General features: G+C 43.0%; 1 protein-coding gene, 1 long non-coding RNA gene and 1 pseudogene across 2 annotated transcripts; all 3 read right to left on the minus strand.

The window, feature by feature from the left end:
- Window positions 1-23,737: 23,737 nt before the first annotated feature.
- Window positions 23,738-25,980, minus strand: LOC106571217 (uncharacterized). Its single transcript, XR_014378939.1, has 3 exons — window positions 25,893-25,980; window positions 24,857-24,991; window positions 23,738-23,821 (listed from the first exon to the last, which is right to left on the minus strand). It is a non-coding gene; the product is annotated as an uncharacterized LOC106571217 (long non-coding RNA).
- Window positions 25,981-28,745: 2,765 nt separating this feature from the next.
- Window positions 28,746-76,420, minus strand: LOC123724041 (polymeric immunoglobulin receptor). The gene is made up of 3 exons (XM_082974863.1): window positions 76,411-76,420; window positions 29,294-29,593; window positions 28,746-29,080 (listed from the first exon to the last, which is right to left on the minus strand). The coding sequence occupies exons 1-3, from the start codon at window positions 76,418-76,420 to the stop codon at window positions 28,746-28,748; spliced, it is 645 nt and encodes a 214-aa protein (XP_082830989.1).
- Window positions 76,421-76,478: 58 nt separating this feature from the next.
- Window positions 76,479-103,115, minus strand: LOC123729127 (polymeric immunoglobulin receptor-like; annotated as a pseudogene).
- Window positions 103,116-144,179: the final 41,064 nt, after the last annotated feature.

Raw genomic sequence — 144,179 nt, forward strand, 5'->3', positions numbered from 1 at the left:
GGCTGTATCCAGGCCCTCTGCGTTGCTCATGCGTAAGAAAACCCCTTAGCCATGGTATATTGGCCATATACCACAACCCCTCGGGCCTTATTGCTTAAATATATATTTTACAGTTTAGGTGATGAAGACTGGATCCAGAGGTTGTATTTACAAAAATGTACAGATGACAAAAATAATGAACAATTAAAAAAATGTACATTTACTTGGCCAATAGCAATATATAACCTCAAATCAAGGACTAAGGAAAAACAGTCTGCATGAAACATTTATACTCCTCCTCCTGAATTGAGTTTATCAGTTGTAAACTCACTGAGGGGTGAAATATACTTTGCAGACCATGTCTCTGGTGCACAATAGAAAATGGCAGTCTTGCCAAACAGTCTTGCCAAATTGGGTAACGGCCCTGGGGACTTTAAGTAACATCCACCTAGTAGACCGTGTCTGGTAACTGCTAGTGGTGAAGGAGGACAGGCTATAGGGAGTTTGCCATGAAGGGATTTGTATATGAACACACTCGAATGTAGCTGTCTGCGCATTTAATGCAAGGTCCAGCCCACCATTTGATACAATGTGCAATGGTGGGTGAGCGACTTGGCATTTGTAACAAAGCACAAGGATGCATGATAGAGTCCAAACTTTGTTGCACAAAGGAGGCTTAATAATGCGTGTACATTAAGTCACCACAATCAATGAAAGAAAAGTGGCTTGAACAAGCCTTGTTGCGAATTAAAATAAATATATATTTCAGTTTAAGCTTCTTCATAAGATTATCAATCTGAACTTTGTAGTACAGTTTCTTGTCCAACCATATACCTAGGTATTTGTAAGATTACACTTTTTTAATGGAGCTAAAATGGAGCCTGGGGGTACACCTCTAAAAATCTCAAGGAGGCTAGACTTGTAATTCTCAGCATAGATGCATTGTGTTCTGTCTGTGAGATAATCAATTGACAGCTACTGAGACCAATGTTATTGAGTCTAGCTAGCAACAGTTTGTTGCCAACTAAAGCCAGACTGAACCCCACACAGGAGGTTGTTTTCAAGCAGGAATTTATTTAGCTGAGAGTTCACTATGGATTCAAAGACTTTGACCATGATAGGGAGCTTGGAAATAGGGCAATAGTTATTCACATCTGGGTCTCCACCCTTTAGTAGGGGGTGAACATTTTGGGTGCTAACTTAAGGTATAGGAGGCAGTATTTTCATTTTCGGATGAAAAGCGTGCCCAGAGTAAACTGCCTAATAGTTGGGCCCAGAGTCATATATTTGCATATTATTATTCGATTTGGATAGAAAACACTCTGAAGTTTCTAAAACTGTTTGAATGATGTCTGTGAGTATAACATAACTCATATGGCAAAAACCTGAGAAAAATCCAACCAGGAAGTGGGAAATCTGAGAATTGTAGTTCTTCTTTTGAATCCCTATCGAAACTACAGTGTCTGTGGGGTCATGTTGCACTTCCTAAACCTTCCATTGGCTGTCAACAGCCTTTAGAAACTTGTTTCCTCCTTCTCCTGTTACTTGGCAGAGAATAGTAGCTCAGTCAATGAGTGGACTGTCAATGGACAAAGGGCTTGGGTATGCGCGAGCCCGCGAGCGCGCCGTTCCTTCTTTTTCTCCTGGAATGAATACGCTATTGTCCGGTTGGAATATTGTCAACGTTTTATGTTAAAAATACCCTAAGGATTGATTGTAAACAACTTTTGACATGTTTCTACGACCGGTAATGGAACATTTTCACTTTTCGTGTCCTGATTGACGCTTGCGCGTTATGCCTTTGGATAGTGATCTGAACGCACGAACAAAACGGAGGTATTTGGACATAAATATGGAGTATTTCGAACAAAACAAAATTTCTTGTGGAAGTAGGAGTCCTCGGAGAGCATTCTGATGAAGATCAACAAAGGTAAGAGAATATTTATAATACTAATTCTGAGTTTAGTTGACCCCAGAACTTGGCAGGTATCTGTATAGCTTGCTTTGATTGTGAGCTATGTACTCAGAATATTGAAAAATGTGCTTTCTCCGTAAGCTATTTTAAAATCTGACACAGCGGTTGCGTTAAGGAGAAGTATATCTAGAATTCTTTCAATAACTGTTGTAAATTTTATCAACGTTTAAGCTCTATGGGCTAGGTGGGACGCTTGCGTCCCACCTACTCAGCAGCCAGTGTAATCCCGTGGCGCGATATTCAAATACCTCAAAAATGCAAAAACTTCCATTTTCAAACATATGACTATTTTACACCATTTTAAAGACAAGACTCTCGTTAATCTAACCACACTGTCCGATTTCAAAAAGGCTTTACAACGAAAGCAAAACATTAGATTATGTCAGCAGAGTACCCAGCCAGAAATAATCAGACACCCATTTTTCAAGCTAGCATATGATGTCACATAAACCAAAACCACAGCTAAATGCAGCACTAACCTTTGATGATCTTCATCAGATGACAACCCTAGGACATTATGTTATACAATACATGCATGTTTTGTTGAATCAAGTTCATATTTATACCAAAAAACAGCTTTTTACATTAGCATGTGACCAGCAGGTGACTAGCATTCCGACCGAACACTGCCAGTGAATTTACTAAATTACTCATGCTAAACGTTCACAAAAAAACATAACAATTATTTTAAGAATTATAGATACAGAACTCCTCTATGCACTCGATTTGTCCGATTTTAAAATAGCTTTTCAGTGAAAGAACATTTTGCAATATTCTAAGTAGATAGCCCGGCATCACAGGGCTAGCTATTTAGACACCCAGCAAGTTTAGCACTCACCAAAGTCAGATTTACTATAAGAAAAATGTTATTACCTTTGCTGTTCTTCGTCAGAATGCACTCCCAGGACTTCTACTTCAATAACAAATGTTGGTTTGGTCCCAAATAATCCATTGTTATATCCAAATAGCGGCGTTTTGTTCGTGCGTTCAAGACACTATCCGAAAGGGTAAATAATGGTGACGAGCATGGCGCATTTCGTGACAAAAAATGTCTAAATATTCCATTACCGTACTTCGAAGCATGTCAACCGCTGTTTAAAATCAATTTTTATGCCATTTTTCTCGTAAAAAAGCGATAATATTCCGACCGGGAAATCGTTTTTTATTACAAAGAGAGTGAAAGTAAAAGCATGCTATCCCCTCATGCACGAGCCTCAGTCTAATGGCCCTCTGATAGAGGACTTGCCAAACGCGCTAATGTGTTTCAGCCTGGGGATGGAATTACATCGTTCAGCTTTTTCCCGCCTTCTGAGAGCCGTAGGAAGTGTCACGTCATGCCAGAGATCCCCTGTATTTGTTAGAGATGATCAAGGAGGGCAAGAAATTGTCAGACAGGCCACTTCCTCTAAGGAATCTTCTCAGGTTTTGGCCTGCCAAATGAGTTCTGTTATACTCACAGACACCATTCAAACAGTTTTAGAAACTTTAGGGTGATTTCTATCCAAAGCCAATAATTATATGCATATTCTAGTTACTGGGCAGGAGTAGTAACCAGATTAAATCGGGTACGTTTTTTATCCAGCCGTGCAAATACTGCCCCCTAGCCCCAACAGGTTAAGATGAGTATTTTTGTAAATGAATGTGCACATTCACCGGAGGTTTGGTGGGAAAACATTTTCTGAACATCACGCGCCAATGTAAAAGAGGGTTTTTGGATATAAATATGAACTTTATCGAGCAAAACATACATGTATTGTGTAACATGAAGTCCTATGAGTGCCATCTGATGAAGATCATCAAAGGTTAGTGAATATTTTAGCTTAATTTTTGGTTTTTGTGATGCATGTCCTTGCTTGGAAAATGGCTGTGTGGTTTTTCTTGTGAAGTTTATGTCCTAACATAATCTAAGTTTAAGCTTTCGCCGTAAAGCCTTTTTGAAATCGGACAATGTGGTTAGATTAACGAGAAGTTTATCTTTAAAATGGTGTAAAATAGTTGATTGTTTCAGAAAACGAAATTATGAGATTTTTGCTGTTTTGTATTTCGCGCCATGCTATTTCACTGGCTGTTGAATAGTGTGTCCCGGAGGTGGGACGGTCACGTCCCACCTAGTCCAGAGAAGTTAAAGAGTTAATTAAACATATTTAAATAGATGTTTTTAATTTATGTATAGTCATTAACAGTTCAATCATGTATAGTGCTTGCAAACACACACAACTCAGAAACAATGGAAATCTGTCCCTTGGTCTCACCAGAGAGACGTGTCTGGTTTCTACTCATCTTTAGTTTCACTGTGGAGTCTGTTTTCCCCCAAACTTTACCACAGCAATGATGGTGCACAGGACGAAGAGTACTGCATTACCAATGTTTAGCATGTAGAAGAATGTTTCCCCCCCATCTGTAGAAGAATTAAAACATTTAGAACATTTTCCTCTGTAAATTTCTGCAATACAATGCCTTTTTTAACCTCTTACATCTAGACGTTCCGCTAGCGGAACACCTGCTCCAATATCCAATGATAGGCGTGGCGCGAATTACAAATTCCTCAAAAATACAAAAACTTCGATTTTTCAAACATATGACTATTTCACAGCATTTTAAAGAGAAGACTCTCCTTTATCTAACCACACCGTCCGATTTCAAAAAGGCTATACAGCAAAAGCAAAACATTAGATTATGTCAGCAGAGTACCAAGCCAGAAATAATCAGACACCCATTTTTCAAGCTAGCATATAATGTCACAAAAACCCAGAAGACAGCTAAATGCAGCACTAACCTTTGATGATCTTCATCAGATGACACACCTAGGACATTATGTTATACAATACATGCATGTTTTGTTCAATCAAGTTCATATTTATATCAAAAAACAGCTTTTTACATTAGCATGTGACGTTCAGAACTAGCATACCCCCCGCAAACTTCCGGGGAATTTGCTAACAATTTACTAAATTACTCACGGTAAACGTTCACAAAAAGCATAACAATTATTTTAAGAATTATAGATACAGAACTCCTCTATGCACTCGATATGTCCGATTTTAAAATAGCTTTTCGGTGAAAGCACATTTTGCAATATTCTAAGTACATAGCCCAGCCATCATGGGCTAGCTATTTAGACACCCGGCAAGTTTAGCACTCACCAATATCATATTTACTATTATAAAAGTTTGATTACCTTTTGTTGTCTTCGTCAGAATGCACTCCCAGGACTGCTACTTCAATAACAAATGTTGGTTTGGTCCAAAATAATCCATCGTTATATCCGAATAGCGGCGTTTTGTTCGTCCGTCCCAGACACTATCCGAAATGGTAAATCAGGGTCGCTCGCATGGCGCAATTCGTGACAAAAAATTTATAAATATTCCATTACCGTACTTCGAAGCATGTCAACCGCTGTTTAAAATCAATTTTTATGCAATTTATCTCGTAAAAAAGCGATAATATTCCGACCGGGAATCTCCTTTTCGGCAAACAGAGGAAAAATCACAAAGACGGGGGCGGCCAGGGCACGCGCCTAAGCCCACAGTCCCTTGATCGGTCACTTGAGAAAGGCGATAATATGTTTCAGCCTGGGGCTGGAATGACGACATTCAGGTTTTTCCCGGGCTCTGAGCGCCCATGGAAGACGTAGGAAGTGTCATGTTAGAGCAGAGATCCTTTGTAAAAGATAGAGATGGCAAAGAAGTTCAAGAAATGGTCAGACAGGCCACTTCCTGTAAAGGAATCTCTCAGGTTTTGACCTGCCATTTGAGTTCTGTTATACTCACAGACACCATTCAAACAGTTTTAGAAACTTTGGAGTGTTTTCTATCCAAAGCCAATAATTATATGCATATTCTAGTTACTGGGCAGGAGTAGTAACCAGATTAAATCGGGTACGTTTTTTATCCAGCCGTGAAAATACTGCCCCCTAGCCATAACAGGTTAAAGGGGAATTGCAAAGGGAAGACTTCCTATTTCTAGAGGCATTTAAAGGTTTGCAGCGGCAGTGATGATTTTGACCGCTCAAGGTATTTAATGAATGTGGATCATTGAAAGTGGTAGTGTAGACATCTTCCATGTGACTCGGACACCAACTATCACCCCCACCAACCTGCCCAGAGGAATCACTAGGACTTTTAGATCTATGGAACTGATAGGGAAAGACTATGTTTACTGTAAATTACAGTCCATAAAACATCACAGAAAAATAAATATTTTTTTATTATATTTTTGTGCTGCTATGACAAAATGGAAATATTTGTTCAGCTCTTCACACCTTTTACGTGGAAAGTGACCATCTAAGAATAGAATGCTGGTACATCTACAACCACAGAGATATGAGGAAGTGGTAAATATCTCTGTCTCTGTGATGGTAAATGTCTCTATAACAGAGTCTGAGGAAGTGTGTTGGCCTATACTCAGTGTGAAAATGTTTAGGAGGGTGTTTTTGTGCCTAAACTCTAGTGTGAAAAACATTGATCTTCATTTTTAGACCACTCATTGACAACGTTAAGACTTTTCTTCTGGTGACATCAATGGTTTGTTGTAATGTCCTCTCCACACAGGAGACACTGCCACCAATGCTAGACCACTCCTCATGTCCAATGTCACTGTAGTAACAATTTACAATGACACTCCCTTGTTCAACTCCCGTCACCTCCTGTTGGTCCACATAGAGTTCTGGAGTACCTGAACACAGAGGTACAGACACCAAAGAAGGTCCTGAGTGATCAAGTGTTTTTTTGTAACAACTGACCACAAATATCATAACGATGATATGATGGATAGAGAACAGGAAGTAGACATATACCAACATCCCATATGTCCACTTGAACAATAATAGTGATACCAGCAGTGTTGTGTTCGAGACCTTTTTTTTGGGGGGGGGGGGGGGGGGGGGGTTAGAACGATTACTATATCCTATCCCAGGTATTCCTAACTCTTAACTCGTAATAAGAGTAAAAAATATCCAGTATTTCTGTGTTCATATTTCAGAAGAACATGTGTATTCAGAATAATGGAAAAATGCATGTTGAGGACTGTGGCAGACCAGGGGGTTGGGTCAAAACGTTTACACAGATCAGACAAGGACAGAGTAGGATTAGCTCAGTTTCTAAGGTGTTTATTAAAATAATAGTTCAAAAGAAAATAATAGGTCTCCCCCATGAGACCCTCTCCGGGATACCGTCTTCTGGGCTCCGGGTCTGCTGTATCCTGTGGGGATCAAAAACTGAACTCACACCTGTTACCTCTGCAACCGTCCCCAACTATACGGGAGTCCTTTCTTCCCCCACACTCTCCCCTGTGTGCTGCCCTTCTGGCAGCTTTCTGGGACTTGTACAGCTGGTGAGCAATCAGCCCTTGATTACTCACCAACTCCCAATCAGCCCCAATGAGTCCTGGCCGGAGAACCCGTCGAGACCTGGCACATCCAGCAGATGGAGCCATCGCCTCGTGATGTATACTCCTCGTGATGTATACTCCGTCTGTCACCAGACCTCGACGAGTCTCCCCCTGGTGGCTGACCTGCTGTACGCCACCCCCCCCCCCCCCCTTAGCTTCTGTCGGGGAGGGGACTGTCTCCCTTCTCGATAGGGCATCCGCGTCTCCATGCTTCGCCCCTGACCTCTGCACAACAGAAAAAGAGAAGCGTTGAAGGGACAAGAACCATCTGTTGACCTGATCGTTTGTGTCCCTTCCCCTGGCCATCCAGACCAGGGGAGTATGGTCCGAGACCAGGGTGAAGTGGGTACCTAACAGGTAATACTTGAGAGTGTCTAGCGCCCACTTCACCACTAGACACTCTTTCTCAACAATAGGGTATTTTTTCTCTCTGGGTATCAGCTTTCGGCTGATGTACATGATGGGGTGCTCCTCCACATCGTGTATCTGGGACAGAATGGCCCCTAGTCGGCTATAGTATCCAGCCAGTCCCAGGAAGGACTTGACCTGTGTCAAGGCGCGTGGAACGGGCCAGTCACGTACCGCGTGAACCTTCCTCTCTTGTGGCTTGACCTTCCCCCGTCCGATCAAATACCACAGGTACTCCACCTCCTCGATCCCTAGTTTGCATTTGTTGGAGTTCGCGGTCAACCCGGAGCGCGTCTAGCACCGCCTGGAGGTGCATCAGGTGTTCTTCCCAACCTTGGCTGTGGATGATGATGTCATCCAAATAGGCCGCTGCGTAATGCTGGTGGGGTCGAAGTACTTTGTTCAACAGTCGCTTGAATGTGGGCGGGGCTCCGTGGAGACCGAACGGGAGCACCCGGTACTGATACAATCCGCCTGGTGTCGAAAACGCCGTCTTCTCCCGGGAGGAGGCTGCCAACAGTACCTGCCAATATCCTTTGGTCAGGTCAAGGGTGGTGATGTACCGGGCCTTTCCCAATCGGTTGATGAGCTCGTCCACCCTCGGCATGGGGTAGGCATTGAACAAGCTTATGTTGTTCACACAACGGAAATCATTACAGAAGCGGAGGCGACCGTCCGGTTTGGGCACCAACACGATGGGGCTGCACTATGCACTGTGGGACTCGTCAATGACCCCCATCCTCAGCATAGCCTCCCCTTCCTGTTTCACGGCCTTCCTTCGGGCCTCCGGAATCCGATATGGCCTCTTTCGTACTGTTTCCCTGGGCCGGGAACGGATTTGGTGTTCAATGAGGGTCGTGCGGCCCGGCTTCTTGGAGAACACCATTGTGTTCCGATCGACGAGCTCCCTGAGCTCTTGCTTGAGGGCCAGGTCGAGGTCCTCATTGCTCGGGACCACCACGTGTACCGTTAGCGTCCTGGGTCCCGACCATAACACGGCCAAGGTTGTCCTCTCATGCCACTTCTTCAACAGGTTCACGTGGTAAATCTGTTAGCGTTTCCGACTCCCCGGTTGCCATACGCGGTAATTGACAGGTACCAGCTTCTCGATCACCTCGTATGGCTCGTGTCATGTTGCCAGGAACTTACTTTCGGCTGTGGGGATTAAAACCAACACCCTGTCTCCCACCTGGAATTATCGGGGCTGGGCTCCCCGATTGTAGACCTGGGCTTGGGCGCGTTGGGCCTTCTCCATATGTTCCCTCACGACTGGCCATATGGCTGTCATCCGCTCCCTCATCGTCTCCACGTGCTCTACCATGCTGCGTAAGGGGGTCGGTTGGGCTTCCCACACCTCCTTGGCGAGGTCCAGTAGGCCGCATGGCCTTCTCCCGTAGAGGAGTTTGAAGGGGGAAAACCCAGTGGAGGATTGGGGTACTTCTCGGATTGAAAACATTAGGTGGGGTAGTAGCTGGTCCCAGTTCTTCCCGTCCTGCTCGATGACCTTACACAGCATTTGTTTGAGCGTTTTATTGAAGCGCTCGATGAGCCCATCCGTCTGCAGGTGAAAGACGGAGGTCCGGATCTGTTTGATCTGCAGGAGAGCACACAACTCTTTCATTAGGCGGGACATAAACTCAGTACCTTGGTCTGTCAGGATCTCATTCGGGATGCCCACCTGGCCAAAGAGGTGGAACAACTCCCGGCGATTCCCTTGGATACCGCCGCCCGTAGGGGAATGGCCTAGGGATAACGGGTGGCATAGTCTACTATTACCAGGATGTACCGGTGTCCTCGTTCTGTTTTTACCAGGGGTCCCACTATGTCCATGGCGATGCATTCAAAGGGCACACCGATGATCGGTAGGGGGACCAGTGGGTTTCGGAAGTGGGCCTTTGGGGCAGTCGTTTGACACTCCGGGCAGCTGCGACAGTAGTCTTCCACGGCCCTCCCCATCCCGGGCAGTGGAACCAGGCAGCGATCCGTTCCCGGGTCTTCTCCATTCCCAGGTGCGCCCCCAACAGGTGGGTGTTGGCCAGCTGAAGAACGGTGCCCACATACCGTCGGGACAGCAGCAATACCTCTCGAAGTTCCCCCTGTTGGCTCAACACCTGATACAAAAGGTTATTCTTGATTTGGAAATGGGGGTATCGCCAATCACTCACCCCTGGAAGCAGCTGTCCATCTACCACTATCACTTGGGCTGTGGCGGCTTTCAAGTTGGGATCCTCCCACTGGGCTGTCCCGAATTGTCCCCTCAGTTGGCACCCAGCGGGTGTCTTGAAGGGCCCCTCAAAATCGAGGAGGGGGAGGCTGGGCTCTTCCTCCCGTGGTTCCCCAGGGGGTCGGGTTCTGGCAACCCCTCCGACTCCGGACCCGTAGATACAGGTTGATCAACCGTTTACTTCCAGGCCGCACAGGCAATGGGTCTTCCTCTCACTCGTCTCCGGCCAGCTCGTACCTTCTTCCTAAACTCGTGCCCCCACAGCGCCGCGAACATCGGACAATCTCGTCCCACTAGGACAGGTACCGGCAACTCTGGTACTGCACCCACCATCATCTGGCAGCTCCCTTGTGGCGTCACGATGTTGGCCCATACAGTTGGATACCGCTTTGTGTCCCCGTGAACACAGGAAATGGACATCTCCCTACCACGTTCGGTCTCCTGGTTCAGCAGGCTCGTGGTTACTAGGGTAACCATACTTCTGGAGTCTAATAGAGCTTTCAACCTTCCCCGGGACAATGGGTGCAGTTGATTCGCTGTGTGCCCAACAGGAGGTGACGTAGTTCACTGCGTGACCCACCTCGCCTCTGGGGCTTGCTGATGGCATCGACTCCTCTCGAGCCGGGCAATTCCAGGCAATGTGACCCCGGGTGCCACACTCAAAACAACTCCTTTGGTCTCCATCCACCTGGAGTCGTCGGTGGCGGGTCGGCCCTACCCCAGCCGTCTCTCCAGGGGTTTGCTGTCCTTTTGCCCTGCTGACTGTCGGTTCGGGGTACACAGCAGTGAGGCTGTCCTTCCGAATCCTCGAACGGGTCGCCGTCTCAGCCTGGCTCCCACTCAGTAGGGCATGAGTGTTCTGATGCGTCTCCACTGCTTCCAGGAGGCCCTCCAAGGTCTGGGGCGCGCATAGACTCGCTGCCCTCTTCATGTCGTGCGGTAGTGCCTGTAGGCAGTCCTTCCGAATCCTCGAACTGTGCTGTTAACTGTGCTGTTATAATCTCCACCCGGCACAGCCAGAAGAGGACTGGCCACCCCTCATAGCCTAGTTCCTCTCTAGGTTTCTTCCTAGGTTTTGGCATTTCTAGGGAGTTTTTCCTAGCCACCTTGCTTCTACACCTGCATTGCTTGCTGTTTGGGGTTTTAGGCTGGGTTTCTGTACAGCACTTTGAGATATCAGCTGATGTAAGAAGGGCTATATAAATACATTTGATTTGATTTGATTTAGGAAGCGATCCAGGACCACTTTGTCTAGGATGGAGAGGGTGGATACGTCGGTTAGGAGCCACCCCCTGGTGACGCGCAGTAGGTCGCTCATCTGGGCTCAGGGGGATGCGTCGGCTACGAACCTCCAGTTGTGGAAGAGTTGAGCCCGATGGGCCAGGCTGTACCCGTAGCGGCTGAGAGAGGGAATGCCCATCCTTCCCGTAGTTCTGTCCATTCAAAACGTACAGAGGTAGGTTTCAATGTCGTCATCTTCTGTTAGCTTGATTAAAAACTGGTTTGGATGTGATTCAGTAGACGCTCCTCCTTGTAGCTTTCTGATTTTCTCAATGAGGCGGACGTTTTGTAGCCGCTGTTCCTCCAGCGTTCGTTCCTAAACCGCCTGTTGGGCTTGTTGGGCCCGGATGAACTGAGCTATGCTGTGTAAACGTCAACCATGATCTGACCACGTTATCAGAATGCCCGCATTCTCCACCACTTGTGGCAGACCAGGGGGCTGGGTCAAAATGTTTACACAGATCAGACACGGACAGAGTAGGATTAGCTCAGTTTCAAAGGTGTTTATTAACCTCTATGGGCTAGGCTGGACGAATTCGTCCCACCTACGTAACAGCCACTTGAAGCCTGTGGCGCGATTTTCAAAACCTTAAAAATCCTATTACTTCAATTTCTCAAACATATGACTATTTTACAGCTATTTAAAGACAAGACTCTCGTTAATCTAACCACACTATCCGATTTCAAAAAGGCTTTACAACGAAAGCAAAACATTAGATTATGTCAGCAGAGTACCAAGCCAGAAATAATCAGACACCCATTTTTCAAGCTCGCATATAATGTCACAAAAACCCAGAAGACAGCTAAATGCAACACTAACCTTTGATGATCTTCATCAGATGACAACCCTAGGACATTATGTTATACAATACATGCATGTTTTGTTCAATCAAGTTCATATTTATATCAAAAACCAGCTTTTTACATTAGCATGTGACGTTCAGAACTAGCATACCCCCCGCAAACTTCCGGGGAATTCGCTAACATTTTACTAAATTACTCACGATAAACGTTCACAAAAAGCATAACAATTATTTTAAGAATTATAGATACAGACCTCCTCTATGCACTCGATATGTCCGATTTTAAAATAGCTTTTTGGTGAAAGCACATTTTGCAATATTCTAAGTACATAGCCCAGGCATCACGGGCTAGCTATTTAGACACCCAGCAAGTTTAGCACTCACCATAATCATATTTACTATTATAAAAGTTTGATTACCTTTTGTTGTCTTCGTCAGAATGCACTCCCAGGACTGCTACTTCAATAACAAATGTTGGTTTGGTCCAAAATAATCCATCGTTATATCCGAATAGCGGCGTTTTGTTCGTGCGTTCCAGACACTATCCGAAATGGTAAAGAAGGGTCGCACGCATGGCGCAATTCGTGACCAAAAAAGTCTAAATATTCCATTACCGTACTTCGAAGCATGTCAACCGCTGTTTAAAATCAATTTTTATGCCATTTTTCTCGTAGAAAAGCGATAATATTCCGACCGGGAATCTCCTTTTCGGCAAACAGAGGAAAAAATCACAAAGACGGGGGCGGTCAGGTCACGCGCCTAAGCCCAGAGTCCCTTGATCGGCCACTTGAGAAAGGCGATAATGTGTTTCAGCCTGGGCCTGGGATGACGACATTCAGGTTTTTCCCGGGCTCTGAGCGCCTATGGACGACGTAGGAAGTGTCACGTTAGAGCAGAGATCCTTAGTAAAAGATAGAGATGGCAAAGAAGTTCCAGAAATGGTCAGACAGGCCACTTCCTGTAAAGGAATCTCTCAGGTTTTGACCTGCCATTTGAGTTCTGTTATACTCACAGACACCATTCAAACAGTTTTAGAAACTTTAGGGTGTTTTCTATCCATATGTAATAAGTATATGCATATTCTAGTTACTGGGTAGGAGTGGTAACCAGATTAAATCGGGTACGTTTTTTATCCAGCCGTGTCAATACTGCCCCCTAGCCCTAACAGGTTAAAATAATAGTTCAGCACCAATTATTCCTGGCCGGAGAGCTCGTCGAGACCTGGCACGTCCAGCAGATAGAGCCATCGCCTCGTGATGTACCCCACAGGACAAATGTACCCTGGTGGCTGGCCTGCTGTACCCCACAGGACAAATAGAACTACTCAACAAATTATTTAAAAAATGTAAGCCTATGTGTAATCATAGAATTACATACACCATCCCTATTATTTCCATATATGATCTCTGTGGGTCTAGTAGCTTAGAACTAGTAAAGATTTGTCATATCACTTTTAACATGCATTACCTTTTAATGTGGCAGAAATACAACCAGTCATGATGTTTTCATCTGATTGTCAAATAATCACTTCAAAAAGGTAATCCTGCAGCCTACCCACGAAAATTCCCCCAATCACAAAAAAATTCCAGCATCCAAACAGTGCACTGCGCACCTGCAATTTGATGAATGGAAAGAGACATCGGTTACAAAACACCTACGTGTATTGTAATGACAATCTATGATTGTCATTAGGTCTACACTTGTAGACTGAAGTGATGCGTCCACTGCTTCATGTGACTGGGATACCAGATATCACCACCACCAACATGCCCAGAGGAATCAGTAGGACTGTTAGATCGATGTGTCACGTCCTGACCATAGAAAGATGTTATTTTCGATGGTAGAGTAGGTCAGGGCATGACAGTTTTTTTCCTATGTTTTCTATTTCTATGTTTAGGTTCTAGTTTTGTATTTCTATGTTGGGGTTTTGTTTGGGATGATCTCCAATTAGAGGCAGCTGGTCCTCGTTGTCTCTAATTGGAGATCATACTTAAGCAGGGTTTTTTCCACCTGGGTTTTTGTTGGTGATTCATTTTGAGTTGTGTCTGTCACGGTTTGTTGTTTTTTCATTCAGTTTATTTATGTATTGCATAGTTTCACAGTATAAATAAAATGTGGAACGACACATACGCTGCACTTCGGTCCTCTCATTCCTACGACAGCCGTGACACTATGGAACTGATGGTGAAAGACTATGTTTATTGTAAAATATTGTCCATAAAACATTACGTTTTTTTTGTGATCATTTTTGTGCTGCTATGACTAAAGGGAAATATTTGTTCAGCTCTTCACACCTTTTATGTGTGAACCTTGGCCATACAAGAATAGAAGGCTGCTACATCTACAAACCACAGAGGTGGGAGGAAGTGGTAAATGTCTGTCTCTGTGATGGTGAATGTCTCTATGACAACACTGTCTTGGCCTATACTCTGTGTGAAAATGTTTGAGGGTGTTTTTCTGCCCTAAACCTTAGTGTGAAAAACAGAGAATGTTATCTTTCCTCATATTGCCATCCATTTGGAAGAGTAAGTATGAAATACAGCTGTATGAGTGATAATTACCTCATGGAGTCCTTCTCCTTGTCCCCCTCAGGTCCTTGGACTGTGTTGTCAGTCTGAATAGGTAAGATGTACATGTAGGTAAAGTTATTAAAGGGACTATGCATAGATAATAACAGAGTAACAGCAGTGTAGGTACCGCTTGCCGTGCTGTAGCAGAGAGAACAGTCTATGACTCGGGTGGCTGGAGTCTTTGACAATTTCTTGGGCCTTCCTCTGACACCGCCTGATATATAGGTCCTGGATGGCAGGAAGCTTGGCCCCGGGGATGTACTGGGCCGTACGCACTGCCCTCTGTAGGTCGGAGGCCGAGCAGTTGCCATACCAGGCAGTGATGCAACCGTTCAGGATGCTCTCGATGGTGCAGCTGTAAATCCTTTTCAGAATCTGATGACCCATGCCAAATCTTTTCAATCTCCTGAGGGGGAATAGGTTTTGTGGTGCCCTCTTCACGACTGTCTTGGTGTGCTTGGACCATGTTAGTCTGTTGGTGATGTGGACGCCAAGGAACTTGAAGCTCTCAACCTGCTCCACTACAGCCTCGTCGATGAGAATGGGGGGGTGATCGATCCTCCTTTTCCTGTTGTCCACAATCATCTCCATTGTCAGTGATGTACTGGGCCATACGCACTACCCTCTGTAGCGCCGTACGATCGGATGCCGAGCAGTTGCCGTACCAGGCAGTGAAGCAAACGGTCAGGATGTTCTTGGTGCAGCTGTAGAACTTTTTGAGAATCTGGAGACCTATGCCAAATCTTTTCATTTTCCTGAGAGGGAAAAGCTGCTTTTGTGCCCTCTTCACGACTATCTTGGTGTGTAACGACCATGATAGTTTGTTGGTGATGTGGACACCAAGGAACTTGAAACTCTCGACCCACTCCATCACTATTGTGGGATAGTGATGGAGCCGCCTGTCTGTTCAGACACAGAGTTAGACCACCAGATCCTGCAGACAGATCAAACACCCACATTGCTGACTGGGATTTAAGAAAATACACAATATAGAGAAATCACATTGCACCAGCCCTGTTAATAAAAAACACTATTTGAATATTGTAGAAAATGTTTACTTTCAGAAACAAAACAAAGTAGTTATTTTCCCCCTATTGGTTAAAGAATACTTTTTATTTTTACAGGACAAATGTGATTGAAAACCAGAAAGCCAATGGCAAGTCCTCGCTCAAAATATAGATAAAAAAATAAAAATAAAGGACACAGATGACAAGAAGAGGAGGAGGAGGGAGAGGGAGATGGAGATATTGTTATCCACGTCGGCACCAACGATGTTAGGATGAAACAGTCAGAGGTCACCAAGCGCAACATAGCTTCAGCGTGTAAATCAGCTAGAAAGATGTGTCGGCATCGATTAATTGTCTCTGGCCCCCTCCCAGTTAGGGGGAGTGATGAGCTCTACAGCAGAGTCTCACAACTCAATCGCTGGTTGAAAACTGTTTTCTGCCCCTCCCAAAAGATAGAATTTGTAGATAATTGGCCCTCTTTCTGGGACTCACCCACAAACAGGACCAAGCCTGGCCTGTTGAGGAGTGACGGACTCCATCCTAGCTGGAGGGGTGCTCTCATCTTATCTACGAACATAGACAGGGCTCTAACTCCTCTAGCTCCACAATGAAATAGGGTGCAGGCCAGGCAGCAGGCTGTTAGCCAGCCTGCCAGCTTAGTGGAGTCTGCCACTAGCACAGTCAGTGTAGTCAGCTCAGCTTTCCCCATTGAGACCGTGTCTGTGCCTCGATCTAGGTTGGGCAAAATTAAAGATGGCGGTGTTCGCTTTAGCAATCTCACTAGTATAAAGACCTCCTCCATTCCTGCCATTATTGAAAGAGATTGTGATACCTCACATCTCAAAATTGGGTTACTTAATGTTAGATCCCTCACTTCCAAGGCAGTTATAGTCAATGAACTAATCACTGATAATAATCTTGATGTGATTGGCCTGACTGAAACATGGCTTAAGCCTGATGAATTTACTGTGTTAAATGAGGCCTCACCCCCTGGTTACACTAGTGACCATACCCCCCGTGCATCCGGCAAAGGCGGAGGTGTTGCTAATATTTACGATAGCAAATTTCAATTTACAAAAAAAAAAACAATGACGTTTTCGTCTTTTGAGCTTCTAGTCATGAAATCTATGCAGCCTACTCACTCACTTTTTATAGCTACTGTTTACAGGCCTCCTGAGCCATATGCAGTGTTCCTCACTGAGTTCCCTGAATTCCTATCGGATCTTGTAGTCATAGCAGATAATATTCAAATTTTTGGTGACTTTAACATTCACATGGAAAAGTCCACAGACCCACTCCAAAAGGCTTTCGGAGCCATCATCGATTCAGTGGGTTTTGTCCAACATGTCTCTGGACCTACTCACTGCCACAGTCATACTCTGGACCTAGTTTTGTCCCATGGAATAAATGTTGTGGATCTTAATGTTTTTCCTCATAATCCTGGACTATCGGACCACCATTTTATTACGTTTGCAATCGCAACAAATAATCTGCTCAGACCCCAACCAAGGAGCATTAAAAGTCGTGCTATAAATTCTCAGACAACCCAAAGATTCCTTGATGCCCTTCCAGACTGCCTCTGCCTACCCAAGGACGTCAGAGGACAAAAATCAGTTAACCACCTAACCGAGGAACTCAATTTAACCTTGCGCAATACCCTAGATGCAGTTGCACCCCTAAAAACTAAAAACATCTGTCATAAAAAACTAGCTCCCTGGTATACAGAAAATACACGAGCTCTGAAGCAAGCTTCCAGAAAATTGGAACGGAAATGGCGCCACACCAAACTGGAAGTCTTCCGACTAGCTTGGAAAGACAGTACCGTGCAGTATCGAAGAGCCCTCACTGCTGCTCGATCATCCTATTTTTCCAACTTAATTGAGGAAAATAAGAACTATCCGAAATTTCTTTTTGATACTGTCGCAAAGCTAACTAAAAAGCAGCCTTCGCAAATGGAGGATGGCTTTCACTTCAGCAGTAATACATTTATGAACTTCTTTGAGGAAAAGATCATGATCATTAGAAAGCAAATTACAGACTCCTCTTTAAATCTGGGTATTCCTCCAAAGCTCCATTGTCCTGAGTCTACACAACTCTGCCAGGACCTAGGATCAAGGGAGATACTAAAGTGTTTTAGTACTATATCTCTTGACACAATGATGAAAATAATCATGGCTTCCAAACCCTCAAGCTGCATACTGGACCCTATTCCAACTAAACTACTGAAAGAGCTGCTTCCTGTGCTTGGCCCTCCTATGTTGAACATAATAAACGGCTCTCTATCCACCGGATGTGTACCAAGCTCACTAAAAGTGGCAGTAATAAAGCCTCTCTTGAAAAAGCCGAATCTTGATCCAGAAATTATAAAAAACTATCGGCCGAATCTTCCATTCCTCTCAAAATTTTTTGAAAAAGCTGTTGCACAGCAACTCACTGCCTTCCTGAAGACAAACAATGTATACGAAACGCTTCAGTCTGGTTTTAGACCCCATCATAGCACTGAGACTGCACTTGTGAAGGTGGTAAATTACCTTTTAATGACGTCAGACCGAGGCTCTGCATCTGTCCTCGTGCTCCTAGATCTTAGTGCCGCTTTTGATACCATCGATCACCACATTCTTTTGGAGAGATTGGAAACCCAAATTGGTCTACATGGACAAGTTCTGGCCTGGTTTAGATCCTATCTGTCGGAAAGATATCAGTTTGTCTCTGTGAATGGTTTGTCCTCTGACAAATCAATTGTACATTTCGTGTGTTCCTCAAGGTTCCGTTTTAGGACCACTATTGTTTTCACTATATATTTTACCTCTTGGGGATGTCATTCGAAAACATAATGTTAAATTTCACTGCTATGCGGACGACACACAGCTGTACATTTCAATGAAACATGGTGAAGCCCCAAAATTGCCCTCGCTAGAAGCCTGTGTTTCAGACATAAAGAAGTGGATGGCTGCAAACTTTCTACTTTTAAACTCGGACAAAACAGAGATGCTTGTTCTAGGTCCCAAGAAACAAAGAGATCTTCTGTTGAATCTGACAATTAATCTGGATGGTTGTACAGTCGTCTCAAATAAAACTTTGAAGGACCTCGGCATTACTCTGGACCCTGATCTCTCTTTTGAAGAACATATCAAGAATGTTTCAAGGACAGCTTTTTTCCATCTACGTAACATTGCAAAAATCAGAAACTTTCTGTCCAAAAATGACGCAGAAAAATTAATCCATGCTTTTGTTTCTTCTAGGCTGGACTACTGCAATGCTCTACTTTCCGGCTACCCGGATAAAGCACTAAATAAACTTCAGTTAGTGCTAAATACGGCTGCTAGAACCCTGACTAGAACCAAAAAATGTGATCATATTACTCCAGTGCTAGCCTCCCTACACTGGCTTCCTGTTAAGGCAAGGGCTGATTTCAAGGTTTTACTGCTAACCTACAAAGCATTACATGGGCTTGCTCCTACCTATCTTTCCGATTTGGTCCTGCCGTACATACCTACACGTACGCTACGGTCACAAGACGCAGGCCTCCTAATTGTCCCTAGAATTTCTAAGCAAACGGCTGGAGGTAGGGCTTTCTCCTATAGAGCTCCATTTTTATGGAATGGTCTGCCTACCAATGTGAGAGACGCAGACTCAGTCTCAACCTTTAAGTCTTTACTGAAGACTTATCTCTTCAGTAGGTCCTATGATTAAGTATAGTCTGGCCCAGGAGTGTGAAGGTGAACGGAAAGGCTGGAGCAACGAACCGCCCTTGCTGTCTCTGCCTTGCCGGTTCCCCTCTTTCCACTGGGATTCTCTGCCTCTAACCCTTTTACAGGGGCTGAGTCACTGGCTTACTGGTGTTCTTCCATGCCGTCCATGGGAGGGGTGCGTCACTTGAGTGGGTTGAGTCACTGACGTGGTCTTCCTGTCTGGGTTGGCGCCCCCCCTTGGGTTGTGCCATGGCGGAGATCGCTGTGGGCTATACTCGGCCTTGTCTTAGAACGGTAAGTTGGTGGTTGGAGACATCCCTCTAGTGGTGTGGGGGCTGTGCTTTGGCAAAGTGGGTGGGGTTATATCCTGCCTGTTTGGCCCTGTCTGGGGGTATCATCGGATGGGGCCACAGTGTCTTCTGATCCCTCCTGTCTCAGCCTCCAGTATTTATGCTGCAGTAGTTTATGTGTCGGGGGGGCTAGGGTCAGTCTGTTACATCTGGAGTATTTCTCTTGTCTTATCCGGTGTCCTGTGTGAATTTAAATATGCTCTCTCTAATTCTCTCTTCTCTCTTTCTGTCTTTCTCTCGGAGGACCTGAGCCCTAGGACCATGTCTCAGGACTACCTGGTATGATGACTCCTTGCTGTCCCCAGTCCACCTGGCCGTGCTGCTGCTCCAGTTTCAACTGTTCTGCCTGCGGCTATGGAACCCTGACCTGTTCACCGGACGTGCTTGTTGCACCCTCAACAACTACTATGATTATTATTATTTGACCATGCTGGTCATTTATGAACATTTTAACATCTTGACCATGTTCTGTTATAATATCCACCCTGCACAGCCAGAAGAGGACTGGCCACCCCTCATAGCCTGGTTCCTCTCTAGGTTTCTTCCTAGGTTTTTGGCCTTTCTAGGGAGTTTTTCCTAGGGAGTTTTTCCTAGCCACCGTGCTTCTTTCACATGCTTTGCTTGCTGTTTGGGGTTTTAGGCTGGGTTTCTGTACAGCACTTTGGGATATCGGCTGATGTATGAAGGGCTATATAAAAATAAATTTGATTTGATTTGAGAGATCCAACCTGCCTTCCCTGTGGTTCAGTTGGTAGAGCATGGTGTTTGCAATGCCAGCATGGTGTGTGCAACGCCAGGGTTGTGGGTTCGATTCCCACGGGGGACCAGTACAAAAAATTTTTTTATGAAATGTATGCATTCACTACTGTAAGTCGCTCTGGATAAGAGCATCTGCTAAATGACTGAAATTTAAAAAAAAGTAACCTTGTCAGCATTTTGTAAGATTCTGTACATAAATGAGACACTCTGTATGGTATGTTACGTTTCGTATGGTATGTATTAATTTGTGGATGTCCATCATCCATTCCGTATGATATGTTATGAATTGCAATTTGTTGTGGCTAATGTTAGCTAGTTGGCTAAAGTTTGAGTTTGAGTTCATTTAAATTTTTACAGGGACAGTGCACATTTCTGTAACTTTAGCTAGTCTAGCAGTTAGGGTTAGGGTTTAAGGTTAAGCTAAAGGGCTAAGGTTAGGCTAGCTAAGATGCTAAGTACTTGCAAAATGGCTCAAATGTTACATTTGTCCAGGATGAGATTCAAACACAAAACCTTTGGGTTGCTAGACGTTTGAATTATACGCCCACACGTCCACCCAGACCAACCTTAAGTAAAAATACCAAACGTCTAATTTGGGTGTCCCAGATTTACCTTTACTCTGATACATGACTTCTATTCCATGAGACTAGGCCGAGATATGAGGAGCCTTGTGTGGGTGGGTGTTTTTGTCTATGTCTGTGTATGCCATAATACTGCTCAAATGTGTGTGACAAGGATCAAGGCACCAAAGAGAACAACTCTACTTCCTAATGAATACCGACATAGTCATCTTCAACTCTCTTCCTGCTTCTGTTTGAGTGTATATGCCCCCCTCAGTAGCAGATAGCAACTACTACATTCTGTGGACTAGTTTTAACCACTTTGTAAATACTGTGGCAAAGAAGGGGGTCGAGTGATAAATGGCAGATATGTGAGGGCAGAACTAATAAACGGGCTCTGCCCGATCACTAAAATGGCCACCCCGATCAGAACTACAGATCACAAAATGGCCGACTGCCAAAACTACAATTCCCAGAAGCAAGGGGAACCCTCAGAAGGTGGAGCCGACCCACAGATAAAAGGTCAAGAAAAACCAGGAAGAGAGAGAGAGGGGGCGGGAAGGATCTATGAACCATAGAGAAAGAGACAATCTACATTGGCTGGATTTACCGTGTACGAGCTGGACTGTTTTGGACTTACCTGTTGGCGTTTAGACCTGGACCTACCGAGAACCAGATTTGTGTACCGAACCCTGCTATCCTTGACCTTACCTGCGGCCTGGGTGGACCAGGACAGCGAAACAAACACACAGGTACTGTCATGTTCGAAAGAACTTTCATTCTGGGCTGACTTTGGTGACAGTTTCCCACTTAATTTGTGACAAACGCTCCTAACTTTGAAGAGGTTTGCCACAATACTAAAACAGATTTCAATCCATTTTGTACTCAGCATAAGCTTTTTATTTTGCTACACAGCTTGTACATTTATAATACACATTTGATCATGATCTGTTACATTTCACTAGATACATGAGACCAATAACAGTGATGTGGGGAAAAAGTGACAAAGGAAAAGGGCAGTGGAGTAGGTGGGAGGGACATAACTAATGTAACAGATACACTACATGACCTAAAGTATGTGGACCCCAGCATGTTGAAACATCTCATTCCAAAATAATGAGCATTAATATTGAGTTTGTCCCCCATTTTCTGCTATAAACAGACTCCAATCTTCTGGGAAGCTTTCACTAGATGTTGAAACATTGCTGCCGGAACTTGCTTCTATTCAGCCACAAAAACATTAGTAAGGTCGGGCACTGATTTTGGGCGATTAGGCCTGGCTCGCAATCGGCATTCCAATTCATCCCAAAGGTGTTTGATGGGGTTGAGGTCAGGGCTCTGTGCATGCCAGTCAAGCTGAAACAGGAAAGAGCCTTCCCCAAACTGTTGCCAGAAAGATGGAAGCACAGAATCATCTACAATGTTATTGTATGCTGTAGCGTAGCCCGAACCATTTAAAAGCCCCAGACCATTATTTCTCCTCCACCAAACTTTACAGTTAGCCCTTTGCATTGGGGCAGGTAGCGTTCTCCTGGCAACCGCCAAACCCAGATTCGTCCGTCGGACTAGCCAGATGGTGAAGCGTGATTCGTCACTCCAGAGAACACGTTTCCACTGCTCCAGAGTCCAATAGCGGCGAGTTTACACCACTCGAGCCGGCGCTTGGCATTGCACATGGTGATCTTAAGCTTGTGTGCGGCTGCTCGGCCAAGGAAACCCATTTCATGAAGCTCCCTACTAACAGTTCTTGTGCTGACGTTGCTTCCAGAGGCAGTTTGGAACTCGGTAGTGAGTGTTTCAACCAAGAACAAATTATTTTTCGTGCTACGTGCTTCAGCACTCAGCTGTCCAGTTCTGTGATCTTGTGTGGCCTACCACTTCGCGGCTGAGCCGTTGTTGCTCCAAGACATTTCCAATTCACAATAACAGCACTTACAGTTGACCGGGGCAGCTCTAGCAGGGCAGAGCTGACGGTGCCACGTTGAAAGACACTGAGCTCATCAGTGAGGCCATTCTACTGCCAATGCTTGTCTAAGGAGATTGCATGGCTGCGTGCTCTATTTTATACACCTGTCAGCAACGGGTGTGGCTGAAATAGCTGAATCCACTAATTTGAAGGGGTGTCCACATACTATTGTATATATAGTGTATGTGGTGATAATCAAAACAAGCACAGCAGACTGTCTTCAGTAGTTAATGGACACAACAAGGAGACAGGTGGGTTAGGAGGTGTGGGAAGAAGCATGTTGGAGGCAGATAGATAGTCATGACTCATGTTGTGACACAGGAGGGGGAGTGGGATGTCCTTCCAGGATCAGGGCTCTTTGGGACCAAGATCTTCACTGTCAGTCACTGCTGTGTTGCTGCCCTCTGCTGGAAAGAAAGTAGTTTGGCGCACAATACAGGCATGTTATAGAAATAATAACAATGTAGTCAGCTTCTCTGTATGATAAGGATAAAAAGTGTGTGACTAATTAGTGATCTATTGTACACATACAGTAGTAATGTATGGTCTTATCTGTTTCTTTGTTGAGAGATTAGCGTCATCTGTGTAGGTACTTGAGCATAGCCGTGGGAAGTAGGGGTGCTGCAATTAAACAAAATAATGTTCTGCAAATGATTTTTCCCCCTCAAAATCAGTGCACTGGGCCTTTATTACTCCTGTATGAGCAGATAAAAATAGTGGACAGCGGCGCAGGGAGAAAATATTCTCTCAGCACCTCCTTCCCCCCCACAGCCATGTCCATGACAGACAAAAGAAGTCAACACTTACCTGTGTGGTGTAGGGCTAGTGAGCTGTAGACCACATTATCATCTGGTTCTGCCTAGAAGAGAGGAGGGACACACAGGTAGAGAGGAGAAAAGGGACTATTTGTCATGATAAAATATAGGCTACAGCTTGGAAACACTTCAACCATTTGTTGCAGAATAGCTGAAACTGGATGAGATACATAAAGACATTAAAACTCCAAAATGTTTACACCATAACACATTTTCAGTGTCTACACCCTATACACCAATGACAAAGCACAAACCATAAACCCTCTTTTTCAAGTACTCTGACGACACAGCCATCCTTCCAGCAATATCAATCATCCGTTACCCAAGTCAATGAATGTTGCCACAATAACTTCCTGGATCTCAACGTTTCCAACAAAATAAATAACCACTGAATTTTGCAAATAAAAAACCTGTAACAGCTGTTGAAATGATGATTCCTTCATTCAAATACCTCTGAATTGAAATAGACCACAAGCTCACCTTTGATCAACACAACACTGAAATAACAAAGACGTTCCAGCAACGTCGGTTTGTCATCAGGCGTCTGATCAAGCTGTCTGTCAAACCCAAACTCATTCTGCTAGTCTACCAGAGCATCATCACCACTACTCATCTACTGAAGTATCTGCTACCACAACATGCTCACAGTCTCACACCACAATAAACTATTAAGGATCACCAACACCGCATCTAAACTGATTGGACTCCCCACTCCAAAACACTCCCTTCTTAATGAAGGAGCTATCCAGAGTAAAGCCCACCACATGATCTCCAGTCCAGACCACCCACTACACCACTGCTTTGATCTTCTCCCATCAGGTCAGAGATAGACTATTAAATGTCTCACTGAAAGCTTCAGGAGGAGTTTCATCCCAGGGACCATCACAACTCTAAACAGTTCCATGGATCTTCCTCCTATGGACAGGTGGGTGGTGCTATTTATGTCTGACTGTTGTTTGTTTCCTGATGTTCCTCTTGTAGGACAATAAACCTGATTATGATATGTGACTTCATCTATAACCCCACCAGTCTGTCAATCTTTTAACATCATAGTGATCAGAATATCAGCCTTACAGTACCTTGGTCTGTACATTTAGCTGGTTCCTCCTCTTGGGGACAACACTGCTGTACTTCACATCATCATCACCTTTGGCAGGAAATGGGTCCAGCTGTAGGGCTAGTGAGCTGTAGACCACATTATCATCAGGTTCTACCTAGAATAAAGGAGGGACACACACAGGTAGAGAGGTGAAGAGGGACAATTTGTGATGATGGAATGTAGGCTACAGCTTGGAAACACACGGAAATAGGTACATTAATGCTCACAAGGCTGCCAGCCCAGACGCATCCCTAGCCGCGTCCTCAGAGTATAACCCATCTGGACAACAGGAATACCTATGTAAGAATGCTGTTCATTGACTACAGCTCAGCCTTCAACACCATAGTACCGTCCAAGCTCATCATTAAGCTTGGGGTCTGAACCCAGCCCTGTGCAACTGAGTCCTGGACTTCTTGAGGGGCCACCCCCAGGTGGTGAAGATAGGAAACAACACCTCCACTATGCTGATCCTCGACACATGGGCCCCACCAGGGTGTGTGCTCAGCACCCTCCTGTACAACCTGTTCACCCATGACTGTGTGGCCATGCACACCTCCAACTCAATCATCAAGTTTGCAGATGACACAACAGTAGTAGGCCTGATTACCAACAATGATAATGTATGTCCTCAAAGTGAGCAAAGAAGTTGTTATACTCCGGACTCCAACAATGCTCATCCTAATATTTCTATATTTCTTAATTCCATTGTTTTCCTTTTAGATCTGTGTGTACTGTAGTGAATTGTTAGATATTACTGTACTGCTGGAGCTAGAAACACAAGCATTTTGCTACACCTGCATCTGCTAAATATGTGTATGCGACCAATAAAATATCATTTTATTTGATGAAGACATAAAACTCCAAAACGTTTACAGCATAACACATGTTCAGTGTCTCACAAATATGTGACTTCATCTATAATTTATCCTCATGCACCAGTCTGCCACATAGCCGACAGTACAACACAGCTACAACTTAATCTATTAACATCATAGTGATCAGAAAAGCAGCCTTACCTTGGTCTGTACATTTAGCTGGTTCCTCCTCTTGGTGACAACAGTGCTGTACGTCACATCATCACCATGGTCAGGAAATGGGTCCTGCTGGTAGAGACACACAAAGGGGGTTAATGATAAAAACTCATCATCAGTCTACATGTATGAGATACCTTGTACATTTACATAATCCACAATATAAGGCATGTATTTGTTTTAACAACATTGCGATATGAGCTTTCTTACTCTCAAACAGCACAGTATCAGTCAGGTATTTTTTTTTACCCTTATTTTACCAGGTAAGTTGACTGAGAACACATTCTCATATACAGAAACAGTCTGGGGAGTAGATCCATTGGAGAGGAGTGGGGATGAATGAGCCAATTGTAAGCTGGGGATGATTAGGTGACCATGATGGTATGAGGGCCAGATTGGGAATTTTTCCAAAACACCAGGGTTAACACCCTTATCCTTACAATAAATGCCATGGGATCTTTAGTGACCACAGAGAGTCAGGACACCCATCCGAAAGACTGGGATATTTTTTTAGACCAGAGGAAATAATGCCTTTTACTGGCAACTCCAACACCTCTTCCAGCAGCATCTGGTCTCCCATCTTGGGACCAATCAGGACCAACCCTGCTCAGCTTCAGAAGCAAGCCAGCAGTGGGATGCAGGGGTGTATGCTGCTGGCATACCATACCAGGTCAAATAGGAACAGGACAGAGAAGCAACATAGGCCAACAATGTCTGCGAAGCTGACCAGGAAATCACCTGAAAGACCCACTCCAGCCTCCCTACAACATTTATCACCTGAATTACTATACAAATGATGTCCTCAATTGGTTATCTATTCTTCCCAGAAGGACTGCAAAACCTTGAATTTTGCAATTACGCCTACAAACTATTTTACTATTTTACTCAGAATATATTTTTTACCTTTAAGTATGTGTACTTTACTGTACCTATACTTGGAATATCATGTTTCAACTGGAATAGTTCAGAAATATCTGGAGTGGTACTTTAACCAGTGACTGTTCTTCATATCCTATTATTAGCTCTACACTGTAAACCACTTTGACAAACTGACATCACACTGTCTCAACAGTCCTGGGTATGTAACATTGACTGTAAATATAGAGTTAACATGGTTAAATTGTACAGTTACAATGGACATGAAGCTGTTGCTGAAGAGTTAACGTGTGATTTAAGTCCATCTGATGTCCTGTCCATGGCCATGTCTTTCATTTTTCACAGACAGTGGATTACCCACAAGGCCTTGAGTCAGATGAGAGGAACATGAGTGTAGCCTACCACTGAGGTGTTTGTTGTCTGGTCCATGGCCTTATTGTCCTCTGGAATAAAGAAAGAGATGCAGTATTAGAGACCTCTGAGATACACTAGAATAATACTGAATACATTCATCATAGAAGAGTTATACTTTTGAGTCTCCTCCTCTTATGTCAAGTTACATTGGTTATAACATAGGCTAATACAGTTCTATTCAAGGAAAATATTGATTGTCTCATGAAAATATCTACAAAATCAAACGTATTACTTTTAAATTACAGTCATTATAGAATGAATACTTACTATGCTTTCTCCACATCTTCCATGTGACTAGGACACCAGCCATCACCACCACCAACATGCCCAGAGGAATCAGTAGGACTTTTAGATGTATGGAACTGATGGTGAAAGACAAGTTTATTGTAAAATACAGTCCATAAAACATCACAGAGAAATAGATTATCATTACTTTTTTTATGATGTTTTTTTTCTGCTGTTATGACAAATGGAAATATTTGTTCAGCTCTTCACACCTTTTATGTGTGAAACTTGACCATCCATGAATAGAATGCTGCTACTTCTACAACCACAGAGATATGTGTCATAGGCATGGTAAGGATTGGACCAAGGCGCAGCGGGAAAAGTGCTCATCTTCTTAATTTATTTAAAGAAAACACTTAAACAAAATAAACAAACGACGATAACAGTTCCATAAGGCTCCCAGGCTATACAGAAAATAACCACCCACAAAACACAAGTGAAACAAACACAACTAAATATGGCTTCCAATTAGAGACAACAACAACCAGCTGTCTCTAATTGGAGGTCATTGCCAAAAACCCAACATAGAAATAGAAAACTAGATTTAAACATAGAAATAGAAAACATAGAAACTAAACCAAAACACACAAAACAAACACCCCCTGCCATGCCATGACCAAACTACAATGACAAATAACCCCTTTTACTGGTCAGGACATGACCATATGAAGAAGTGGTAAATGGCTCTATGATGGTAAATGTCTCTATAACAGTGTCTTGGCCTATACTCGTTGTGAAAACATTTCAGGAGGGTGTATTTGTGCCCTAAACTCTAGTGTGAACAACAGAAAATGTTGCCTTTATTCATATTTCTATTATCATCCATTTGGAAGAGTAAGTGTGAAATACAGCTGAATGGGTGATAATTACCCCATGGTGTCCTTCTCCTTGCCTCCCTCAGGTCCTTGGACTGTGTTGTCAGTCTGAACAGGCTCAGCAGTTGGAGAGAAAGAGGATTGTTCAGTGGTTGGAGCTTGGGTTGCTGTGAGGTAAAAACAACAATGGTATTATGACTGGTGTACCAGAGACACAGGGTAGACTGAACTGGTACAAGAAATTATGGCTAAAATAGGACCTTCTTGTCCAGCTTATTTCATTTACCCCAACGTGGATTTTAACTTAGTACTGTTGAGTTCAAACCAGTGGTAGGACCACTAATTATTCCCAAAAGCTTTTAATCAGGTTACAATCCAATTTGTTTCAGATGATCAGCAGACTGGATAAAACCAGCTTAATAGTTAATTCTACGTATCTGATTGCTCTCTACTCACTGGTCATAGTAGAGGTACTTTGTGTGGTGGTTTGTTGTCTGACAGTGATTTGAACAGGCATCATAAAGTCTCCCCCTCCACACCTGTACCAGCCAGTGTTCTCCATCTTCAAACCACTCATAGTCACCGTTAAGACGTTTCCTCTGGTGGCATCAGTGGTCTGCTGTCTGGTCTCTATAGTCGTAGAATTCCTCTCACAGGAAAAATTGACACCAATCCTGCACCACCACTTCCTATTTCCAGTGTCACTATAGTAACATTTTACAATGACACTCCCTCCTTCAACTCCAGTCACCTCCCATTGGTCCACATAGAGTTTTGGAGTACCTGAACACAGAGGTACAGACACCAAAGAAGGTCCTGAGTGATCAAGTGTTTTTTTGTGACAACTGACCACAAATATCATAATGATGATATGATGTATAGAGAACAGAAAGTAGACATATACCAACATCCCATATGTCAACTTAATAGTGAAACCAGTAAATGTAACCAAAACACCAGTCATGTAATCACATGGAATAGTTACAAGGACCTTACCAGCAGTGACAAATAGTTGGAATCTTTCTATCATGACATTTGATCCACCAATGATCTCCACAGCACACCAGTAAAGTCCAGAGTCCACTGGCTCCAGATCAGTCATGGTCACAGTGAAGGTTTGCTTCTTGATGTCATCATAGACTGAGGCCTTATCTATGCTCTCAGTATGTACATCAGGGGAGCATCTTTTCAAAAAATCTAATTTACACAAGTATTTCACATGTGTTTTGTATTTCAGATCATACCGACATGGGATGGTGGTGGAGCCTCCTGTCTTCACAGACACACGATAAGCACCTGTAGACACAACAGAGAACACCTCAGATTGGAATTCAAGCAAATTCTCATAGCATGAAAATTACATTTAATCTGGACTATAGCACACACATCTTCAGAGTTTCAGCATGTGTCCAGTCCCAGTCCCTGACCTCAACATCAGCACTTCACAGAAACATGTAAAGTTTTTTTTGTTATTGGGCTATCCAAAAATAACTTTGTTTATGCAGATTTTTCATGTTACTTTTACTTTCTAGACATATCTTATATACATGGCACTTCTGTTACGCAGTAGTTACACAACAACATATAGTTATTAGATATACATTACATCTGGATAGATAGTACTTAACCTTATCCAGTATTCATTAAGATTGCGCCGGAGAGTATGGCTGCCGTTTCATGGGCTCTTAACTAACCGTTCTATTTTGTTTGTTTTCTCACATTTTATGTAACTTATTTTGTACATAATGTTTCTGCTACCGTCTCTTATGACCGAAAGAGCTTCTGGAAATCAGAACAGTGATTACTCACCTTTAACTGGATGAAGATTTTCTCTTTAATGAGTCAGACGAGAGGGATTAACCCCAGACACAAGAACATGCCCTCATCCCCGTCATTCGCGGGAGAAAGAGACGGAAACGATATTGTGGAAAGATATCGGGGTGCCTTGTGAGGATCCGCCGACGAGTGGCTAATTTGACCTTGCCATCCATACTACTGGCCAACGCACAATCGCTGGAAATTAAATTGTACGAGAAAAAGTCACGCATATCCTACCAGTGGGATATTAAAATCTGTAATATCTTATGTTTCACAGAGTTGTGTCTGAACGACGACATGATTAACATACAACCGACGGGTTACACACTGCATCGGCAGGATAGAACAGCAGCCTCTGGTAAGACAAGGGGTGGAGGTCTATGTATATTTGTAAACATCAGATGGTGCACTATATTTAACCTGTTGGGGATTGGGGGCAGTATTGACACGGCTGGATAAAAAACGTACCCGATTTTATCTGGTTACCACTCCTACCCAGTAACTAGAATATGCATATACTTATTACATATGGATAGAAAACACCCTTAAGTTTCTAAAACTGTTTGAATGGTGTCTGTGAGTATAACAGAACTCATTTGGCAGGCAAAAATGTGAGAAGGTTTCATTCAGGAAGTGGCCTGTCTGACAAGGTGTCGTTCTTCTTGTCTCTGTTTATTGAAGAGTGAGGATCTTAGCTGTCCCGTGACACTTCCTACGGCTGCCATAGGGTCTCAGAAGGCGGTAAAAAGCTGAATCGTGGCTTTGCAGGCTCTGGCTGAAAAAAAGTAGCGCGTTTGGGTAGTGGCTGGTTACAGTACTGTGAGACTCAGGCTCGTGCCCGCGTCGACCGAAAGCTTTGTTTACTTTCCTCTGTTTAGCTAAATGGACATTCCCAGTCGGAATATTATCGCTTTTTTACGAGAAAAATGGCAAAAAAATTGATTTTAAACAGCGGTTGACATGCTTCGAAGTACGGTAATGGAATATTTAGATTTTTTTTGTCACGAATTGCGCCATGCGCGAGACCCTGATTTACCATTTCAGATAGTGTCTGGGACGCACAAACAAAACGCCGCTATTCGGATATAACGATGGATTATTTTGGACCAAACCAACATTTGTTATTGAAGTAGCAGTCCTGGGAGTGCATTCTGACGAAGACAACAAAAGGTAATCAAACTTTTATAATAGTAAATATGATTATGGTGAGTGCTAAACTTGCCGGGTGTCTAAATAGCTAGCCCGTGATGCCTGGGCTATGTACTTAGAATATTGCAAAATGTGCTTTCACCAAAAAGCTATTTTAAAATCGGACATATCGAGTGCATAGAGGAGGTCTGTATCTATAATTCTTAAAATAATTGTTATGCTTTTTGTGAACGTTTATCGTGAGTAATTTAGTAAAATGTTAGCGAATTCCCCGGAAGTTTGCGGGGGGTATGCTAGTTCTGAACGTCACATGCTAATGTAAAAAGCTGGTTTTTGATATAAATATGAACTTGATTGAACAAAACATGCATGTATTGTATAACATATCCTAGGGTTGTCATCTGATGAAGATCATAGAAAGGTTAGTGCTGCATTTAGCTGTCTTCTGGGTTTTTGTGACATTATATGCTAGCTTGAAAAATGGGTGTCTGATTATTTCTGGCTTGGTACTCTGCTGACATAATCTAATGTTTTGCTTTCGTTGTAAAGCCTTTTTGAAATCGGACAGTGTGGTTAGATTAACGAGAGTCTTGTCTTTAAATAGCTGTAAAATAGTCATATGTTTGAGAAATTGAAGTAATAGGATTTTTAAGGTTTTGAAAATCGCGCCACAGGCTTCAAGTGGCTGTTACGTAGGTGGGACGAATTCGTCCCGCCTAGCCCAGAGAGGCTAAGGAAGTCTCGAGGTTTTGCTCGTCTGAGGTAGAGTATCTCATGATAAGCTGTACACCACACTATCTACCTAGAGAGTTGTTATCTGTATTTTTTGTAGCTGTTTCCATACCACCACAGACCGATGCTGGCACTAAGACCGCACTCAATGAGCTGTATACCGCCATAAGCAAACAGGAAAATGCTAATCCAGAAGCAGCGCTCCTAGTGGCCGGGGACTTTAATGCAGGGAATCTTAAATCTGTTTTAACTAGTTTCTATCAGCATGTTAACCTCTATGGGCTAGGTGGGACGCAAGCGTCCCACCCGTGGTGCACTCCATCAACAGCAGGTGGATTTCAAGAGCGGCAAATTTGAATCCAAATAAATGTCAAAATTCAAATTTTTCAAACATACAACTATTTTACACCCTTTGAAAGATAAACATCTCCTTAATCTAACCACGTTTTACGATTTCAAAAAGGTTTTACGCCGAAAGCATAAATTTAGAGTATGTTAGGACAGTACATTTACAAGAGTTGTGTGTAATGTTGTGCCAATTCAAAGACAGGCGTCACCAAAACCATAAAATCAGCTAAAATTATGCACTAACCTTTTACAATCTCCAACAGATGACACTCCTAGGACATTATGTTAGACAATGCATGCATTTTTAGTTCTATCAAGTTCATATTTATATCCAAAAACAGCGTTTTACTGTGGCGTTGATGTTCAGGAAATCGTTTCCCTCCAATAACCGGCATTCAAGTCAGCACCACAAATTAAATAATTAAAATTAGAAAACATTGGTAAAATATTATATTGTCATTTAAAGAATTATAGATTTACATCTCTTGAACGCAATCAACTTGCCAGATTTAAAAATAACCTTACTGGGAAATCACACTTTGCAATAATCTGAGCACTGCGCCCAGAAAAATACGCGTTGCGATACAGACTAGCCGCCATGTTGGGGAGATCTAAAATCGAAAATACTATGTAAATAATCCATTACCTTTGATTCTCTTCATCAGATGTCACTTCCAGGTATCACAGGTCCATAACGAATGTAGTTTTGTTCAAAAAAGCTCATCATTTATGTCCAAAAATCTCCGTCTTGTTAGCACATGATCTAAGCCCGCCGGACTTCACTTCATGAACGAGGGGAAAAAATATATTTACGTTCGTTCAAACATGTCAAACGTTGTATAGCATAAATCATTAGGGCCTTTTTTAACCAGAACATGAATAATATTCAAGGTGGACGAATGCATTCTCTTTTATAACGTATTGGAACGAGGGTACCCAACATGAACTCGCGCGCCAGGTGTCTAATGGGCCATCATCGTTCCATGGCTCTTGTTCGGTCAGATCTCCCTCCAGAAGACTCAAAACACTTTGTAAAGGCTGGTGACATCTAGTGGAAGCAATAGGAAGTGCCAAAATATTCCTCAGCCCCTGTGTTTTTCAATGGCATAGGTTTAAAGGTAATACAACACATCAGGTATCCACTTCCTGTCAGAATCTGTCTCAGGGTTTTGCCTGCCAAATGAGTTCTGTTATACTCACAGACACCATTCAAACAGTTTTAGAAACTTTAGGGTGTTTTCTATCCATATATAATAAGTATATGCATATTCTAGTTACTGGGTAGGATTAGTAACCAGATTAAATCGGGTACATTTTTTTATCCAGCCGTGCAAATACTGCCCCCTAGCCCTAACAGGTTAAATGTGCAACCAGAGGGAAAGAAATCTCTAAACTACCTTTACTCCACACACAGAGACATGTACAAAGCTCTCTCTCACCCTCCATTTGGAAAATCTAACCATAATTCTATCCTCCTGATTCCTGCTTACAAGCAGAAATGAAAGCAGGAAGCACTCGTGACTCGGTCAATTAAAAAGTGGTCAGATGAATCAGATGCTAAGCTACAGGACTGTTTTGCTAGCACAGACTGGAATATGTTCTGGGATTCTTCCGATGGCATTGAGGAGTACACCACATTAGTCACTGGCTTCATCAATAAGTGCATCGATGACGTCGTTCCCACAGTGACTGTAAGTACATACCCCAACCAAGAGCCATGGATTACAGGCAACATCCGCACTGAGCTAATGGATAGAGCCGCCACTTTCAAGGAGCTGGACTCTAAACCGGAAGCTTATAAGAAATCCTGCTATGCCCTCCGACGAACCATCAAACATACAAAGCGTCAATACAGGACTAAGATTGAATCATACTACCAATGCTCGTCGGATGTGGCAGGGCTTGCATACTATTACAGACTACAAAGGGAATAACAACTGAGAGCTGCCCAGTGAAACGAGCCTACCAGACGAGCTAAATTACTTCTATGCTCGCTTCGAGGCAGGTAACACTGAAACATACATGAGAGCACCAGCTGTTCCGGACGACTGTGTGATCACACTCTCCGCAGCCGATGTGAGTAAGACCTTTAAACAGGTGAACATTCACAAGGTCTCAGGGCCAGACGGATTACCAGGATGTGTAATCCGAGCATGCGCTGACCAACTGGCAAGTGTCTTCACTGACATTTTCAACCTCTCCCTGTGTGAGTAGCTTCCCTGTGGCTCCGTTGGTAGAGCATGGTGTTTGCAACGCCAGCATGGTGTGTACAACGCCAGGGTTGTGGGTTCGATTTCCACGGGGGGGCCAGTAAAAAAAAATGCATGAAGTGTATGCATTCTCTACTGTAAGTCGCTCTGGCTAAGAGCGTCTGCTAAATTACTAAAATGTAAAAAATTTGTCTGTAATACCAACATGTTTCAAGCCGACCACCATAGTCTCCGTGTCCTAGAACACTAAGGTAACCTGCCTAAATGACTACAGACCCGTAGAACTCACGTCTGTCGCCATGAAGTGCTTTGAAAGGCTGGTCATGGCTAACACCATTATCCCAGAAACTGTAGACCCACTCCAATTTGCATACCGCCCCAACAGATCCACAGATGATGCAATCTCTATTGCACACCACACTGCCCTTTCACACCTGGACAAAAGGAACACTTACACTAATTGAGAATGCTATTCATTGACTACAGCTCAGCAACATCATAGTGCCCTCAAAGCTCATTACTAAGCTAAGGTGCCTGGGACTAAACACCTCCCTCTTCAACTGGATCCTGGACTTCCTGAAGGGTAGAAAACAAGACATCCACCATGCTGATCCTCAACATAGGGGCCCCTCAGGGGTGTGCACTCAGTCCTCCTGTACTCCCTGGTTACTCATGACTGCACGACCATGCATGACTCCAACACCATCATTAAGTTTGACAATGACACAACAGTGATCACCAACAATGGCGAGACAGCATATAGGGAGGAGGACCTCTGTACCACACTGTGTCAGAGGAAGGCCCCAAAAATTGTCAAAGACCCTAGTTATAGACTGTTCTCTCTGCTACCGCACGACAAGCAGTACCGTATCGCCAAGTCTACGTCCGAGAGGCTTCTACACAGCTTCTACCCTCAAGCCATAAGACTACTGAACATCTAATCAGATGGCTACCCAGACTACTTGCATTGATGATGCAATCAGTTGGTTGTAATTTTGGATAGAGACAACATTTCCAAATATTTGTGTTAGCTGCACTTGTGACATAACTCCACCTTATTCATAATGTCATTAATAAAGATAAATTATATTTTTTATTCCATAAATAATGTTTTGATATTTTTTTACTATATTTGATGTTAACCATAATTGTTGTAATATTTGTTTTGTATTTTCTGGGGGATGAAACTGGAATTGCAGCAAGCTTTTTATGGCTTGTTTTAGAAAGGGTGATATTTTGAAAATTCAATTTTCAATTAACTGAAAATGAGAGGTTGTAATCTGGATAAAGGGGAAAAATCTATTTTGAACAAGGGGTGAGACATTCTTACTAATCTACTTGATAACAAGATCGGGTTTAAGTACACCTTTTGTGTGACTGATGCTTTAGTAAGAGGTTTAATGCTTTAACATTTAATAATTTTATCTCCCCAAACTGAAATTAATTATAAAAATAAGCATTTTTAATTTTGTATGGATTGCCATTCCAAATAAAGTGAAATATTTTTTGCTCATATAATTTTAAAAACAAATTATTCAGCATAGGCTGGGCCATAAGTAAATAAGTCAACTGGGATATGACTAAATAATTAATCAGGGTGATTGTTCCACAAATAGATAGGTATTTACCTGTCCATGCTAGCAAGATCTTATCTATTTTTTATAACTTTATATTGAAATTTGTTTTAGTGAGTTCATTTATTTCTTTAGGGATATGAATACCAAGTATGTCAACTTCAAGTCAGACAATTTTATTGGTAAACTACACGGTAATGTAAAAGTGGTATTTTTTGGGGATCCAATGCTTAATTATCATTGTAATCCAGAGAGGTTCGAAAAATTATCTATATTCTCTATGAGGCTGTGCAGGGATCCAGATTGCAGATTTAAGAGAACTTGAGTCATCAGCGTACAATAATACCTTTGTTTTTAAGCCCTGGATTTCTAGCCCCTCTATATTATTGTTGGATCTGATTTTAATAGCTAATATTTTGATCGCCATCATAAATAGATACGCCAGCAGTGGACAACCTTGTTTTAGTCCTCTTGACAGCTTAATACTTTCTGAGAAGTAGCCATTATTTATTCTTTTATACCTAAGGTTACTATACATAACTATCACCCATTGTATAACAGATTCTCCAAAATTAAAATTGTCCAGGCATTTATATATATATTAGAGTCGTACTGTATTAAAAGCTTACTAGAATTTTCATTGTGTTCTATTATTTACTGTTCTTATATTATCTCCAATGTATTGTCTATGTAAAAAACCTGTCTGATCAGATTGAATAATATCCAACAACACCTTTTTAATTCTATGTGCTATGCATTTTGGATAACAACACTGAAATGTAAGGGCCTCCAGTTTTTTAGGTGGACTGGAACATTTTAATTAATTGTTATTATTTAATGTCATCACCCCTTGTGAGTTTCTTTTCCTATGACAGGAATATATTTCACCGTCAGAAGTTGTGCCTTTCCAAATCATGTCCAATCAATTGAATTGGTCACAGGTGGGCCCCAATCAAGTTGAAGTAACATCAAGGATCAATGGAAACAGGATGCACCTGACCTCAATTTCGAGTCTCATAGCAAACGGTCTGAATTCTTATGTAAATAAGTTATTTCTGGGGATTTTTAACATATTTGCAAAATTTCTAAAAACCTGTTTTTGCTTCGTCATTATGGGATATTGTGTGTAGATTGATGAGGAAAAAATGAATTTAATCAATTTTAGAACAAAGCTGTAACATTTAACACAGTGTTAACCAGCCAGCCGTGCATTAGCGGAGTTAACAGAACCCGTTTACACACCTAACCCAAATTGCCGGTGTGTATCAGAACAATAATATTTCCTTTGCATGTTTGAGATGGAGATTTATTGTTTACATGGTGTCAAAAAGATAGTGATACCAATTGTTATAGGATCATATAGTCCTACTCCAGTAGAGAACCTAGACAGGTTATTAACCATCCTCCTCTATCAATACTTCATCCTATCCTACTGTAGCACCACAGAGCTGTCAATATTCTTTTATCTTAAATTCTATTTGTTACGATTCACATCGGCCAAAAGGACAGCACAGTATAACAGACAATTTCGAGCCTCACAGAAAATGGTCTGAATACTTATGTAAATAAGGCATTTATGTTTTATGTTTTCAATACATTTACAAAAATGTCTAAAAACTTATTTTCACTTTGTCATTATGGGGTATTGTATGTAGATTGATGAGGATTTGTATTTAATTAATACATCTTTGAATAAGTCTAGTGTAACAAAATGCGGAAAAATACTTTCCGAATGCACTGTATCTGCTCAGAGCCTTTTGAGAGTGGAGTAGGGCACATCATCTCTCCACTATTCCATGGGGGAAATGCTCATTAATAGAGAACGGTGTGTTCTTCAGCTCCCTACCCAGTTTGCCCCCCAATTTTTCTGAACAAAATGTATTTAGAGACTGTAAAGAGACCAGCAAATCAGCTCAAAGTGACTTTAATTTTGGATATCTGTTCCATAGTATTACCATGCATAATAGAGAGATATATGTGATTGTATACACATGTAAGCAAGGTTTGAAGTGATTATGTTTTAGTCATCTGTTTCGGCATCTTGTAATTATGTTCCGGCCCTCTGACCATCCACTCAAGAAAAGATCAGGCCGCAGCTGAATCTAGTTGATGGCTTTTAGGGAGTCCACGGTCGTTTTCAATAACTTATTTTCAGCTCGTATTTCTTCCATTATTTTATTGCTGTAAACCCATTATTGCTGTAAACCATTGTTATAAAAACCTCCTCTTCCATTGTTACATTTGGAAGTTTAGAAGGTGGCTTCCCTTCAGTTTCACTCGAGGAGAGATCTGTTCTTGTTCGCTTCGATGTGTATGATTCTTGTTGGAGCATATCAACATGTTGATTGATAGATAGTTCAATCAGGTTCTCTACATTATTCAGAATGCTTGTTTTGAAGTTATCAGTTAATCCTCAATTTTACGATTAATTTATGGGACAAGCTGTGTCTACCACATTGCCAATTCCCACATAATTTTCCCCCTAAAGAACTTGTTACCCTTACCTGAGAGTCTGGAGAAGATGAGGAGGAGGAGGAGGGAGAGGGAGAGATGAGAAGCCATTTCTGGGTCTGTGTCTCCGTATGTTATATGGTACAAATGCACAATGTGTGTGTCAAGGACCAAGAGACCAAAGAGAATGACTGAACTTCCTAATAGCAATGGCTGTCTTTAACTCTCTTCCTGCTTCTGTTTGAGTGTATATGCCCCCCTCAGTGGCAGATAGAAACTATTACATTCTATCAACTAGTTGTAACATAAGGCTCTACAAATGATTACTTTATTAAATTAGCACATTTGTATATCTTATATCAAATAAAATCAAGTATATTGTTAACTACCCAGCAGCCTTTTTAGTTGGTGTTCAGCAGCAAAAGTTGAGATGGAGTCAGAAGTTCAGGTGCAAGAAGAACATTTTTAAACTAGGTGGTTCGAACTGTGAATGCTGATTGGCTGACAGACATGGTATATCAGACCGTATACCACGGGTATGATAAAACATTTATTTTTGCTGTTTTAATTACGTTGGTAACCAGTTTGTAATAGCAATAAGGCACCTCAGGGGTTTATGGTATATGGCCAATATACCAAGGTTAAGGGCTGTATCCACGCACGCCACGTTGCTTTTTCCCTAAGAACAGCCATTAGCCATTGTATATTGGCCATACACCACACCCCCTCGGGCCTTATTGCTTAAATATATATACTGCTCAAAAAAATAAAGGGAACACTTAAACAACACAATTTAACTCCAAGTCAATCACACTTCTGTGAAATCAAACTGTCCACTTAGGAAGCAACACTGATTGACAATACATTTCACATGCTGTTGTGCAAATGGAATAGACAACAGGTGGAAATTATAGGCAATTAGCAAGACACTCCCAATAAAGTAGTTGTTCTGCAGGTGGTAACCACAGACCACTTCTCAGTTCCTATGCTTCCTGGCTGATGTTCTGGTCACTTTTGAATGCTGGCGGTGCTTTCACTCTAGTGGTAGCATGAGATGGAGTCTACAACCCACACAAGTGGCTAAGGTAGTGCAGCTCATCCAGGATGGCACATCAATGCGAGCTGTGGCAAGAAGGTTTGCTGTGTCTGTCAGCGTAGTGTCCAGAGCATGGAGGCGCTACCAGGAGACAGGCCAGTGCATCAGGAGACGTGGAGGAGGCCGTAGGAGGGCAACAACCCAGCAGCAGGACCGCTACCTCCGCCTTTGTGCAAGGAGGAGCAGGAGGAGCACTGCCAGAGCCCTGCAAAATGACCTCCAGCAGGCCACAAATGTGCATGTGTCTGCTCAAACGGTCAGAAACAGACTCCATGAGGGTGGTATGAGGGCCCGACGTCCACAGGTGGAGGTTGTGCTTACAGCCCAACACCGTGCAGGATGTTTGGCATTAGCCAGAGAACACCAAGATTGGCAAATTCGCCACTGGCGCCCTGTGCTCTTCACAGATGAAAGCAGGTTCACACTGAACACATGTGACAGACGTGACAGTCTGGAGACGCCGTGGAGAACGTTCTGCTGTCTGCAACATCCTCCAGCATGACCGGTTTGGCGGTGGGTCAGTCATGGTGTGGGGTGGCATTTCTTTGGGGGGCCGCACAGCCCTCCATGTGCTCGCCAGAGGTAGCCTGACTGCCATTAGGTACCGAGATGAGATCCTCAGACCCCTTGTGAGACCGTATGCTGGTGCGGTTGGCCCTGGGTTCCTCCTAATGCAAGACAATGCTAGACCTCATGTGGCTAGAGTGTGTCAGCAGTTCCTGCAAGAGGAAGGTATTGATGCTATGGACTGGCTCGCCCATTCCCCAGACCTGAATCCAATTGAGCACATCTGGGACATCATGTCTCGCTCCATCCACCAACGTCACGTTGCACCACAGACTGTCCAGGAGTTGGCGGATGCTTTAGTCCAGGTCTGGCAGGAGATCCCTCAGGAGACCATCCGCCACCTCATCAGGAGCATGCCCAGGCGTTGTAGGGAGGTCATACAGGCACGTGGAGGCCACACACACTACTGAGCCTCATTTTGACTTGTTTTAAGGACATTACATCAAAGTTGGATCAGCCTGTAGTGTGGTTTTCCACTTTAATTTTGAGTGTGACTCCAAATCCAGACCTCCATGGGTTGATAAATTGGATTTCCATTGATTATTTTTGTGTGATTTTGTTGTCAGCACATTCAACTATGTAAATAAAAAAGTATTTAATAAGAATATTTCATTCATTCAGATCTAGGATGTGTTGTTTAAGTGTTCCCTTTATTTTTTTGAGCAGCTGTTTGTCGCCAACTATGCCGGACTGAACCCCACACAGGAGGTTGTTTTCAAGTAGGAATGTATTTAGCTGAGAGTTCACTAGGGATTCAAAGACTTTGACCAGATTAGGTAGCTTGGAAAAAGGGCAATAGTTATTCACATCTGAAGGGTCTCCGTCCTTTTGTAGGGGTGAACATATGTTGATTTCCACATATTGGGTGTTACATTTTTAATAGATGTATTTAATGTATGCGCAATCATTAACAATTCAATCATATATAGTGCTTGCAAACACACACAACTCAGAAACAATGCATTTGGGCAGAAGTAATATGTCCCTTTGACTCACCAGAGACATTTTCTTCAGGGGAATTGTTAAGGGAAGACTTCCTTTTTCAAGAGGCATTTAATAGTTTGCAGCGGCAGTGATGATTTTGACTGCACAAGGTGAGTGTGATCATTGAGTGTGGATCATTGAAGGTGGTAGTGTAGTCATCTTCCATGTACCTAGGACACCAGATATCATCACCACCACCAACCTGCCCAGAGGAATCAGTAGGACTGTTAGATCTATGGAACTGATGATGAACGACTATGTTTATTGCAAAATACAGTCCATAAAATATCACAGATAAATACATTTTTTCATTATATTTTTTTTTTATTATGTTTTTTGTGCTGCTGTGACAAAATGGAAAATATTTGTTCAGCTCTTCACACCCTTTATGTGTGAAAAGTGCCCATCCAAGAATAGAATGCTGCTACTTCTACAACCACAGAGCTATGAGGAAGTGGTAAATGTCTCTGTCTCTATGATGGTAAATGTCTCTATAGCAGAGTCTGAGGAAGTGTGTTGGCCTATACTTGGTGTGAGAATCTTTAAGGAGGGTGTTTTTGTGCCCTAAACTCTACTGTGAAAAACATTGATCTTCATCTTCAGACCACTCATAGTCAACGTTAAGACTTTTCTTCTGGTGGCATCAGTGGTCAGCTGTAGGGTCACTAATGTTCCATCTATATTCCCAGAATGCCTCTCCACACAGGAGACACTGCCACCAATCCTGGACCAATCTATATGTCCAATGTCACTATAGTAACAATGTACAATGGCACTCCCTCCAACTCCAGTCACCTCCTGTTGGTCCACAAAGAGTTCTAGAGTACCTGAACACAGAGGTACAGACACCAAAGAAGGTCCTGAGTGATCTAGTGTTTTTTTTCCTAACAACTGACCACAAATATCATAATGATGATATGATGTATAGAGAACAGAAAGTAAACATATACCAACATTCCTCATGTCAACTTCAACAAAAATAGTGATAACAGCAGTGTTGTGTTCGAGACCGTCTAAAGCGAGTCAAGACCAAGACCGGAGGGGAGGGGGGGGGGGGGGGGGGGGGGGGGGGGCGAGACCGAAGCAAGACTGAGACCAGAAAAAATACAAGTCCAATTCAAAACCATGATTGTTATACTGTCAAATCGCCATCATAATAAAAGTAAGAAATGTCCAGTATTTCTGTGTTCATATTTCAGAAGAACATATGGATTCATTAGACATTCAGAATGGTGAAACAATGCAGGTTGAGGGAACATAAAGCCACTCTACAAATTATTACCAACCCAAACACAGTGGGGACAATGAGGGTCTTCTATGCCTTGAGAGAAGAGCTAAGGATTTATATGAAAATAATCATCATATTTTCACCAGGGGTGTAATCATAGAATTACATACACAATCCATATTATTTACATACAGTATATGATCTCTGTGGGTTTAGTAGCCTAGGACTGGTAAAGATTTGTCATATCAATTATAATATGCATCACCATTTAATGTGGCAGAAATGCGACCAGTCATGATGTTTTCGTCTGATTGTCAAACAATCACTTCAAAAAGGTAATCCTGCAGGCTACCCACGAACATTCCCCCAATCACAAAATAATTCCAGCATCCAAACAGTGACATAGGTTATAAAACACCTAAGTGTATTGTAATGACAGTCTGTGACTGTCATTAGGTCTACACTTGTAGACTGAATTGATGCGTCCTCATCTTCATGTGACTGGGACACCAGATATCACCAACAACAACCTGCCGAGAGGAATCAGTAGGACTGTTAGATCTATGGAACTGATGGTGAAAGACTGTTTATTGTAAAATATTGTCTTTAGCACATCTAAGATATTAAGATTTTTTTATGACCCTTTTGTGCTCCTATAACTAAAAGGAAATATTTTTTCAGCCCTTCACACCTTATATGTGTGAAACTTTGCCATACAAGAACAGAATGCTTCTACTTCAACAAACCACAGAGGTGAGAGGAAGTGGTAAATGTCTGATGACTAACGCGAACTGGTTGGACCTATAACATCGGGGCGCAAGTTCCTAACCACCCTTTTGGTAGTGTCTATCGTATGTGTCCTATGCTGGTACAAGCCCACCATACATCAGTTATAGGTGCTGTGAGGTTAAGAATTTTCTCCTGAACTTCCAAACCTAAGTCAGTCACATTAAAAATTGCCGTACAGACATTAAAATCACCTAAGTTCTTGGTGCCATTCTTGTATCTATAACACTGGTACTCATCAGGAGTTAAAGTGAACCGAGGAGGGTTGGCCCTGTACTTCAATCTGGCCAACTCAATCCCCGTGAATTTATTTGCTTTCCGAGGGAATTGTTTAATGTTTACCTTAGATCCTACATCTTGACCTTCTTTGACTCCTTATTCTGTAACTAACTCGTCCTTGATGGTCAGTATTTTATATTGTTTGTCTTTTGCTTCTTATCAATGATAACGGCGTCATATAATTAGTACCGGAAGGTGGTGGATCTGAATGTATCAGAAAGATTACCAAGACTTTGATGCAGCTAAGAGTCCCTAATATTCCCAAAAACCGCCAACCCTCTCCTGCCCTTAGTCGGTCTGCTAGGTGCCACCCCATACTCACACCTCTATGAGCACACACAGTGATGAACGGTCGGGATAGGGAATCTTCGTTAAGGAGGTAATCCCGGACCCTGTTGGTACTCGGTTCTTCTCCTAACTCTGTGTGTGATCAGCAGTGCTTGTATGTGTACATACCTTTTTGCAGTGGGTAACATGGACCCAAGTGACTCTCTCAGCTATTCTAATGGCAAAGGCGGTGGTTTAACAGAACCTGGTATGGGCCTTCCCATGGCTCTGCCCATGTGTCAATATTGCCCATGTGTCAATATTAAACATTGTCTTTGGTAAAATTAGTAAATTATCCTTATGTCAGACCTTATCTTGTAGGATTGCCCTTTTCATTTTCCACATATCCAATTCCTCCTGGGGCGTTCGTTCTTGGCTGTCCTGTAACAATTCTCTGTCATTTGTTTTATCTTAATATTTATCTGTGCTGCTTTGTATGGTTTTAAATGCATATGTGCTGTCTGTGTAAATAGTAACCTTTCTCTTCTTTCTTATTTCGCAGGCTCTAGTCAATGCTACTATTTCTGCCTGCTGTGCAGAATAATTTCTGGGCAATGGTTCAGTGTCTAACACCTTAGTTCCAGAAACCAACTAAGCTTTCATTCCCCTTTTAGTTAGGGTAACAACTACGTTCAACAAAATCATCATATCTCTTCCTAGCAAATTTACTAAACATATTCTGGTCTCCACTCAGTAACTGTTATATACCCATTCTGTGTCACTTCTATCTCCTCTCAATCCTGGCTTATTATGAGATTCTAACCATCTGCTCTCTATCTTGCTCTCCTCCTGCTACTCCCAAACCATCAAGGTCTCAGCCGTGCGGGGGAGGACTTCTCCGTCTGCCCTTCCTTCTATCTGTCTGTCGCTCTTTCTCATAACATTCAATATCAAATATGGTTTCTGTTTCCAAATATTGACTAAATGTCTCACTGTCTCCCTGTCTGCACTCATGGATGTTAGAAAAATCAACATGTCTATGGAAGTAATCTCTAAGATCATTACATATTTGATTAAGTTTATCTCGATACTCTCAATGATCCTGGATCTCCACAGATGTCATATATCCCTGTCCTGTTGGCTTAGAATATGTCCTAAATACTTAACCTAAGTCTAACATTATTCAACTTATTCTTGCTAACTTTATAATCTTATTCAACAACTATAATAATACTATTATATCAATTTCACAGCCTTGTTGTGTTAAATGTCTTACACTGTATACAACAAAAGTAGACTACCTAAGGGAAAATAAAACTTAACTTAGCTTCAAATAACATAATCAGATCAAAATCACTAATCTGAACAACTCCACAAAGAAAAATGATTGTACCCTTATGGTCATAGGAAAATAGACTTAAGGAAGCCTACCCTTAGTCCAAGGCTATGCCCTTTCTTTCTTCTCATTGGTTCAAATTACAAATATGTCTAAGAACTTTAAACTCCATCATAATTATCAATTACACAAATTACCTTAAAATCAGTATTACAAATGACCTTAAATTCTCCATCCAAATGGCTTTCCAATGAGGCTGATCAGACCACAAAGGAAAACCCTGATAAAGGTCAAAAGTCATACCACCCCTTCAAAGAAGTTTTTCTTACTATATTAGACACATTTTTAAAGAAAAACGTCAAACATTTTCTACATGTTGTATCCCAGGTTCCCAGAACATTCCCTTATCAAAATAATTAACGTGTTTAATTAAAACTCAGAAAATAAACTTCTAAAATTCCATGTGTGTGCATGCCCTTTTAAGATATCGCAGCCCTACAGCAAATGGAAATCTCACCAAACCCAAAAGAAATAGTACACACGAATCCAAACATAGTATTTTAAAAACACCAACAAATAGTTATACACTATTTGTTGTGTGTGGGTATTTGCTAACCCTAGTTAAAAACAAACAAAACATTTCCAGGCCTTTTCAATTTGGTAGAAATATGCCTCTATCTCACTCGCTCCCTCCAAGATTATAGCCCCAGGAAACATTCCAAAGAGAGACAATGAAACACTCCTTTTCCCAGAAAAAACACAAACACTTGGTCAGCATTCATTATACTACATTGATTCAGAACCCCAGACATTGACTACAAACAAAACCTAATAATAATGATAATTCCATTGTACTTCCTCCAATCATTCATTTTAAGCTTCCTCAATGGTTATATGTACTTTATTGAACATGCGCTTATTATTAGGATTCATTAGATTTAGGTAACTGTCTCTTCTGCGACTCAGTTATTTAAATACGACTCCATTCTCAATATGTAATTTCAGCAGACCATTTAGGCAACAGACAACGTATTACATCGAAATCGCCTTGCTATTCTTTTGGATGAACGTCTTTCAATTTAACTTCAACAAGCTATTAAAACGTTCAGTTTATATCTTAAACAAACACTAACGACCGTATCTTTCCAGGCAAAACATATCAATAGTTGAATTACAATCAGAAACCCAGATTTAATCAATTGGTGCATAGGCTGGGGAACGAACCCGAGCCTCCTGTGTAGCAGGCGAGAATTATACCACTGGACCACCAAAGCTATTGAAATGATGTAGACTCCTCGCAAATAACCCTATTTATAATTGAACGGAGTCATAAAATCAGGCACGTAGTACCAAGACAATTACCAGAAAATAGCTCTAATTTAACCTCTTGACGTTACCCTAGCCTGTTAGGGCTAGGGGGCAGCATTTGCACGTCTGGATAAAAAAAATGTACCCGATTTAATCTGGTTACTAATCCTACCCAGTAACTAGAATATGCATATACTTATTATATATGGATAGAAAACACTCTAAAGTTTCTAAAACTGTTTGAATGGTGTCTGTGAGTATAACAGAACTCATTTGGCAGGCAAAACCCTGAGACATTTTCTGACAGGAAGTGGATACCTGATGTGTTGTATTGACTTTAAACCTATCCCATTGAAAAACACAGGGGCTGAGGAATATTTTGGCACTTCCTATTGCTTCCACTAGATGTCACCAGCCTTTACAAAGTGTTTTGGGTCTTTTACTGTGAGATCTGACCGAACAAGAGCCATGGAACGATGATGTCCCATTAGACACCTGGCGCGCGAGTTCATGTTGGGTACCCTCGTTCCAATACGTTATAAAAGAGTATGCATTCGTCCACCTTGAATATTATTCATGTTCTGGTTAAAAAAGGCCCTAATGATTTATGCTATACAACGTTTGACATGTTTGAACGAACGTAAATATATTTTTTCCCCTCGTTCATGATGAGAAGTCCGGCTGGCTTAGATCATGTGCTAACAAGACGGAGATTTTTGGACATAAATGATGAGCTTTTTTGAACAAAACTACATTCGTTATGGACCTGTGATACCTGGAAGTGACATCTGATGAAGAGAATCAAAGGTAATGGATTATTTACATAGTATTTTCGATTTTAGATCTCCCCAACATGACGTCTAGTCTGTATCGCAACGCGTATTTTTCTGGGCGCAGTGCTCAGATTATTGCAAAGTGTGATTTCCCAGTAAGGTTATTTTTAAATCTGGCAAGTTGATTGCGTTCAAGAGATGTAAATCTATAATTCTTTAAATGACAATATAATATTTTACCAATGTTTTCTAATTTTAATTATTTAATTTGTGACGCTGACTTGACTGCCGGTTATTGGAGGGAAACGATTTCCTCAACATCAATGCCATAGTAAAACGCTGTTTTTGGATATAAATATGAACTTGATAGAACTAAAAATGCATGCATTGTCTAACATAATGTCCTAGGAGTGTCATCTGATGGAGATTGTAAAAGGTTAGTGCATCATTTTAGCTGGTTTTATGGTTTTGGTGACCCTGTCTTTGACTTGACAAAACATTACACACAACTCTTGTAAATGTACTGTCCTAACATACTCTAAATTTAGGCTTTCGCCGTAAAACCTTTTTGAAATCGTAAAACGTGGTTAGATTAAGGAGATGTTTATCTTTCAAAGGGTGTAAAATAGTTGTATGTTTGAAAAATTAGAATTTTGACATTTATTTGGATTCAAATTTGCCGCTCTTGAAATGCACCTGCTGTTGATGGAGTGCACCACGGGTGGCACGCTAGCGTCCCACCTAGCCCATAGAGGCTAGGATAGGGGGCGCCACAGCGCATTTTGGAAGAAATTCGTGCCCATTTTCAACGGCCTACTAATCAGACTCAGAAGCTAGGATATGCATATAATTAATACCTGTGGATAGAAAACACCCTAAAGTTTCTAAAACTGTTTGAATGGTGTCTGTGAGTATAACAGAACTCATATGGCAGTCAAAACCCCGAGACCGATTGAACCAGGAAGTGGAATTCTGAATTGTGGACTCAACTTCACGTCGTTGCCTATAATTCACACCGTGAGATATCGTTTATTGAGCACTTCCTATTGCTTCCACAAGATGTCGCCAGTCTTTACAAAGTGTTTTGAGCCTTCTACTGTCGAAACTCAGTGAATGAGACGCGTTGGAAATTGGTCACAGCGGGAGGGCCATCACCATTATGACGCCGGCGGCCCTGTCTACCCCCACCTTTGGAAACGTTTTGAAACACATTGAAATCGTCCCCCTCGAATCTTATTGGCTCTCTTGTTGAAACAGGCTCTGAAGATTTATGTTATACAACGTTTGACATGTTTGAACGAACCTAAATGTGAAAAAAAAGTATTATTTCGAAACCACTGTGGCGCGCAAGGCAGATTAGTTGGATACGCCCTTCGGACGCACTAACATCAGCAAGCTAATGGAACATAAAGGATGGACTTTTTCGACCGAAAATACATCTGTTGTGGACCTGGGATTCCTGGAAGTGCTTTCTGATGAAGACAACTAAAGGTAAGGGATTATTGACAATATTATACAACATTAGATGTGATATGCGATTGTTCCAAGATGGCGCCGAGCTGTATTACAAGCTCATTTTCTGAGTATCGCATCCCCTTTTATCGCTAAGTGTGATTACCCAGTAAAGTTATTTTTAAATCTGGTATGACAGGTGCTTTCAAGAGATATTCATCTATAAATCTTAGAATGACAATATTACATTTTAAACATGTTTTCGAATAGTAATTCAGTAAATTGTAGCACTGTTTCATCGGATGCTTTTGATGGGAAAATAGTTAGTCAACGTCAGACGCCGATGTAAAATGCTGTTTTCATATATAAATATGAACTTTATTGAACAAAATAATGCATGCATTGTATAACATGATGTCCTAGGTGTGTCATCTGATGAAGTTTGTAAAAGGTTAGTGCTGCATTTAGCTGTTTTATGGTTATTTGTGATGCATGTGTTTGGTCGGAAAATGGCTATGTTGCTGCTTTTTACGATGGACTCCTCTAACATAATCTAATGATTTGCTTTTCCTGTTAAACCTTTTTTTTTTTTTAAATTGGACGACGTGGGTCGATTCAGAAGAGGTGTATCTATAAAACGAAAAACATTTTTTTTTCATTTTTTTTTTTCAAATTATTAAATTTTGTTATGCTAATGGCGATATGATTTTTCGCTGGATTTGATCCCGCTGACGGGATGAGACGCTGAAGAGGTTGGTCCAAGCATTACTCCGGCGATGATTCTCATTACTCTTGCTCTCGTTGTCTCTTTCTTTTCTAACTTTTGTCACTCTATCTCCTTCTCAGAATTTAGTAAAAGTTACTATTGTGACTTTTGATTAGTTATTAGGTCTCACACCACATAATTTTTCCCCTACTGATATCCTTCTTGAAACTTTCTCTCTCTCTTTCTCTACACTTGCCTTCCTGCTCCTACTACTCCTCTCGCTCTCTCATTCGCCTACGTTCCCTTTTCTGTCTATCCCTAAACTGTCTCTGTCCGCTGTTCCTTGGTGGGGCCTTACAATCCTCTGCCATGTGGCCTGTTTTATCGCAGTTGTAGCACTTTCTGTCCTCGGGTTCTATCCATTTTCTACTCTCCCTGTTTCCCCCTTTCTCTTTAAAATCTTTCCTGCTCTTTCCTGCAATTTCCCCAATATTCTGCTCCTGTCTGTTCTTTCTTACTTTTCTTTTCCTTGAAGCCTCCTTTATGCTTATCTACAATTACCCCGAGAGTTACTATTAGATGCTCTGCTTCTTTCTTTTCTATTTCTCCTCTGAGTTTGGCTGTAGGCACATGACCTTTTTCTCTCTGTTCTTGCCTTTGACCCTCTCTCCTATCCTTTCTGTCCTTTTTCTTTCTACAGTCTCTGTGATTGTGGCCCACCTTATCGCAGTACATGCATGGTTCCTCACACTCCTTAGCCAAATGTCCTGGCTTGCTACAGTTGTAACATTTAGGTCCCTCTCTGTCTTCTCTCTTCAGAGTTCTTTGTCTTTTCTCACCTCCCCCTTTCTCTACCTCTATCCACTTTCTCAATAATGTTGCCAAATCCTGTCCTCCTTTCTGTGTCTCTTCCTCCTTAGTAGCTACCTTTTTCTTTTCCCCCTCGGCTCTCTTTCTAGCTTCAGCCAGCCACACTCTAGTGGTGTCAAGCACTTCTGCCCGTTGCTTCTCTGTCTTGTCCCCACATACTTTATGTATCTGTTTGATCATTCATTCTAGTTTTTCTATATTTAAACGTCCGTCAAATTCGTACTTCTTTCTCCACTTTGGGCCAAAATAAATGTTTATTTTATCCTTGGCCTCCATATATCTCTCATCTCCAGTTAATTCCGGAATCTCCTTAGGGGATTTACTACCCATGTTTATTCAATTATTATTATTGTTATTATGCTTCTTCACACAATCTATGTGTATGTGCTATTAATCTCTATGTGTGTGCTTTCTACCGTTATTATCCTTAACATATGTTGATAAATACCTCCCGTTAATCTCTCCCCTAATTTTGGAATAATTATTGGTTTGACTTTTGATATATGATTTGGTTCTCATACGTATACAGCAATACGTTTATTTGTTGTTCCTTATGACTTTTGACTGATCAATATATCTATTTCACGTGCAAATAATTATCTTCTTATCCTCGTTCAAAACTTTCTGTGTGTGTGTTTTTAAAACTCTGATTCAATTATTTCTATGTGTATCTCTTCTCACAATCTGTCAGACGGTTGCTAGGAGTGGTGGTAGGAGTCAGGCGCAGAGAGCAGAGGTATGGAACTTTGTGTTTATTTAAATCAAAAAACACAACACGAACAACGCCAACACAAACGGCGTGTAAAAAATGCCAAGTGCCCAAAACAGGTGCACAGCCAGCATACAATATCACAGTCGTAAATCGCCAGCACATCCAACGACAAAAACACAACCTGACGCTAAGATAATCCCGCACAACACTGGGCGGGCTAACCAGGCTTAAATAACCAAAATCAAAAGACAAATGAGGAACAGGTGCAAACAATAAGACATACCAAACGAAAAGGAAAAAAGGATCAGCGGCGGCTAGTAGGTCGGTGACGACGACCGCCGAGCGCCGCCCGAGCAGGCAGGGGAGCCACCTTCGGTGGGCTTCGTGACAGTACCCCCCTCCTGACGCGCGGCTCCCGCAGCGCGCCGCCACCGACTTCGAGGGCGACCCGGAGGACGAGGCGCAGGGCGATCCCCATGAAGGCGGTGGAACTCCCTCAGTAGTGGGGGGTCCAAAATGTCCCTCCTGGGTACCCAGCACCTCTCCTCCGCGCCGTACCCCTCCCAGTCGACGAGGTACTGTAGGCCCCCCCCCCCGAAGTCTGGAGTCCAGAATGGCGCGTATTTTATACACCGGGGACCCCCCAATGTCCAGCGGGGGGGGAGGAACCTCCGGCACCTCACCTTCCTGCATGGGACCAGCCACCACCGGCCTGAGGAGAGACACATGAAACGAGGGGTTAACCTCTTACATCTAGACGTTCGGCTAGCGGAACACCTGCTCCAATATCCAATGATAGGCGTGGCGCGAATTACAAATTCCTCAAAAATACAAAAACTTCAATTTTTCAAACATATGACTATTTCACAGCATTTTAAAGACAAGACTCTCCTTTATCTAACCACACTGTCCGATTTCAAAAAGGCTTTACAGCGAAAGCAAAACATTAGATTATGTCAGCAGAGTACCAAGCCAGAAATAATCAGACACTCATTTTTCAAGCTAGCATATAATGTCACAAAAACCCAGAAGACAGCTAAATGCAGCACTAACCTTTGATGATCTTCATCAGATGACACACCTAGGACATTATGTTATACAATACATGCATGTTTTGTTCAATCAAGTTCATATTTATATCAAAAAACAGCTTTTTACATTAGTATGTGACGTTCAGAACTAGCATACCCCCCGCAAACTTCCGGGGAATTTGCTAACAATTTACTAAATTACTCACGATAAACGTTCACAAAAAGCATAACAATTATTTTAAGAATTATAGATACATAACTCCTCTATTCACTCGATATGTCCGATTTTAAAATAGCTTTTTGGTGAAAGCACATTTTGCAATATTCTAAGTACATAGCCCAGGCATCACGGGCTAGCTATTTAGACACCCGGCAAGTTTAGGACTCACCAATATCAGATTTACTATTATAAAAGTTTGATTACCTTTTGTTGTCTTCGTCAGAATGCACTCCCAGGACTGCTACTTCAATAACAAATGTTGGTTTGGTCCAAAATAATCCATCGTTAAATCCGAATAGCGGCGTTTTGTTCGTGCGTCCCAGACACTATCCAAATGGTAAAGAAGGGTCGCGCGCATGGCGCAATTCGTGACAAAAAAAATCTAAATATTCCATTACCGTACTTCGAAGCATGTCAACCGCTGTTTAAAATCCATTTTTATGCCATTTTTCTCGTAAAAAAGCGATAATATTCCGACCGGGAATGTCCATTTAGCTAAACAGAGGAATGAAAACAAACCTTTCGGTCGACGCGGGCACGAGCCTGAGTCTCACAGTACTGTAACCAGCCACTACCCAAACGCGCTACTTTGTTTCAGCCAGAGCCTGCAAAGCCACGATTCCGCTTTTTGCCGCCTTCTGAGAACCTATGGCAGCCGTAGGAAGTGTCACGGGACAGCTAAGATCCTCACTCTTCAATAAACAGAGACAAGAAGAACGACACCTTGTCAGACAGGCCACTTCCTGAATGAAACCTTCTCAGATTTTGGCCTGCCATATGAGTTCTGTTATACTCACAGACACCATTCAAACAGTTTTAGAAATTTTAGGGTGTTTTCTATCCAAAGCCAATAATTATATGCATATTCTAGTTACTGGGCAGGAGTAGTAACCAGATTAAATCGGGTACATTTTTTATCCAGCCGTGTCAATACTGCCCCCTAGCCATAACAGGTTAATACGGTAGTAAGATGGAAGTTGTAACCGGTAACACACCTCGTTTATCCTCCTCAGGACTTTAAACGGCCCTACACACTGCGGGCCCAGCTTCCGGCAGGGCAAGCGGAGGAGCAGGTTTCTAGCCGAGAGCCAGACTCGATCCCCTGGTGCAAACACAGGGGTCTCACTGCGGTGCTGGTCAGCGCTCTTCTTCTGCCGTCCACTCGCCTTTGTAAGTGCGTCTTGGACGGCTCTCCAGGTGTCCTTCGAGCGCTGCACCCAATCCTCCACCGCAGGAGCCTCGGTCTGGCTCTGGTGCCATGGAGCCAGGACCGGCTGGTAGCCCAACACGCACTGGAACGGTGACATGTTGGTTGATGAGTGCCGTAGGGAATTTTGGGCTATTTCTGCCCATGGCACGTATCTCGCCCATTCTCTGGGCCGGTCCTGGCAATACGTCCTTAGAAACCTACCCACCTCTTGGTTCACCCTCTCCACCTGCCCATTACTCTCGGGGTGGAAACCCGAGGTCAGGCTGACCGAGAACCCTAAACGTTCCATGAACGCCTTCCAAACTCTGGACGTGAACTGGGGACCCCGATCAGAAACAATGTCCTCGGGCACCCCATAGTGCCGGAAGACATGGGTAAACAGGGCCTCCGCAGTCTGCAGAGCCGTAGGGAGACCGGGCAATGGGATGAGACGACAGGACTTCGAGAACCGATCCACAACGACCAGGATAGTGGTGTTCCCCTGAGAGACGGGAAGGTCAGTGAGGAAGTCCACTGACAAGTGTGACCACGGCCGCTGTGGAACGGGGAGGGGGTGTAATTTCCCTCTAGGCAGGTGTCGAGGAGCCTTGCTCTGAGCGCACACCGAGCAGGAGGAAACATAAAACCGCACGTCCTTACCCAAGGTGGGCCACCAGTACTTCCCCCTCAGGTTCCGCACTGTCCTCTCGATCCCAGGGTGACCCGAAGAGGGGAGATTATGGGCCCATCGAATCAATCGATCACGGAGACCACGCGGTACGTACTGAACACCTGCCGGACACTGCGATGGTGCAGGTTCCGACCGTAACGCCCGCTCGATCTCCACGTCCAACTCACATACCACCGGAGCTACCAAACACGACTCCGGAAGAATGGGAGCCGGATCGATGGCCCTCTCCTCGGTGTCATATAGGCGGGACAGTGCGTTGGCCTTCGTGTTCAGTGAACCTGGCCGATAAGAGATCGTGAACCGGAAACGGGTAAAGAACATGGCCCACCTGGCCTGACGCGGATTCAGTCTCCTAGCTGCCCGGATGTACTCGAGATTACGGTGGTCAGTCCAGATGAGGAAAGGGTGCTTTGCCCCCTCAAGCCAATGTCTCCACACCTTCAGAGCCTTGACCACAGCTAACAACTCCCTGTCCCCCACGTCATAGTTCTGCTCCGCCGGCCCTAGCTTCCTAGAAAAGAAAGCGCACGGGCGGAGTTTGGGTGGCGTGCCCGTGCGCTGTGATAGCACGGCCCCCACCCCAGTCTCGGACGCGTCCACCTCCACTATGAATGCCAAAGAGGGATCCGGATGAGCCAGCACTGGAGCGACGGTAAACAGCTCCTTCAGGCGACTGAACGCTCTGTTCGCCTCTGCTGACCAGCGCAAGCGCGCCGGACCCCCCTTCAGCAGTGAGGTAATGGGAGCAGCAACTTGACCAAAGCCCCGGATAAACCTCCGGTAGTAATTGGCAAACCCTAAAAACCACTGCACCTCCTTTACCGTGGTCGGAGTCGGCCAATTACACACGGCTTTAACGCGGTCATCCTCCATCACCACCCCCGAGGTGGAAATGCGATACCCCAGGAAGGAAACGGCTCGTTTGAAAAACTCACATTTCTCAGCCTTGACGTACAGGTCATTCTCCAGCAGTCGCCCAAGCACCTTGCGCACCAGGGATACATGCGCGGCGCGGGTGGTTAAATAAATCAGGATGTCGTCAATATACACCACCACCCCCTGTCCGTGCAGGTCCCTGAGAATCTCGTCAACAAAGGATTGAAAGACGGCTGGAGCATTCTTTAACCCGTACGGCATGACGAGGTACTTATAGTGGCCCGATGTGGTACTGAATGCGGTTTTCCACTCGTCTCCTCCCCGGATACGCACCAGATTGTACGCGCTCCTGAGGTCCAGTTTCGTGAAAAAACGCGCGCCGTGAAATGATTCCACCGCCGTGGCGATGAGAGGTAGTGGGTAACTGAACCCTACTGTGATGGAATTTAGACCTCGATAATCAATGCACGGACGCAACCCTCCATCCTTTTTCTTCACGAAAAAGAAACTCGAGGAGACGGGTGACATGGAGGGCCGAATATACCCCTGTCTCAGATATTCCGTGACATATGTCTCCATAGCCAACGTCTCCTCCTGTGACAATGGGTACACGTGACTCCTGGGAAGTGCAGCGTTTACCTGGAGATTTATCACGCAATCCCCTCGTCGATGAGGTGGTAATCGGGTCGCCCTCTTTTTACAGAAGGCGATAGCCAAATCGGCATATTCTGAGGGAATGCGCACAGTGGAAACCTGGTCTGGACTCTCCACCGTCGTCGCACTGATGGAAACTCCCTTACACCTGCCTGAGCACTCCTCTGACCACCCTCTGAGAGCCCGCTGTCTCCACGAAATATTGGGATTGTGATTGGCCAGCCAGGGAATCCCCAGCACCACTGGAAACGCAGGAGAATCAATGAGGAAGAGACTAATCCGTTCCCCATGATCCCCCTGCATTACCATGTCCAGTGGCACCGTGGCCTCCCTGACCAGTCCTGACCCTAATGGTCGGCTATCTAAGGAGTGCACGGGGAAAGGTTGGTCCAACCACACCAGGGGAATCCCTAGCCTTAATGCGAGCCCACGATCCATAAAGTTTCCAGCTGCGCCTGAATCGACTAGCGCCTTATGCTGGAAAGAGGGAGAAAACAAGGGGAAAGTTACTAAAACGAACATGTGACCAACAGGGAGCTCTGGGTGAGGTTGGTGCTTACTCACCTGAGATGGACGAGGAGTGCTCCGCCTGCCATCCCGATTCCCAGAGGAGCTCCCCCAGCACCGGTCGGTAGTGTGTCCTCTCCGACCACACTGGATACAAGGGGAGCCTCCTCCTCCGGTTCCCCTGGACGCGGCCCCCCCTAGCTACATAGGTATGGGAGCTGGAGGACCTGGAGGTGGAACCAACAGGGCCCCGTCTGGATGCCCGCGCGCAGTCAGCAGATTGTCAAGACGAATGGACATGTCGATTAGTTCGTCTAGTGACAGGGTAGTGTCCCGACAGGCTAGCTCACGGCGGACGTCCTCCCGGAGGCTACACCGATAGTGGTCCATCAGGGCCCTGTCGTTCCACCCCGCTCCAGCAGCCAAGGTTCGGAACTCCAGAGCAAAGTCCTGTGCGCTCGTCGTCTCCTGACGCAGGTGGAACAGCCGTTCACCCGCCGCCCGGCCTTCTGCTGGGTGGTCGAACACGGCCCGGAACCGGCGGGTGAACTCGGGGTAGTGATCCCTTGCCGAGTCTGGGCCATACCACACTGTGTTGGCCCACTCCAAGGCACGTCCCGTTAACCTCTATGGGACCGGCGGGACGAATTCGTCCCACCTACGTAACATCCACTGCCAGCCTGTGGCGCGATTTTCAAAATCTTCAAAATCCTATTACTTCAATTTCTCAAACATATGACTATTTTACAGCCATTTAAAGATAAGACTCTCGTTAATCTAACCACACTGTCCGATTTCAAAAAGGCTTTACAACGAAAGCAAAACATTAGATTATGTCAGCAGAGTACCAAGCCAGAAATAATCAGACACCCATTTTTCAAGCCAGCATATAATGTCACCAAAACCCAGAAGACAGCTAAATGCAGCACTCACCTTTGATGATCTTCATCAGATGACAACCCTAGGACATTATGTTATACAATACATGCATGTTTTGTTCAATCAAGTTCATATTTATATCAAAAACCAGCTTTTTACATTAGCATGTGACGTTCAGAACTAGCATACCCCCCGCAAACTTACGGGGAATTCGCTAACATTTTACTAAATTACTCACGATAAACGTTCACAAAAAGCATAACAATTATTTTAAGAATTATAGATACAGACCTCCTCTATGCACTCGATATGTCCGATTTTAAAATAGCTTTTTGGTGAAAGCACATTTTGCAATATTCTAAGTACATAGCCCAGGCATCACGGGCTCGCTATTTAGACACCCGGCAAGTTTAGCACTCACCATAATCATATTTACTATTATAAAAATGTCATTACCTTTTGTTGTCTTCGTCAGAATGCACACCCAGGACGTCTACTTCAATAACAAATGTTGGTTTGGTCCAAAATAATCCATCGTTATATCCGAATAGCGGCGTTTTGTTCGTGCGTTCCAGACACTATCCGAAATAGTAAAGAAGTGTCGCGCGCTTGGCGCAATTCCTGACAATAAAATTCAAAGTATTCCATTGCCGTACGTCGAAGCATGTCAACCACTGTTTAAAATCAATTTTTACGTCATTTTTCTCGTAGAAAAGCGATAAAATTCCGACAGGGAATCTCCTTTTCGGCAAACAGAGGAAAAAATCCCAAAGGCGGGGGCGGTCGGGGTCACGCGCATAAGCTAGTGTCTCTTGATGGGCCACTTGAGAAAGGCGATAATGTGTTTCAGCCTGGGGCTGGAATGACGACATTCTCTTTTTTCCCGGGCTATGAGAGCCTATGGACGACGTGGGAAGTGTCACGTTAGAGCAGAGATCCTTAGTAAATGATAGAGATGGCAAAGAAGTTCCAGAAATGGTCAGACAGGCCACTTCCTGTAAAGGAATCTCTCAGGTTTTGACCTGCCATTTGAGTTCTGTTATACTCACAGACACCATTCAAACAGTTTTAGAAAATTTAGGGTGTTTTCTATCCATATGTAATAAGTATATGCATATTGTAGTTACTGAGTAGGAGTGGTAACCAGATTAAATCGGGTATGTTTTTTATCCAGCCGTGTCAATGCTGCCCCCTAGCCCTAACAGGTTAAGCAGGAGATGAGGACGCTTACGCTCTCCTCTCCCGAGGGAGCTGGATGAACAGTAGCCAGGTACAAATCCAACTGTAGCAGGAACCCCTGGCACCCAGCCGCCGCTCCATCGTACTCCCTGGGGAGAGCCAGGCGTAGGGCTCCGGGTCCGGACGTCGGTGGAGGGGTAGATGGTGGAGGGGGATTTGGTGCTGGGGATGCGGTAGGGAGGCCACTCCTCTCCCATCGGTCCATCCTCTCCATCATCTGCTCCATCGCTGAGCCGATTCGGTGGAGGATGGTGGTATGGTGAAGGACCCGTTCCTCCATCGATGGGAGAGGAGGGGAGGCTGCTCCTGCTGACTCCATAGTTGGTGCGGGATTCTGTCAGACGGTTGCTAGGAGTGGTGGTAGGAGTCAGGCGCAGAGAGCAGAGGTACGGAACTTTGTGTTTATTTAAATCAAAAAACACAACACGAACAACGCCAACACAAACGGCGTGGAAAAAATGCCAAGTGCCCAAAACAGGTGCACAGCCAGCATACAATATCACAGTCGTAAATCGCCAGCACATCCAACGACAAAAACACAACCTGACGCTAAGATAATCCCGCACAACACTGGGCGGGCTAACCAGGCTTAAATAACCAAAATCAAAAGACAAATGAGGAACAGGTGCAAACAATAAGACAAACCAAACGAAAAGGAAAAAAGGATCAGCGGCGGCTAGTAGGTCGGTGACGACGACCGCCGAGCGCCGCCCGAGCAGGCAGGGGAGCCACCTTCGGTGGGCTTCGTGACACAATCTATGTGTCTCACAATCTATGTGTATGTCCCTCCTATGTGTGTGCTTTTCCTTTCTTGAAACTTTATCTATAGAGGTGTCTTTCGATCGGACATTAGTTCTCACACGTATACAACTATAAGCTATATCCCAGGGTTTGTAAAGTCCTAGTTAACCTGTTAGGGCTAGGGGGCAGTATTGACACGGCTGGATAAAAAACATACCCAATTTAATCTGGTTACCACTCCTACCCAGTAACTAGAATATGCATATACTTATTACATATGGATAGAAAACACCCTAAAGTTTCTAAAACTGTTTGAATGGTGTCTGTGAGTATAACAGAACTCAAATGGCAGGTCAAAACCTGAGAGATTCCTTTACAGGAAGTGGCCTGTCTGACCATTTCTGGAACTTCTTTGCCATCTCTATCTTTTACTAAAGATCTCTGCTCTAACGTGACACTTCCTACGTTGTCCATAGGCGCTCAGAGCCCGGGAAAAACCTGAATGTCATCATCCCAGCCCCAGGCTGAAACACATTATCGCCTTTCTCAAGTGGCCGATCAAGGGACTCCGGGCTTAGGCGCGTGACCTGACCGCCCCCGTCTTTGTGATTTTTTTCCTCTGTTTGCCAAAAAGGAGATTCCCGGTCGGAATATTATCGCTTTTCTACGAGAAAAATGGCATAAAAATTGATTTTAAACAGCGGTTGACATGCTTCGAAGTACGGTAATGGAATATTTAGAATTTTTTTGTCACGATTTGCGCCATGCGCGCGACACTTCTTTACCATTTCGGATAGTGTCTGGAACGCACGAACAAAACGCCGCTATTCGGATATAACGATGGATTATTTTGGACCAAACCAACATTTGTTATTGAAGTAGCAGTCCTGGGAGTGCATTCTGACGAAGACAACAAAAGGTAATCAAACTTTTATAATAGTAAATATGATTATGGTGAGTGCTAAACTTGCCGGGTGTCTAAATAGCTAGCCCGTGATGCCTGGGCTATGTACTTAGAATATCGCAAAATGTGCTTTCACCAAAAAGCTATTTTAAAATCGGACATATCGAGTGCATAGAGGAGGTCTGTATCTATAATTCTTAAAATAATTGTTGTGCTTTTTGTGAACGTTTATCGTGAGTAATTTAGTCAAATGTTAGCGGTTAGTGCTGCATTTAGCTGTCTTCTGGGTTTTTGTGACATTATATGCTAGCTTGAAAAATGGGTGTCTGATTATTTCTGGCTTGGTACTCTGCTGACATAATCTAATGTTTTGCTTTCGTTGTAAAGCCTTTTTGAAATCGGACAGTGTGGTTAGATTAACGAGAGTCTTGTCTTTAAATAGCTGTAAAATAGTCATATGTTTGAGAAATTGAAGTAATAGGATTTTTAAGGTTTTGAAAATCGCGCCACAGGCTTCAAGTGGCTGTTACGTAGGTGATACGAATTCGTCCCGCCTAGCCCAGAGAGGTTAACAGCCTATTTTTCTGTTGTTCCTTGTGATTTTTGACTCGTTAATATCTCGTATCTCACCCCGCTATATTAGGCTTCCCTCCTTCAATGGATAATTAGACTTATGTGTGCGCCTCCGAAAGATCTCGATTATCCCCTTCGTAGCGTATTAAGACAGGCGACCTATATTAATACAATCATGTCTCTGACCTCCTCTCTCATAATTCTATTATTATATTTCGCCTTCCAATTTACGTTTTTGTGCCAATGTCTTTTAACCAATTTTACGTTTTTAGGTCTCAACATTTAGCTAGGTTATATTGGTAGTGGCCACAGATCCCTGGAGTCATTACGGACCCCCCTTCCTCCTGTTTGAATTTATACCGGATTCTTATCTTCCATTTGCACAGAATACTTGGTTTTCTTTAAAACATTTTTCTCCACACAAAATTCTAAAGACATGTCACCAGATATAAACTCCCTTGGATATTTTAGCATCTAACACCCAGAGTACATTAAAATCCTTTATCTTTTGGCTAAATCCTAATCGCTCCCGCCCTTTACTCTCGCTTCACTCATTTCATCATTTAATGCAATCATACAGGCACTATCCCCAAATCCGTGAATAAAGCGCACTGACATTATTTTTGCAGCTGAGGTTTCAACGTTGGTAGGATCTCGTCACCGTTTCTGTCGTATACCAGTTCGCCACCGGCCTGTGAAGAACCCTCAAACTGGGCCAGGTCTTTAACCTCTCTGGGCTAGGCGGGACGAATTCGTCCCACCTACACAACAGCCAGTGTAATCCAGTGTCACGATTTTCAAATACCTCAAAAATGCAAAAACTTCAATTTCTCAAACATATGACTATTTTACAGCATTTTAAAGACAAGACTCTCGTTAATCTAACCACACTGTCCGATTTCAAGAAGGCTTTACAATGAAAGCAAAACATTAGATTATGTCAGCAGAGTACCAAGCCAGAAATAATCAGACACCCATTTTTCAAGCTAGCATATGTCACAAAAACCCAGAAGACAGCTAAATGCAGCACTAACCTTTGATGATCTTCATCAGATGACACACCTAGGACATTATGTTATACAATACATGCATGTTTTGTTCAATCAAGTTCATATTTATATCAAAAAACAGCTTTTTACATTAGCATGTGACTAGCATGTGACTAGCATTCCCACCGAACACTTCCGGTGAATTTACTAAATTACTCACGATAAACGTTCACAAAAAACATAACAATTATTTTAAGAATTATAGATACAGAACTCCTCTATGCACTCGCTATGTCCGATTTTAAAATAGCTTTTCGGTGAAAGCACATTTTGCAATATTCTCAGTAGATAGCCCGGCATCACAGGGCTAGCTATTTAGACACCCAGCAAGTTTAGCATTCACCAAAGTCAGATTTACTATAAGAAAAATGTTATTACCTTTGCTGTCTTCGTCAGAATGCACTCCCAGGACTTCTACTTCAATAACAAATGTTGGTTTGGTCCCAAATAATCCATTGTTATATCCAAATAGCGGCGTTTTGTTCATGCATTCAAGACACTATCCGAAAGGGTAAAGAAGGGTTACGAGCACGGCGCATTTCGTGACAAAAAATGTCTAAATATTCCATTACCGTACTTCGAAGCATGTCAACCGCTGTTTAAAATCAATTTTTATGCCATTTTCTCGTAAAAAAGCGATAATATTCCGACCGGGAAATTGTTTTTTATTACAAAGAGAGTGAAAGCATGCTATCCCCTCATGCACGAGCCTCAGTCTAATGGGCCTCTGATAGAGCACTTGCCAAACGCGCTAATGTGTTTCAGCCTGGGGATGGAATTACATCGTTCAGCTTTTTCCCGCCTTATGGGAGCCGTAGGAAGTGTCACGTCATGCCAGAGATCCCCTGTATTTGTTAGAGATGATCAAGGAGGGCAAGAAATTGTCAGACAGGCCACTTCCTGTAAGGAATCTTCTCAGGTTTTGGCCTGCCAAATGAGTTCTGTTATACTCACAGACACCATTCAAACAGTTTTAGAAACTTTAGGGTATTTTCTATCCAAAGCCAAGAATTATATGCATATTCTAGTTACTGGGCAGGAGTAGTAACCAGATTAAATCGGGTACGTTTTTTATCCGGCCGTGCAAATACTGCCCCCTAGCCCCAAAAGTTAAGTATGGCTGAGGTGCACCCATGACCTGCTTGGAAACCAGATTGCATAGTGGAGAAGATACCATGGGATTCGAAATGGTCGGTGACCTGTTTATTAACTTGGCTTTCGATGATTTTAGAAAGGCAGGGCAGGATGCATATATGTCTATAACAGTTTGGGTCTAAGGTGTCTCCCCCTTTGAAGAGGGGGATTACCGCGGCAGCTTTCCAATCTTTGGGGATCTCAGACAATACGAAAGAGAGGTTGAATAGGCTAGTATTAGGGGTTGCAACAATTTCGGCAGATAATTTTAGAAAGAGAGGGTCCAGATTGTCTTGCCCAGCTGATTTGTAGGGATCCAGATTTTGCAGCTCTGTCAGAACATTAGCTGTTTGGATATGTGTGAAGGAGAAGCGGGAGAGGTTTGGGCAAGTTGCTGCAGGGGGTCTAAGGTGTTGGCCGGGGTAGGGGTAGCCAGGTGGAAAGCATGGCCAGCCGTGGAAAAATGTTTATTGAAATTATCGATTATCGTAGATTTATCGGTGGTGACAGTGTTTCCTATCCTCGGTGCAGTGGGCAGCTGGGAGGAGAAGCTCTTATTCTCCAGTGTCCCAAAACTTTGAATTCGTGCAACAGGAAGCACATTTCAGTTTGAAAAAGCTGGCCTTAGCTTCCCTAACTGACTGAGTATATTGGTTCCTGACTTCCCTGAAGAGTTGCATATCGCGGGGGCTATTCAATGCTAATGCAGAATGCCACAGGATGTTTTTGTGCTGGTCAAGGGCAGTCAAGTCTGGGGTGAACAAAGGGCTATATCTGTTCTTAGTTCAGAATTTTTTGAATGGGGGCATGCTTATTTAAGATGGAGAGGAAAGCACTTATGAAGAGCAACCAGGCATCCTCTACTGACGGGACATGGTCAGTATCCTTCCAGGATACCCTGGCCAGGTCGGTTGGAAAGGCCTGCTCGCTGAAGTGTTTTAGGGAGCATTTGACTGCGGACCCATTAAGCATGCAGGCAATGAGGCAGTGATCGCTGAGATCCTGGTTGAAGACAGCAGAGGTGTATTTAGAGGGCAAGTTGGTCAGGATGATATCTAAGAGGGTGCACATGGTTACGGATTTTGGGTTGTACCTGGTAAGTTCCTTGATAATTTGTGTGAGATTGAGGGCATCTAGCTCTGGATGGCCGGGGTGTTAAACATATCCCAGTTTAGGTCACCTAAGAGTACGAACAATGATAGATGGGGGCAATCAATTCACATATGGTGTCGAGGGCACAACTGGGGGCTGAAGGGGGCTATAACAAGCGGCAACGTTGAGAGACTTGTTTCTAGAAAGCGAGAAAAATCTCAAATTGTTTGGGCACAGACCTGGATAGTATGACTGAACTCTGCAGGCTATCTCTGCAGTAGATAGCAACTCTGCCCCCTTTCGCATTTCTATATTGTCAGAAAATGTTATAGTTAGGGATGGAAATTTCAGGATTTTTGGTGGCCTTCCTAAACCAGGATTCAGACATGGCTAGGACATCCGGGTTGGTGTGCTAAAGTGTGCTAAAGCTAAAGCAGTGAATAAAACAAACTTTGGGAGGAGGCTTCTAATGTTAACATGCATGAAACCAATGCTTTTACGGTTACAGAAGTCAACAAATGACAGCGCCGGGCGAATGGGAGTGATGCTGGGGGATGCAGGGCCTGGGTTAACCTCTACATCACCAGAGGAACAGAGGATGAGTAGGATAAGGGTACGGCTGAAGGCTATAATAACTGGTTGTCTGGTGCGTTGGGGACAGAGAGTGTTGGGGCAGGTTTCTGGGCACGGAAGGATAGATTCAAGGCATGATGTACAGACAAGGGTATGGTAGGATGTGAGTACAGTTGAGGTAATCCTTGGTATTGAGTGACGATGAGAGAGGTTTTGTCTCTAGAAGCACCATTTAAGCCAGGTGAGGTCACCGCATGTGTGGGGTGTGGAACAACAGGGCATATTGAGGCATATTGAGCAGGGCTGGAGGCTCTACAGTGAAATAAGACAAAAAGTACTAACCAAAACAGCAATAGATAAGACATTAGGGAGAGGCATGTGTGGCCGAGTAATCATAGGGTCCAGTGAGTAGCTAGGCAAGCTGGAGGTACGGAGATTCAGACAGCTAGCAGGCCAGGGCAAGCAGAAGGCAAGCAGATGGGCCTCAGGGGGACATCGCAATGCCTGTTGAAACCCCCTCGGACGGTTACGTTGGCAGACCAGTCGTGATGGATCGGCGGGGCTCCGTGTCGGCAGAAAAGGGTCTAGGCCAATTGGCAAAAGAGGTATTGAAGCCCATGGATTATCTGATGGATTTCTTCGGCTAGCCGGGAGATGAGCCTAGCTCAAGGCTAACTCCAGGCTAACTGGTGCTTGCTTTGGGACAGAAACCCCCTCGGACGGTTACGTCGGTAGACCAGACGTGATGGATCGGTGGGTACTAACTTGCTAGTAGCTGGCTAGCTTGAAGGGGGTTACGGTACTAAAGTATATAAAATCGCAGATCCATACCGCGTTGAGTGAGGCGGGTTGCAGGAGAGTATTTTCAGTCCGTAGATGGAAAAATTTGATAAAGAATATATACATAATATATACGTAGAAAGAAATGATATATACAAGGGACGGGACAAGACATTCAAAACATCACTGCTACGCCATCTTGGATTGCCTAGATTATTATGATTGACGATGTATTCTCTCAGGTGAGACCTGATATTGGGAGGTCATTGTTTGCGGATGATGAATTGCTGTGGAAGAGAGGGAGAAATATTACCCATACAGCCAGAAGAGTTCAAGAAGCGATTAGTGAAGTAGAGCAGTGGTCCCTCAGGTGGTGCTTCAAGTTTGAAGATGAGAAAACAGAGACTGTGTTTTTTTATAGAGGGAAGGTGATAAGGGAATTTATATGCTTAAAGGTAATGACTAAAGAATTCCACCCTGGAACGTAACTATTAGTGATTATTAATTTATGTAGCATGTATAATGAACGTAAAGTACTAAATGTAAGTCCAATAAGGTTTGGTAGATAAATGTGAGGGAGAGAAATGTGTGTGTGTGTGTGTGTGACTAAGACGATACCGAGAACAATTAAACTGTGTATGACCTGACCTGGCTAGAACTCTGAGAAACTTACGATAAGACAGGGAGTCCTTTCAAGGTTCCTCTAATCTCGGGGGGATGGAACTGCCAGTTTGGTAATGATGAACAGTGGTGAGAACCATGGAGAAGGATCGTTCTACCTGCTGTTTGTGTGTATGTATGTGCATAGGCGATCTATTGTTTGTGTGGAGGTATGTGCGTAAGTAGGGAGTGAGTTAGAAAATGGCATGTCTTTGTATTGTGGACTTTAGAACGTTCTCGTGAGTAAACTGTACAAACCTTTTGCATGAGCTGAGTCTTTGCCTAATTATTATTAAACCCTGCGTCTTACAAACCTTGGGGATTAGTCAAAGCTTATTGATTGTTAGTTATTATCCTTGGGATTGAAAATTCTCGTGACAGCTTGGTCCTTCGAAGCCGGATCTCAATATCTTTTTCTGTCGTTCCATAGAGACACCGAAACCGTGCACGGGTGGATGAAATATCTGTAGATTAAGGACCTAAACGATATCATAACCCCCATCGATAAAAGACAGTACTATGCAGCCATCTTCATCGACCTGGCCAGGGCTTTCGACTCTGTCAATCACCACATTCTTATCGGCAGAATCAATAGCCTTGGTTTCTCAAATGACAGCCTCGCCTGGTTCACCAACTACTTCTCAGATAGAGTTTAGTGTGTCAAATCGGAGGGCCTGTTGTCCGGACCTCTGGCAGTCTCTATGGGGGTGCCACAGGGTTTTGATATACACAGAGTATTTTTCTCTGTGTATATCAATGATGTCGCTATTGCTGCTGGTGATTCTCTGATCCATCTCTACGCAGACGACACCATTCTGTATACATCTGGCCCTTCTTTGGACACTGTGCTAACAAACCTCCAAACGAGCTTCAACGCCATACACCACTCCTTCTGTGGCCTCCAACTGCTTTTAAATGCCAGTAAAACTAAGTGCATGCTCTTCAAACGATCGCTGCCCTCACCCGCCCGCCTAACTAGCATCACTACTGTGAACAGTTCTGACCTAGAATATGTGGACAACTACAAATACCTAGGTGTCTGGTTAGATTGTAAACTCTCCTTCCAGGCTCACATTAGGCATCTCCAATCCAAAATTAAATCTAGAATCGGCTTCCTATTTCGCAACAAAGCCTCCTTCACTCATGCCGCCAAACATACCCTCGTAAAACTGACAATCCGACCAATCCTTGACTTTGGCGATGTAATTACAAAATTGCCCCCAACACTCTACTCAGCAAACTGGATATAGTCTATCACAGTGCCATCCGTTTTACAACCAAAGCCCCATACACTACCCACCACTGCGACCTCTATGCTCTCGTTGGTTGGTCCTCGCTACATATTCGTCTCCAAACCCACTGGCTCCAGGTTATCTATAAGTCTTTGCTAGGTAAAGCCCTGCCTTATCTCAGCTCACTGGTCACCATAGCACCACCCATTCGTAGCACGCGCTCCAGCAGGTATATTTCACTGGTCTTCCCCAAGGCCAACACCTAATTTGGCCACCTTTCCTTCCAGTTCTCTGCTGCCAATGAAAGGAACGAATTACAAAAATCACTGAAGTTTGAGACTTATATCTCCCTCACTAGCTTTAAGCGTCAGCTGTCAGAGCATCTTACCAATCGCTGCAGCTGTACACAGCCCATCTGTAAATAGCCCGTCCAAACAACTACCTACCTCATCCCCATATTTATTTTTGTTTTTCTGCTCTTTCGCACACCAGAATTTCCACTTGCACATCCTGTATGTTTGTTTATCCCATGTGTAACTCTGTGTTGTTTTGTCGCACTGCTTTGCTTTATTTTGGCCAGGTCAGAGTTGTAAATGAGAACTTGTTCTCAACTGGCCTACCTGGCTAAATAAAGGTGAAATAAATAAAATAAATAAAAAATCAAACATAGGCTAATACAGTTGTCTTCGAGGAAAATATTGATTGTCTCTTGAAAAAATCTCCAAAATAAACATATCAATTTTTCATTACAGTTATTATAGAATGAATACTTACTATGCTTTCTCCACATCTTCCATGTGACTAGGACACCAGATATCACCACCAACAACATGCCCAGAGGAATCAGTAGGAATTTTAGATCTATGGAACTGATGGTGGAAGACCATCATTGTCACTACTCCCACCGAAGGTGGCGCCCCCTCCTGCTCGTGTGGCGCTCGGCGGTCGTCGTCACCGGGCCTACTAGCTGCCACTGATTTCTTTTTGTTTTCCCCTTTCTGTTATTGTTTGCACCTGTCCTTAGTTGGGTTGATTAGCAGGGCTATATTAGCTAGTTGACCCGCCTGCTCTTTGTGCGGGATTGTTTCTCTGTATGCTGTGGTTGGTGACTCGCTGATTTTGTATTTTGCATTAGTGCGTGTGATTGCGCCAACAGTGTTTTGTCCCCTGTGTTTGGGGAACTTTGTTTTGTGTGCGCTCTGATCGCTGTTTGGGGTGGCTTGTGTTTTAGCCGTTGTGCTCATTAAAGCCACTACCCTGTATCGCTGCTTCCTGCATTTGATTCCTCGCCAGCACGACACCCAAGCCTTACAGAATCCCGCACCACTATGGAGTCTGCAGGAGCAGCTGACAACCCCCTTCCTTCGATGGAGGAACGCGTGCTCCAGCATACATCAGTCCTCCACCGAATCGGATCCGCGATGGATCAAATGATGGAGAGGATGGACCGATGGGAGAGGAGTGGTCTCCTCTCTCCACCTCCGCCTCCCACTGCGTCTGGCTCTGGCGCGCTTCATCTGGCGCTCCTGAGGGAGTATGATGGAGCGTCGACTGGGTTCCAGGGATTTCTGCTCCAGCTCAAGCTGTACCTGGCCACCGTCAGACCTGCTCCCTCGGGAGAGGAGAGCGTGAGTGCCCTTGTTTCCTGCCTGACGGGCCGAGCTCTGGAGTGGGCCAATGCAGTCTGGAATGGTCCGGACTCGGCGAGGTACCACTATCCAGAGTTCACCCGCCGCTTTCGGGCCGTGTTCGATCACCCTCCGGAAGGAAGAGCGGCGGGTGAGCGGCTGTTCCACCTCAGGCAGGAGACGAGGAGCACGTAGGACTTCGCGCTGGAGTTCAGGGCCTTGGCTGCTGGGGCAGGGTGGAACGACAGGGCCCTGATAGACCATTACCGGTGTAGTCTCCGGGCGGACGTCCGCAGGGAGCTAGCCTGTCGGAACACCGCTCTTTCTCTCGATGAGCTCATCGACATGTCTATCCGACTGGACAATCTGCTGGCTGCCCACGGGCGTTCGGAAAGGGTCCTGTCCGTTCCACCTCCGTGAACCCCCGCCCCTACTCCTATGGAGTTAGGGGGGGCTGTGCCAAGGGGCACCGGAGGATGTGGCTCCTCCTGCACCAGCTGTGGTCGGAGAAGACACACGGCCGACCGGTGCTGGAGGAGTCAGTCTGGGAGTCGAGAGGGCAGGCAGAACAATTCTCGGTCACCCCAGGTGAGTCAACACCAAACTCACCCAGAACCCTCTGTTGGTCACATGTTGTTATTAATTTTGTTTTCTGATTTTTCTCCCTCTTCCCAGCATGGGGCGCTAGTCGATTCAGGCGCAGCTGGGAACTTTATGGATCGCGGACTCACCATTAATAACCTCTTACATCTAGACGTTCCGCTAGCGGAACACCTGCTCCAATATCCAATGATAGGCGTGGCGCGAATTACAAATTCCTCAAAAATACAAAAACTTCAATTTTTGAAAAATATGACTATTTCACAGCATTTTAAAGATAAGACTCTCCTTTATCTAACCACACTGTCCGATTTCAAAAAGGCTTTACAACGAAAGCAAAACATTAGATTATGTCAGCAGAGTACCAAGCCAGAAATAATCAGACACCCATTTTTCAAGCTAGCATATAATGTCACAAAAACCCAGAAGACAGCTAAATGCAGCACTAACCTTTGATGATCTTCATCAGATGACAACCCTAGGACATTATGTTATACAATACATGCATGTTTTGTTCAATCAAGTTCATATTTATATCAAAAACCAGCTTTTTACATTAGCATGTGACGTTCAGAACTAGCATACCCCCCGCAAACTTCCGGCGAATTCACTAAGAATTTACTAAATTACTCACGATAAACGTTCACAAAAAGCATAACAATTATTTTAAACTGTTAGGGCTAGGGGGCAGTATTGACACGGCTGGATAAAAAACATACCCGATTTAATCTGGTTACCACTCCTACCCAGTAACTAGAATATGCATATACTTATTACATATGGATAGAAAACACCCTACATTTTCTAAAACTGTTTGAATGGTGTCTGTGAGTATAACAGAACTCAAATGGCAGGTCAAAACCTGAGAGATTCCTTTACAGGAAGTGGCCTGTCTGACCATTTCTTGAACTTCTTTTCCATCTCTATCATTTACTAAGGATCTCTGCTCTAACGTGACACTTCCCACGTCGTCCATAGGCACTCAGAGCCCGGGAAAAAACAGAATGTCGTCATTCCAGCCCCAGGCTGAAACACATTATCGCCTTTCTCAAGTGGCCGATCAAGGGACACGGGCTTATGCGCGTGACCCCGACCGCCCCCGCCTTTGGGATTTTTTCCTCTGTTTGCCGAAAAGGAGATTCCCTGTCGGAATATTATCGCTTTTCTACGAGAAAAATGTCGTAAAAATTGATTTTAAACAGCGGTTGACATGCTTCGAAGTACGGTAATGGAATATTTAGAATTTTATTGTCACGAATTGCGCCATGCGCGTGACACTTCTTTACTATTTCGGATAGTGTCTGGAACGCACGAACAAAACGCCGCTATTCGAATATAACGATGGATTATTTTGGACCAAACCAACATTTGTTATTGAAGTAGCAGTCCTGGGTGTGCATTCTGACGAAGACAACAACAGGTAATCAAACTTTTATAATAGTAAATATGATTATGGTGAGTGCTAAACTTGCCGGGTGTCTAAATAGCGAGCCCGTGATGCCTGTTCTATGTACTTTGAATATTGCAAAATGTGCTTTCACCAAAAAGCTATTTTAAAATCGGACATATCGAGTGCATAGAGGACAAAAAATTCGTGACAAAAAAAATCTAAATATTCCATTACCGTACTTCGAAGCATGTCAACCGCTGTTTAAAATCAATTTTTATGCCATTTTTCTCGTAAAAAAGCGATAATATTCCGACCGGGAATCTCCTTTTAGCTAAACAGAGGAAAGTAAACAAAGCTTTCGGTCGACGCGGGCACGAGCCTGAGTCTCACAGTACTGTAACCAGCCACTACCCAAACGCGCTACTTTTTTTCAGCCAGAGCCTGCAAAGCCACGATTCAGCTTTTTACCGCCTTCTGAGACCCTATGGCAGCCGTAGGAAGTGTCACGGGACAGCTAAGATCCTCACTCTTCAATAAACAGAGACAAGAAGAACGACACCTTGTCAGACAGGCCACTTCCTGAATGAAACCTTCTCACATTTTTGCCTGCCAAATGAGTTCTGTTATACTCACAGACACCATTCAAACAGTTTTAGAAACTTTAGGGTGTTTTCTATCCATATGTAATAAGTATATGCATATTCTAGTTACTGGGTAGGAGTGGTAACCAGATTAAATCGGGTACGTTTTTTATCCAGCCGTGAAAATACTGCCCCCTAGCCATAACAGGTTAAGCTGGGCATTCCGCGAGTGCCGATAGATTCCCCCTTCCCCGTGCACTCCCTAGATAGCCGTCCATTAGGGTCAGGGCTAGTCAGGGAGTCTACGGTTCCACTGGACATGGTAACGCAGGGGAATCATAAGGAACGGATTACTTTATTTCTTATCGATTCGCCAGCGTTTCCAGTGGTGCTGGGGGTCCCCTGGCTGGCTGATCACAATCCCCGGATTTCGTGGAAACAGGGAGTTCTCCAGGGGTGGTCCGAGGAGTGTTCAGGAGTTTCCAAAGGTGCCACGTCGGTGGAGAGTCCAGACCAGGTGTCCACCGTGCGCATTCCCCCTGAATACGCCGATTTGGCAATCGCTTTTTGGAAAAAGAGGGCGACCAAATTACCACCTCATCGACAGGGGGATTGTGCGATAGATCTCCAGGTTAACTCTGCGCTTCCCAATAGTCACGTGTACCCCTTCTCACAGGAGGAGACGGTGGCTATGGAGACATATGTCACGGAATCTCTGGGACAGGGGTACATTCGGCCCTCCATCTCACCCGCCTCCTCGAGTTTCTTTTTTGTGAAGAAAAAGGAGGGAGGTCTGCGTCCGTGCATTGATTACAGAGGTTTAAATGCTATCACGGTGGGATTTAGTTACCCGCTACCTCTCATCGCTACGGCGGTGGAATCATTTCACGGAGCAAAATTCTTCACAAAACTGGATCTCAGGAGCGCATATAACCTGGTGCGTATTAAGGATGGAGACGAGTGGAAAACCGCATTTAGTACCACATCGGGCCATTATGAGTACCTCGTCATGCCGTATGGGTTAAAGAATGCTCCAGCCGTCTTTCAATCCTTTGTAGACGAGATTCTCAGGGACCTGCACGGGCAGGGCGTGATTGTTTATATCGATGATATTCTGATATATTTTGCCACCCGCGCCGCGCATGTGTCCCTGGTAAGCAAGGTGCTTGGGAGACTGCTGGAGCATGACCTATACGTCAAGGCTGAGAAGTGTGTGTTCTCCAAACGAGCCCTCTCCTTCCTGGGTTATCGCATTTCCACCACGGGGGTGGTGATGGAGTGTGACCGCGTTAAGGCCGTGCGTAATTGGCCGACTCCAACCACGGTGAAGGAGGTGCAGCGGTTCTTAGGGTTTGCCAATTACTACCGGAGGTTTATCCGGGGTTTTGGCCAGGTAGGGGCTCCCATTACCTCACTGCTGAAGGGGGGGGCCAAGAGGTTGAAGGTGCTGTTCACCGAAGCACCCGTGTTGGCGCACCCGGACCCATCTCTAGCATTCATAGTGGAGGTGGACGCATCCGAGGCTAGGGTGGGTGCCATGCTATTACAGCGCTCGGGTACGCCACTGAAACTCCGCCCCTATGCTTTCTTTTCGAAGAAGCTCAGTTCGGCGGAGCGTAACTATGATGTGGGGGACAGGGAGTTGCTAGCAGTAGTAAAAGCCTTGAGGGTGTGGCGACACTGGCTTGAGGGGGCTAAGCACCCCTTTCTCATCTGGACCGACCATCGGAATCTTGAGTATATCCGGGCAGCTAGGAGACTGAATCCGCGTCAGGCAAGGTGGGCCATGTTCTTCGCCCGGTTTAGGTTCACGATTTCCTATAGACCAGGCTCCCTGAACACGAGGGCCGACGCGCTCTCCCGTCTTTATGACACTGAGGACCGGCCCATCGATCCGACTCCCATCATTCCAGCGTCTAGGCTGGTGGCACCCCCCCCCCCCCCCCGTTCCACAATGGCTATGGTCGCACCTGTCAGTAGACTTCCTGACAGATCTCCCCCCGTCTCAGGGGAGCACTACGATCCTGGTGGTTGTGGATCAGTTTTCAAAGTCCTGCCGTCTCCTCCCGTTGCCCGGTCTCCCTACGGCCCTGCAGACTGTGGAGGCCTTATTTACCCACGTCTTCCGGCACTACGGAGTGCCGGAGGACATTGTCTCTGATCGAGGTTCCCAGTTCACATCCAGGATCCGTTTATGGAGCGGCTGGGGGTCTCGGTCAGTTTGACCTCCGGTTATCACCCCGAGAGTAATGGGCAGGCGGAGAGGGTGAACCAGGAGGTGGGAAGGTTTCTGAGGTCTTATTGCCAGGACCGGCCAGGGGAGTGGGCGAGGTACATTCCTTGGGCGGAGTTAGCCCAGAACTCACTTCGTCACTCCTCTACTAACCTGTCACCCTTTCAGTGTGTTTTGGGTTACCAGCCGGTCCTGGCACCATGGCACCAGAGCCAGACCGAGGCTCCTGCGGTGGAGGAATGGGTACAGCGCTCCAAGGAGACCTGGAGAGCCGTCCAGGAATCCCTGAAGGAAACCAGTGGACGGCAGAAGAGGAGTGCTGACCGCCACCGCAGTGAGGCACCCGTGTTCGTACCGGGGGACAGGGTCTGGCTCTTGACCCGGAACCTGCCCCTCCGCTTGCCCTGCCGGAAGCTGGGGCCGCAGTGTGTGGGGCCCTTCAAAGTCCTGAGGAGGATAAACGAGATGTGTTATCGGTTACAAATCCCATCCTATTACCGTATTAACCCCTCGTTTCATGTGTCTCTCCTCAGGCCGGTGGTAGCTGGTCCCCTACAGGAAGGTGAGGTGCCGGAGGTCCCTCCGCCCCCTCTGGACATCGGGGGTTCCCCGGCGTACAGCATACGGGCCATTCTGGACTCGAGACGCCGGGTGAGGGGCCTGCAGTACCTCGTGGACTGGGAGGGGTACGGTCCGGAGAAGAGGTGCTGGGTGCCGGCGGAGGATGTCTTGGACCCATCCATGTTGAAGGATTTCCATCGCCTCCGCCCGGATCGCCCTCCGGGTCGCCCTCGAGGCCGGTGTCCGCGCGCGGCAGGAGCCGCGCGTCAGGGGGTGGGTACTGTCACGACTCCCACCGAAGGTGGTGCCCCCTCCTGCTCGGGTGGCGCTCGGCGGTTGTCGTCACCGGCCTACTAGCTGCCACTGATTCCTTTTTGTTTTCCCCTTTCTGTTATTGTTTGCACCTGTCCTTAGTTGGGTTGATTAGCGGGGCTATATTAGCTAGTTGACCCGCCTGCTCTTTGTGCCGGATTGTTTCTCTGTATGCTGTGCTTGGTGACACGCTGATTTTGTATTTTGCATTAGTGCGTGTGTTTGCGCCAACAGTGTTTTGTCCCCTGTGTTTGGGGCACTTTGTTTTGTGTGCGCTCTGATCGCTGTTTGGTGTGGCTTGTGTTTTAGCCGTTGTGCTCATTAACCTCTTGGGGCTAGGTGGGACGCTAGCGTGCCACCCGTGGTGCACTCCATCAACAGCAGGTGCATTTCAAGAGCGGCAAATTTGAATCCAAATAAATGTCAAAATTCAAATTTTTCAAAAATACAACTATGTTACACCATTTGAAAGATAAACATCTCCTTAATCTAACCACGTTTTACGATTTCAAAAAGGTTTTACGGCGAAAGCATAAATTTAGAGTATGTTAGGACAGTACATTTACAAGAGTTGTGTGTAATGTTTTGTCAAGTCAAAGACAGGGTCACCAAAACCATAAAACCAGCTAAAATGATGCACTAACCTTTTACAATCTCCATCAGATGACACTCCTAGGACATTATGTTAGACAATGCATGCATTTTTAGTTCTATCAAGTTCATATTTATATCCAAAAACAGCGTTTTACTATGGCATTGATGTTGAGGAAATCGTTTCCCTCCAATAACCGGCAGTCAAGTCAGCGTCACAAATTAAATAATTAAAATTAGAAAACATTGGTAAAATATTATATTGTCATTTAAAGAATTATAGATTTACATCTCTTGAACGCAATCAACTTGCCAGATTTAAAAATAACCTTACTGGGAAATCACACTTTGCAATAATCTGAGCACTGCGCCCAGAAAAATACGCGTTGCGATACAGACCAGACGTCATGTTGGGGAGATCTAAAATCGAAAATACTATGTAAATAATCCATTACCTTTGATTCTCTTCATCAGATGTCACTTCCAGGTATCACAGGTCCATAACGAATGTAGTTTTGTTCAAAAAAGCTCATCATTTATGTCCAAAAATCTCTGTCTCGTTAGCACATGATGTAAGCCAGCCGGACTTCTCGTCATGAACGAGGGGAAAAAATATATTTCCGTTCGTTCAAACATGTCAAACGTTGTATAGCATAAATCATTAGGGCCTTTTTTAACCAGAACATGAATAATATTCAAGGTGGACGAATGCATACTCTTTTATAACGTATTGGAACGAGGGTACCCAACATGAACTAGCGCGCCAGGTGTCTAATGGGACATCATCGTTCCATGGCTCTTGTTCGGTCAGATCTCCCTCCAGAAGACTCAAAACACTTTGTAAAGGCTGGTGACATCTAGTGGAAGCAATAGGAAGTGCCAAAATATTCCTAAACCCCTGTGTTTTTCAATGGGATAGGTTTAAAGTCAATACAACACATCAGGTATCCACTTCCTGTCAGAAAATGTCTCAGGGTTTTGCCTGCCAAATGAGTTCTGTTATACTCACAGACACCATTCAAACAGTTTTGGAAACTTTAGAGTGTTTTCTATCCATATATAATAAGTATATGCATATTCTAGTTACTGGGTAGGATTAGTAACCAGATTAAATCGGGTACATTTTTTTTATCCAGACGTGCAAATGCTGCCCCCTAGACCCAACAGGTTAAAGCCACTACCCTGTATCACTGCTTCCTGCATTTGATTCCTCGCCAGCATGACACCCAAGCCTTACAATCACATTGTAAAATACAGTACATAAAACATCACAGAAAAATAGATTATTATTATTTTTTAATTATGTTTTTTGTGCTACTATGACAAAATGGAAACATATGTTCAGAACTTGACCATCTAAGAATAGAATGCTGCTACTTCTGCAAACCACAGAGGTATGAGGAAGTGGTAAATGTCTCTGTCTCTATGATGTTAAATGTCTCTATAACAGAGTCTGAGGAAGTGTGTTGGCCTATACTCGGTGTGAAAACGTTTAAGGAGGGTGTTTTTGTGCTCTAAACTCTAGTGCAATAAACAGAAAATTGTACCTTTCTTCATATTTCTATTGTCATCCATTTGGAAGAGTAACTGTGAAATACAGCTGAATGAGTGATAATTACCTCATGATGTCCTTCTCCTTGTCCCCCTCAGGTCCTTGGACTGTGTTGTCTGTCTGAACAGGCTCAGCAGCTGGAGAGAAAGAGGATTGTTCAGTGGTTGGAGCTTGGGTTGCTGTGAGGTAAAAACAACAATGGTATTATGACTGGTGTACCAGAGAGACACAGGGTAGACTGAACTGGTACAAGACATTGTGGCTAAGATAGGACCTTCTTGTCCAGCTTATTTCATTTTCCCCAACATGTGGATTTTAACTTACTATTAGCACTGCTGACTTCAAACCAATGGTAGGACCACTAAATATTCCCAAAAGCTTTAAATCAGGTTACTATCAATTTATTTTAGATGATCAGCCAGCAAGACTGGATAAAACCAGGTTAATAGTTAATTCTACAGTATCTAATCGCTCTCTACTCACTGGTCATAGTGGAGGTACTTTGTGTGGTGGTTTGTCGTCTGACAGTGATGTGAACAGGCATCCTAAGGTTTCCCACTTCACACCTGTACCAGACAGTGTTTTCCATCTTCAGTCCACTCATAGTCACCATTAAGACATTTCCTCTGGTGGCATCAGTGGTCTGCTGTCTGGTCACTATAGTCACAGAATTCCTCTCCACACAGGAACCATTGACACCAATCCTGCACCACCACTTCCTATTTCCAGTGTCACTATAGTAACATTTTACAATGACACTCCCTCCTTCAACTCCATTCACCTCCTGTTGGTCAACATAGAGTTCTGGAGTACCTGAACACAGAGGAACAGACACCAAAGAAGGTCCTGAGTGATCAAGTGTTTTTTTGTAACAACTGACCACGAATATCATAATGATGATATGATGTATAGAGAACAGAAAGTAGACATATACCAACATTCCTCATGTCAACTTCAACAATAATAGTGATATCAGTAAATGAAACCAGAACACCAGTCATGTAATCATATGGAAGAGTTGCAAGGATCTTACCTGGAGTGACAGATAGTTGGATTCTTTCTATCATGACATATTATCCACCATTGATCTCCACAGCACACCAGTAACGTCCAGAGTCCACTGGCTCCAGATCAGTCATGGTCACAGTGAAGGTTTGCTTGTTGATGTCATCAGAGATTGAGGCCTTATCTGTGCTCTTGAAAGGGTCAGTTTGTACGTTAGGGGAGCATATTTGCTAGTGACCAACTTTACACAAGTATTTCACATGTGTTTTGTATTTCAGATCATAGAGACATGGGATGGTGATGGAGCCTCCTGTCTTCACAGACACACGATAAGCACCTGTAGACACAACAGAGAACACCTCAGATTGGAATGCAAGCAAATTCTCACAGCAGAAAGGTCACATTCCATCTGGACTACTGCACATATAATATATGAAGTGTTATTGATAAGACAAGCTCCCATCCAAATCTTCCAACAGTCCTACCTGTTGGATTAGTTTCAGGTAAATGTTGTGATTTTTCAGCCACTCCTGAACCTGTGACCAGAAACCACCTTCATAGCGGCAATACCAGAATAAGTGATCTTATGATTCTGTCTCTTTGCAGCAAAATCTGCAGATATGAGATGATTGTATGCCCCATATACATAACATTCATTAGCTGGCAAGAATTTTGTAGAATAGTTTAAAGTTTAAGTTTTGAATCAAGAGTTGTTTTGTGTATCACTTCTGTTTGGGAATAAGCCTTCTTCCATGGAATAGGATGCCTATCTTCTCCCCCTTCCACTTGCCTCTTCCATTTTTGCAGTAATGCTGTAATCAGTTGTATATTTTTGTTAGCTGCATGTGTGACATATCTCCACCATTCCTATTCATAATTTCATTAATAAAGATAATTAATTTATTCCATAAACAAAGTATTCTTTTTCTCTATTAATTAGTATATTTGAGTTTAACGATAATATTTCTTAAAATATTTGTTCTGTCTTTTCTGGAGGATGAATCTGGAATTGCAACCAGCGTTGTATGGTTTGTTTTAGAAAGGGCAATATTTTTAACTGAATTAACTGAAAGTGAGAGGTTGTAGTCTGGATAAAGGGGAAAAGTCCATTTTCAACAATGGGTGAGCCATTCTTACTAATCTACTTGAGAACCAGTTCGGCTATAAGTATAAGTTTTGTATGACTGATGCTTTAGTGAGAGATTTAACGCTTTAATCATTTTAGCCCTCCGAACTCACGTTTATTATATAAATAAGCACGTTTAATTTAATCTTGCCATTCCAAATAAAGTGAAATAGGTTTTTGTTCATATAATTTTAAAAACATATCGTTTGGCGTAGGCAGGGCCATAAGTAAGTAGGTAAACTGGGATATGATAAGGAATTCATCAGGCATTCAATTATTTATTTTGGGATATGAATAACAGTACACTTATCATAGTTTGGTTGTAATCCAGAGGTTAAAAAAATGATCTAGATCCTCTGTGAGGCTGTGCAGGGATCCAAATTATGTATTTAAGAGGAAACTTGACTCATCGTTGTAAACTTATACCGTTGTTTTTAAGGCCTTGATTTCTAGTTCCTCTGTTTTATTTTAATAATAGCTAACATTTCGATTGCCATAATACATAGATACACCGACAGTGGACAACTGTCACAGGCGTCATTTTGAACAGACCAAGGCGCAGCGTGTATAGTGCTCATCCTTCCTTTTAATGAAAGAGAACACTTAAACAGAAAAATAACCAAACGACAAAACAGTTCCGTAAGGTACACAGACTAATACGGAAAACAACCACTCACAAAACCCAAAGGAAAACAGGCTGCCTAAGTATGGCTTCCAATCAGAGACAACGAAAAACGACTGCCTCTGATTGGAAACCATACTCGGCCAAACCTGGAAAACGAAACATAGAAAATGCAAACTAGAACACATCCCCCAGAAACAAACAAACCCCAACACACAAACAACCCCCCTGCCACGCTCTGACCACACCACCATGGCAAATGACCCTTTTCACTGGTCAGGACATGACAGTACCCCCCCCCCCCCGAAGGTGCAGACCTCGACTGCACCTCAAACAACAACCCCACAAAAACAACCCCAAACCTAAAGGGAGGGAAGGGAGGGTGGCCACCGTCTACGACGGTTCCTGTGCAGCACCCTAGCCCTTCCGCCAATCCTCCAGCTATGGAGGTGGCTCTGGCTCCAGCGTAGCCCCCGTTCTGCACTGCCGACCACCGCTGGAGGCTCTGGGCTGCAGACCGCCACTGAAGACTCTGGGCTGCCGACCGTCGCTGAAGACTCTGGGCTGCCGACCGTCGCTGAAGACTCTGGGCTGCCGACCGTCGCTGAAGACTCTGGGCTGCCGACCGTCGCTGAAGACTCTGGGCTGCCGACCGTCGCTGAAGACTCTGGGCTGCCGACCGTCGCTGAAGACTCTGGGCTGCCGACCGTCGCTGAAGACTCTGGGCTGCAGACCGTCGCTGAAGTCTCTGGGCTGCAGATCGTCGCTGAAGACTATGGGCTGCAGACCGTCGCTGAAGACTCTGGGCTGCAGACCGTCGCTGGAGGGCCCGGGCTGCAGACCGTCGCTGGAGGACCCGGGCTGAGAGGCGTCGCTGGAGGCCCGGGGCTGAGGGGCATTGCTGGAGGCTCCGGGTTGAGGGGCATTGCTGATGGCTCCGGGCTGAGGAGCTTTGCTGGAGGCTCCGGGCTGAGGAGCTTTGCTGGAGGCTCCGGGCTGAGGAGCGTCAATGGAGGCTCCGGGCTGAGGAGCGTCAATGGAGGCTCCGGGCTGAGGAGCGTCGCTGGAGGCTCCGGGCTGAGGAGCGTCGCCGTAGGTTCCTTGCCATGGATCATCACTACTGGTTCCGCGCCATGGATCATCACTGGAGGCTTTGTGCCATGGATCATCACTGGAGGCTCTGGGCCATGGGTTATCACTGGAGGCTTTGTGCCATGGATCATCCCTACAGGCTCCGGGCCATGGATGATCACTGGAGGCTTCATGCCCTGGATTATCGCTGGAGGCTTCGGACCGTTGATCATTGCTGGAGGCTTCCTACGGGGAGCTGGAACCGGTCTCACCTGACTGGGGAGACGCACAGGAGACTGGGTGCGCAGAGCAGGCACAGGGCACACTGGGCCGTGGAGGCGCACCGGAGGTCTGGAGCTCAGGGCTGGCACACTCCGTCCTGGCTGGATGGTCACTGTAGCCCGGCACGGGCAGAGCGCTGGCACAGGGCGAACTGGGCTGTGCTGGGAAATGAGGGCTGCCGTGCGTAGAGCAGGCGCAGGATAAACCGGGCCGAGGAGACGCACTGGCGGCCAGATGCGCTGAGCAGGCACACTCCTTCCTGGCTGAATGCCAACTCTAGCACGGCAATGCTGCGGAGTCCGTACCGACCGCACCGGACTGTGCGTGCGGACGGGCGAGATAGTGGGCACTACACCGTAATGCATTTCTCGCCCCTCTGCACGCTCGCTCCGCAGTGCCCTTTCCACCAGCACCATTTCCAGGAATCTCGCGTTGAACTCGGCGCTTGACTCCTTTCTTGGCTCCGGTTTGCTCCACGGCTCTCTCCTGTACGCCCGGGAAGTTAGGTCAGGGCTCCCCTCTGACCTAGACAAACTAACCTGTATGCCACCCAACATTTTTTGGGGGGGCTGCCTCTCAGCCTCCTCCTGCCGTTCCAGCCGTTCCTCCCAGTAACGCCGTTCCGCCTTCGCTGCCTCTATCTCCTCCGGCGGGTGGCGATACTCTCCCGGCCTTGTCCACGGTCCTGCCCCATCCAGGATTTCCTCCCAGGTCCACGACTCGATGTACCTCCTCCCACGCTGCTTGGTCTTCTTTTGGTGGGTGGTTCTGTCACAGGCGTCGTTTTGAACAGACCAAGGCGCAGCGTGTATAGTGCTCATTCTTCCCTTTAATGAAAGAGAACGCTTAGAAAAATAACCAAACTAATACGGAAAACAACCAGCCACAAAACCCAAAGGAAAACAGGCTGCCTAAGTATGGCTTCCAATCAGAGACAACGAAAGACACCTGCCTCTGATTGGAAACCATACTCGGTCAAACCTGGAAAACGAAACATAGAAAATGCAAACTAGAACACATCCCCCAGAAACAAACAAACACCCCAACACACATAAAACAACCCCCCTGCCACGCTCTGACCACTCCACCGTGGCAAATGACCCTTTTCACTGGTCAGGACGTGACAACAACCTTCTTTTGCTCCTCTTTACAGTTGAGTACTTTCTAAAAAGTAGACATTATTTATAAATTTTACACCTGGAGTTGCATTTCATAACTCTAACCCATTGTATAAGAGATTATCCAAAATTAAAATAGTCCAGGAATTTATAAATCAATTCGTACTTTATCAAAAGCCTTTTCAAATTATTCTATGAATACCAGACCTGGCATCCTAGGTTTTTCATAGTGTTCTGTTGTTTCAAGTACTTTACTATATTATCTCCATTGTATCTTCCATGTAAAAAAAAACCTGTCTGATCATGTCACATCTACACCTGCTCCCCCTCTCCGGTGCGAGGTCAACGGTTCACTCATTATTACGCAGACCTTTCACCGTCATTACACGCACCAGCGCCTCATCAAACTCACCTGGACTCAACCACCTTCTTAATTAATTCCCTATATTTGTCACTTCATCAGTTTTATTCCTGTGTCAGCATTGATGTTGTTTTGTTTCTCCTGTCCAGAATCTGTTCCTGTTTTTTCATGTCTGTTTATCTATTAAATATTCACTCCCTGTACTTGCTTCTTGACTACCAGTGTCTGGCGTTACAAATCAGGATGAATAACACCTTTTTAATTCTTTGCGCTATGCATTTATCTAGGATTTTTGCATCACAACACTGAAGTGTAAGAGGCCTCCAGTGTTTTAGGTGGACTGGATCTGTATACCGATCTCCTGGGTCCTGGGTCCTGGTCCATACTAATCATGGAACTTTGAGTACATAGAAAAAAGGTTGATATATCTCAACTGGTATGCAAACCAGCCCTGGAGGTTTCATTAGCCTAAAGGCTGCATTGCACCAAGAAGTTCCTCCTCTGCAATTTGGCCATCGCATGAGTCTTTCTGTCCAGTGTTAATTTGACACCAGGGAAAAAAATCCTTACAGTTAACTTCAGTTAGTGGAAATGGATGAGATTGAAAAGATGACATATTCTTGCAGTATTTTGCTTCCTCTTTCAAAATATAATTTCATTAATCATAGATGACTCCATTTGTAAAACGTTTCTGTAAAGTATTATTGGTAGCATTTCTATGTTTAAGATTCAAAAATCATTTGGTAACTTTTTTTTCCCATTTTCCATCCAGTTTGCTTTATTGTTGTAATATATTACTTTTGTTACTTGCTGAATAAGTTACTCCATTTATTTTTGTTTTTTCCCTTATTATCCATCTGTCCTGTTATTTCCTCAATTTCCTTTCTTAATATGAACTCTTTTGACCAACATTTTTTTGTTATTTAAAGATGAGTATTGAATTGCATGACCTCTGGAGGCACACGTGAAAGTGTAACATACAATAAGGGGGATCTGCTGTACCTATGTTATGCAGGAAAAAGACAGTAATAAATACATTTGTTCGAGTTTAAAAACAGTTTGTCATCCAGTAAACTTTGATTACATTTCCAATTCCTCGCTCAAGTTGAATTTCTGTAAGAGTCATGTGGAAGCCAATTATTTAATGGTCTGACCTCATTCTGCCCCCTATCAGAACCTGTTTTACTTTTGGAGCCAGAGAGAAAGACAGAAGAAAGTAGTCAAGACGAACAGCTTGATTAAGCCTCCTCCGTGTATATCTAAACCAGGTCAGGATTTATAATTGACTAGTTCTAATGTGTCCATGATATTCGTAATTTCCCGAAGTGCATGAGGGTAATAGTTTGTAGTGTGATTTCCGATACGGTCCATTGAGGTACTTTGCACTGTATTATAATCTCCCACCATAATAATACAGTCATTTGTGTGGATCATCATTATTTGGACCATATAGATTCATTAGCCAAATCTGTTTATAGTCCAATAGCATAATTAAAAGGATCCAATTTCCTTGAGGATCTGTTTTGACAGCTTGCACATTCGGATCAAAATAATTATTAATTCATATCATCACCCCTTTCAAGTTTATTTTTTCATGACAGAAATATATTTCTCCCTCCCTGTCCTTTTTTCCACACAACCTCATCTGTAGTTGTAGAGTGAGTTTCTGGTAAACATTAGATATTATATTATTTATCTTTTAGCCAGGTACAAATGTCTTGTATTTTTTCTATCATCTGCTAAGCCATTACAATTGTAACTGGCAATACTGCTTCCCCACTTACCATAATGATACCCAAGTTTCAGTTATACTTACCATAATAAATGTTTGTAAACTTACCATTAAAAATTAACCTGATGATTGAGTGTCCATATAGCTGTACCATAATATTTGCACTGTTAAGCATTACTGTAGCTGCAACTGTGTAGTCCTCCAATATTACACCCGCTATAAAATCCCCCCACATCTGGAAGGTCTGTTGTCCTTGAGACCATTAGACCACCATCCTGAACCATGACACGCCTTTGTGTCCGAAGCAAACCGTTGGCCGCCGTTTAGCATAGCCCAGAGGGAAATGTTGCCAGTCCCATGAGAACCTAACTCAATACTGCCACCCTTCACACACACAGTCAAAGCCCAACAGGTCTATTGCATGTCTATGAGGGTGCTTCTTAAATGAGAACGAGGTAAAAAGAGAAAATATAATGAAATAATATATAGCCTAATAATAATAATAATAATATTAGAACATAATAACAGCACAATATTATAGATTCATGTTCATATTAAGATAATCACAGCAAAGGCATACCAGCCCAGTCTGTTCAATTAATTGGATCCAATTGTTCGTAAAATGAAAATAATGTAAAAAGAGAATGGTCCTTCTATATAATATCGCAAGAACAGTTGTTATTGTCCATTACATGCATGTTTAACCTGGGGTTAACCAGCCAGCCGCTCGCTAGCAGAGTTAACAGACCCTGATGACAACACCCAACCCATTTGCCGGTGTGTATCTGAACAATAATATCTGCATTTTTGATATTGAGATGTTTTGTTTACATTGTGTTAAAAAGATTGTGACACCAATTGTTATAGGATCATATAGTCCTACTCCAGTAGAGAACCTAGACAGGTTATTAACCATCCTCCTCTATCAATACTTCATCCTATCCTACTGTAGCCCCACAGAGCTGTCAATATTCTTTTATCTTAAATTCTATTTGTTACGATTCACATCGGCCAAAACGGCAGCGCCTAACAGCATTCAAGTCATAATAAACCCCAATCTGTCTTCAAAATAAATAAACAAAAAAGTCAGCCTTACCCATTTTCGCCTTCCCATAAATCTAAACCTAATTTTAAAGTCCACATAGTCCAAGGTTCTGTATTGCATTAGTAAAAAACGAAAACCATCATGCATTCAAAAATACATGAATAATAATCTAGGATTGTAATGTGTAGTACGGTGCAATGTGTATCAGGACTACATCAGCATGAGGTTTCAATCACAGCCAAATTGAAGTCTTTCGAATGCTTGAACAATTCGTTTTTAACATACAACTTATCGACCGCCAGAAGAACATTGTGCTTCTCAGTGCTGAGCATTTTGAAAGTGGGGCATAGGGCACTTCATCTCTCCACTATTTCATGGGGGAATCGCTCATTAATAGAGAACGGTGTGTTCTTCGTCTTCAGATCCCTACCCTGTTGTAGCAAGGCAATCTTAATTTCGGAGTGAGTTAGCCTACTATCGGACAGTGCCCAGTGGTGTAAAGTTAAGTCGTTTTGGGGAGTATCTGTACTTAACTTTACTAGTTATATTTTTTTACTTTTCATTTTAGTTCACTAAATTCCTCAATAAAATAATGTATTTTTATCTATATACATTTTCCCTGGCACCCAAATGTACTTGTTCTTGCTTAGCAGGACAGAAATCTTTTCCAATTCATGCACTTATCAAGAGAACATCTCTGGTCATCCCCTGCCTCTGATCTAGCAGACTCACTAAACACACAGCTTCGTCTGTAAATGATTTCTGAGTGTTGCTGTGGAGATACAAAGAGCTGTAATGGGTTTGCATAAAATAAATATGTTGCATAAAGCTTACTTCATTATTCTATGTTTTAAATGATTTTTTACTGCATCAGTGATAGTATGCCCCTGGCTATCCATAAATAAAAAAACATGAAAATGGTGCCATCTGATTTCCTTAATATAAGGAATTTTAAACGTGATTAAAATTTAGCAGTTATATGTACCTTTGATACCTAAGTATATATTTATTTAAAACAAAATACTTTTAGACTTTTACGTGAGTAGTATTTTACTGAATGACTTTCACTTTTACTTGAGTATTTTCTCTGTTTAGGTACCTTTACTTTTACTCATATTTTTTCAATATTATTCTTCATAGGCTACTTCTACACTTCAGATCAAGTAATTCTACTTTCATTGTGTCATTATTAAACCATAGTTTCTTACTAGTGCACGGTTCCCTAACTGGTGGCCTTTATATGGCTCTTACATTTTTCTTATTAAAATATATATATATATATATATATATTGTAACAAAGCCTCTCGGTGGAGGGGGGTGTGTGGAATCAGGAGCAGGAGAGCAGAAGGGTTCCAGGAAAATCCACAGTTTATTTTGGCGGTTCCGAAAGCACAACGACACACACAGGGGAGAAAGCTCGACTCTGCTAGCCACAAGCAAATATGTCCACGGTAAACACATGCCGTACTAAAAACAAACAATGCCCGTGGTGCAGGCACGCACCCCCTACATGTAGCCTACAGCAAAATAATCCCGCACACAGCCTAACCTGCAGCGGGGAAATATAAACCCACCGAAATCAGAAAAACAAGACACAGGTGTGTAAAACCAGACAGAACTAAATGAAAAGGAAAATGGGATCGGTGGCAGCTAGTAGGCCGGCGACGACGACCGCCGAGCACCGCCGGAACAGGGAGAGGAGCCACCTTCGGTGGAAGTCGTGACATATATTTTTCATTTTTGACATAAAATACTGTAAAAACACTAGCAATTTATAATTTAGGATTTTTTTCCCACAATAGTACCAAGCATAATATAAAGATAAACAGGGTTTAAAGTGATTATGTTTTAGTCATCTGTTTGGGCTTCTTGCAGTCAATTTGCAGTCTATAAATGACTTGTAATTATATTCCGGCCCCCTGACCATCTGCTCAAGAAAAAATCGAATCAAGTTGATTATTCCTAACTTAAATTGTAAAATATATATTTTTTAAACGTGAACTTGATCTGCTAATTCCATCTCAACTGTTGCTGCTCAACACCAACTAAATAGGCTGCCGCATCCTCCATCTTTATTAACACAATACATTATTTTATTTGATATATGATATACAAATGTGATAATTAAATAAAATAATCAATTGTGGTTCTCTTGTTCGCTTCAATGTGTATGATTCTTGTTGGAGCATATCAAAGTGTTGATCGATAAATAGTTGAAGGTTCTCTATATTATCCAGATTGTTTGTTTTGTAGTTATCAGCAATTTCTAAATTGTACGATTAATTCATGGGACAAGCTGTACCTACCACCCTGACACTTGCCACGTCATTTCTCTCCTAAAGAACATGTTACCCTTACCTGAGAGTCTGGAGAAGATGAGGAGGAGGAGGGAGAAGGAGAGAGGAGAAGCCATTTCTGGGTCTGTGTCTCCGTATGTTATATGGTACCAATTAACAATGTGTGTGTCAAGGACCAAGACACCAAAGAGAATGACTGAACTTCCTAATAGCTATAACTGTGTTTAACTCTCTTCCTGCTTCTGTTTGAGTGTATATCCTCTCTAGGGTATGTGGGACGAAATCGTCCCACCTACTCAACAGCCAGTGGAATCCTGTGGCGCGATATTCAAATACCTTAGAAATGCTATTACTTCAATTTCTCAAACATATGACTATTTTACACCATTTTAAAGACAAGACTCTCGTTAATCTAACCACACTGTCCGATTTCAAAAAGGCTTTACAACAAAAGCAAAACATTAGATTATGTCAGCAGAGTACCCAGCCAGAAATAATCAGACACCCATTTTTCAAGCTAGCATATAATGTCACATAAACCCAAATCACAGCTAAATGCAGCACTAACCTTTGATGATCTTCATCAGATGACACTCCTAGGACATTATGTTATACAATACATGCATGTTTTGTTCAATCAAGTTCATATTTATCCTGTTGGGGCTAGGGGGCAGTATTGTCACGGCTGGATAAAAAACATACCCGATTTAATCTGGTTATTAATCCTACCCAGTAACTAGAATATGCATATACTTATTATATATGGATAGAAAACACCCTAAAGTTTCTAAAACTGTTTGAATGGTGTCTGTGAGTATAACAGAACTCAAATGGCAGGTCAAAACCTGAGAGATTCCTTTACAGGAAGTGGCCTGTCTGACCATTTCTGGAACTTCTTTGCCATCTCTATCTTTTACAAGGGATCTCTGCTCTAACGTGACACTTCCTACGTCGTCCATAGGCGCTCAGAGCCCGGGAAAAAACAGAATGTCGTCATCCCAGCCCCAGGCTGAAGCACTTGGTCGCCTTTCTCAAGTGGCCGATCAAGGTACACTGGGCTTAGGCGCGTGACCTGGTCGCCCCCGTCTTTGTGATTTTTTCCTCTGTTTGCCGAAAAGGAGATTCCCGGTCGGAATATTATCGCTTTTCTACGAGAAAAATGGCATAAAAATTGATTTTAAACAGCGGTTGACATGCTTCGAAGTACGGTAAAGGAATATTTAGAAATGTTTTGTCACGAAATGCGCCATGCGCACGACCGTTATTTACCATTTCGGATAGTTTCTGGAACGCACGGACAAAACGACGCTATTCGGATATAACGATGGATTATTTTGGACCAAACCAACATTTGTTATTGAAGTAGCAGTCCTGGGAGTGCATTCTGACGAAGACAACAAAAGGTAATGAAACTTTTATAATAGTAAATCTGATATTGGTGAGTGCTAAACTTGCCGGGTGTCTAAATAGCTAGCCCTGTGATGCCGGGCTATGTACTTAGAATATTGCAAAATGTGCTTCATCCGAAAAGCTATTTTAAAATCGGACATATCGAGTGCATAGAGGAGTAATGTATCTATAATTCTTAAAATAATTGTTATGCTTTTTGTGAACGTTTATCGTGAGTAATTTAGCAAACTGTTAGTAAATTCCCCGGAAGTTTGCGGGGAGTATGCTTTTTCTGAACGTCACATGCTAATGTAAAAAGCTGGTTTTTGATATAAATATGAACTTGATTGAACAGACATGCATGCATTGTATAACATAATGTCCTAGGGTTGTCATCTGATGAAGATCATAAAAGGTTAGTGCTGCATTTAGCTGTGGTTTGGGTTTTTGTGACATTATATGCTAGCTTGAAAAATGGGTGTCTGATTATTTCTGGCTGGGCACTCTCCTGACATAATCTAATGTTTTGCTTTCGTTGTAAAGCCTTTTTGAAATCGGACAGTGTGGTTAGATTAACGAGAGTCTTGTCTTTAAATAGCTGTAAATAGTCATATGTTTGAGAAATTGAAGTAATAGTATTTCAAACGTTTCAAAAATCGCGCCACTGGATTCAAGTGGCTGTTACGTAGGTGGGACGAATTCGTCCCACCTGCGCCAGAGAGGTTATATCAAAAACCAGCTTTTTACATTAGCATGTGACGTTCAGAACTAGCATACCCACCGCAAACTTCCGGTGAATTTACTAAATTACTCACGATAAACGTTCACAAAAAACATAATTATTTTAAGAATTATAGATACAGAACTCCTTTATGCAATCGCTATGTCCGATTTTAAAATAGCTTTTCGGCAAAAGCACATTTTGCAATATTCTGAGTAGATAGCTCGCCATCACGGGCTAGCTATTTTGACACCCACCAAGTTTGGCCCTCACCAAACTCCGATTTACTATAAGAAAAATTGGATTACCTTTGCTGTTCTTCATCAGAATGCACTCCCAGGACTTCTACTTCAATAACAAATGTTGGTTTGGTTAAAAAAAAATCCATAGTTATGTTCAAATATCCTCTGTTTTGTTCGTGCGTTCAAGACACTATCCGAAGGGTGACGAAGGGTTACGCGCCCGACGCGTTTCGTGACAAAAAAAATCTAAATATTCCATTACCGTACTTAAAATCAATTTTTATGCGATTTTTCTCGTAAAAAAAGCGATAATATTCCGACCGGGAAACCCTGTTTTCGTTCAAAGACGAAAAAATAAAAACATGGTGTCGACTCGTGCACGCGCCCCCAGTCTCATTGTTATCTGATCAACCACTATCCAAATGCGCTACTGTTTTTTAGCCATGGCCTGAAAAGTCACCATTCAACATTCTGGCGCCTTCTGAGAGCCTATGGGAGCCTTAGAAAATGTCACGTTATGCCAGAGATCCCCTGTTTTTGTTAGAGATGATCAAGAAGGCCAAGAAATAGTCAGAGAGAGCGCTTCCTGTTTGGAATCTTCTCAGGTTTTGGCCTGCCAAATGAGTTCTGTTATACTCACAGACACCATTCAAACAGTTTTAGAAACTTTAGGGTGTTTTCCATCCAAATCAAACAATTATATGCATATTCTAGTTACTGGGCAGGAGTAGTAACCAGATTAAATCGGGTACGTTTTTTATCCGGCCGTGCAAATACTGCCCCCTATCCCCAACAGGATATGCCCCCCTCAGAGGCAGATAGAAACTATTACATTCTATCAACTAGTTGTAACATAAGGCTCTACAATTGATTAATTTATTTAATTATTACATTTGTTTATCTTATATCAAATGAAATCATGTATAGTGTTAATAAAGATGGATGAACCAGCAGCAACTTCAAATCAAGGACTAAGGCAAAACAGCCCACATTTACACTCGTCCTCCTGAATAGAGATTTTCACCAGAGTTGTAAACTCACTGAGGGGCACTAGAACCTCTAGGTGAACAATACTTAGCAGACTATTCCATGCCTGGTGCACAATAGGAAAAGGCAGTCTTGCCTAACTGGGTAACGGCCCTGGGGACTTTAAAACCTCTTGAGGATACCGTAGGATAGGGGGCGCCACAGCGCATTTTGAAAAAAAATCGTTCCCATTTTCAACGGCCTACTAATCAAACTCAGAAGATAGGGCATGCATATACTTATTATATATGGATAGAAAACACTCTAAAGTTTCTAAAACTGTTTGAATGGTGTCTGTGAGTATAACAGAACTCAAATGGCAGTCAAAACCCCGAGACCGATTGAAACAGGAAGTGGAATTCTGAATTGTGGACTCGACTTCTCATCTTTCCTTATTAATCACACCGTTAACCATGGTTCAGTGAGCACTTCCTATTGCTTCCACTAGATGTCGCCAGTCCTTTCACAGTGGTTTGAGCCTTATAGAGTCAAAACTCAGTGAATGACACGAGTTTGAAATTGGTCACAGGGGATGGGCCATCACCATTATGACGCCGGCGGCCATGTCTGCCCCCACCTTTGGATACGGTTTTAAAGGCAATGACATCATCCCCCTCGAATCTTATTGGCTCTCTTGGTGTTAGAGGCCCTGAAGATTTATTTTATACAACGTTTGACATGTTTGAACGAACCTACATGCGCGAGCATTGCATTTATTCTGAACTTCAGACCTGCGCTTCGAGAGAGCCATAGGACGCGCTACCAACATCAGGCTAATAGAACATGAAGTATGGACTTTTTGACCGAAAATACATCTGTTGTGGACCTGGGATGCTTTCTGATGAAGACAACTAAAGGTAGGCGATTATTGACAATATTATACAAGATGAGATGTGACATGCGATTGCTTCCAAGATGGCGCCGAGCTCTGTATATTAGCTCATTTTCTGAGTATCGCATCTCCTTTTATTGCAAAGTGTGATTACCCAGTAAAGTTAATTTAAAATCTGGTATGACAGGTGTTCTCAAGAGATATTCATCTATAAATGTTAGATTGACAATATACATTTAAAAAATCGTTATAGGATAGTAATTTAGGGAAATGTAGCATTGTTTACCGGGACGCTTTTGAGGGGAAATTATGTAGTCAACCTCAGACAGAGATGTAAAATGCTGTTTTTATATATAAATATGACCTTTATTGAACAAAAGAATGCATGCATTGTATAACATGATGTCCTAGGGGTGCCATCTGATGAAGTTTGTAAAAGGTTAGTGCTGCATTTAGCTGTTTTTTGATTATATGTGATGCAAGTGGTTGGTCGGAAAATGGCTATGAAGCTGCTTTTTACGATGGACTCATCTAATATAATCTAATGATTTGCTTTTCCTGTAAAACCTTTTTGAAATCGGACGACGTGGGTCGATTCAGGAGAGGTGTATCTATAAAAAAAAATATATATATATATATATATATATATTTTTTTTAATTATGATTTTTTTTTTAATGCTAATTGGCGATATGATTTTTCGCTGGATTTTGATCCCGCTAACGGGATCAGACGCTGAAGAGGTTTTAAGTAACATCCACCTAGTACACTGTGTCTGGGAACTGCTAGTGTTGAAGGAGGACAGGCTATAGAGGTAGTGGCAAAGTTTTACCAGAATGGCTTTGTATATGAACACATACCAATGTAGCTATCTGCTCATGTCGGCAGATAGCCTAGTGGTTAGCGCGTTGGACTAGTAACCGCAAGGTTACAAGATTGAATCCCTGAGCCTTTTACAAGGTACAAATCAGTTGTTCTGCCCCTGAACAAGGCAGTTAACCCACTGTTCCTAGGCTGTCATTGAAAATACAAATTTATGCTTAACTGACTTGCGTAGTTAAATAAAGGTAAAAAAATAAAGTAGTAAAGTGAGGTCCAGCCCACGATTTGAAACAAGGTTCAATGGTGGGTGAGGAAATTGGCATTTGTAACAAAGCACAAGAATGCATGATAGACTGAGTCCAGTCTCTGTAGCACAGAGGAGGCTTCATGCATGTACATTAAGTCACTATAATTAATTACTGAAAGAAAAGTGCCAAGAACAAGCCTTGTTCCAAAAAAATTAAAACCCAATTTCAATTTAAGCTTCCTCACAAGAGTATCAGTATGAACTTTGTAGACAGCTTTCTGTTCAACCATATACCTAGGTATTTGTAAGATTACATATTTTTAATGGAGATAAAATGGAGCCCTGGTGTACACCTATAGTAATCTCAAGGAAGCTAGATTCTCAGTGAGATACTTCCTAAACCAATTGACAGCCACTGAGACCAATGTTATTGAGTCTGGCTAGCAACAGTTTGTGGTCAAGTAAAACCAGACTGAACCCCACACAGGATGATGTTTTTCAAGTAGGAATATATTTAGCTGAGAGTTCACTTGAGAAGACTTTGACCAGGACAGGGAGCTTGGAAATAGGGCAATAGTTATTCACATCTGAAGGATGTCCACCCTTAACAGGGGGTGAACATATGGGCGGCAGGTAGCCTAGTGGTTAGAGTGTTGGACTTGTAACCCAATGGTTGCAAGATCAAATCCTCAAGTGTCAGGCAAAAATCTGTCATTCTGCCCCTGATCAAGGCAGTTAACCCACTGTTCCTAGGCCATCATGGAAAATAAGAATCTGTTCTTAACTGACTTGCCTAGTTAAACAAATATTTTTTTTTTTAAATGCTGATTTCCAAATAGTGTGTTTTGAATAGTTAGTTAACATTTTTGAAAGACCTTTATTTAACCTGTCTGGGGTAGGGGGCAGTATTTTCACATCCGGATGAAAAACGTACCCAATTTAAACAGGTTACTACTGGCCCAGAAACTAGAATATGCATATTATTAGTGGATAGAAAACACTCTGAAGTTTCTAAAACTGTTTGAATGGTGTCTTTGAGTATAACAGAACTCATATGGCAGGCAAAAACCTGAGAAAAATTCAAGCAGGAAGTGGAAAGTCTGAAAATTGTAGTTCTTCTTTTGATTCTCTATTGAAGCTACAGTGTCTGTGGGGTGACGTTGCACTTCCTAAGGCTTCCATTGGCTGTCAAAAGCCTTCAGGAAGTGGTTTGAGCATTCTCCTGTCACTGGGCAGAGTATAGGAGCTCATTCACTGAGTGGTCTGCCTGGCTACAAAGGGATTGGATATGCGCCGTCACGCGAGCACGCCGTTCCTTCTTTTTCTTCTTGAATGAATATGCTATTGTCCGGTTGGAATATTATCACAATTTTATGTTAAAAATATCATAAAGATTGATTTTAAACAGCGTTTGACATGCTTCTAAGTACGGTTATGGAACATTTTGACTTTTCGTCTCTCGTTCCGCACTCGCGCGTTATGCCTTTGGATAAGTGATCTGTACTCATGAACAAAACGAAGGTATTTGTACATGAATATGGATTATTTCAAACAAAAACAAAATTTATTGTGGAAGTAGCAGTCCTACGAGTGCATTCTGACGAAGATCAACAAAGGTAAGAGAATATTTCTAATACTAATTCTGAGTTTAGGTTGCCCCGAACTTGGAGGATGTCTGAATAGCTCACTGTGATGGCTGAGCTATGTACTCAGAACATTGAAAAATGTGCTTTCTCCGTAAAGCTATTTTAAAATCTGACACAGCGGTTGCATCCAGGAGTAGTCCATCTATAATTCTTTAAATAATTGTTAAATATTTTGTCAACGTTTATGATGAGTATTTTTGTAAATTGATGTGCACATTCACCGGACGTTTTGGTGGGAATACATTTTCTGAACATCACACGCCAATGTAAAATGCTGTTTCTGGATATAAATATGAACTTTATCGAACAAAACATACATGTATTGTGTAACATAATGTCCTAGGAGTGTCATCTGATGAAGATCGTCAAAGTTTAGTGCTTCATTTAGCTGTGTTTTGGGTTTTATTGACACATGTCCTTGCTTGGAAAATGGTTGTGTGATTATTTTTGTATATGTACTCTCCTAACATAATCTAATGTTTTGCTTTCACTGTAAAGCCTTTTTGAAATCGGACAATGTGGTTAGATTAACGAGAAGTTTATCTTTAAAATAGTGTAAAATAGTTGTATGTTTGAGAAAGTTGAATTATGACATTTTGTTGTTTTTGAATTTTCCGCCCTGATATTTCACTGGCTGTGTCCCGCAGGTGAAACACTAGCATCCCACGTAGCCCATAGAAGTTAATTTATGCTTAATCATTAACAGTTCAAGCATATATCTTGCTTGCAACCACACACAACTCAGAAACAATGTATTTGGGCAGGGACAACTTTCTAATAATATCTTAATGGATTGTAAAGTTTATTAACACAACATGCATTTTTAACATATAAAGCAGACAGAATTGTACAGTAAGACTATGATTCAGTAAATAAGATTAACTATGAAACAAATCATATGTGGTTAACAACACATGGAATAAAAAGTCAAATTAGGTCAAATACGTGGGTAAAAAGTACCATAAATGAATAGTTTCTTATTTTGTGTGTTTTATCCCTGAAAAGCAGGTACAAGAAGTAAATCTGTCCCTTGGTCTCACCAGAGAGACCTGTCTGGTTTCTACTTATCTTTGTTTCACCACAGAGTCAGTTTGCCCTGAACTTCACAACAGCAATGATGGTGCACAGGAGTAAGAGCACTGCATTACCAACTTTTGGCAGGTAGAAGAATGTTCTCTCCCATCTGTAGAAGAATTAAAACATTTAGAACATATTCCTCTGTAAATTGCTGCAATACAAGGACCAATTTAAAGGGGAATTGTAAAGGGAAGACCACATTTTTCTAAAGGCAGTGTATATTTAAGCACTAAGGCCTGAGGGGGTGTGATATATGGCCAATATACCACAGCTAAGGGCTGTTCTTATGCATGCGTGGATTGCCTGGATACAGCAATTAGCCATGATCTATTGACCATATACCACAATCCCCTGAGGTGCCTTACTGCTATTTTAAACTGTTTACAAATATAATTAGAGCAGTAAAAATAAATGTTTTGTCATACCAGTGGTATACGGTCTGATATACCATAGCTGTCAGCCAATCAGCATTCAGGGCTCAAACCACCCAGTGTATATTTAACAGTATGCAGCGACAGTGATGCTTTAGACTCCACAGGATCTTTAATGAGTGTGGATCATTGAAGGTGGTGAAGAGGACACCATCTATCACCACCACCAACATGCCCAGAGGAATCAGTAGGACTTTTAGATGTATGGAACTGAAGGTGAAAGTCCAATAAATGTTAAATTAAGTCCATGAAAACATCACGGATGAATATATTTGTTTGTGCTGCTACGACAAAAAGGAAATATTTGTTCAGCTCTTCTCACCTTTTACGTGTGAAACTTGACCATCTAAGAATAGAATGCTGCTACTTCTACAAACCACAGAGATATGAGGAAGTGGTAAATGTCTCTAACAGTGTCTTGGCCTATACTCAGAGTGAAAACATTTCAGGAGGGTGTTTTTGTGCTCAAAACTCTAGTGTGAACAACAGAAAATGTTGCCTTTCATCATATTTCTATTGTCATCCATTTGGAAGAGTAAGTGTGAAATACAGCTGAATGAGTGATAATTACCTCATGGTGTCCTTCTCCTTGCCTCCCTCAGGTCCTTGGACTGTGTTGTCAGTCTGAACAGGCTCAGCAGTTGGAGAGAAAGAGGATTGTTCAGTGGTTGGAGCTTGGGTTGCTGTGAGGTTAAAACAACAATGGTATTATGACTGGTGTACCAGAGAGACACAGGGTAGACTGAACTGGTACAAGATATTGTTGCTAAGCTACAGTATGACCTTCTTGTCTAGCTTTTTAATTTACCGCAACATGTGGATTTTAACAAATTATTTTCACTGCTGAGTTCAAACCAATGGTACGACTGCTGTAATTATTCCCAAAAGCTTTTAATCAAGTTACAGTCCAATTTGTTTTAGATGATCAGCCAGCAAGACTGGATAAAAGCAGGTTAATACTTAATTCTACAGTATCTGATTGCTCTCTACTCACTGGTCATAGTGGAAGTACTTTGTGTGGTGGTTTGTCGTCTGACAGTGATGTGAACAGGCATCATAAGGTCTCCCACTTCACACCTGTACCAGACAGTGTTTTCCATCTTCAGTCCACTCATAGTTACCGTTAAGATGTTTCCTCTGGTGGCATCAGTGGTCTGCTGTAGGGTCACTGATGTTCCATCTAGAGTCCCAGAATTCCTCTCCACACAGGAGACACTGTCACCAATCCTGCACCCCCACTTCTTATTTTGAGTGTCACTATAGTAACAAATTACAATTACACTTCCTCCTTCAACTCCAGTCACTTCGTGTTGGTCCACATAGAGTTCCGGAGTAACTGAACACAGAGGTACAGACACCAAAGAAGGTCCTGAGTGATCAAGTGTTTTTTTGTGACAACTGACCACAAATATCATAATGATGATATGATGGATAGAGAACAGAAAGTAGACATTTAAACCAACATTCCTCATGTCAACTTCAACAATAATAGTGATAGCAGTAAATGAAACCAGAACACCAGTCATGTAATCATATGGAAGATTACATGACTTACCAGGAGTGACAGATAGGTCGATCTATTCTGTCATGTCAGCGTGCACCACCGCTAACTAACTAGCCATTTCACATCGGTTACACACAGTGCAATAGTAACATCCAGAATCCTCTGGCTTCAGATCAGTGATGGTCACAGTGAAGGTTAGCTGGTTGATGTCATGAGAGATTGAGGCCTTATCTTTGCTCTTAGGAGAGTCAGTGCGTACAACAGGGGTGCAATTATTGAAATAAGATCCTTTACAACAACAGTTGTTTTATATAATCCTGATGATAAGGACATGGGATGGTGATGGAGCCTCCTGTCTTCACAGACACACGATAAGCACCTGTAGACACAACAACAGAAAACACATTACATTGGAATTCAAGCAAATTCTCACAGCAGAAAAATGACATTCCATCTGGACTATAACACACATAATACAGGAAGTGTTATTGATAAGACAAGCTACTGTTCCTGTCTTCAGAGTTTCAGCATGTGTCCAGTCCCTGTCCCTGACCTCAACTTCAGCACTTCATAGAAACATGTTACCCTTATCTGAGAGTCTGAAAAAGATGATGATGAGGAGGAGGAGGAGGAGGAGGAGGAGGAGGAGGAGGAGGGAGAGATGAGAAGCCATTTGTGGGTATGTGTCTCTGTACGTTATATGGTACCAATTCACAATGTGTGTGTCACTGACCAAGGCACCAAAGAGAATGACTGTACTTCCTAACAGCTATAGCTGTCTTGAACTCTCTTCCTGCTTATGTTAGAGTGTCTATACCCCCTCAGTGGCAGATAGCAACTATTACATTCTATGGTCTAGTTGTAACATAAGGCTCTAAGGCACTACAATTGATTACTTTATTTAATTAGCACATTTATATATCTTATTTCAAAAGATGGATGACCCAGCAGCCTATTCAGAGGGTTGGAGTCAGAGGTTCAGGTGCAAAAATATATATATTTATTTTACAACACAGGTGATGAAGACAGGATCCAGAGGTTTTATTTACAAAAATGTATAGATTACAAAAATTATGAAAAATGGTTAACTTTGAAAAATAATACACTTACTTGGCCAATAGCAAAATATAACCTCAAATCGAGGACCAAGGCAAAATGGCTTACAGGACACAATTACACTACTACTGAACAGAGTTTAGCACCAGAGTTATAAACTCAGTGAGGGGCACTAGAACCTCTAGGTGAACCAGACTTTTGCAGACTATTCCATGTCTCTGGTGCACAATAGAAAAAGGCAGTCTTGTCTAACTGGGTAATGACCCTGGGGACTTTATGTAGCAACTACCTAGTAGACCGTATCTGGTAACTGTTAGTGGTGAAGGAGAACAGGCTACAGAGGTAGTGGGGGAGTTTACCCAGAAGGGCTTTGTATATGAACACATACCAATGTAGCTGTCTGCGCATTTAAAGCAAGGTCCAGCCCACCATTTCATACAAAGTGCAATGGTGGGTGAGTGACTTGGCATTTGTAACAAAGCACAAGGATGCATGATAGACTGAGTCCAGTCTCTGTCGCACAGAGGAGGCTTCATGCATGTACATTAAGTCAATATAATCAATTACTGAAAGAAAAGTGTCTTGAACAAGCCTTGTTGCAAAAAAATTTAAACCCAATTTCAGTTTAAGTTTCCTCAAAATATTATCCATATTAACTTGGTATTACAGCTTCTTGTCCAACCATTTACCTAGGTATTTGTAAGATTACACATTTTTAATAGAGCTAAAATTAAGCCCTGGTGTACACCTCTAGTAATCTAAAATGAAAATGAAGATAGACTCATGATTCTAAGCATAGATGCATTGTGTATTGTCTGTGAAATATGACAGCCCCTTCAATGAGACCAACGTTATTGAGTCTGGCAAGCAACAGTTTGTGGTCAACTAAAACCAGACTGAACCTCACACAGGAAGTTGTTCTCAAATAGGAATTTATTTAGCTGAGAGTTCACTAGGGCTTGAAAGACTTTGACCAGGATAGGTAGCTTGGAAATAGGCAATAGTTATTTACATCTGAAGGGTCTCCACCCTTTAGCAGCGGGTGAACACACACTAATTTCCAAATTGTGTGTATTGAATAGTTAGTTGACATTTATTAAGCTTAATCATTAACAGTTAAAACATATATGGTGTTTACAAGCACACACAACTCATACACATTGTATTTGGGCAGAGACACAACTTCCTAAGAATATCTTAATAGATTGTAAAGTTTATTAACAAAGCATGCATTTTTTACATATAAAGCAGACAGAATAGTACAATAAGATCAACTATGAAACAAATCATATGGTGGCTACAACATATGGACTAAAAAGTGAAATTAGTTCAAAGACATATAGGTCAAATGAACGACAGATGAACAGTTTCTTATTTTGTGTTTTATCCTTGAAAAAGCAGGTGCTAGAAGTAAATCTGTCCCTTGGTCTCACCAGAGAGACCTGTCTGGTTTCTACTATTTTGTATTTCACACGGAGTCAGTTTGCCATGAACTTCACAAAATAGGATGAAGAGCACTGCATTACCAATGTTTGGCATGTAGACGAATGTTTCGCCCCCATCTGTAGAAGAATTAAAACATTTAGAACATGTTCCTCTGTAAATTGCTGCAATACAATTACATTTTTTTAAAGGGAATTGTAAAGGGAATTTTTCCTATATCTAGAGGCAGTGTATATTTAACAGTTTGCGTCAGCAGTGATGATTTTGACCAACTCAAGGTATTTAATGAGTGTGAATCATTGAAGGTGGTAGTGTAAGCATCTTCCATGTGACTAGGACTGTCAGAAGGTGAGTGTAGCTGGTGCATGAAGTCAGGCGCAGGAGAGCAAAATGAGTGAGCAACGTACTTTACTCAAAAATAAAGGCACAAGGTAAACAAATACACTTGACCAATAACCAACGGTAAACATTACGCACGGGTGAACACAGCACCCGTCGAAAAACCAGCCATCATGAACCGAACTGAACATAGAAATAATCACGCACAACAAACATGGGGGAAACAGAGGGTTAAATACATGAACATGTAATTGGATAATGAAAACCAGGTGTATAGAAAATAAAGACCAAACCAATGGAAAATGAAAGATGGATCAGCGATGGCTAGAAGACCGGTGACGTCCACCTGCCGAATGCCGCCCGAACAAGGAGAGGGACCGACCTCGGCGGAAGTCGTGACAGTACCCCCCCCTTTGACGCGCGAATCCAGCAGCGCGCCGACTCCGGCCTCGGGGACGACCCGGAGGGCGAGGCGCAGGGCGATCCGGATGGAGACGGTGGAACTCCCGCAGCATCGCTGGGTCTAACACATCCTCCACCGGCACCAGGCATCTCTCCTCCGGACCGTACCCCTCCCACTCCACGAGGTACTGAAGGCCCCTTGCCCGACGCCTCAAATCCAGTATGGATCGAACTGCATACGCCGGGGCCCTCTCGATGTCCAGAGGGGGCGGAGGAACCTCCCGCACCTCAGACTCCTGGAGTGGACCAGCCCCCCCCGGCCTGAGGAGAGACACAAGGAACGAGGGGTTAATTCGATAATCAGGGGGAAGCTGTAACCTGTAACATACCTCGTTCAGTATCCTCAGGACTTTGAATGGCCCCACAAACCGCGGGCCCAGCTTCCAGCATGGCAGGCGGAGGGGCAGGTTTCGGGTTGAGAGCCAGACCCGGTCCCCCAGTGCGAACACCGGGGCCTCACTGCGGTGGCAATCTGCGCAGGTTTTCTGGCGCCTCACGGCTCGCTGAAGGTGCACATGAGCGGTGTCCCATGTCTCCTCAGCGCGCCTAAACCAGTCATCCACCGCAGGAGCCTCGATCTGGCTCTGATGCCACGGCGCCAGAACCGGCTGGTACCACAGTATGCACTGGAAGGGGGAGAGGTTAGTGGAGGAGTGGCGGAGCGAGTTCTGGGCCATCTCTGCCCAGGGCACGAACGCTGCCCACTCCCCCGACCGGTCCTGGCAATAGGACCGCAGAAACCTACCCACATCCTGGTTCACTCTCTCCACCTGTCCGTTACTCTCGGGGTGAAAACCCGAGGTAAGGCTGACCGAGACCCCCAGACGTTCCATGAACGCCCTCCAGACCCTTGACGGGAACTGCGGACCTCGATCAGATACTATGTTTTCTTGTACCCCGTAGTGCCGGAAGACGTGTGTAAACAGGGCCTCTGCATTCTGTAGGGCCGTAGGGAGACCGGGCAAAGGGAGGAGACGACAGGACTAGGATCGTGGTGTGATGGAAGAAGATCCGTTAGGAAATCCACCGACAGGTGCGACCACGGCCGCTGTGGAACGGGTAAGGGTTGTAACTTCCCTCTGGGCAAGTGTCTAGGGGCCTTGCACTGGGCGCACACCAAGCAGGAGGAGACATAAACTCTCACGTCCTTAGCTAAATTGGACCACCAGTACTTCCCACTAAGACAGCGCACTGTCCGACCGATGCCCGGATGACCAGAGGAGGGTGACGTATGGGCCCAATAGATCAAACGGTCGCGGACAGCAGACGGAACGTATAGACGCCCAGCTGGATATTGGAGGGGATTGGGCTCTGTACGTAACGCCCGCTCAATGTCCGTGTCCAGCTCCCACACTACCGGTGCCACCAGGCAAGAGGCCGGGAGTATGGGAGTGGGATCCATGGGCCGCTCCTCTGTGTCATACATCCGGGACATTGCGTCTGCCTTCGCATTCTGGGAACCTGGTCTATAGGATAGAGTGAAAACAAAACGGCTAAAAAACATGGCCCACATAGCCTGACGAGGATTCAGTCTCCTCGCCGCCCAGATGTACTCCAGATTGCAGTGGTCAGTCCAGATGAGAAATGGGTGTTTAGCCGCCTCAAGCCACGGGAAATGCAGGAGAATCAATAAGGAAAAAACTGATTTTCTCCTTGTGATCCTCCCGCGTCACCATGCCCAGTGGAGCGGTGGCCTCCCTAATTAGCCACGACCCCAATGATCTAGGGCGTGAACTGGGAAAGGCATATCCACTGGAACAATAGGGATCCCTAAACTATGGGCAAATGATCTGTCAATAAAGTTCCCAGCTGCGCCTGAATCTACGAGCGCCTTATGCATGGAATGCGGGGAAAACTCAGGAAAATTAATATACACACACATGTGTGCAACAGACTCACCTGGAGTGACACAAGAGTGCCCTGCCTGCTGCCTCGACTCCCAGAGGAACCTCTCCAGCACCTACCAGCAGTATGCCCTCTGCGGCCACAGATGGTGCATGGACCGGCATCTCCTCCGGTCGCCCTACACGCAACACCTCCCAGCTCCATGGGTGTAGAAGCTGTGGTGCTGGGGGATGGAATCGACAGACCCCGATCTGGAAGTCCGCGGCTAGCCAGCAGGTTATCCAACCGGATGGACAGGTCCACCAGCTGGTCAAAGGTGAGAGTGGTGTCCCTGCAGGCCAACTCCCGACGGACGTCCTCGCTCAAACTACAACGGTAGTGACCAATCAGGGCCCTGTTGTTCCATCCCGCGCTGGCGGCCAGGGTCCGAAAGTCCAGAGAGAACTCCTGTGCGCTCCTCGCCCCTTGCCAAAGTTGGACGAGCCGTTCACTCGCTGCTCTACCCTCAGGCGGGTGGTTGAAAACTGCTCAGGCGGGCGAAATTTTCTAATTGGTCCAACACCGCTTCTCCTTCCTCCCATACGGCGTTGGCCCACTCCAGGGCTTTCCCTGAGAGACAGGAGATGAGGGCGGACACGCTCTCACGGCCAGAAGGAGCCGGGTGGACGGTTGCTAGGTAGAGCTCCAGCTGGAGTAGGAACCCCTGACATCCCGCAGCCGTCCCATCATACTCCTTCGGAAGATCGAGCTGAATCCCACTGGGACCGGGTGAAGGAGGGGTGAGAAGTGGTGTCCTTGGTGGTGATGGTGGAGGCACTGAAGGAACTCTTCTTCTCTCCCAGCGGTCCAGATTCTGCAGGATGCGATCCATGGCGATGTCGAGATGTTGTAACATGGCCGCCTGCTGCTGGATGCGTTCCTCGACCCCTAATCCGGGGTTGTCTGCTCCTGCTGACTCCATATGGGAGGTGTGTGATTCTGTCAGAAGGTGAGTGTAGCTGGAGCATGAAGTCAGGTGCAGGAGAGCAAAATGAGTGAGCAACATACTTTACTCAAAAAACAAGGGCACAAGGTAAACAAATACACTTGATCAATAACCAACGGTAAACATTACGCACGGGTGAACACAGCACCTGTCGAAAAACCAGCCATCATGAACTGAACATAGAAATAATCACGCACAACAAACATGGGGGAAAGAAAGGGTTAAATACATGAACATGTAATTGGATAATGAAAACCAGGTGTGTAGAAAATAAAGACAAAACCAATGGAAAATGAAAGATGGATCAGCGATGGCTAGAAGACCGGTGACGTCGACCGCTGAACGGACGGTGAAAGACAATGTTTATTGTAAAATATTGTCCATAACACATCTAAGATATAAAGATTTTTTTAATGATTATTTTTGTGCTACTATGACTAAATGGAAATATTTGTTCAGCTCTTTACGCCTTTTATGTGTGAAACTTGGACATACGATAATATGGCCATGATGCTCCACAACATGTTCTTAGGGGCTTGGGCCTGGATTACATCTAGCTTTTTAAAGATGTCTGAGCTGCTGATCCATATGCTATACTTCCATAATCCATTGATGACCTTAACAGCGCTATATATATCATTTTCAACACCATTCTATCTGCCACACACTCCATTCCTGACAAGCAACAAATCACATTCAATATTTTCTTTCCTTTGACAACTACTCTGTTAAAACTTCTTAAGGCTGGGGGCAGTATTCGGAAGTTCGGATGACTGACGTGCCCATCCATGCTCCACCCATGTCATTCGAGTGACAAACCAGACTCCCAGGAACCTATACCCCGCTCACCCTCTCCAGATTCCTTCCATACAACTTCAAGTATATTTCATCCCCAACCATCCCTCTAGAAAAAAACACAGTCTGTGATTTCTCAACTGAAAACTTGAAGCCCCACCTGAGGGACCACTGCTCTACTTCACTAATAGCTTCTTGAACTCTTCTGGCGGTATAGGTAATATTACTCCGTCATATCCACAGAGCTTCATCATCCGCAAACAATGACCTCCCAATATCAGGTCTTACCTGATACATCGTCAATTATAATTATCTAGGCAATCCAAGATGGTGTAGCAGTGAGATGTTTTGATTGTCTTGTCCCGTCCCTTGTATATATTGTTTCTTTCTTCGTATATATTTAGTTTATATTTTGAATCTCATTTTTCCATCTACGGAATGAACATACTCTCCTTCAACCCGCCTCACCCAATGCGGTATGGATCTGCTATTTTTTATACTTTAGAACCGTTAACCCCCTTCAAGCTAACCAGCTACTAGCTAGTAGTCAGTTAGCCACTGCTAGTTAGCCATAACCGTTAACTGGGACATCTGCCAGGTCAGCCCGATCAACTCCTGCCAGCCTGCACAGTGGAATATAAACCCAGAGCATATCGGACTGCTTTTCTCCACCATATCTCCGGATTCCTACCGCAAGCTCTGAACCTTTACTCCAGATCATCACAGTTAGCTAGCTGCTACTCCTGGCTAACATCTCTGTCCCGAAGCAAGCACCAGTTAGCCGAATAGATCTATCAAGAATTCCTGGGATTCAATTGCCTCTTTTGCCAATTGGCCTGGACACGTTGCTGCCGACACGGAGCCCCGCCGTTTCATCATGACAGGTCTGTTGATGTAACCGTCCGAGGAGGTTTCAACAGGCATTGCGACGTCCCCATGACGCCCATCTGCTAGCCTGCTGCTAGCCCCGGCCAGCTAGCTATCTGAATATCCGTGCCTCCAGCTTGCCTAGCTACTCACTGGAGCCTATGATTACTCGGCCACACATGCCTCTCCCTAATGTCTTGTCTATTGCTGTTTTGGTTAATAATTATTGTCTTATTCCACTGTAGAGCCTCCAGTCCTGCTCAATATGGCTTAGCTAGTCCTGTTGTTCCAGCCCCCACACATGCAGTGACCACACCTGGCTTAAATGGTGCTTCTAGAGACAAAACCTCTCTCATCGTCACTCAATGCCTAGGCTTACCTCCACTGTACTCATATCCTACCATACCCTTGTCTGTACATTATGCCTTGAATCTATCTTTCCATGCGCAGAAACCTGCCCCGATACTCTCTGTTCCGAACGCACTAGACTACCAGTTCTTTCAGCTTTTAGCTGTACTCTTATCCTACTCCTCCTCTGTTCCTCTAGTCATGTAGAGGTTAACCCCTGCATTCCCCAGCATCACTCCCATTCCCCAGGCGCTCCCATTTGTTGACTTCTGTAACCGTAAAAGCCTTGGTTTCATGCATGTTAACATTAGAAGCCTCCTCCCTAAGTTTGTTTTATTCACTGCTTTAGCTTTAGCACACTTTAGCACACCAACCCGGATGTCCTAGCCGTGTCTGAATCCTGGTTTAGGATTGCCACCAAAAATCCAGGAACTTCCGTTCATAACTATAACATTTTCCGACATTTTCCGATTTTCCGAGAACTGACAAAGGGGTCGGAGTTGCAATCTACTGCAGAGATAGCCTGCAGAGTCCTGTCATACTACCCAGGTCTGTGCCCAAACAATTTGAACTTCTTCTTTTAAAAATTCACCTTTCCAGAAACAAGTCTCTTAACGTTGCTGCTTGTTATAGACCCCCTTCAGCCCCCATCTGTGCCCTGGACAACATATGTGAATTGATTGCCCCCCATCTATATTCAGAGTTTGTACTCTTAGGTGACCTAAACTGGGATATGCTTAACACCCCGGCCGTCATACAATCTAAGCTTGATGCCCTCAATCTCACACAAATTATCAAGGAACCTACCAGGTACAATCCCAAATCCGTAACCATGGGCACCCTCTTAGACACTGTGCTAACAAACTTCCAAACGAGCTTCAACGCCATACAACACACCTTCCGTGGCCTCCAACTGCTTTTAAATGCTAGTAAAACTAAGTGCATGCTCTTCAACCAATCGCTACCCGCCCGCCCAACTATCATCACTACTCTGGACGGTTCTGACCTAGAATATGTGGAAACCTACAAATACCTAGGCGTCTGGTTAGACTGTAAACTCTCCTTCCAGACTCACATTAACTTCTCTAGGGTGGGGGGCAGTATTTTGACGTCAAGCTGTCATCAAGGCAAAGGGTGGCTACTTTGAAGAATCTCAAATATAACATACATTTTGATTTGTTTAAAAGTTCTTGATGACAGGGGGGCAGTATTCAGAAATTCAGATGAATACGTGCCCAACTTAAACTGCCTGCTTCTCGGGCCCAGAAGGTAGGATATGCATATTATTAGTATTTGGATAGAAAACACTCTGAAGTTTCTAAAACTGTTTGAATGATGTCTGTGAGTATAACAGAACTCATATGGCAGGCAAAAACCTGAGAAAAATCCAACCAGGAAGTGTGGAAATCTGAGGTTTGTAGTTTTTCAAGTGATTGCCTATACAGTGACTTAGGGTTCATTTTGCACTTCCTAAGGCTTCCACTAGATGTCAACAGTCTTTAGAACGTTGTTTCATGCTTCTACTGTGAATGGGGAGAGAATAAAAGCTCCTGGAAGTAGATGAGTGACAAAATGACATGTGCTCAGAGGCGCGCGTTCACGTGAGAGTTAGCTGTGTTCCTTTTCTTTTTTGAAGACATTTGAATTGTCCGGTTGGAATATTACTGAAGATTAATGATAAAAACATCCTAAAGATTGATGCTATACATCGTTTGACATGTTTCTACGAACATAAATATAACTTTTTTAGATTTTTCGTCATGACATTTTGCGCGCGCTTCCTGCATTTGGAGTAGTGGACTAAACGCGCGAACAAAAAGGAGGTATTTGGACATAAATGATGGACTTTATCGAACAAAACAAACATTTATTGTGGAACTGGGATTCCTGGGAGTGCATTCTGATGAAGATCCTCAAAGGTAAGTGAATATTTATAATGTAACATTTGTCATTTCTGTTGACTCCAAAATGGCGGGTATCTGTATGACTTGTTTTGATATCTGAGCGCTGTACACAGATAATTGCAAAATTTGCTTTCGCCGTAAAGCTTTTTTGAAATCTGACACAGCGGTTGCATTAAGGAGAAGTGTATGTATAGTTCTTTGAATAACTGTTGAATATTTTATCAACGTTTATGATGAGTATTTCTGTAAATTGATGTGCTCATTCACCGGTGGTTTTGGGAGGCAAAACATTTCTGAACATTGGCGTGTAATGTAAAATGGGTTTTTTGGATATAAATATGATCTTTATCGAACAAAACATACATGTATTGTGTAACACTGAGTCCTGGAAGTGCCATCTGATGAAGATCATCAAAGGTTAGTGATTAATTTTAGCTGTATTTATGGTTTTTGTGACGCCTCTCCTTGCTTGGAAAATGGCTGGATTCTATACATCGTTTGACATGTTTCTACAAACTGTAATGAAACTTTTTTGACTTTTCGTCTGGACTTAGTGCCCGCGCCTTGTGCATTTGGAATAGTGAACTAAACGCGTGAACAAAAAGGAGGGATTTGGACATTATCGAACAAAACAAACATTTATTGTGGAACTGGGATTCCTGGGAGTGCATTCCTTTGAAGATCATCAAAGGTAAGTGAATATTTATAACGCTATTTCTGACTTTTACTGACTCCGTAACATGGCGGGTATCTGTATGGCTTGTTTTGGTGGCTGAGCGCTGTACTCAGATTATTGCATGGTGTGCTTTCACCGTAAAGCTTTTTTGAAATCTGACACAGCGGTTGCATTAAGGAGAAGTTTATCTTTAACTTTTTAGGGTATAGGGGGCAGTATTTTCGATTTCGGATGAAAAGTGTGCCCAGAGTAAACTGCCTAATACTCGGGCCCAGAGTCAAATATTTGCATATTATTAGTATTATTAGATTTGGATAGAAAACACTCTGAAGTTTCTAAAACTGTTTGAATGATGTCTGTGAGTATAACAGAACTCCTATGGCAGGCAAAAACCTGTGAAAAATCTAACCAGGAATTGCGAAATCTGATGCTTGTAGTCTTTTGAAGTCATTGCCTATCTAACACACAGTGACTTAGGGTTCATTTTGCACTTCCTAAGGCTTCCACTAGATGTCAACAGTCTTTAGAACCTTGTTTCAGGCTTTTGCAGTGAACAGAGAGCGAACAAGAAGGCCGGGAATTTGGTGACTCAGAAAATGACATGACTTCAGTGGCGCGCATTCACGTGATGAGGTAGCTGTGTTCCATAACGTTTTTCAAGACATTGGAATTGTCCGGTTGGAGTATTATTGAAGTTTTATGTTAAAAAAGACCCGAAAGATTGATGCTATACAACGTGTGACATGTTTCTATGAACGTAAATAGATCTTTTTTTGACTTTTCGTCGTGAAATTTTCGGCGAGCTTCCTACATTTGGAGTAGCTTACTGAACGTGCAAACAACAAGGAGGTATTTGGACATAGATTATGGACTTTATCGAACAAAACAACATTTATTGTGGAGCTGGGATTCCTGCAAGTGCCTTCTGATGAAGATCATCAAAGGTAAGTGAATGTTTATAATGCTATTTATGATTTTAGATGACTCCAAAATGGCAGGTATCTGTATTGCCTGATGTATTTTTCTGAGCGCCGTACTCAGATTATTGCAAAGTGTGCTTTCCCCGTGAAGCTGTTTTGAAATCTGTAACAGCGGTTGCATTAAGGAGATGTTTATCTATAATTCTTTGAATAACAGTTTAATATTTTATCAACGTTTATGATGAGTATTTTTGTAAATTGTTGTGCTGATCCACTGGCAGTTTTGGAGGCAAAATCTTTTCTGAACATCACGCGCCAATGTAAAATGGGGTTTTTGGATATAAATATGAACTTTATCGAACAAAACATACATGTATTGTGTAGCATTGAGTCCTAGGAGTGTCATCTGATGAAGATTGTCTAAGGTTAGTGCTTAATTTTAGCTGTTTCTGTTTTTTGTGATCCCTCTCCTGCTTGGAAAATGGCTGTGTGGTTTTTCTTGTGTTGGCACTGTCCTAACATAATCTAACTTTATGCTTTCGCCGTAAAGCCTTTTTGAAATTGGACAATGTGGTTGGATTAAGGAGAGGTGTATCTTTAAAATGGTGTAAAATAGTTGTATGTTTGAGAAATGTGAATTATGACATTTTGTTGTTTTGAATTTGCCGCCCTGATATTTCACTGGCTGTTGAATAGTGTGAACCGTGGGTGGGATGGAATCGTCCCACGTAGCCCTGAGAAGTTAATTCTATGCATAACACTTGTATCTTTCATCAACGTTTATGATGAGTATTTCTGTAAATTGATGTGCCTCTCTGCAAAACCACCGAATGTTTTGGAAGCAAAACATTACTGAACATAACGCGCCAATGTAAACTGAGATTTTTGGATATAAATATGAACTTTATCGAACAAAACATAACATACATGTATTGTGTAACATGAAGTCCTATGACTGCCATCTGATGAAGATCATCAAAGGTTAGTGATTAATATTATCTCCATTTCTGCTTTTTGTGACTCCTCTCTTTGGCTGGAAAATGGTGTATGTTTTTTTGTGACTAGGCGCTGACCTAACATAATCGCATGGTATGCTTTCACTGTAAAACCTTTTTGAAATCAGACACTGTGGTTGGATTAACAAGAAGTGTATCTTTAAAATGGTGTATAATACTTGTATGTTTGAGGAATTTTAATTATGAGATTTCTGTTGTTTGAATTTGGCGCCCTGCACTTTCACTGGCTGTTGTCAAATCGATCCCGTTAACGGGATTTCATTACTAAGAAGATCTATCAAGGCAAAGGGTGGCTACTTTGAAGAATCTCAAATATAAAATATATTTAGATTTTTTAAACACTTTTTTGATTACCACATGATTCCATATGTGTTATTCCATAGTTTTGATGTCTTCACTATTATTATACAATGTAGAAAATAGTAAAAATAAAGAAACCCTTGAATGAGTAGGTGTGTCCAAACGTTTGACTGGTACTGCTTAAAACCTGTTGGGGCTAGGGGGCAGTATTTTCACGGCCGGATAAAAAACGTACCCGATTTAAACTGGTTACTACTCTTTTCCAGAAACGAGAATATGCATTTAATTAGTATATTTGGATAGAAAACACTAAAATTTCTAAAACTGTTTGAATGGTGTCTGTGGGTATAACAGAACTCATATGGCAGGCCAAAACCTGAGAAGATTCCATACAGGAAGTGGCCTGTCTGACAATTTCTGGTCCTTCTGTTGCCTCTCTATCGAAAATACAGTATCTCTGCTGTAACGTGACAATTTCTAAGGCTTCCATTGGCTCTCTGAAGGCGCCAGAAAGTGGATTGGGGTGTCTGCTGTCTCTGGGCAAAGTATAGGAACTCTGTTTGTGAGTGGTCAGCCTAGTGGCTCAGAGACAGGAGATGCGCGGGCACGAGAGTACTCCATGTTTTTCTTCACCTGTTTGAATGAATACAAGGTTGTCCGGTTGGAATATTATCGCTATTTTATGAGGAAAATCTTATAAAAATTGATTTTAAACAGCGTTTGACATGCTTCTAAGTACGGTAAAGGAACATTTAGAATTTTTTTGTCACGAGATGCGCCCACGCGTCACCCTTCGGATAGTTACCTGAACGCACAAACAAAATGGAGCTATTTGAATATAACTATGGATTATTTGGGACCAAAACAACATTTGTTGTTGAAGTAGAAGTCCTGGGAGTGCATTCTGATGAAGAACAGCAAAGGTAATCCAATTTTTGTAATAGTAATTCTGAGTTTACTGAGCCTCGACGTTGGCGAGTGTCTGAATAGCTAGCTGTGATGGCCGAGCTATGTACTCAGAATATTGCAAAATGTGCTTTTGCCGAAAAGCTATTTTAAAATCTGACACCGCGATTGCATAAAGGAGTTCAATATTCTGAGTACAGAGCTCAGTCATCAAAGCAAGTTAAACAGTTACCCGCCAAGTTCTGGAGTCAACTAAACTCAGAATTAGTATTATAAGTCTTCACTTACCTTTGCTGATCTTCGTCGGAATGCACTCCCAGGACTCCCAGTTCCACAAGAAATTTTCATTTTGTTCGATAAACGCCGTTCCGCCAGCGGAACCCCTAGCCAACAGCCAATGGAATCGCATGGCGTGAAATACAAAAACAATTAAAATACCACAATTCAATTTTCTCAAACAATCAACTATTTTACACCATTTTAAAGATAAGACTCTCGTTAATCTAACCACATTGTCCGATTTAAAAAAGGCTTTACAGCGAAAGCAAAACATTAGATTATGTTAGGAGAGTACATAGACCAAAATAACCACACAGCCATTTTCCAAGCAAGCATATATGTCAATAAAACCCAAAACACAGCTAAATGAAGCACTAACCTTTGATCTTCATCAGATGACACTCCTAGGACATAATGTTATACAATACATTTATGTTTTTTTCAATCAAGTTCATATTTATATCCAAAAACAGCTTTTTACATTGGCGCGTGATGTCACTATCCAAAAGGTAACGTGCGAGCGCATTTCGAGACACAAAACATCAAAATGTTCCATTACCGTACTTAGAAGCATGTCAAACGCTGTTTAAAATCAATTTTTATGGTATTTCTATCGTAAATTTGCGATAATATTACAACCCCTCCTGTACTCCCTATTCACCCAGTACTGAATGGCCGCACACAACTTTAACACCATCATTAAGTTTGCCGATGACACGACAGTGGTTGGCCTGATCACTAACGACGATGAGACAGCATACAGGAAGGAAGTCAGAGACCTGGCAGTGTGGCGACAGGACAACCACCGATCTCTCAACATCTGCTAGACAAAGGAGCTGATCTTGGACTATAGGAAACGGATGGCCGAGCACACCCCCGTTCACATCGATGAGGCTGTAGTGGAGTGGTCCGTGAGCTTCAAGTTCCTTGGTGTCCACCTCACTAAGGTCCTATCATGGTCCAAACACACCAACACAGTTGTGAAGAGGGCACAACAATGCCTCTTCCCCCTCAGGAGTCCTCAGATCCTCAAACAGTCATACAACTGCACAATTGAGAGCATCTTGACTGGCTGCATCACCACTTGCTATGGCAACTGCTTGGCACCGGACTGCAAGGCGCTACAGAGGTTAGTGCGTACGGCCCAGTACATCACCGGGGCCCGAGCCCCCTGCCATTCATGACCTCTATATCAATCAAATGTATTTATAAAGCCCTTTTTACATCAGCAGATGTCACAAAGTGCTATACAGAACCCAGCCTAAAACCCCAAACAGCAAGCAATGCCCATGTAGAAGCACGGTGACTAGGAAAAACTCCCTAGAAAGGCAGGAACCCTGAAGGCCATCACAGGCTAGCTATTTTGACATCCACCAAGTTTGGTACTCACCAAACTCAGATTTACTATTAGAAAAATTGGATTACCTTTGCTGTTCTTCGTCAGAATGCACTCCCAGGACTTCTACTTCAACCACAAATGCTGTTTTGGTTCAAAATAATCCATAGTTATGTTCAAATATCCTCCGTTTTGTTTGTGCGTTCAGGTCCCTATCCGAAGGGTGACGCGCGGACGCATGTCATGACAAAAAAATTCAAAATATTCCATTACCGTACTTAGAAGCATGTCAAACGCTGTTTAAAATAAATTTTTATGCTATTTTTCTCGTAAAATAGCGATAATATTCCAACCGGGCGATGTTGTTTTCGTTCAAAGGCTGAAAGAAAAACATGGCCACTTCTCGGGGCCGCGCATCTCCTGTCTCTGAGCCACCAGCCTGACCACTCACAAACAGCGCTCCTGTACATAGCCCAGAGACAGCAGAGATCTCATTCCACTTTCTGGCGCCTTCAGAGAGCCTATGGGAGCCTTAGAAATTGTCACGTTACAGCAGAGATGCTGTATTTTTGACAGAGATGCCACAGAAGCACTAGAAATGGTCAGAGAGGGCACTTCCTGTATGGAATCTTCTCAGGTTTTGGCCTGCCATATGAGTTCTGTTATACTCACAGAAGTCTGAGAATTGTAGTTCTTCTTTTGATTCTCTATCGAAACTACAGTATCTGTGGGGTGACGTTGCACTTTCTAAGGCTTCCATTAGCTGTCTAAAGCCTTCAGAAAGCGGATTGAGCCTTCTCCTGTCTCTGGGCAGAGTATAGTAGCTCAGTTTCTGAGTGGTCTGCCTGAGGACAAAGGGATTGGATATGCGCGTTCCCGCGAGCACGCTCTTTTTTCTTTTTCTCCTTGAATGAATACACTTTCCACTTCCTGCTTGGAATTTTCTAAGGTTTTTGCCTGCCATATGAGTTCTGTTATACTCACAGACACCATTCAAACAGTTTTAGAAACTTCAGAGTGTTTTATATCCAAATCACTAATAATATGCATATTCTCATTTCTGGGCAAGAGTGGTAACCAGTTTAAATCGGGTACATTTTTTTCCATTCGGCCGTGAAAATACTGCCCCCTATCCTAAACAGGTTTTAAGTTCAACTTGTCTTGAACTTTACCTTGAGGATGTAGTAATGAATTGGCACATTCAATGAATTGTATACACATTTTCCAGTATGCAATTAAAGCATAATATAGGGCTTTGAGATTATCATCTATTCTTATTGTAGGCTAACATTATTTTTGCAAATACATGAATTGCCTGTGTCCATTGTTGGTCAAATTATAATTAGCATTTATTTTCATTGTAGAATCCTGCAATTGGAAATCGTTTTTGCCTCTATAATTTGGACAGTGCGGTGCATTAAAAAATATTACATAACATGTGATATGTGTTATTAAAATCCAATGTCCTGTGTGACATTGCAGTGAAAGACTCCCCATTTGGTCACATCATTGATGTGTGGATGATGTACCCATCATGATCAATGCAATGGAGTGTCCATATCTCATGCAACACACTTTATGCAGCAAAGTAAGACCTGACATGTATTATAACACGTCATTAAACACATTCACAACCTTTGCATGTGTAGGCGGCTATATATAGGCTTTATAGATGTCTGGCTCAGTTGGTAGAGCATGGTGTTTGCAACGCCAGGGTTGTGGGTTCGATTCCCACGGGGGACCAGTACGGAAGAAAAAAAATTTTTATGAAATGTATGCATTCACTACTGTAAGTCGCTTTGGATAACAGTGTCTGCTAAATTACTAAAATGTAAAAAAAAAAAAAATGTCTTCTATATGCATTGCCAATGCCCGCTTAACACAGTGACCAGTGTTGGCTCAACATATGTTTATCCTCTTTGTACTGGTACAGGGTAAGGCTACCTTGTCTTGTTCTCAGCCTGTGTACTGCCTGGCCAGCAAGGCTGTACTGTAGGGGTACCTGACATACTAGGGACAACAGAAAATGGGGCTGAAATATATCTGGTCACTCTTCATAATGGAAAAAGGGGTTACTATAACAATCAAAATGTTTCAGAAATACAAGAATATCTGATGAATGTCTGTAATGGCCAGTAATATATAAAACGATATATCGGTGACCATATCAGAATCATCCGATATTAGCTAAAAATGCCAACATCAGTATCGGCCCAATATCTAGTTTAACGCCGATGGGAAAAACCGATGTCAAAGCTGACATGCATACCTATATAATGTAGATACATGACGTAATGATGCCATGTGAAATTTTCCCACTACACATGCAGCACAGCATTCCTAACCTAGCCCACAATGTCTGCTGTGTGGATCGAGCAGTCAACAAGTTGAGCAGTCATTTGAAAGAGTAAGAACATTTCAGTGAGACAACTCAAAGGCGAAATCATTTAACGGCAAGATAATGGAATTCATTGCCCTTGACAATCAACCATTCTCTGTGTTGGGTGATGTTGGCTTTCGCTACTGGTTGAGCACCGGTACACACTAACATTACCAAGTGCGCTGTTGTTCAGATGTTGCCCTACTGGAGTTACACAGTAATAGCGTCACTGCTATTAGCTTCACGGCATACTATGGAACGTCGTTTGGGTCTTTGCGTGTCAAAAAAGATACACGTCAAATAACACTATTTGACAATAACACTATTTGACGCATTAAATAAGCTTTTTAATTTGACACGTCAAATAACACAGTTCTATTATAGAATGTGTGTGTTCTGATTTTGCACGTGCAAGCCAAGCGCTACCACTACTATCAGTAGCACTGTCAAAGTTGTACAAAAAAATTCTGCAAACACCCACCACGAACAATGTGTATACAATACCACGTTGATAATAAAGTATTATTTGTTTGACCACAACTTCTGGGGTAACTAGCTAGCTTTAGCTTGGTACCTAGCTAGCACCAATACAATCAGCCTGAAAGCCATGACCAGTAGAAACTGCAGTCATTTTCACAATTCTTAGCAATGATTTATGAATCCTGCGAGTAAGTATTAGCTAGGTAGCCACTTGTTGTTCGCCTATTGAAATTGTACTTCAGTTCATGAAAATAAATAGCTAGCCAGCTACTTAAATCTGTTGCCCAAAGCTAACCTTATAAGCACCAAGCTAGCTTCATCTGGCTAGTGATGCTCGACCTGACCGGGTTATGTGTTGTGAAGCTAGCCACAATAAGGATTAGGCACAATAGTGGAATTTACGGTTTGCTTTTAAAATAAAAGTACATCTTTGAAAGTGATGCAGAAGGTTACAATTGGTAGAATCATGCTATATTTAGACCAGATAATGTTAAACAAGGTTGGAATGTGAAGCAATTAAATGGGGTATCAGTCTGCTTGGTGACACTCACAGAATACAACTGTGAAGAGTTTATGCAAATATTAGCATTGTAGCTCTTATCGTGGGACTGTGACTGTGTGACATCACCTCCCCAGTCAGCCTATTGTGTGTATTGACATTCATATTGCACTGTCCACCTTGCCTAAGGATTGGGGATCAGTGAAATGGGCTAACAGTCTACTCAATACCCAATATATTTTTTCCCAACATCCTCCTCAGAATTATCAGACTCCAAAGCATCCACATAGTATTGTTTTTCCTCTGGAATAGTGTTCAATACACATAGGTTGACAATAAATGTGGCTCAATTCACAGTTGTTTCAGAGTCCTACAATGCTAATGTTCTCTGGGTGTCACAGAGTAGACTGATACCCCATGTCATTGATCCACAATCCATAGGTGTCACGTCCTGACCGGTATAAGGGGTTATTTGTTATTGTAGTTTGGTCAGGACGTGGCAGGGGGTGTTTGGTTAGAGTGTTTCGGGGTTTGTTGGGCTATGTTCATATTTAAGAGGGGTGTTTGTTTAGAGTGTTTCGGGGTTTGTTGGGCTATGTTCTTTGTTAGTCTATTTCTATGTTAGTTCTAGTATATCTATTTCTATGTGGTGTTTGTTGGGTTGACCTTCAATTGGAAGCAGCTGCTCCTAGTTGCTTCCAATTGAAGGTCCTATTTAAGAGGCGTGTTTTTCTATGGGATTTTGTGGGTAGTTGTTCCTTGTTTAGTGTTTGTTGCACCTGACAGGACTGTTTCGTTTTGTTCTTTTTTTGAATACGTATTTAGTTGTTTCTCCTTCTTCAAAATAAAAAGAAGATGAGTATACATATTCCTGCTGCGTTTTGGTCCAATCCATACGACAACCGTGACAATAGATAAGGCTGTACAGTGAAATAAATATTCCCCCAATGCAATTCTAAAGTATAATACATCCAGTGTGATTTCAACATATTTTTGTCAAATTAGCAAATTATTGTCTTTTGTTGATTTTATATAACAACATTCCAACCTCGTTTAGCATGATCTATTAACCTTTCTAGGGTCTGTGCAGTATCCTGAATTTCCGCCTGTCTGACGTGCCCAAAGTAAACTGCCTGTTACTCAGGCCCAGAGGCTAGGATATGCATATAATTGGTAGAATTGGATAGAAAACACTCAGAAGTTTCTAAAACCGTTACAATAATGTCTGTTAGTATAACAGAACTGTTATAGCAGGCGAAAACCCGAGGAAAATCGATCCGGAAATTGTTTTTTTTGGAGCTTGGAATGACTTCCAATGCAATGCTATTGAAAGATCTAATTTCCACCTCCTAGATTGCAGTTCCTATGGCTTCCACTAGATGTCAACAGTCTTTATTCAAGGTTTTAGGCTTGTTTTTGTTTTTTTACATGAAGACGTATTTGTTGTCTTTCCAAGTTGAGTGCCAGGGCAAAAGTAATCTTTTGAACGTGGGCGCGCTCTTCATTCTTTTCCTTTGCTATTGAACATGATAATATTTCAGATGGAGATTACTGTTCATTTAGATATTAGACAACCTGAGGATTAATAAAAAACATTGTTTGACTCGTTTGGACGAACTTTGCTGGTAACTTTTTGGAATCCTTTGTATGCATGTTGAAGGACTGGATTATTGAAATACAAGTGCTAGTGTAATGAATGTGTAATAACTTTGGCGCTCCATAGAAATCCTGGTTGAGAATGAAATGACTGAACAAATGAACAACGAAACAGCACAGCAAGTAAGTGAAAGAAATAGGTTTTGATTATATTTTACTGGTAATGGGGACCGGTAATGGTCAGTGTGGTGTATGTGCAACCTTTATTTAACCAGGTAGGCCAGTTGAGAACAAGTTCTCATTTACAACTGCAACCTGGCCAAGATAAAGCAAAGCAGTGTAACAAAAACAACAACACAGAGTTACACATGGGATAAACAAATGTACAGTCAATAGCACAATAGAAAAATCTATGTACAGTGTGTGCAAATGTAGAAGAGTTGGGAGGAAAGGCAATAAATAGGCCATAGTGGCGAAATAATTACAATTTAGCATTAACACTGGAGTGATAGATGTGGAGATGATGATGTGCAAGTAGAGATACTGGGGGCAAAAGAGCAGATGATGATGTGCAAGTAGAGATACTGGGGCGCAAAAGAGCAAGAGGATAAATAACAATATGGAATGTGGTAGTTGGGTGTGCTATTTACAGATTGGTTGTGTACAGGTACAGTGAGCTGCTCTGATAGCTGATGCTTAAAGTTAGAGGGAGATATAAGACTCCAGCTTTAGTGATATTTGCAATTCATTCCCGTCATTGGCAGCAGAGAACTGGAAGGAAAGGCGGCCAAAGGATGAGTTGGCTTTGGGGATGACCAGTGAAATATACCTGCTGGAGCGCATGCTATGGGTGGGTGCTGCTATGGTGACCAGTGAGCTGAGATAAGGCGGGGCTTTACCTAGCAAAGACTTATAGATGACCTGGAGCCAGTGGGTTTGGCAACGCATAAGTGGTGAGGGCCAACCAACAAAAGCATACAGGTCGCAGTGGTGGGTAGTATATGGCACTGTGATAGACTACATCCAGTTTGCTGAGTAAAGTGTTGGGGGCTATTTTGTAAATTACATCGCGTTAACACTCCACTATGTCTCCCTGTCATGGCTTTGCGCCATCAGTACAGAAACCAACACATCTTGACCACCAAAGTCCATTTGTTCTCACAAAGCTGTCCAGTACTTTAAATATATCCTCTCATGTTGTCCTGGTTTTAGCAACCAAATACATTCGTTTTTTAAATTCAAATATTGATTGTTGCTAATTCTTACTACACATTGACATATGTGCCACTACCTTTTAATGTTGTTATTCAACTGTTCTACAGAACATCGTTTTTTGCTTTTAACATGTGTTATTATGTTCTGGTTCTATTAATCTAAAGTCAAGAATTGATCTTGTGGTGATTTGTTTTCATGAATATGGTTTTCATATTTTCAAGGCAAACTTTCAGAGGGGAGAGGCTTTTTCAATTTAACTTTCTGTCTTTATCAAACAAGTACCATTTAACACTTAATAGAATAACTTTAATTAATGGGCTTTTATTCCATTTTATATCCATCAGATTCATACTTGCTAAACTTTGAGGATACCATTGACCAGATCAACCAATCTGACCAACATACAAAGCCAAACAGTGACTAGTAACTCTTGACTGTAATAATGTTTCATCAGATGTTGAGAACTGATTGAACTAATCTTTCTGCCTTCAACAAAGAATTATGTTTCATTGACCGTGGTTGAAGAAATGCACAATGTCAACGATTCCCCAGAAGACACTCCAGATGTCATGGGCCCAAGGACTAGAAGTTGTGTTCCATAAGTTGGACTGAAGACTCAAGAAGGAATTATTGTGTATTGGACACAGGCTGTGTCATGCCCTGATCTGTTTCACCTGTCCTTGTGATTGTCTCCACCCTCTCCAGGTGTCGCTTATTTTCCCTGGTGTATTTATTCCTGTTTTTCCTGTCTCTCTGTGCCAGTTCGTCTTGTATGTTCAAGTCAAACAGCGTGTTTTTCCCATGCTCCTGCTGTCCTATTCTGTTTTACTAGTTCTCCCGGTTTTGACCTTTGCCTGTTTTTCTGGTCTCCATTCCCACCTGCCTGACCATTCTGCCTGCCCTGACCTCGATCCTGCTTGTCATTCTATACCTCTGGAACTCTGAACTGGTTTTCACCTTTTGCTAGTCTACGACCATTCTCTTACCTTCCACTTTTGGATTGTTAATAAACATCTTGGACTCTAACCATCTGCCTCCTGTGTCTGCATCTGGGTCTTGCCTTGTGCACTTATAGGCTGTCCATGTTCAGCTTCTGTCCAGGGGGAATTTGTAGGCTTGGCCCTAGTTTATGTGCTCTCTGTTACCTGGAGTTAAAGCATTCTAGTACAGTTAAATAGTTAACACGGGGCAGCAGGTATCCTAGTGGTTAGAGCGTTGGGCCAGTAACTGAAAGGTTGCTAGATCGATGGGGCCACAGTGGATGGGGCCACAGTGTCTCCTGACCCCTCCTTTCTCAGCCTCCAGTATTTATGCTGCAGTAGTTTGTGTTGGGGGGCTAGGGTCAGTCTGTCACATCTGGAGTATTTCTCTTGTCTTTTCCGGTGTCCTGTGTGAATTTAAATATGCTCTCTCTAATTCTCTCTTTCTCTTTCTTTCTTTCTCTCTCTCGGAGGACCTGAGCCCTAGGACCATGCCTCAGCACTACCTGGCTTGATGACTCCTTGCTGTCCCCAGTTCACCTGGCCGTGCTGCTGCTCCAGTTCCAACTGTTCTGCCTGCAGCTATGGAAACCTGACCTGTTCACCGGACGTGCTACCTGTCCCAGACCTGTTGTCCCAGAACTGCTGGAACCCTGACCTATTCACCAGACGTGCTACCAGTCCCAGACCTGCAGTTTTCAACTCTCTAGAGACAGCAGGAGCGGTAGAGATACCCTCAAAGATCGGCTATGAAAAAGCCAACTGACACTTACTCTTGTGTTACTGACTTGTTGCACCCTCGACAACTACTATGATTATTATTATTTGACCATGCTGGTCATTTATGAACATTTGAACATCTAGGCCATGCCATGTTCTGTTATAATCTCCACCCGGCACAGCCAGAAGAGGACTGGCCACCCCTCATAGCCTGGTTCCTCTCTAGGTTTCTTCCTAGGTTTTGGCCTTTCTAGGGAGTTTTTCCTAGCCACCGTGCTTCTACACCTGCATTGCTTGCTGTTTGGGGTTTTAGGCTGGGTTTCTGTACAGCACTTTGAGATATCAGCTGATGTAAGAAGGGCTATATAAATAAATTTGATTTGATTTGATCGAATCCTCGAGCTGACAAGTCGTTCTGCCCCTGAAGAAGGCAGTTAAGCCACTGTTCCTAGCCCGTCATTGTAAATAAGAATTTGTTCTTAACTGACTTCCCTAGTTAAATAAATAAAATAAAAAACGGACGCAGTGGTCTAAGGCACTGCATCTCAGTGCAAGAGGTGTCCCTGGTTCGAATCCAGGCTGTATCACATCCGGCCATGTTTGGGAGTCCTATAGGGCGGTGCACAATTGGCCCAACATTGTCTGGGTTTGGCCGGGGTAGGCCCTCATTGCAAAGAAGAATTTCTTCTTAACTGACTTGCCTAGTTAAATAAAGGTAAAATAAAAAATAACTAAACGCGTGTGCAAGCAGTTGCTCCCGACGCCACTTGGGTACACTGCAGCATCCCCCGAGAAGCTCTTGCTGCCAAGGGAACACCTGACAGCTTGAAACAATGTTTTGGTCACTACAGTGAAAATGGTTAACTTTGTTAAAGCAAGGCCCCTGAACTCTCGTGTATTTTCTGCATTATGCAATGATATGGGCAGCGACCAAGTAACGCTTTTACAACATACAGAAGTGCACTAGTTATCAAGGGGCAAAGTATTGACGCGTTTTTTTTTAATTGAGAGACGAACTTAAAGTTCTCTTTACTGACCAAAATTTGTCACTTGTTTGACCGCTTGCATGATGATGAGTTTCTCACACGACTGGCCTATCTGGGTGATGTCTTTTTTCACCTGAATTATCTGAATCTAAGATTACAGGGACTCAGCAACTATATTCAATGTGCGGGATAAAATTGAGGCTATGATTAAGAAGTTGGAGCTTTTTTCTGTCTGCATTAACAAGGACAACACACAGGTCTTTCCATCATTGTATGATTTGTGTGCAAATTAACTCAAGTTTACGGACAATCGAAGTTGAAATTGCAACAAGCGGTCCTGTGAAAATTGAATTTAATAGAAGCCACTGACAGATTTCTGGATAGGGCTGCGCTCAGAGTTTCTTGCTTTGGCAAATCGCGCTGTTAAGACACTGATGCCCTTTGCAACCACACACCTATGCGAGAGTGGATTCTCTGCCCTCACTAGCATGAAAACTAAATACAGGCACAGACTGTGCGTGGAAAATGATTTAAGACTGAGACTTTTTCCAATACAACCCAACATTGCAGTTTTATGTGCATCCTTTCAAGCACACCTTTCTCATTGTCCAAAAATGATGCAGAAAAATGTATCCATGCTTTTATCACTTCGAGGTTAGACTACTGCAATGCTCTACTTTCCTGCCTGTTTGTCCCTGCCTGGGGGTATCGCCGGATGGGGCCACAGTGTCTCCCGACCCCTCCTGTCTCAGCCTCCAGTATTTATGCTGCAGTAGTTTGTGTTGGGGGGCTAGGGTCAGTCTGTTATATCTGGAGTATTTCTCCTGTCTTATCCGCTGTGAATTTGAGTATTTTTTTTCTCTCTCTGATGACTCCTTGCTGTCCCCAGTCCACCTGGCCGTGCTGCTGCTCCAGCTTCAACTGTTCTGCCTGCGGCTATGGAATCCTGACCTGTTCACCTGACGTGCTACCTGTTCTAGACCTGCTGTTTTCAACTCTCTAGAGACAGCAGGAGCGGTAGAGATACTCTGAATGATTGGCTATGACAACCAACTGACATTTACTCCTGAGGTGCTGACCTGTTGCACCCTCGACAACCACTGTGATTATTATTTGACCCTGTTGGTCATCTTTGAACATTTAAACATCTAGGCCATGTTCTGTTATAATCTCCACCCCTCATAGCCTGGTTCCTCTCTAGGTTTCTTCCTAGCCACCGTGCTTCTACACCTGCATTGCTTGCTGTTTGGGGTTTTAGGCTGGGTTTCTGTACAGCACTTTGAGATATCAGCTAATGTAAGAAGGGCTTTATAAATACATTTCAAATTGAACCTGTGGTGAGTTTTTCACCATTTTTGTTGAACAAATAAGTTTTATATATAAGACGGCTAAATAAAGAGCAAAATTATTATTTTTATTATAATATGCCCTGGTCCTATACGAGCTCTTTGTCACTTCCCACAAGCCAGGTAGTGACAAAAACTTACTCATTCTTGTGTTTAATAAATGTTTTGGATAATAAATGTGTGTGTGGCAGGCTTACAATGATGGCAAAAAACAACATTTGAGAGTGCGCTGACCTTGGTGCTAGAGGGGGTACGCAGCTGGAGGTTGAATGTTTGAAGGGGTACGGGACTATAAAAGGTTTGGGAGCCACTGCAGACCATCCTGTGTAGCCTATCATTAAACAGCCATCCCGCAGCCAATGGCTGGCAGAGGGGCCGGACAAACTCATAACTCACACACCTTCACAGATCAGATGGACTCGGCCACATGCACAGGAATAGAAATCACACTAAGAAATTGAACACAACTGATTACCATACAAGATTATGAGGGTGAAACATAATTACGCCCTCACACCACCCATTGAGAGGATGTCTATACATTGTAATCGCTCCAAGACAACCACAGCATAATAAACTCCCCTTTTGTGAAAGCCAGTGACAGAAAATCTCATTTTAATCCATAATAAATTCAGACGGTAACACAACAAATGTGGAAAAAGTCAAGGGGTCTGAATAATTTCTGAATGCACTGTAGCTATAGCTGTCTTGATCTCTCTTCCTGCTTCTGTTTGAGTGTATATGCATCCCTCAGTGGCAGATAGAAACTATTACATTCTATCAACTAGTTGTAACATAAGGCTATAAAATTGATTACTTTACTTAATTAGCACATTTGTATATATTTTATAAAATAATGTATTCTGCTAATAAAGATGGATGAACCAGCAGCCTATTCAGTTGGTGTTGAGAAGCAACAGTTGAGATATAGTCAGAGGTTCAGGTGCAAAAAAATAGATATACTTTACAGTGAAGGTGATGAAGACCTGATCCAGAGGTTCTATTTACAAAAATGTAAAAAACATACCTAGGTATTTGTAAAATGACACCTTTTTTTTATGGAGATAAAAATGGAGGACTGGGGTATACTTCTAATTATCTCAAGGAAGCAAAGACTTTTGATTCTCAGCATAGACTCATTTTGTTCTGTCTACAAAGATACTTTCCTAGCCAATTGACAGTCACTGAGACCAATATTATTGAGTCTGGCTAGCAACAGTTTGTCGCCAATTAAAGCCAGACTGAACCCCACACAGTAGGAATTTTGTTAGCTGAGAGTTCACTAGAGATTCAAAGACTGACCAGGATAGGGAGCTTGGAAATAGAGCAATAGTTATTCACATCTGAAGAGTCTCCACCCTTTAGTAGGGGGTGAACATATGCTGATATCCAAATTGTGTATATTGAATAGTTAATTAACATTATTTAAAACATTTATTTAGGTTTAAGCTTAGATGTTGCTTGCAAGCACTAACCCCTCAGAAACAGTGTATTTTGTCAGAGAACTTTCTAAGAATATGTTAATTGATTTTAAAGTGTTAACAAATCGTTTTTTAAATATGTAAAGCACACAGTCTTAATATGCTATTCTATGATTCAGTAATTAAGATCAACTATGAAACAAATCATATGTGAGCTACAACATATGGACTAAAAAGTCAAATTAGGTCAAAGACAGGTAAAATGTACCATAAATGAACAGTTTCTTATTTTGTGTGTTTTGTCCATGGAAAAGCAGGTGCAAGAAGTAAATATGTCCCTTGGTCGAACCAGAGAGACCTGTCTGGTTTCTACTCATCTTTAATTTCACCACGGAGACAGTTTGCCCTGAACTTCACCACAGCAATGAGGGTGCACAGGAGGAAGAGCACTGCATTACCAATTTTTGGCAGGTAGAACAATGTTCTCTCCCATCTGTAGAATAATTAAAACATTTACAACATGTTCCTCTGTAAGTTGCTGCAATACAATTACATGTTTTAAAGGGGAATTGTAAAAGGTCAACATCCTTTTTCGAAAGTGTATATTTAACAGTTTGCAGCAGTGATGATTGACTGCGTAGGATCTTAAATGAGTGTGGATCATCTATCACCACCAACATGCCCAGAGGAATCAGTAGGAATTTTAGATCTATGGAACTGATGGTGAAAGACTATGTTTATTGTCAAATACAATCCATGAAACGTCACATAGATTAATTCTGTATTTTTGTGATGCTTAGTGTGTTGCTATGACAAAATGGAAACATACGTTCAGCTCTTCACACCTTTTATCAACCACAGTGATATGCGGAAATGGTAAATGTCTCTACAACAGTGTCTAGGTCTACGAAAACGTTTAAGGGTGTTTGTGTCGTAAACTCTGAGAAAACCCGAAAATGTTACCTTAATATTTCTATTGTCATTGATTTGAAAGAATAAGTGAATGAGCGATAATTACCTCATGGGGTCCTTCTCCTTTCCCCCCTCAGGTCCTTGGACTGTGTTGTCAGTCTGAACAGGCTCAGCAGTTGGAGAGAAAGAGGATTGTTCAGTGGTTGGAACTTGGGTTGCTGTGAGGTAAAAACAACAATGGTATTATGACTGGTGTATCAGAGAGACACAGGGTAGACTGAACTGTAACACGACATTGTGGCTAAGCTATGACCTTGTCCAGTTTATTTAATTTACCCCAACATGTGGATTTTACCTTGGTTTGAACTCAGTGCTAATACTAATGGAAGGACTGCTAAGTAAACTCCACAAAAAAAGACACATCCCTTTTTCAGGACACTGTCTTTCAAAGGTAATTTGTAAAAATCCAAATAACTTCACAGATCTTCATTGTAAAGGGTTAAAACAGTTTTCCATGCTTGTTCAATGAACCATCAACAATGAACATGCACCTGCGGAACGGTTGTTAAGACACTAAGTTTAGGTAGGCAATTAAGGTCACAGTTATGAAAACTTAGGACACTAAAGAGGCCTCTCTACTGACTGTGAAAAACACCAAAAGGAAGACGCCCAGGGTCCCTTCTCATCTGCGTGAACGTTGATAAGGGAATTTATATGTTTAAGGTAATGACTAAAGAATTTCACCCTGAAACGTAATTATTAGATTATGTAACATGTATTATGAATAATTAGACAAACGTAACTATTAGATTGTAACATGTATAATAAATAATTAGAGTGATAAACTTAAGTCCAATAAGGTTTGGCCGAGACTAGTAAGGGTGAGAAATGTGTGTGCGTGACTAAGAAAATACAGAGGACAATTAAACTATTCATCCCCTGACCTGGTTAGAACCCTAAGAAACTTACGACAGGAAAGGGAGTCCTGTCAAGGTCCCTCTAATCTCGGGAGGATAGAACTGTCAGCTTGGTAGTGATAGATGAGGAATGCGGACTGCGGGGAAAGATACATCCCACCTACTGTTTGTGGGTCTGTATGTGCGTGTAAGGAGGTGGGGGAAATGGGAGTTATTAAATGTCATGTATTTGCATTCTTGACTTTAGAACGTTCTCTGAATAAACTGTACGGACCTTTTGAGTCGTTGCCTAATTATTATTAAACCCAGGGTCTTACAAACCTCGGGGATTGGTCAAAGCCTAAATAATTGTTAGTTATCATCATTGGGATTTAAATTCTTGTGACAACGTGCCTTAGGCATGCTGCAAGGAGGCATGAGGACTGCAGATGTGGCCAGGTCAATAAATTGCAATGTCCGTACTGTGAGACGCCTAAGACAGCACTACAGGGAGACAGGACAGACAGCTGATTTTCTTCGCAGTGGCAGACCATGTGTAACACCTGTACAGGATCGGTACGTCCAAACATCACACCTGCGGGACAGGTACAGGATGGCAACAACAGCTGCCCGTTTGTGCCAGGAATGCACAATCCCTCCATCAGTGCTCAGACTGTCCGCAATAGGCTGAGAGAGGCTGGACTGATGGCTTGTAGGCCTGTTGTAAGGCAGGCCCTCACCAGACATTACCAGCAACAACGTCGCCTATGGGCACAAACCCACCATTGCTGGACCAGACAGGACTGGCAAAAGGTGCTCGTCACTGATGAGTCACGGTTTTGTCTCACCAGGGGCGATGGTCAGATTTGCGTTATCATTGAAGGAATGAGCGTTACACCGAGGCCTGTACTCTAGAGCGGGATCGATTTGGAGGTGGAAGGTCCATCATGTGTGTCACAGCATCGTTGGACTGCGCTTGTCGTCATAGCAGGCAATCTCAACGCTGTGCGTTACAGGGAAAACATCCTCCTCTCTCATGTGGTACCCTTCCTGCAGGCTCATCCTGACATGACCCTCCAGCATGACAATGCCACCAGCCATACTGCTCGTTCTGTGCGTGATTTCCTGCAAGACAGGAATGTCAGTGTTCTGCCATGGCCAGCGAAGATTCCAGATCTCAATCCCATTGAGCACGTCTGGGACCTGTCTGGGACCTGTTGGATCGGAGGATGAGAGCTAGGGCCATTCCCCCCAATATCCTGGAACTTGCAGGTGCCTTGGTGGAAGAGTGGGGTAACATCTCACAGCAAGAACGGGCAAATCTGGTGCAGTCCATGAGGAGGAGATGCACTGCAGTACTTAATGCGGCTGGTGGCCACACCAGATACTGACTGTTACTTTTGATTTTGACCCCCCCTCTTTGTTCAGGAACACATTATTCCATTTCTGTTATTCTCAGCTGTTGAATCTTGTTGTGTTCATACAAATATTTACACATGTTAAGTTAGCTGAAAACAAACACAGTTTACAGTGAGAGGACGTTTCTTTTTTGCTAAGTAAATTGACAAAAGCTTTGAATTAGGTTACAGTCAGATAATAAGCAAGCAAGACTGGATAAAACCAGGTAAATATTTAATTCTACAGGATCTGATTGCTCTGTACTCACTGGTCATAGTGGTGGTACTTTGTGTGGTGGTTAGTTGTCTGACAGTGATGTGAACAGGCATCATAAGGTCTCCCACTCCACACCTGTACCAGCCAGTGTTCTCCATCTTCAGACCACTCATAGTCACCTTTAAGACGTTTCCTCTGGTGGTATCAGTGCTCTGCTGTATGTTCACTGATGTTCCATCTATAGTCCCATAATTCCCCCACACACAGGAGCGAATGCCAACAATTCTGCACCACCACTTGCTATTTCCAGTGCCAATATAGTAACAATTTACAATGACACTCCCTCCTTCAACTCCAGTCACCTCCTGTTGGTCCACATAGAGTTCTGGAGTACCTGAACACAGAGGTACAGACACCAAAGAAGGTCCTGAGTGATCAAGTGTTTTTTTGTAATAACTGACCACAGATATCATAATGATGATATGATGTATAGAGAACAGAAAGTAAACATACCAACATTCCTCATGTCAACTTGAACAATAGTGATACCAGTAAATGAAACCAGAACACCAGTCATGTAACCATATGGAAGAGTTGCAGGGATCTTACCTGGAGTGACAGATAGGTGGAACCATTCTGTCCAGACATCTTGTCCACCATTGACCTCAACAGCACAATAGTAACGTCCAGAGTCCTCTGGCTCCAGATCAGTCATGGTCAGAGTGATATTTTGCTGGTTGATGTCACAGATTGAGGAATTATCTGTGCTCTTAGGAAAGTCAGCGTGTACAACAGGGGAGCAACCATACAAATGATTTCCTTTACACAAGTATTTCACATGGGTTTTGTATGTCTGAACATAGTGACATGGGATGGTGGTGGAGCTTCCTGTCTTCACAGACACACGATAAGCAACTGTAGACACAACAGAAAACACATTCATTTGGAATTCAACCAAGTTCTCACAGCAGAAAAAGTATATCACATCTGGACTATAACACACATAATACAGGAAGTGTTATTGATAAGACAAACTGCTGCTGCTTCTGTCTTCAGAGTTCCAACATTTGTCCCAGTCCCTGACCTCAACTTCAGCACTTCATAGAAACATGTTACCCTTACCTGAGAGTCTGAAGATGAGTAGGAGGATGGAGAGGGAGAGATGAGAAGCCATTTCTGGGTCTGTGTCTCCGTATGTTATAGGGAACCAATGCACAATGTGTGTGTCAAGGACCAAGGAACCAAAGAGAATGACTGCACTTCCTAATAACTATCTTCAACTCTCTTCCTGCTTCTGTTTGAGTGTATATGCCCCCCTCAGTGGCAGATAAGAGTAGTCCATAAAAGGTAGTAATTTCTAACCTACTTTTCAACAGAGTAGAATTCTATTGGTGGGGGCAGACCACGAGACATTTTTCAATCACCCGTGAACAGAATGGTTAGCAGTACCGGGGGATCCGTGACAACTTCAGAACAAACGACCTTTTAATTTATTTATAAATATCTGTTGTTCCATGTAGTGAATCTGTTATTCATTGCGTTTCTATTGGCTGATAGCACTAATGCCCCCCCCCAAAATGTAATATGTTGAGTTGTCTTAAAATTCTAAATCAAATAGCTAAATGATCCTTGGTTTGACCATCTTGTACATGCCCTCCGGCATTTAGTTGTACAACTGACTAGGTACCCCCCTTTCCCTTTCTACCCCGGTTTAGATCTGGCTTAGACTAGAGGATAACAGATACAGTTGAAGTCGGAAGTTTACATACACCTTAGCCAAATACATTTAAACTCAGATTTTCACAATTCCTGACATTTAATCCTAGTAAAAATTCCCTTTCTTAGTTAAGATCACCACTTTATTTTAAGAATGTGAAATGTCAGAATAATAGTAGAGAGAATAATTTTTTTCAGCTTTTATTTCTTTCATCACATTCCCAGTGGGTCAGAAGTTTACATACATTCATTTAGTATTTGGTAGCATTGCGTTTTAATTGTTTAACTTGGGTCAAATGTTTCGGGTAAGCTACCACAAGCTTCCCACAATAAGTTGGGTGAATTTTGGCCCATTCCTCCTGACAGAGCTGGTGTAACTGAGTCAGGTTTGTAGGCCTCCATGCTCGAACACGCTTTTTCAGTTCTGCCCACACATTTTCTATAGGATTGAGGTCAGGGCCTTGTGATGGCCTCACCAGTCAATACCTTGACTTTGCTGTCCTTAAGCCATTTTGCCAACACTTTGGAAGTATGCTTGGCATCATTTTCCATTTGGAAGACCCATTTACGATCAAGCTTTAACTTCCTGACTGATGTCTTGACGATGTTGCTTCAATATATCCACATAATTTTCCTACCTCATGATTCCATCTATTTTGTGAAGTGCAGCAGGCCCTCCTGCAGCAAAGAAACCCCACAACATGATGCTGCCAACCCCCTGCTTCACGGTTGGGATGTTGTTCTTCAGCTTGCAAGCCTCCCCCTTTTTACTCCAAACATAACGATGGTCATTATGGCCAAACAACTCTATTTCTGTTTCATCAGACCAGAGGACATTTCTCCAAAAAGTACAATCTTTGTCCCCATGTGCAGTTGCAAACCGTAGTCTGGCTTTTTTATGGAGGTTTTGGAGCAGTGACTTCTTCCTTGCTGAGCGGCCTTTCAGGTTATGTCGATATAGGACTCGTTTTACTGTGGATATAGATACTTTTGTACGTTTCCTCCAGCATCTTCACAAGGTCCTTTGCTGTTGTTCTGGGATTGAGTTGCAGTTTCTGCACCAAAGTACGTTCATCTCTAGGAGAAAGAAGTTCTTCCTGAGCGGTATGACGGCTGTGTGGTCCCATGATGTTTATACTTGCGTACTATTGTTTGTACAGATGACCGTGGTACCTTCAGCCGTTTGGAAATTGCTCCCAGACGTGGAGGTCTAAAAAAAATGTCTGAGGTCTTGGTTGATTTCTTTTGATTTTCCCATGATGTCAAGCAAAGAGGCACTGAGTTTGAAGGTAGGCCTTGAAATACATCCACAGGTACACCTCCAATTGACTCAAATTATGTCTATTAGGCTATCAAAAGCTTCTTAAGCCATGACATTTTCTGGAATTTTCCAAGCTGTTTAAAGGCACAGTCAACTTAGTGTATGTAAACTTCTGACCCACTGGAATTCTGATACAGTGAATTATAAGTGAAATAATCTGTCTGTAAACAATTGTTGTTAACATTACTTGTGTCATGCAAAGTAGATGTCCTAAACGACTTGCCAAAACTATAGTTTGTTAACAAGAAATTTGTGAAATGGTTGAAAAACAAGTTTTAATTACTCCAACCTAAGTGTATGTAAACTTCCGACTTCAACTGTAACTTTGTTTGTACAGCTTTTCTCCCGTTACATTTACATTCTTCACATACAGTGCATTTGTAAAGTATTCAGTCCCCTTGACTTTTTCCACATTTTGTTATGTTACAGCCTTATTCTAAAATTGATTAAATAGTTGTTTTCCCCCTCATCAATCGACCCATAATACTCCATAATGACAAAGCAAAAACTGGTTTTTAGAAACTTCAGCAAACTTATTAAAAATAGAAAACTTAAAAGACCTTAATTACATAGTACCACTTCCCCGACCAAGGCCCTTCTCCCTCGATTGCTCAGTTTGGCTGGGCGGCCAGCTCTAGGAAGAGTCTTGGTGGTTGCAAACTTCTTCCATTTACAAATTATGGAGGCCACTGTATTCTTGGGGACCTTCAATGCTGCAGACATTTTTTGGTACCCTTCCCAGATCTGTGCCTCGACACAATCCTGTCTCGGAGCTCTACGGACAATTCCTTCGACCTCATGGCTTGGTTTTTGCTCTGGCATGCACTGTCAACTGTGGGACCTTATATAGACAGGTGTGTACCTTTCCAAATCATGTCCAATCATATGAATTTACCGCAGGTGGACTCCAATCAAGTTGAAGAAACATCTCAAGGATGTTCAATGGAAACAGGATGCACCTGAGTTCAATTACGACTCTCATAGCAAAGGGTCTGGATACTTATGTAAATAAGGTGATACATTTGCAAAAATTGATAAAATCTTATTTTTGCTTTGTCATTATGGGGTATTGTGTGTAGATTGAAGAGAAAAATATATTGAATCAATTTTAGAATAAGGCTGTAACTTAACAAAATGTGAAAAAAGTCAAGGGATCTGAATACTTTCCGAAGGCACTGTTTATATGACCAAATTATGAATGACAAGAATTGTCATTTTGAATTCAGTAAAGTGAGTGTGGAAGAGGTGAAAAAAATGATTGTTGTCTATCAACAATGACAAGCCACCAGGTTCTTAAAACTTGGATGGAAAATTACTGAGGATAATAGCGGACGATATTGCAACTCCTATTTGCCACATCTTCAATTTAAACCTACTACAAAGCGTGTGCCCCCAGGCCTGGAAGGAAGCAAAAGTAATTCCTCTACCTAAGAATAGTAAAGCCCCCTTTACTGGCTCAAATAGCAGAGCAATCAGTCTGTTACCAACCCTTAGTAAACTTCTGGAAAAAATTGTGTTTGACCAGATACTTTATTTTACATTAAACAAACAGACAACAGACTTTCTGAAGGACATTCAACAAGCACTTCAAATCAAATGTTATTAGTCACACGCCCTGAATACAGCACGCCCTGAATAGAGTGAAATGCTTACTTACAAGCCAACAATGCAGTTTTAAGAAAATACAAAAAAAAGTTAGATAAGAATAACAAATAATTAAAAACAAGCAGTAAAAAACAATAGCGGGGCTATATACAGGGGGTACCGGTACAGAGGCAAAGTGCGGTGGCACCGGTTTTGAGGTAATTAAGGTAACATGTACATGTTGGTAGAGTTATTAAAGGGACTATGCATACATAATAACAGAGAGTAGCAGCACAGCGTAGAAGGCGGTGGGGGGGGGGGGGGGGGGGGGGGGGGGGGCAATGCAAATAGTCTGTGTAAACATTTGATTAGCTGTTCAGTAGTCTTATGGCTTGGGGTAGAAGCTGTTTGGAAGCCTCTTGGACCTAGACTTGGCGCTCCGGTACCGCTTGCCGTACTATAGCAGAGAGAACAGTCTATGACTAGGGTGGCTGGGGTCTTTGACAATTTTTAGGGCCTTCCTCTGACACCGCCTGGTATATAGGTCCTGGATGGCAGGAAGCTTGGCCACGGTGATGTACTGGGCTGTACGCACTGCCCTCTGTAGTGCCTTGCGGTCGGAGGCCGAGCAGTTGCCATACCAGGCAGTGATGCAACCTGTCAGGATGCTCTCGATGGTGCAGCTGTAAAACCTTTTGAGGATCTGAGGACCCATGCCAAATCTTTTCAGTCTCCTGAAAGGGAATCGGTTTTGTCGTGCCCTCTTCACGACTGTCTTGGTGTGCTTGGACCATGACCATGTTAGTTTGTTGGTGATGTGGACGCCGAGGAACTTGAAGCTCTCAACCTGCTCCACTACAGCCTCGTCAATGAGAATGAGGGCGTGATCGATCCTCCTTTTCCTGTTGTCCACATTATTCTCCTTTGTCTCGATCACATTCAGGGAGAGGTTGTTGTCATTACACCAAACGGTCAGGTCTCTGACATTCTCCCTATAGGCTGTCTCATCGTTGTCGGTGATCAGGCCTACCACTGTTGTGTCATCGGCAAACTTAATGATGGCATTGACCGTGCAGTCATGAGTGAACAGAGAGTACAGGAGGGGACTGTGCACGTACCCCCGTCTTGAGGATCAACATGGCGGATGAGTTGTTACCTACTCTTACCACCTGGGGCCGGCCAGTCAGGAAGTCCAGGATCCAGGATCCAGGATCCAGAGGGAGGTGTTTAGTCCCAGAGTCCTTAGCTTAGTGATGAGCTTTGAAGGCACTATGGTGTTGAACACTGAGCTGTAGTCAATAGCATTCTCACATAGGTGTCCCTTTAGTCCATGTGTGAAAGGGAAGTGTGGAATGCAATAGAGATTCCATCATCTGTGAATATGTTGGTGCTGTATGCAAATTGGAGTGGGTCTAGTGTTTCTGGGATAATGGTGTTGATGTGAGCCATGAGCTACAGGTCGGTAGTCATTTAGGCAGGTTACCTTAGTGTTCTTGGGCACAGGGACTATGGTGGTCTGCTTGAAACATGTTGGTATTACAGACTCAGACAGGGAGAGGTTGAAAATGTCAGTGAAGACACTTGCTAGTTGGTCAGCACATACTCGGAGTACGCGTCCTGGCAATCCGTCTGGTCCTGCGGCCTGGCGAATGTTGACCTGTTTAAAGGTCTTATTCACATCGGCTGCGGAGAGCATGATCACACAGTCTTCCATAACAGCTGATGCTCTCATGCATGTTTCGGTTAGTCGGAGGGCATAGCAGGATTTCTTATAAGCTTCCGGGTTAGAGTCCTGCTCCTTGAAAGCGGCAGCTCTACCCTTTAGCTCAGTGCGAATGTTGCCTGTAATCCATGGCTTCTGGTTGGGGTATGTACGTACAGTCACTGTGGGGACGACTTCCTCGATGCACTTATTGATTGAGCCAGTGATTGATGTGGTGTACTCCTCAATGCCATCGGAAGAATCCCGGAACATATTCCAGTCTGTGCTAGCAAAACAGTCCTGTAGCATAGCGTCTGCTTCATCTAACCACTTTTTTTTAGACCGAGTCACTGGTGCTTTCTGCTTTAATTTTAGCTTGTAAGCAGGAATCAGGAGGATAGAATTATGGTCAGATTTGCCAAATGGAAGGTGTGGGAGAGCTTTGTACGCGTCTCTGTGTGTGGAGTACAGGTCGTTTAGAGTTTCTTTCCCTCTGGTTGCACATTTAACATGCTGATAGAAATGAGGTAAAACGGATTTAAGTTACCCTGCATTAAAGTTCGAGCGCCGCCTCTGGATGAACATTTTCCTGTTTGCTTATGGCGGTATATAGCTCATTGAGTGTGGTTTTAGTGCCAGCATCGGTCTGTGGTGGTATGTAGACAGTTTAGTGGAAATTTCAGTACTGAGAGAGACTTGGTAAATTTTTCAAACAATCATCTTTATTCAACATTTATTAATTATTGCAATAATGAAACCGCCGACCGCACATTGTAGGTTGTGTTGCCGAGAGCTTAACTGATAATGAAAAAACAGAGATATAATATAGGCCCTAAATGCTCAGTCAGTCATTTCTACGTTCCCATAAGCCACCTTGGGCCATTTCTTGATTATTGTCACGTCCTGACCATAGAGAGCCTTTTTATTCTCTATGTTGGTTAGGTCAGGCTGTGACTAGGGTGGGTTATCTAGGTTGTTGTATGTCTATGTTGGCCTGGTATGGTTCCCAATCAGAGGCAGCTGTTTATCGTTGTCTCTGATTGGGAATCATATTTAGGCAGCCATTTCCCCACTGTGTTTTGTGGGATCGTTTTTTGAGTTAGTGCATGCTGTACCCCTTATGTTACGGTTCGTTGTTTATTTCCTTTTTGTTTTGTAAGTTTCACAAAAATAAGGATGTGGAACTCAGAGCACGCTGCGCCTTGGTCCGTCTCCCCACACGAGCGTGACAGTTATCTGCACGGGATGTTGTTTTACTTCCAACGCAGCTTATTTTCCCAGATGCCAGGAAGATAAGACAATGAGTCATTGTTCTAAACTCTTCCTGGCTATCTCTATCTTGGGTCACACATACCACATCTTGTCTATAAAATGCAAGCTTTTAGATTTTTATCACCAAGTCATTGTCAGCTCAAGCTATCCCTAGCAAAACCCATTTCCTTAACCAGACGCCCAGACTAACTGGAGGAAGCTAGAGTGGACACCATAAAAACTCAGCATTAGCAGGCCAGTCTTACTCTTAGTTAAATATATAACTGTTTACTATTAATGTCAAACAAATCAGGTACTGTAAGTATGTCATTTTTCCCTGACAACAGCTACGAAAAATACTCTCTTGGTAGATAGTGTGGTCTACAGCTTATCATGAGATAATCTACCTCAGGCGAGCGGAACCTCAAAACTTCCTTAGATAGCATGCACCAGCTGTTGTTTACATATATGGATAGGCCCCTGCCCCGTGTCTTACCAGAGGCTGCTGTTCTGTCCTGCCGATGCAGTGTGTAACCCGCCAGCTGTATGTTAATCATGTCGTCGTTCAGCCACGACTCGGTGAACATAAGATATTACAGTTTTTAATGTCCCCTTGGTAGGATGTACGTGCTTTCAGTTCGTCCCATTTATTTTACAGTGATTGAACGTTAGCTAGCAGGATGGAAGGCAAAAGCAGATGAGCCGCTCGTCGCCTGATCCTCACAAGGCACCCTGATCTTTTTCTGCGAAATCTGTTTCCTTCTCTAGCGAATGACAGGGATCTGGGCCTGGTCTGGTGTCTTTAGTATATCCCTCCTGTCAGACTCATTGAAGAAAAACTCTTTGTCTAATCTAAGGTGAGTAATCGCAGTTCTGATGTCCAGAAGCTCTTTTCGGTCATAAGAGACGGTAGCAGCAACATTATGTACAAAACAAGTTACGAACAACGAGAAAAAACAAACAAAATAGCATGGTTGGTTAAGAGCCGATAAGACAGACATCCCCTCCAGCGCCATCATACACAAATGACTGAGAGAAATTGATGATAAAAAGACTGTGGGGCTGTTTTGTTAGACTTCAGTGCGGCTTTTGACATTATCGATCATAGTCTGCTGCTGGAAAAACGTATGTGTTATGGCTTTATACCCCTGCTATATATTGTGAAAAAAAAGTTACCTGTCTAACAGAACACAGTGGGTGTTCTTTAATGGAAGCCTCTCCAAAATAATCCAGGTAGAATCAAGAATTCCCTAGGGCAGCTGTCTAGGCCCCTTAGTTTTTTCAATCTTTACTATTGACATAACGCTGGCTATGAGTAAAGCCAGTGTGTCTATGTATGCGGATGACTCAACACTATATACGTCAGCTACTACAGCGACTGAAATGACTGCTACACTTAACAAAGACCTGCAGTTAGTTTCCGAATGGGTGGCAAGGAATAAGTTAGTCCTAAATATTATAAAAACTAAAACCATTGTATTTGGGACATTCACTAAACCCTAAACCTCAACAAATTCTTGTAATAAATAATGTGGAAATTGAGCAATTTGGGCAGACTAAATTGCTTGGAGTAACCCTGGATTGTCAACTGTCATGGTCAAAACATATTGATTTAACAATAGCGAAGATTGGGGGAAGTCTGTCCATAATAAAGTGCAGCTCTACCTTCTTAACAGCACTATCAACAAGGCAGGTCCTACAGGCTTCAGTTTTGTCGCACCTGGACTACTGTTCAGTCGTGTGGTCAGGTGCCACAAAGAGGGACATAGAAAAATTGCAATTGGCTCAGAACAGGACATCACAGCTGGCCCTTGGATGTACAAAGAGAGCAAACATTAATAATATGCATGTCAATCTCTCCTGGCTCAAAGTGGAGGAGAGATTGACTTCATCACTACTTTTATTTGTTAGAGGTGTTGACATGGAGCATGGAGCTGTCTGTTTAAACGACTACCACACAGCTCATTTACATTTACATTTTAGTCATTTAGCAGACGCTCTTATCCAGAGCTACTTACAGTAGTGAATGCATACATTTCATACGTATTTTTTTTTTCCGTACTGGTCCCCCGTACATAGCCCACAAGACATGCCACCAGAGGTATTTTCACAGCCCCCAAGTCCAGAACAGACTACGGGAGGAGCACAGTACTACATAGAGCCATGACTACATGGAACTCTATTCCTCATCAGGTAACTGATGCAAGCAGTAGAATCAGATTTAAAAAACAGATACAAATACACTTTATGCAACAGCAGGGACTGTGAAGCAACAAAACATAGACACAGACACATGCATACACACACATGATAACATACGCACACATACACATGGATTTTGTGTTGTAGATATGTGGTAGGGGAGCACTGTTAAGGGAGTTATATGTTTGAATGTAATTATTAAATAATTCTTCCCTGAAACTTAACTATTAGGGATATGGTCTATATAGCATGTAGAACGAGTAACTAAAGGGTTAAGCATAAATCTAACGAAGGTACACACTTAGATATGTGGTAGTTTAGGGGCCTGAGGGCACACACTTAATGTGTTGTGAAATCTGATATGAATGTTTTGTAATGTTTTTAAAATTGCCTTAATTTTGCCGGACCCCACGAATATTAGCTGCTGCCTTGGTATCCATAATAAATACAAATACAAATATAACAGGTAACAAGGAGAGAGAAAATATAATGAAATAATATATAGCCTAATAATAATAATAAAAATAGATAATAATACAAAATAGTAATAACTGCACAATATTTTAGATTCATGTTCATATTAAGAAAATCATATCAAAGGCATATGCAACTGTTCGTAAAATACAATACATTTAAAAAAAAAAAAAAAAAAACATAAATAAAATACACTGAACAAAAATATAAATGCAATGTGCAACAATTTCAAAGATTGTACTGAATTAGAGTTTATATAAGGGAATCAGTCATTTGAAATAAATCCAAGTCTATGGATTTCACAATTTGTGGCATCTTTTATTTCAGCTCATGAAACATGGGACCAACACTTTACATGTTGTATATACAGTTTAATATCATAAGAACAGTTCTTAATGTTGATTTCCTGCACGCTGCCTATTGGCAGAGACATATTTCATGTAGTCTTTATTATATCCTGTTATATTCCTATCAGCAGAGAGACATATTTCATGTAGTTCCATAAAAAGCAAGAAAGAAGAAGGAAAATGAATGCTAGTAAATGTAATATTCATATGTGAATACATACTGAATTATAATTGGATGCATTTTACCGCCGTATCATACTGTGCGGTGATTGGTTAAGACCACCCAGACGGTTAGGTCAGAGCGTTGATCGTGGTTGGAGATAGGCTAATAGGTAGTTGTAACTAGTTAATAAAGAGTTATGTTAAGAAACATCCTGTAGTTCTGCGTTTTATTATTTTGTACAAAGCGTACAAAACAAGACATGGTGTCAGAAGTGGGATGGTCTTAAAAGATGGATTTTTCTGGAGTTCCTTCACCTCGAATGGACTGGGAGTCTACAAACTTACCCGATGCATGGCGTAAGTACAAACAGCATGTGGAGCTAATGTTCACGGGTCCTCTGAAGGAAAGAGGAGAAGAGGAAAAATGTAGACAAACAAGCAAACAAGGATGAGATGGTCAGGGACCGTATTGTATTTGGAATACACTCACCGCGAGTGAGAGAGAAACTTTTGAACGTTGGGTCTGAGCTAACGCTGGACAAAGCTATCGACATAGCCAGATCTCACGAGCTAGCACAGGCTCAGATGAAAACCATTTCGCGCGGCAGCACGAGCGCATCACGTGAACAAGCAGTGCACGCAGTCAGGCAGACATCAAAGCACACCTCCGGTGCCCAGAGAGAGCGTTTCAGAACGGAGAGAGACATAACTCCAAAACAGAGCGACACAGACTCAAAACGCCCCAAAACATGTGGATATTGTGGATACAAAGTGCATGGCGAACAAGGAAATTGCCCAGCTAAAGGCAAACAGTGTACTAAATGTGGTAAATGGAATCACTTTGCAAAAGTGTGCAGAGCTTACCGTGGAAAAAAAGTACACACAGTGAGTGAAGATGAAATGTCAATCAAAGAGTCAAATGATGATGAACTGTTTATTGATTCAGTGACACAGAAAAGTCACATATCAGAGACAGAGCAAGCCTTTGCTGACATTGAGATAGGAACACAAGGCACAAAGCTAAAGTTCAAACTAGACACTGGTGCACAAGTAAACATTATTCCTCTGAATAAGTACCGCAGCTTGACATCTGAGTGCGAGCTACATCCCACCATGCGCAGACTGACTGGTTATGGTGGTGAACAGCTCCCAGTAAAAGGCACATGCACTTTCAAATGCAAATACAAAGAAAGTGACATGATGTTGGACTTTTACGTTGTTGACACTAGAGCACCTGCAGTGCTAGGTCTTAAAGCATGTTTAGACATGGACCTCATCAAGCTAGTTTTATCAGTAACAGCACCAGTAGAGACAGAAAATGTACTGGAGGAGTTTGCTGATGTCTTTACAGGAATAGGATTATTCCCAGGAGAATGTACCATTCACCTTGACCCAGACGCAACCCCTGTGGTCTACCCACCGAGAAAGATTCCCCTTGCTCTCCGTGCCCGTCTGAAGAAAGAGTTGGAGAGCATGGAGCAATCTGACATAGTCACCAAGGTTACAGAACCGACTGACTGGGTAAACGCGTTAGTGGTGGTGGAGAAACCACGCACAGGCAAGCTCCGAGTATGCCTCGACCCAAGAGACTTGAACAAGGCTATCAAACGGCCCCATTACCCTTTACCGACGCTAGATGGTATCACGCACAAACTAGCGGGAGCACACTACTTCAGTGTCATGGACGCTAGATCAGGCTACTGGGCTATCAAGCTCACAGAAGAGTCATCTAAGCTCACAACATTCAACACACCGTTTGGACGCTACAGGTTCCGTCGCCTGCCTTTTGGGATTATCTCAGCCCAAGACGAGTTTCAGCGAAAGATTGACGAAGTATATGAAGGCCTCGACGGAGTTGTGGCAATTGTGGACGACATCCTTGTTTATGGTCGAACCAAAGAGGAGCACGACCGAAACCTCCACGCGATGCTGCAAAGGTCCCGCGAGAGAGGAGTCCGGCTCAACCCCGAGAAGAGCACAGTCAGCGCTACAGAGGTCAGCTACTTCGGACATCTTCTCACAGCGAATGGAATCAAGCCAGATCCACAGAAGATCTCAGCCATAAAAGAAATGGAGCCACCAAAGAACCGTGCAGAGCTGGAAACAGTGCTTGGCATGGTCAACTACTTAGCCAAGTTCGCACCCAGCCTCTCCAATGCTAATGCACCCCTGCGTCACCTGCTAAAGCAGTCCAGTGAGTTTCTTTGGGACAAGCAACACGACATTGCTTTCCAGAATGTGAAAGACTTGATCACGAGAGAACCAGGACCAATCCTTGCCTACTACGACCCCAACAAAGAGCTCAGACTCCAAGTGGACGCGTCGAAGTATGGACTAGGTGCAGTGCTACTGCAAGAAGGAAAGCCCATCGGCTACGCTTCCAAATCTCTCACAGACTGTGAAATCAACTACGCTCAAATCGAAAAGGAGCTCTATGCCATTCTGTTCGGATGTAAACGTTTCCATCAGTACGTATATGGACGACAAGTCATTGTGGAATCCAACCACAAGCCCCTTGAGTCAATCATGAGGAAACCACTAGCTGCAGCCCCGCCAAGGCTACAGAGAATGATCCTTCAACTACAAAAATACGACTTCACAATCACTCACCGTCCAGGCAAAGACATCCCTGTCGCAGACACACTCTCCAGGAAGTTTCTTACCTACAAGGACAGCAGCCTCAGTGAGGGCATGGACATGCAAGTGCACACTGTGTACAGCAACTTACCAGTTAGTGACACGAAACTGAAGGAGATCCAAGCAGAAACAGACAAGGACTCACAACTCACACAGCTGAGGAAAGTCATACAGGATGGATGGCCTGAGGAGAGGAGAAAATGCCCTCAGAGCGTCTCAGAATTCTGGAACCATCGTGATGAACTATCACAGATCAACGGAATCATTTTCAAAGGAGAGAAAATCATTATTCCTACCAGTCTCAGAGAAGAGATTTTGACAAAGATCCATGCTGGACACATGGGCATGGAAAAGTGCAAACAGAGAGCACGGGACATTTTGTTTTGGCCTGGAATGTGCAAACAAATAGAGGACATTGTTGGTAGATGCACCATCTGTCTTGAAAGACGCCCCTCAAACACCAAAGAGCCAATGTTACCTCACTGTATCCCGGACCGACCCTGGCAGGTTGTGGCAACCGATCTGTTCACCTGGAACAACGAGGACTACATCGTAACAGTGGACTACTACAGCAGATACTTTGAACTCGACAAGCTTCACAGCACCACATCTGCAGCTGTGATACACAAGCTGAAAGCAGCCTTTGCCAGGCATGGCATTGTAGAGACTTTAATATCTGACAATGGGCCCTGTTACAAATCAAATGAGTTTGAATCCTTCACAAAAGCGTGGGAGTTCACACATGTCACCACAAGCCCACATTACCCTCAAAGTAATGGCCTTGCTGAAAAATCTGTGCAGATTGCTAAATCACTCATGGACAAAGCAAAAGCAGACAAGAGAGACCCCTACCTCAGTCTCCTTGAATACCGCAACACTCCAGTTGACAACTTCAAATCACCAGCCCAGCTGTTGATGAGCCGCAGACTTCGCTCAACCCTTCCCAGCACCAACCAGCAGCTGCAACCTGAGGTTGTCAGCTACAAGGAAATGCATGAAAAACGTGCACAGAGACAACAACAACAAAAGTGATACTACGACAGGTCAGCTAGACCACTGCCACCACTGATCGACGGAGAGTCAGTTAGAATCCAGGAGCATGGCCTCTGGAAACCAGCAGTCGTCATCCAGCCAGCTGACACGGAACGTTCATATCACGTCCGCACAGCAGAAGGAGCAGTGTACCGCCGCAATCGTCGTCACTTACTGAACACAAAAGAACAACACACTGATGAGATGAACTGTTCCCCTGAAAGAGAACGTGATGGACTAAACACACACACAGCACAACATACACCACACTTACCTGCAACACCACAAGAGCTGTTGACTGACACAGAAGCATGCTCAACATCATATCGCACAAGGTCAGGAAGAGAGGTCAAGCCCAGAGCTGTGAAATGTCAAAGGGTGTAGGCGGATCGCTGCCCTAAAAGAGTTCCAGACTGTAAACTTGTTATTGAAAGTTCACTTGACATGTTTTGGTATTGTATTTGTTTGAAATGTTAAGATGTCATTTCTACAGTGAAAGCTGAGTTGCTGAGAATCCCTTGTTTGAAAAGTTGGATCATTGTTTCAGAGTCTATGTTGATTCAGTTGGTGTATTATGCAATATAAATGGTTACTTACCTTGAGTTCAAACTACAGAGCACGTATCCAAAAGAAAAGCTTAGAATATTTAAAACATTTGTATTTTGTTTAAAAGAAGGGGGATGTAATATTCATATGTGAATACATACTGAATTATAATTGGATGCATTTTACCGCCGTATCATACTGTGCGGTGATTGGTTAAGACCACCCAGACGGTTAGGTCAGAGCAGTTGATCGTGGTTGGAGATAGGCTAATAGGTAGTTGTAACTAGTTAATAAAGAGTTATGTTAAGAAACATCCTGTAGTTCTGCGTTTTATTATTTTGTACAAAGCGTACAAAACAAGACAGTAAATATTTGTCTTATGTATCCCTTCCTGTGTAGTGTGATACATTAACGTATACTTAACACAGCCAGGGCAAGATAGCAATACAGCACATGCAGTTCTGACAATCTACAGCAGAGTTCCACAACTGGCGATGACTTTATTTGTCCCCAACATTTTTCTGAGCAAAAACACTAACTTAAAAAATGTTTAGCATTTATTGTTGTACATAAACTATTGTAAAAAGACTAGCAAATCAGCTCCAAGTGATTTAAATTTGGGAAAATTTTTCCAAAGTATTACCACGCATAATAGTGAGAAATATGTGATTGTATTCAAATGTAAGCAAATGTAAGTGATTACGCTTTAGTCATGATTTTGGGCTTCTTACAGTCAATTTGCAGTCTATGAATTATTTGAAATTATGTTCCGGCCCCCTTACCATCCGCTCAAGAAGAAAAATCGTCCCACAGCTGAATCTAGATGATGATCCCTGTCGTAGTGGCTTTTAGGGAGTCCACGGTCATTTTTAATAACAATAGCTCGTATTTCTTCCATCATTTTAGCGCTGTAATCCATTCCTGATTTGAGGGCCTCAACCTCCTCCATTAACCCAAGCAACATATCCAGCTTTTCTAACTGCTCGCTCATGCTTGTCAGCAATGCCCATCTTCTGCTGACATTGTTATAAAAACCTCTTGTTCCATTGTTATATTTGGAAGTTTATATGATGGCTTCCCTTCAGTTTCACTCGAGGAGAGTTCTGCTCTTATTCACTTCGATGTGTATGATTCTTGTTGGAGCATATCAAAGTGTTGATCAATAAATAGTTGAAGGTTCTCTATATTATCCAGAATGTTTGTTTTGTAGTTATCAGCTAATCCTCAATTTCATGATTAATTCATGGGACAAGCTGTGCCTACCAAACTGCCATTTGCCACATAATTTCCCCCTAAATAACTTGTTACCCTTACCTGAGAGTCTGGAGAAGATGAGGAGTACGAAGGAGAGGGAGAGGGAGAGATGAGAAACCATGTCTGGGTCTGTGTCTCCGTATGTTAAATGGCACCAATGCACAATGTGCGTGTCAAGGACCAAGGCACCAAAGAGAATGACTGAACTTCCTAACAGCTATAGCTGTGTTTAACTCTCTTCCTGCTTCTGTTTGAGTGTATATGCCCCCCTCAGTGGCAGATAGAAACTATTACATTAAAATAACTAGTTGTAACATAAGCCTCTAAGGAACTACAATTGATTACATTATTTAATTAGAACATTTGTTTATCTTATATCAAATAAAATCACGTATATTGTTAATTACCCAGCAGCCTTTT

Source organism: Salmo salar, chromosome 01 (genome assembly GCF_965601325.2).
Source record: "Salmo salar chromosome 01, fSalSal1, whole genome shotgun sequence".
Taxonomy (NCBI): Eukaryota; Metazoa; Chordata; class Actinopteri; order Salmoniformes; family Salmonidae; genus Salmo; species Salmo salar.

Excerpts from the sequence above, each read along its gene's own strand:
- LOC123724041 (XM_082974863.1), bottom strand. Across the intron at positions 29,081-29,293 it reads CCAACTATTTGTCACTGCTG|GTACTCCAAAACTCTATGTG; the intron begins GTAAGGTCCTTG and ends CTCTGTGTTCAG.